Source organism: Hyla sarda, chromosome 4 (genome assembly GCF_029499605.1).
Source record: "Hyla sarda isolate aHylSar1 chromosome 4, aHylSar1.hap1, whole genome shotgun sequence".
Taxonomy (NCBI): Eukaryota; Metazoa; Chordata; class Amphibia; order Anura; family Hylidae; genus Hyla; species Hyla sarda.
The window spans coordinates 292482186-292626364 of NC_079192.1; the positions used below are offsets into that span (position 1 = coordinate 292482186).

Sequence of the window (144179 nt, forward strand, 5' to 3'; positions counted from 1 at the left end):
CTGTTTCAGCTGCCGCCGGATAGCCATTTAAGGTGCCCGTGTGGTCCGGTGACGATCACTTACATGTCCCAGGCGCTCCGGACCTTCCTCTTCGGGATCCCCTGCATCGCTGTCGCTCTCCTTCGTCGTCATCACGTCGCCGCGCCGTCCAATAGGAGCGGCGTACATAGCGACGTAATGATGGCAGCTGAGATGCTCTGGAGCAGCGGGGACACCACGGGGACGCGGCGACAGCAATGGACGGCGATATCCAGGGCAGTGGTGACGGTCCGGAGCGGCGGGGACAGGTGAGTATACCTTCCTATATTTAACATTGCACGGATCCCTCAACATACGATGGTTTCAACAAAAGATGGTTCATTTGGAACAAATTACCATCGTATGTTGAGGGATCACTGTATAATATTTTTTTACATGGGGATTATGGGTGGAATATCATGATTACAGATGCTAAATGCTAACACATTTGACCTGTTTCTGATAAGAATATGGCAATAAATATTTTTTTCCATGAGTGGAATATTATGGTAACACATGCCAAGAAATAACTGTAAACAAAAAAAAAACAATGGCGCTGTGTTGTGCTGTTACAAGTGGCAACTAGAGAAAAGACAGGTGAGCTGGTCCACTTACCTGATTATGTCTAGCTAGGAGCTGAACACCTATTCTGGCATGTAGCAAATAAAATCTTTTGGTAGTTAACTTGACCCACACCCGTCTAGGACTGTCCTTCTATAGAGATTTCAGATGCCCAGGAGAACCGGGAACCTGTTGTGGAGAAAAGCTGGGTTTTCAGGGGCGGTCACAGATGCAATTTTACATACATGATTAGATTTCTACATAATCATGACACTGACATGTCAGGAGTACTGACAGTCCGTGCATACATAATTAATATACCTAAAAAGAAGATGGAAAGAACTCCCTATATATAAATTAAATGACTGACATGATTATACACATAAAAGAGGGCTCTGTTAAAACAATTAGTATGTATGTATTGCTGTAATCCAATAGGAGATGTATTAGGGAGATGTATTAGTTGGTAGAACTGGATACATTTGTCCACGATGTTGCAGAATGCACACCGTAACCGTTTGGATAGTTTTGTTTAGTTTTTTTTATTAAAAGTGCTGAGTTTGAGGTACAAATATTACAATTGATTACCGTATTAATTGGAGAAAAACATGCATTTTTGTTTAAAGTCTATCTACGTGTTATGCGCCGATAAACTTCTTCTGGTCCCACAGAAGCCGCTGCGGTTCAATGATTTAAAGCGGCTGCTCTAGATCATGTAACTGCAGCGGCTTCTGCGACGTTCTGCACTGTTGCTTTGCGCTGCGCACTGACGAGTGACATCCTCAATGCAACAGCCAGGACTCGGGAGGGAATCGGGCAGCGGCGGGACATGATCTAAAGCAGCTGCTTTAAATCATTGAACTGCAGTGGCTTCTGCAGAGCCAGAAAGAGTTTATGGGCATATAACACGCAGATAGATTTTAAGCTAAAAATTTTAGTTAAAAAAAAATGTGTGTTATACACCGATAAATATGGTAATCAATTGTAATATTTGTACCTCAAACTCGGCACTTTTAATAATAAAAAAAAAAAAAGATACTAAAGATTCCATTCTGCAACATCGTGGACAAATGTATCCTGTTCTACCAAATAATACATCTCACTAAGGTTTTTTTTCTGGCAGTTTTTCATATACTGCTACAGTTTTTGAGCCAAAGCCAGAAGTGTATTCAAAAGGAATAGGACATATAAAGGAAGAACTTACACTTCTCCTCCCTTATGGATCCACTTCTGACTTTGGCTCAAAAATTGCAGTGGCAGTATTCCAAAAACTGCCAGAAAAAAAAAAAAAAAAACAAGTGGAAACTTAGCTTAATACATCTCCTATTGGATTTCAGCGATATATGTATTCTAATTGTTTTAGCAGAACCCTCGCTCATGTGTATATTCATGTCAGTCATTTCATTTATATGTAAGGAGTTATTTCCTTCTTTTTAGGTATATTAATTATGTATGCACAGACTGTCAGTACTCAGTCATGATTATGTAGAAATGTAATCATGTATGTAAAATTGCACAATCTGTGAGCTCCCCTGAAAACCCAGCTTTTCTCCAAAGCAGATTCCCGGTTCTCCTGGGCATCTGAAATCTCTATAGAAGGACTGTCCTGGACGGGTGTGTGTCAAGGCAGCTACAAAAAGGTTTTACTTGCTACATGCCATAATAGGTGTTCAGCTCCTAGCTCAACATCATTAGGTAAGTGGACCAGCTCACCTGTCTTTTCTCCATTTGCCACTGGTAACGACGTTTGTTTTTTGTTTTTACACAGTTATTTCTCGGCATGTGTATCCATAATATTCCACCCATAATCCCCATATAAAAAAAATATTTATAATCATATTCTTATCAGAAACAGGTGAAATGTGTTCCTTAGCATGTGTAACCATGATATTCCTCCCATAATCCCCATGTAAAAAATATTATGCTCATATTCTTATCAGAAATTGGTCAAAAGTGTTCCTTGGCATGTATAACCATGATATTCCTCCCATAATGCCCATGTAAAAAAAAATACACTGCTCAAAAAAATAAAGGGAACACTTAAACAACACAATGTAACTCCAAGTCAATCACACTTCTGTGAAATCATATCCCATCCTCATATCCTGACCTCATATCCCATCTCCAGGCTCCGGAGATCAGGATAAAATGCAACTTTTCTTTATTCCCACAATGCAACGTGGAACTTCCGCGAAACGCGTTGCATTGTGGAAATAAAGAAAAGTTGCATTTTATCCTGATCTCCATCGCCTTTATGATCTCTGCCAAATTGGAGGAATTTCGTATTGCATCTGTGGTTATGTGAGGCGGAGTGGCTGCTGAGATTTGATTATACTACACGTTCTTCCATGGTTGTACTTGGATGGAGTACAACCACTTTTGGTAAGCACATATATACTCGGGTATCACACAAGGGAGCGCATTCTTTTGTCTCTTTTTTCTAGTCCTCATATCCCATCCTTATATCTCCACCTCCTATCCCGTCCTATCTCGACCTCATATCCCATCCTCATATCCCGACCTCATATCCCGTCCTCATATCTTGACCTCCTATCCCGACCTCCTATCCTGACCTCCTATCCCGTCCTCATATTCGTCGTCCTATTCCGTCCTCATATCTTGACCTCATATCCCATCCTCATATCCCGTCCTCCTATCCTGTCCTCCTATCTTGACCTCCTATCCCGACCCCATATCCCGATCCTCATATCCCGTCCTCCTATCTCGACCTCATATCCCGTCCTTATGTCCCATCCTCATATCCTGTCCTCAGGTGGGACTGATTTGTGATGAAGATATTGTAAGCTGAAAATAGAAGGGCATGTGGCTTTGTGGGACTGGGCGTGATTTGCCAGCCAGACAGGTGCACAAAAGGGTAGATAATAAAAGAGGTGGGGCTTAAACTGTGGGAATGTCTTTGTGAGATGGGGTGTGGCTTGCAAGCCGGACTGACACATTCACCAGGAGATGCAGAGCAGAGCTTGTGGAGTAAGGTACTGGAAGTCCCATATATTTGCATGGGACTTGAAACAAAAGCTCATCTTTTATATAAGGGTGTAAGTAAGGGTTAATTTAACTATCATATATTTTTATTTGACATATAAGTAATATGTGTACCAGGTATTATTGAAATATCTCCAGCCATACAGAAGTTATGTGGGAACATACATTTCCCATTGATTTGCATAGAACTTTAAGCAAAAACCCCAACCCTCACAAATGGGGGTAGTTAAGGGTTAAATTAACTATCCTATATTTTAAGTGGACATATAAGTAACATGTGACCAAGTATTATCAAAATATTTCCAGCTGTTTGGAAGTTATGCAGTAACATAAATTTCCGATAGACTTGTGTGGGACTTTAAACAAAAACCCCTCCCCTGGCAAACCTACACTCCACTCTTAGTAAATGAGGGCCATTGAGTTTTATATATACTGTAGATTAGCAAGACACCCCCAATAAAGGAGTGGTTCTGCAGGTGGTGACCACAGACCACCTCGCAGTTCCTATGCTTTTGGCTGATGTTTTGAATGCTGGTGGTGCTTTCACTCTAGTGGTAGCATGAGATGGAGTCTACAACCCACACAAGTGGTTCAGGTAGTGCAACTCATACAGGATGGCACATTAATGCGAGCTGTGGCAAGAAGGTTCGCTTTGTCTGTCAGCGTAGTGTCCAGAGCACGAAGGCGCTACCAGGAGATAGGCCAGTAAATCAGGAGACGTGGATGATTCCATAGGAGGGCAACAACCCAGCAGCAGGACTGTTACCTCCACCTTTGTGCAAGGAGGAGCAGGAGGAGCACTGTCAGAGCCCTGCAAAATGACCTCCAGCAGACCAAAAATGTGCATGTGTCCACTTAAACAGTCAAAAACAGACTCCGTGAGGGTGGTATGAGGGCCCAACATCCACAGGTGGGGGTTGTGCTTACAGCCCAACACCGTGCAGGATGTTTGGCATTTGCCAGAGAACACCAAGATTGGCAAATTCGCCACTGGAGCCCTTTGCTCTTCACAGATGAAAGCAGGTTCACACTGAGCACGTGACAGAGTCTGGAGACGCTGTGGAGAACGTTCTGCTGCCTGCAACATCCTCCAGCATGACTGATTTAGCGGTGGGTCAGTAATGGTGTGGGGTGGAATTTCTTTGGGGGGCCGCACAGCCCTCCATGTGCTTGCCAAAGGTAGCCTGACTGCCATTAGGCACAGAGATGAGATCCTCAGACCCCTTGTAAGTTCCTGCGGTTGGCCCTAGATTCCTCCTAATGCAAGACAATGCTAGACCTCATGTAGCTGGGGTGTGTCAGCAGTTCCTGCAAGAGGAAGGCATTGATGCTATGGACTGGTCCGCCCGTTCCCCGGACCTGAATCCGATTGAGCACATCTGGGACATCATGTCTCGCTCCACAAACTGTCCAGCAGTTGGCGAATGCTTTAGTCCAGGTCTGGGAGGACATCCCTCCGGAGACTATCTCATCAGGAGCATGCCCATGCTTTTTAGGGAGGTCATACGGGCATGTGGAGGCCACACACACTACTGAGTCTCATTTTGACTTGTTTTAAGGACATTACATCAAAGTTGGATCAGCCTGTGGTTTTCCACTTTGATTTTGAGTGTGACTCCATATCCAGACCTCCATGGGCTGATAAATTTGATTTCCATTGATAATTTTTTTGTGATTTTGTTGTCAGCACATTCAACTATGTAAAGACGATAGTATTTAATGCGATTAGTTCATTAATTTAGATCTTAGTGTTCTCTTTATTTTTTGAGCAGTGTATTTGTACCTATATTCTTATCAGAAATAGGTCAAATGTGTTACTTGGTATGTGTAACCATGATATGCCTCCCATAATCCCCATGTAAAAAAATATTTATAGTCATATTCTTATTAGAAATAGGTCAAGTGTCTTCCTTAGCATGTATATCCATGATATTCATCCCATAATTTCCATGTAAAAAAAAATATTCCAAGATGATGATAATCAAAACAGGTCAAATCAATAATCTAGCCCTAGATTAATAATCTAGTAAATGGTTAATCATTTGTAGCTTCTTTTTGCAACATAGTATCAAGAACTACAGAAAAGAACATTTTGTAAAAAGTGTCGTGACATCTAGTGATAGTTATGAGAATTGCAGTCAATTATCCCATCAAAAACATCCTCTATCTGCAGGGACACTGTATCTCCGGCTCTCCCATACAGATGCATGAAGGGGGGCTTGTTGGTTGAAGCCTCGTGCCTTGGTTGACACACTTCATTCATGCAGAGAGCCAGGGCACTGGGCGGGAGATCGCGGGGGTCCCAGCAGTTGGAACCCCTGTGATCTGACATTTATCCCCTATCCTGCAGAGTGGGGATACGTTTTTCTTATTTTTATTTTTTATACTGGATAACTCCTTTAACTTCCTGGCATCCTGGGGCTTAAGGACCCAGGGCATACCTGTACACCCTGGACATTTCCGTTCACCGCCGGTAACTGGGCGGTGAACGGAACGGGGTGCCTGCTGAAACTCCCCATGTCGGCGATCGCCACAAATCCCTGGCCAATTCAGACCGGCAGTTTGCGGCATTTCCGGGTCATATGGGTCTCCAGTGACATCAACAATCGCCCTGAAGGCATTGGAGTGAGGTGGCAGGGGTGCCACCCCTCCTATCCCTGCTACTGGTCGGTCAGAAGAGACCGACTAATAGCAGATCGGGGGGGTTAAAGTTCGGTTGTCCCGATCTGCCCACCCACAGTGGTCCGGGCAGAGCGGGGGAACTGTGCTGTGAGAGGCGGCAGACAGCAGCGGTGACTTACCGATAGGCGGCGGGCCGTGATCCTCCTGAAGGTACAGCGGGCAGTGATGCCCCTGGTGACGCGATCCTGCTGGTGAGTAGTTCCCTAGCAACATCTGGAGGGGTACAGTTTGGAGGCCACTATACAGTGTTCTCTAAACTGTAGCCTTACAGATCTTGCAAAACTACAACTCCCAGCATGCCCACATTGCTGTTTGTGCATGCTGGGATTTGTAGTTTTGCAAGATTTGGAAGGCTACAGTTTGGGGATAACTGTGCAGTGGTCTCTAAACTGTGACACTCCAGATCCTGCAAAACTACAACTCCCAGCATGCCCACACAGCAGTTTGCTGTCTGGGCATGCTGGGATTTGTAGTTTTGCAACATCTGGAGGCACACTGGTTGGAAAATACTGAGATCCTAACTCAAGGTTCTCCAACCATTGTGCCTCCAGCTGTTGCAAAAGTAAAACTCCCAGCATGTACGGCAGTTGGTCAATCTAAACTGCGGTGGACTCTAAACTGTGCTCCTCCAAATGTTGCATAACTACAATTCCCAGCATGCACAAACAGCAAACGGCTGTCTGGGCATACTGGGAGTTATAGATGCATGCCTGCAACTGTTGCATAACTACAACTCCCAGCATGCCCTTCGGTGATCAGTACATGCTGGGAGTTTTTTGGAGCTGGAGGCTCACTGGTTGGAAAATACTGAGATCCTAACTCAAGGTTTTCCAACCATTGTGCCTCCAGCTGTAGCAAAAGTACAACTCCCAGCATGTACGGCAGCCGGTCAGTGCATGCTGAGAGTTGTAGTTTTGCAACAGTTGGAGGTTTGCCACCCCCTCCCCCCTCATGTGAATGTACAGGGTACATTCACACAGGCGTGGATTTAAAGTGAGTTTCCTGCTTCAAGTTTGAGCTGCTCCAATTTTTCCGCCACAGCTCTAATTCCTAGCGGGAAACTCACCGTAAACCTCGCCTGTGTGAATGTACCCTAAAAACACTACACTACACTAACACAAAATAAAGGGTAAAACACTATATATACACACCCTTACACTGTCCCCGTCCCCCCGCCCAATAAAAATGTAAAACGTCTCGTAGGGCACTGTTTCCTCCAGCTGTTGAAAAACAACAACTCCCAGCATTGACGGACAGCCACTGACTGTCCAGGCATGCTGGGAGTTTAGCAACAGTTGGAGGCACCCTGTTTGGAAATTACTGCCGTAGGATATTTTTGAGGGCGGAGGCAATTGCGACGCTTGCATCCGGGTCCACCCCGATGCAAATCCCTAATTTAGGCCTCAAATGCACAAGGCGCTCTCTCACTTGGGAGCCCTGTCATATTTCAAGGCAACAGTTTAGGGACACATATGGGGTATTTCCGTATTCGGGAGAAATTGTGTTACAAATTTTGGGGGTCTTTTTCTCCTTTTACCCCTTATGAAAAGGAAAAGTTAAGGTCTACACCAGCATGTTAGTGTAAATATTTTTTTTTTCACACTAATATGCCGGTGTTGCAGGCGCACAACAAGGCTCAGGAGTGAGAGTGCACTATGTACATTTGAGGCCTAAACTGGTGATTTGCACAGGGGTGGCTGATTTTCAGCGGTTCTGACATAAATGCTAAAAAAATAAATACCCGCATGTAACCCCATTTTGGAAACCACACCCCTCATGGAACGTATCAAGGAGTATAGTGAGCCCCACAGGTGTTTGACAAATTTTTGTTAAATTTAGACGTGAAAATGAAAAAAAAAAAATTTTCACTAAATTGCTGGTGTTACCCTAAATTTTTCACTTTCACAAGGGAAAATAGGAAAAATGCCCCCCCCCAAATTTATAAAATGGAAAATGTTTCCTTTGCATAGCCCACTGTTCTAAAGATCTGTCAAATGCCAGTGGGGTGTAAATGCTCACTGCACCCCTTATTATATTCTGTGAGGTGTGTAGCTTCCAAAATGGGGTCACATGTGGCTTACATTGCAACCAAATTTTCTCTCCAAAAGCTCAATGGCGCTCTTCCTCTTCTGAGCATTGTAGTGCGCCCACATAGCAACTTACATCCACATATGGGTTATTTCCATACTCTGAAGTAATTTTACAAATTTTGGGGGCTTTTTCTCATATTACCCCTTGTGAAAATGAAAAATTTGGGGTAACACCATCATTTCAGTGAAAAAAATCAAATTTTTCATTTTCACGTCCAACTTTAGCGAAAATTCGTCAAACACCTGTGGGGTGTAAAGGCTCATTGTACCCCTTGTTATGTTCCTTGAGGGGTGTAGTTTCCCAAATAGTATGCCATGTGGGGGGTTTTGCTGTTCTAGCCCATAGGGGCTCCCTAAATGCGACATGCCCCCTAAAAACTATTTCAGCAAAATTCGCTCTCCAAAATCCCATTGTTGCTCTTTCCCTTCTGAGCCCTCTAGTGCACCCGCAGAACACTTTACATCCATATTTGAGGTATTTCCTTTCTCAAGAGAAATTATGTTACATATTTTGGCGGCTTTTTCTCTTATTACCCCTTGTAAAAATGGAGGAAAAAAAAAACTACAAGGACAGTGTAGAAAATGAAGATTTTGAATTTTCCCTCCACTTTGATGATATTCCTGTGAAACACCTAAAGGGTTAACTAACTTTCTGAATGTCATTTTGAATGCTTTGAGGGGTGCAGTTTTTACAATGGGGTAATTTATGGGGTATTTCTAATATGAAGGCCCTTGAAATGCACTTCAAACTGAACTGGTCCATGAAAAATTAAGATTTTGAAAGTTTCGTGAAAATTGCTACTAAACTTTGAGGCCCTCTTATGGCCAATATAAAGTAGACATATTGTATTTGTGAATCAATATAAAATGTATTTGGAATGTCTATTTTCAAGCGGAGAGCTTCAAAGTTAGAAAAATGCAAAATTGTTAAATTATGGCATGACATTTTGAAATTTTTTACCACGAAATTATGCAAGTATGGACAAAAATTTACCACCATGTTAAAGTACAATATGTCATGAAAAAACAGTCTTGGAATCAAATTCATAAGTAAAAGCATCCCAGAGTGACAGTGGTCAGATGTGCAAAAAAAAGCTCTGGTCCTTAAGGTGATAATAGGATTGGATCTTAAGGGGTTAATGGATGCTAAAAATGGATATTGCTGTATGCCATACACATGAATTCATTTCCCATTGACATTGTAACATATACATTTTTATGTCTTAATAGTGCAGTTGACCACGTATCCAGCATAATTAAACATATACTGTAGTAACTGATACAGTGAAATGGAGACAAAACGCAGTGTAAACCCAGCCTAAAGATATAAAAAAGAACAGTTGAGTTGGGATCTTGTAATCTAGTGTTTTCCAAACAGTGTGTATCCAATTGTTGCCCGGACAGCCTTTGGCCCCACTAATACACTACTACATCATTAAAGGGATTATCCACCGTAAGGTGATTTTAGTACGTAACTGGCAGACAGTAATGGACATGATTAGAAAGGATCTGGGGCTAAATGGCTATGTTGTGAGATTACTATAACACTGTGGCTAGCTTTTTGTGAACTAGTATTTCCTGTTTGATTTTTCTTTTTTTGACTACAAATCCCACAATTCTATTTTCCTCCTTCCCACACATCAGCCACCCCACCCATTGAAACATAAATGAGCTGCAGACTTGTGGTTTTCAATCAGGGTGCCTACAGCTGTTGCATTAGTTGCAGATTGATCCCTCCACCATTGAAGCAGACAGGATCCCTGTCATCAGCTGACTAGTGAGTCAGGTCTCGGCCGCATTGCAAGCTGGGAAAAATCTGAGACAACAGTCATTTTGTATGCTGTTAAAAATAAATACTGGGGTCAAAATCACATAAGAATTGTGAGAAAACTGTTACACACAAGTACATACACTATATTATGAACTACACTAACTTTACAGCCCCTGTAGCATAGTCAGATTTAAAAAAAATTCCCGGAATACCCCTTTAAGCTATGCGGTTGGTTTTCTGGTTTTGCTGCTAAAATATGCTGACAAACTGGATCATCAGGAGCTGCTGAAATGTGTGAGTATGGAGATTTGACACGTACTCCACTAGGGCATGTAGATTTGGCATCTGTGTATAGGACAAAATATTGTGATGGCTGAATAAGTTCTAGAGGGGTCTGAATGCCATTCTGGATGGCATTACAAGTCATGCTTGCTAGATTTCTGGATATAGAATGTTGAACCAAGGATTTCTTCTGATATTTGGAGGAAGGATTTTTTCCCCTAGTATGGTGCAGTTGGCAAAGTATGTATATATCATTTATTATAAGGGTATTTTGCCTTTATCTAGATTAAGTTACAGCACAAATTTAGAAAAAAGACATGGCCGAACACGTTGCACGTTGATCTATTGCTTCTCAGCACAATTTAAAAAACTGACATCTGGTAGTTAGTAAACATTTTGTTCAAACTGTACAAGCCCACTCGCTACATGAGCCAAGTGGATCCAAAGGGAAACTCTGCTGGAAGGGTTTCTTTTCTAATTCTGCCCATTGTGTGATATATATATATATATATATATATATATATATATATATATATATATGAAAAAAATCTACACCTTCAGCATTGCAGTGTCATACTATAGATCAGCGAATCTACAGCTGAGGCAGGACATCACTGCGCCCAGCGATTCTCTGAGCTGTAGTATGATACACTGGCCCCGGGTGGTTCCGAAGACGACAGTCACGCTGTTGGAGATAAATAGATATCTTTTTTTTTTTATTTACTAAAACGTGGTCAACTGCACTATTATGTAAGGCAAAAAAATGTATACATTATAATGTCAATGGCAGGGGCAGATATGTCGCCTGTGCAGCCGGTTCAGGTGCATAGGGGCCCAGCATGTTAGGGGGCCCGCCCAGTGGCATAGCTATAGAGGTCGGGGGGGCCTGCAAGGGGGACTGCCACTACTTCAAACTATATGCTGTATATGCTGCAGCAATAGGTCCCGGGCCTGCCGCTGCCAGCACCAGCGTGGGACAGACGGACAGGCCAGGGGTTGATGGGAAGAGATTTGCCCCGCGCAGGCACGCACGTCTGTTTCAAGTCCCTGACGTGTCACTTTTCATGTGTCATGGCCTCTGACTCCGGCAGGAGCAACAAGAGCAGCAAACCCTCCTGCCTCTCACCGCCGCATCGCTGAGCTGCAGGCAGGTGAGGAGAGTGATGATCGGGTGCGGGTGGGGGGGAGAATGAGGGGGTTGAAATGATAATGAGGTGGACTGGGGGTAGGGGTGGGGTGGGTGGTCATCGTATGTGATGTGGTGCTTGTAATGATAATGTGGTGATGTGGTGGTTAGGATGATTGTAATGATGATGAAGAGGACGGGGGGGGGGGTGTAATAATGATGATGAGGAGGACCCAGAGGAGGGGGGGATGTGGTGGTTGTTGTAATGATCATTAGGAGGACCAGAGGGGGGATCAGAGGTATCATAATGATGAGGAGTATCGGGGGTTGGGGGGGGGGTGGTAATGATGATGAGGTGACCAAGGACAGTTTTTTTCTTTCGGGGGGGTTTGTGAGGTGGCTGTGGGTGGGAGGAGACTGAGGATTGGGTGCTTGGGGTATATGGGGTGATAAGGAGACCAAGGATGGGGTGTGTAGGGTGTATGGAGTGACAAGGAGACCGAGGATGGGGTTGGGGGGGGGGGGGGGGGAGGTGGCATTGGGGTGATGAGAATACCAATCATGGAGTGGGGGAGGAGACCGAGGATGGGATGAGGGCTATGTGGTAATGAGGAAACCGAGGAAGAGGGTGGGGGTGTGATAGATGTATGTCTGATGGATGTGTGTATGTATGATGGATGTGTGTATGATGTATGTATGTATGATAGATGTGTGTATGTATGATTGCTGTTTGTATGTATGATAGATGTGTATGTATAATAAATCACTCGTCTATTATACATACACACATCCATCATACATACACACACATGTAGAAGGTGCAGTGGTTGGCAGTATTATATCCAGGGGGTACATTGGTTGGCAGTATTATATTCAGAGGGTACTATACAGTATTTGGCAGTATTATATTTAGGGGGTACAGTGGTTGGCAGTATTATATGGAGAGGGTACAGTGATTGGCAGTATTATATTTAATGGGTACAGTGGATGGCAGTATTATATTCAGGGGTAAAGTGGTTGGATGTATTATATTCAGGGGGTACAGTATTTGGCAGAAATATAATGCTTATTGTCTTCATACAGAGGATGAGGATCTGCTGACAAATTAAGGAAGAGAGAAGATGTGGCTGGAAGAAATCTTGGTGTCTGGACCAGACGAGGAAGAAAAGTAAAGACAACAGAAGACGTCACTCAGGTCATTGACATCATTGTGTATTCTCCTGACTGTTCCATCTGAGCTGTAGTCACTGATATCATTATGTATACTGTCTCACTGTCCCATCAGAGCTAGTCACTTGTAGATTCTGTAGTTATGATGGGAGATGCTGTACCTAATCTGTGGCTCCCCAGCTGTTGCAAAATGGCAACTTCCATAATAGGCTGAGGCTCTTCAGACATGATGGGAGTTGCAGCATTCCAACATCTGGAGAGCCACTTGAACTGAGGTGATTGGTGGGGGCCCATCAGTCAGACCCCCACCTTAAAAATGGGCTGCTTATTTTAAAATGCCCTGGCCTATTTTTGGTCCCAGTCCGGCTCTGCCTGTAAGTCACTTATATCACTGACTGAGTATTCTCCTGACTGTGTCCCATCAGTGCTGTAGTCACTGATATCTTTGTGCGGCCGAGGCCGAGTAAGGGGATCGTCAGGGATTGGGGAAGCAGGTTAATGGGGGGGGGGGGGTAGAGGGGCCCAGGGCAATTTTTCGCATTGGGGCCCTGAGGTTTCTAGCTATGCCCCTTGGCCCGTCGCTCCCAATCATCCCATCTTTCTCCTAAGGAGCCATGGAACCAGGAGCTCCCCAGGTGCCAGAGCGGGGGTGCCGAGGGTTGTTGTGCTAAGTCCAGGGGTGAGAGTGTAAGGGGGACCACTGCCCTCCATCTCCCAGCTAGATGCGGGTCAAGCTGACCCGGGGGGAGTACACACCGGGCCTGGGCCGCACACTGAGAGGGACAGGGGCCCCCCGGAGCCCACCTCCGGAGCCGTTCCATCCACTTTTGGGCTGCGGCACCCAGGGCTGTACCATACGAGGCAGGTGGCGACACTACACATGCGTGGCAAGTGGGGGCACTCCTGTGGTGTCTGGTTACATGAGGGGGCACAGTGCTGAGGGTCAGGCTGGTCCTAGGGGGGCCCAGGCACATTCTTTGCACATGGGCCCTCTGCTGTCTGTGTACGCCCCTGGTCAATGGGAAATGGATTTATCTGTATTGCATACAGCAATATCCATTTTTAGCATCCATTAAAGGAGTTATCCAGGATAAAAAAAAATTATCCTCAATGTACATGATAGGTGATCAGTATCAGATCGCAGGGGTTTCGACTGTTGGAAACCCCCTGCAATCTCTCACCCAGCACCTCGGCTCTCTGCATGAGTGTGTCAACCAAGGCACGAAGCTGCAGCCAACATGTCCCCTCCATGCATCTCTATAGGAGAGCCATAAATACAGTGTTCCTGCGCATAGAGGTTGATTTTTTTAAACTAGATAACTCCTTTAAAGGGGTTATCCACCATAAGGTGATTTTAGTGCATACCTGGCAGGCAATTCCTGGCCACAATTTCATTTTCCTCCCTCCCACACATCAGCCACCCCACCCATTGAAACATAAATGAGCTGCATCCATTCAAAAGACCTGTGGTTTTCAATCAGGGTGCCTACAGCTGTTGCAGATTGATCTCTCTCCCACCAAGCGATCCCTCCACCCATTGTAGCAGACAGGCTCCCTGTCATCAACTGACTAGTGAGTCAGGTCTCGGCTGCATTGCAACCTGGGAAAAATCTGAGACAACAGACATTTTGTATGCTGTTAAAAATAAATATTGGGGTGGAAATCACATAAGAATTGTGAGAAAGCTGTCACACACAGGTACAGACACTATATTATGAACTACACTAACTTTACAGCCCCTGTAGCATAGTCAAATAAAAAAAAATCCTGGAATACCCCTTTAATGTATATGTCTTTTTCCTTTTCAAGTGTATAAAACATATACACTAAACAGAAACAAAAATGCAGTGTGAACCCAGCCTTATTTTAACTTTCTTGCATGTTAAAAAATGCTATAAAATGAGTTTGACATTTCACCATACCACCCAACTTTTTGGATGGCCATAGCAAGATACTTATGCATGACTGTAAGAAATTTCCATTTGCACCTGTATTTGTACATACCTGGATATTTTTTATTGTAATTACTATTAACAGTTTATTTAAATTGCACCAGATGATGGAATAAGACACACACATACAGTCATGGCCGTAAATGTTGGCACCCCCTGAAATTTTTCAAGAAAATGAAGTATTTCTCACAGAAAAGGACTGCAATAACACATTTTTCTATGGAATTATAGGCCTGTCAGTGTAACCTCCGTTATATGTAAATAGTTTGAGGGTTTTCTAAGAGATTCTATTTTGGAGTATCTTGATAAAAATAAATGTATGACTCCATATTAGCATGGCTTTATGAGGGATCAGTCCTGTCAACTAACCTGACTAACCTGATCAGCTTTTATGAGGAGGTGAGCTCCAGACTGGGCCAGGGGTAATCGCTGGATGTCGTACAGTCATGGCCATAAATGTTGGCACCCCTGAAATTTTTCAAGAAAATGCAGTATTTCTCACAGAAAAGGATTGCAGTAACACATGTTTTGCTATACACATGTTAATTCCCTTTGTATGTATTGGAACTTAACCCCTTAAGGACTCAGGGTTTTTCCGTTTTTGCACTTTCGTTTTTTCCTCCTTACCTTTTAAAAATCATAACCCTTTCAATTTTCCACCTAAAAATCCATATTATGGCTTATTTTTTGCGTCGCCAATTCTACTTTGCAGTGACATTAGTCATTTTACCCAAAAATGCACGGCAAAACGGAAAAAAAAATCAATGTGTGACAAAATCGAAAAAAAAAAACACACCATTTTGTAACTTTTGGGGGCTTCCGTTTCTACTCAGTGCATATTTCGGTAAAAATTACACCTTATCATTATTCTGTAGGTCCATACGGTTAAAATGATACCCTATTTATATACGTTTGATTTTGTCGCACTTCTGGAAAAAATCATAACTACATGCAGGAAAATTTATACGTTTAAAAATGTAATCTTCTGACCCCTATAACTTTTTTATTTTCCACATACAGGGTGGTATGAGGACTCATTTTTTGCGCCGTGATCTGAAGTTTTTATCGGTATGATGTTTGTTTTGATTGGACTTTTTGATCACTTTTTATTCATTTTTTAATGGTATAAAAAGTGACCAAAAATGGCTTTTTTTGACTTTGGAATTTTTTTGCGTGTACGCTATTGACCGTGCGGTTTAATTAATGATATCTTTTTATAGTTCGGACATTTACGCACGTGGCGATACCACATATGTTTATTTTTTATTTTTTTTTACACTGTTTTATTTTTTTTATGTGAAAAGGGGGGTGATTCAAACTTTTATTAGGGAAGGGGTTAAATGACCTTTATTAACACTTTTTTTTTACTTTTTTTTGCAGTGTTATAGGTCCCATAGGGACTTTTACACAGATCATAGGCGTGTGATCAGTGTTATCGGCGCTTGACTGCTCCTGCCTGGATCTCAGGCACGGAGCAGTCATTCGCCGATCAGACACCGAGGAGGCAGGTAAGGGCCCTCCCGGTGTCCTGCAAGCTGTTCCGGACGCCGCGATTTCACCGCTGCGGTCCCGAACAGCCCGACTGAGCAGCTGGGTCACTTTCACTTTAGAAGCGGTGGTCAGCTTTGACGCGATATGATGAGGGATCACGGCGCGATCCCGCTTCATAACGCGGGAGCCGGCGCAGGACGTAAATATGCATCCTGCGTCGGTAAGGGGTTAACCAAAAAAGGGAGGAAAAAAAAAGAAAATTGGACATTATGTTACACCAAACTCCAAAAATGGGCTGGACAAAATTATTGGCACCCTTTCAAAATTGTGGAAAAATAAGATGGTTTCAAGCATAGGATGCTCTTTTAAACTCACCTGGGGCAAGTAACAGGTGTGGGCAATAAAAAAAATCACACCTGAAAGCAGATGAAATGGAGAGAAGTTCACTTTGCATTGTTTGTCTGTATGTGCCACACTAAGCATGGACAACAGAAAGAAGAGAAGAGAACTGTCTGAGCACTTGAGAACCAAAATTGTGGAAATATATCAACAATCTCAAGGTTACAAGTCCATCTTGTAAATATCTTACCGTAACGGCTGAGTAGTTGTAGTGGATCCGCTGTCCTGTGTGGACTATGATTGAACCATACCAGGGAGCGGAGTTTAAGGTGCCGCTGGTTTTCACCAGAGCCTGCCGCAAAGCAGGATGGAATTTCTGCGGCAGGCGGCACCCAGGTCGCTACCCCTGGCACGATCCGTCCACACTGGTTGCCCAGGTGATACTTGGCACAGAAGAAGGCAGAGTCAGGTGAAGCATGGGTCTGGAGGCAGGCAGCAAGGTAGCGTAGTCAGGTCACAGGCAATAAGTCAGGAAGCAGGCGGCAAGGAAGCGTAGTCAGGTCACAGGCACAAGGTCAGGAGGTAGGCAGTAAAGGAGCAAGGTCAGGTCACAAGCGAGAGGTCAGGGACACTATATGGTACGCACAAAGGTAACGCTTTCTCTTAGGCACAAGGCACAAAGATCCAGCACCACACTAGGGAGGTGCCGGACTAATATAGGGTCCGCCCAGCAGGGCACCAATTAAGGGCGTACTCCGCATACTCTCTGCATAGTGAGTCCATGAGCCAACAATACAACCAAAAGGGGTGCGCTCATGGCCTGATAACATGGCGGGAGCATTGCCCCTGGTAACGTCCGGGACACGTGTGCGGGTGCGTCCCGCAACGCGAGTCCTGGAGCCAGGAAAGTTAAAGGGGTACACCGCTGACCTGCTTTGGAAGCTCCGCTCCCCAGCATCTGGAAGTTTATTGCTCCGAATGCTGCGTGGGGGCTTCCGTGTTCAGGGCCACCCCTCGTGACACCCGCCCCCTCAACAAAATTCTATGGGAAGGGGGTGCAACGGCAGGAGGGGGCGGGCGTGACGTCACGACGCCCGGACGCTGGGGAGCGGAGTTTCTGAAGCAGGGCAGCGGAGTACCCCTTTAAGGAGGGGGGAGTGCTCACGGCCAGAATGAATGGCCGGAGCACTGCCCCTAACAGTACCCACCCCCCTTGGGTCTCCCCCTCTTCTTGGGTCAAAGAAAATCTCCGCAGGACCAAAGCCCTTCCAGTCAACGAGAAAATAACGTTTACCTCACAGTTTTCATGGCGAGGATCTCTTTCACCTCAAAAATGTCTAAAGAACCAGAGACAGGAGTGGGAGCAACGACTTTTTGGGAAAATCAATTAATGACCAGGGGTTTGAACAAAGAGACATGAAAAGAATTTGGAATACGAAGGGAGGAGGGTAAACATAATTTGTAAGAGACAGGATTAATTTTTGAAGAACCACAAATGGACTCAGGTAACAAGGCCACAATTTATAACTGGGAACCTTAAAGCTTATATACTTGGAGGAGAGCCAGACTTTGTCGCCAGGAGAAAAGGATGGTGGAGGTCTTCTTTTCTTGTCTGCATGAGACTTCCTTTGGGAAGAGGCGGACAGTAACGAGCGTCGAGTCTTTTGCCAGATGGAGACAAAATTTCTGATTAGGGAATCAACGACCGGCACTCCAGAGGAATCTGGTAGAGGAAGAGGTGGACGAGGATGAAGACATAGAAAACAAAAAAGGGAGAAATCTTGTTGGACTCAGAGTCTCTATGATTGTATGAAAACTCTGCCTAAGGCAGAAGATCAACCCAATTGTCCTGCTGAGCAGAATTTTTTTTTTCACAAGTAGCCTTCCAGGACCTGATTGACCCTCTCCACTTGCCCATTGGATTGAGGGTGGTAGGTGGAAGAAAAGTCCAGATTAATATTTAAACGAGAACAAAGGGCACTCCAGAATTTGGAGACAAATTGCACCCCACGATCTGAGACAATGTGGGAAGGGAGGCCATGTAGACAAACAATTTGTTGGAGGAAATGTTTGGCCAACTGAGGAGCAGAAGGAAGTCCAAGAAAAGGAATAAAATGTGCCATCTTGGAGAACTGATCAACGACCACCCAGATGATGGTATTTTTGCTGGAAGGAGGAAGATTGGTGATGAAATCCATTGCTATATATGAGTCCATGGAGTATCCTGGATAGGCAAGAGCAGTAGGAGTCCAGCTGGTTTTAACCGGGGAGTCTTGTCTCAAGCACAGGTGGTAAAAGAACTGACAAAGTCTGTTGCGTCCTGTTTGAGATGTCTGGAGACATAGTGTCTGGAGATTAACAGAAAATACTTTTTGATCCCAGAGTGACCAGCCAACGAGGAGTGTCCCCGACTGAGGACCCGATGTCTAAGACGAGGAGGCACGAACGTCTTCCCAGGAGGGACTTGAAGAAGAGAACCTGGAGCCGCAGTAATAAGACACTCAGGAGGAATGATATGACGTGGAGTTAAATCTTGACCAACAGCATCAGAGGAACGAGAAAGAGCATCAGCTCTAACATTTTTCTCTGTGGGACGGAAATGAATGAAGAAGTTGAATTGGGAGACGAAAAGCGACCATCTTTCTTGACGGGGATTCAGACACTGTGCAGATTGTAGGTATAATAGGTTTTTGTGATCTGTAAAGATGCCGACAGGATGAGTAGAGCCCTCTAAGGGATGGCGCCATTCTTCTAAGGCCAGTTTAATCTCGAGGAGTTTTCTTTCTGCAGGAGAAAAGGTCTTGTAGAAAAAACACAAGTGATGTTTTTGCCCTTAGAGGATTTTTGAGTGAGAACTGCGCAGAGGATGCGTCAACCTTCAAAAATAATGGTTTTCCAGGATCAGGTCTAAAGAGAAGAGGTGCAGAAGAGAAAGCAGACTTTAACCGAGAGAAAGCTTCTTCTGCTTCTGGAGACCAATTTTTGCTGATATTATTCTTTTTGGTAATTGGGGCTACTATTGGGGCAACTAAGGATGAAAAATGAGGAATAAATTGACGATAGTTGTTGGCAAACTCCAGAAATCGTTGAATAGACCAGAAGGACGAGGCCAGTCCAGGACAGCTAAAAGCTTAGCAGGATCCATCTGTAGTCCTTGATGGGAGACAGTATAACCGAGAAAAGGTAGACTTGTTCTCTCGAAGAGACATTTCTCCAACTTGGCAAATGGACGATTCTCCCGGAGACGCTGCAGGATTTGGCGGACATGAACTCAATGTAGTTTTAAATTGGAAGAGAAAATCAGGATATCGTCCAGGTAGACTACCACCCAGGTATACAAAAGATCATGAAAGATGTAATTTACAAATTCTTGGAAGACTGCAGGAGAATTATAAAGACCGAATGGCATGACTAGATACTCAAAATGGCCATCTCGGGTGTTAAAAGCCGTTCTCCATTTATCACCTTCTCGATTGCGAATTAAATTGTATGCTTCGCGGAGGTCTAATTTAGTGAAGATTCTGGCTCCACAAAGACGATCAAAGATCAGTGGCAAAGGATAGCGATGTGTGTATGTACTGTATGTATGGTGTATGTATGATGTGTGTATGTACTGTATGTATGGTGTATGTATGATGTGCATATATGTACTGTATGTATGGTGTATGTATGATACATGTATATGTACTGTATGTACTGTGTATGTATGATGTGTGTATGTACTGTATGTACGGTGTATGTATGATGTGCGTATGTACTGTATGTATGGTGTATGTATGATGCGTGTATGTACTTTATGTATGGTGTATGTATGATGTTTGTATGTACTGTATGTATGGTGTATGTATGATGTGTGTATGTACTGTATGTATGGTGTATGTATGATGTGTATATGTACTGTATGTATGGTGTATGTATGATGTGTGTATATGTACTGCATTTATGTATGTATATGTACTGTATGTATGGTGTATGTATGATGTGTATATGTACTGTATGTATGGTGTATGTATGATGTGTGTATATGTACTGCATTTATGTATGTATATGTACTGTATGTATGGTGTATGTATGATGTGTGTATATGTACTGTATGTATGGTGTATGTATGATGTGTGTATGTACTGTATGTATGGTGTATGTATGATGTGTGTGTATGTACTGTATGTATGATGTGCGTATATGTACTGTATGTATGATGTGTGTATATGTACTGTATGTATGGTGTATGTATGATGCGTGTATGTACTGTATGTATGGTGTATGTATGAAGAGTGTATGTACGGTGTATGTATGATGTGTGTATGTACTGTATGTATGGTGTATGTATGATGTGTGTATGGTGTATGAATGATGTGTGTAAGCAACATGTATGTATGTATGTATGATGTGTGGAGATGTGTGTAAGCTAGAAGGATGTATTTATAATGTGTGGAGATGTATTATGCGAGGGGATCTGGAGGCGGCGGGTGTGTATATGATGTGTTTATGTATGATGTGTGTGTATGTATGCATTATGCATGTGGGGGGGAGGCGGCGTGTGTATGTATGATGTGTGTATATACTGTATGTATGATGTATGAATGATGTGTGTATATACTGTATGTATGATGTATGAATGATGTGTGTGTATGTACTGTATGTAAAATGTATGAATGATGTGTGTATGAATGGTGTGTGTATGAATGATAGATGTGTGTAAGCAAGATGTATGTATGATGTCTGGAGATGTGTGTAAGGTAGAAGGATGTATGTATGATGTGTGGAGATGTATTATGCGGGGATATCTGGAGGCGGCAGGTGTATGTATGAAATGTGTTTATGTATAATGTATGCGTGTGCATGATGTGTGTGTATATGTATGTATTATGCATGTGTGTGTGTGGGAGGGGCGAGGGGGGGAGGTGTAGGAGGCACCGGGCGTGTGTTTGTATGATGTGTGTATGTTTCATAGATGTGTGTAAGCTAGATGTGTGCGTGTATGTGTGTGTATTTGTGATGTGTGTATGTATGATAGATGTGTGTAAGCTAGATGGATGTATCTATGATGTGTGGATGTATGATGTATGTGAATGTATGATGGATGTGTGGATGATAGATGTATGTATGAATGATAGGTGTGTGTATGTATGATAGATGGGTGTATGCTGTGTATATGTATCATACATCTATCATACACGCAAATATCATAACTATACATCTACCATACATACACGAGTCTCATACACATCTATCATACATAAAACATATACTGTTCATTAATGTGGCGGGACAGGAGGTGATTGGGTATGGGTCAGACTTTGGGGTCTGGAGAGTTTGGCAGGGTAGCCTAGAGAAGAATTCTTGGGTCTGGGGAGGGGGCAGAGATGCCTGGAGAGGATTTAGTGGTCTAGGGAGGGGGGAAGAGGAGCATGTAGGAGGACTTATGGGTCTGGGAGGAAAGGGGGGTTGGAACAGAGCCAGGAGGAGGACAGAGGGGTATGGAAGAGGACAGGTGTGATTCAGCTAAACTGAGAAGAAACAGTGTGTAACAGTATTAGTATTATTATTATGGAGGGATTATTATATTTGGAAGATAGTGTGTGGCAGGGTTATATTCAGAGGGTACAGCGGATAGCATGATTTATATTCAGGGGCACAGTGTGTGGAAGTATTATATTCAGAGGTACAGTGGGTGGCAGTATTACGTTCATGGGCACCGTGTGGCAGTATTATATTCAGAGGGTATGGTGTGTGGTAGTATTATATTCAGAGAACACAGTGTGTGGCAGGATTATATTCAGGGGTAACAGTAGGTGGTAATATTTTACTCGGGGAACAGGAGGTGGCAATATTATATTCAGGGGGTACAGTGGGTGGCAGTATTATATGTAGGAGGTACAGTGTATAGTAGTTTAATATTCAGGGGATACAGTATGTGGCAGTATTATATTCAGGGCGTACAGTGTGTGGCAGTATTATATTCAGGGGATACAGTGTGTGGCAGTATTATATTCAGGGGGTACAGTGTGTGGCAGTATAATATTCAGGGGGTACAGTAGGTGGCAGTATTATATTCAGGGGATACAGTGTGTGGCAGTATTATATTCAGGGGTACAGTGTGTGGCAGTATAATATTCAGGGGGTACAGTAGGTGTCAGTATTATATTCAGGGGGGTACAGTGTGTGGCAGTATTATATTCAGGGGGTACAGTAGTTGACAGTATTATATTCAGGGGGTACAGTGTGGCAGGATTATATTCAGGGGATGCAGTGTGTGTCAGTATTATATTCAGGGGATACAATGTGTGGCAGTATTACATTCAGGGGGTACAGTAGATGGCAGTATTATATTCAGGGGGTACAGTGTGGCAGGATTATATTCAGAGGATGCAGTGTGTGGCAGTATTATATTCAGGGGATACAATGTGTGGCTGTATTATATTCAGGGGGTACAGTAGATGGCAGTATTATATTCAGGGGATACAGTGGTTGGCAGTATTATATTTGGGGGGTACAGTGGGTGGTAGTATATGCAGGAGGTACAGTGGATGGTAGTTTTATATTCAAGGGATACAGTGTGTGGCAGTATTATATTCAAGGGATACAGTGTGTGGCAGTATTATATTCAGGGGTACAGTATGTGGCAGTATTATATTCAGGGGATACAGTGTGTGGCAGTATTATATTCAGGGGGTACAGTATTTAGCAGAATAATAATGATGATTATTTTCTTCATACAGAGGATGAGGATCTACTGACAAAGTGAGGAGTGAATGATGTCCATGTGTCAGACTCTGCAGAGAAAATGGAGCTGGAAGATGTCCTGACGTCTGGACCAGATGAAGAAGAAAAGGAAAGACAACAGAGAAGACGTCACTCAGGTCATTCATATCATTGTGTTTTTTCCTGACTGTCCAATCAGCTGTAGTCACTTGTAAGTTCTGCAGTGATGATAGGTGACGATGTACCCTAATCTGTGGCTCTCCATCTGTAGCAAAACTACAACTCCTATAATGCCTGAGGCTCTCCAGACATGATGGGAGTTATAGCTTTATAACAGCTGGAGAGCAACTGGAACCAAGGTGATAGGCTGCTTATTCTTAAAAGTCAGTCAGTAATATCGTTGTGTATTCCCCTGACTGTGTCTCATCAGTGTTGTAGTCACTGATATCTTTGAGCGGCCGAGTAAGGGGTTGCTTGGGATTGGGGAAGCGGGTTGTCAGGTGATAGGGGGGCCCTGGGCAAATTTTTGCATCGGGGCCCTGTGGTTTCTAGCTACGCCCCTGCGTGTGAACATACCCTAAGTGCTTTTTCACATGCACGGATCCGCAGCGTATTTTACGGTGCGGATCCGCCAACAATGGACCCTACAGTGCGGCCTCCATCTGTGTCTGCTCATAGCGTCAATCCACCGCTACGAGCAGACATGCTTCGAGGTGCATGTTCTCCATGCGCAGTATACTCACACACATTGCAGCCGTTCCTCCTGTTCCCTGAGCTAGGCCGAGAGCAGCCGCGATGAAAGCAAGTATACTGTGCATGGGCTCGGCGAACATGCACATCAAAGCGTGTCTGTTCGTAGCGGATGGAGGCAGACACAGACACAGATGGAGGCAGCACTGTAGGGTCCATTGTTGGCGGATTTGCACCGTAAAATATGCTGTGGATCCGTCTGTGTAAATGAGCCCATAGGACACAAGGCATACATGTATGCACAGTGCCTTCTCCCACTCCCTCGGCTAATGCCAGACATCACCAATCAGGCTGATGTCCAAATAGGGGTGGGGCACAGGCGTGGCCAGGGACCGACTGGGGGCCCTTTTCTTTAATTGGTCCGGGGTCCTGAATGTTGTCAGTCTGCCCCTGTCTATTACATCTTGCACTTATCCACATTGAATTTCAGTTGCCAGAGTTCTGACCATTCTTCTAGTTTTCCTAAATTCTTTTCCATTTGGCATATCCCTCCAGGAACATCAACCCTGTTACATATCTTTGTGTCATCAGTAAAAAGACCAATACCTTACCATCGAGACCTTTTGCGATATCACTAATGAAGATATTTAAAAAAATTGGTCCCAGTACAGATCCCTGAGGTACCCCACTGGTAACAAGACCTTGCTCTGAATATTCTCCATTGACTACAACCCTCTGTTGTCTGTCACTCAGCCACTGCCTAATCCACTCAACAATATGGGAGTCCAAGCTCAATGAATGTAGTTTATTGATAAGTCTTCTATGTGGGACAGTGTCAAAAGCCTTACTAAAATCTAGATATGCAATGTCTACTGCCCTTCCGCCATCTATTATTTTAGTCACCCAGTCAAAAAAATCAATAAGATTTGTTTGACATAAAACTTTCTTCAGCATAAGGGTAGACCCAGAATACAGAAGTTAGACCCTGTCTATACCATTGGTGGAAAACACTGTGTGCCGGACCCTCTTGAAAAGCAGGATTATTTATCAGCATCAGATGTGTCTTCCACACTGAGAAAAGTAAGAGGTTCGATTTGACTCTTCTATCAGCGGAGAAAAGGACAAATGAAGCAGGACAAGTAACCAGAAACTGCCTGATATTTATCATTTACACAGTTTGAGAACATAGACATATCAAAGAAGCAATCCCTCACTATTATCAGGTGGCAGGATAGCATGTAAAGGTGAATGTTTTTGGACAGTTGATTACCCCCACCCCCACTCCCATTGAGTTTTTGTTGATGTTGCATGTGATATGGAATTCTGGGTCTACTTTTATGCTGAAGAAAGTTTTATACAGATAGTTGATGCTCTTTTCATCCTTTGGTTTCAGGTAGACAAAAAGGGATTGCAAGAGGTAGAGTAAAAAAAAGAGAGGAAATTCAATAATTTTCAGTATGTTAGTCCTTCCCAAATAGTAGAGTGTGTAGTATCTCTACGTCTGTAAGGAAATTTCCAACATAAAGATGTAGGAGTGTCTGTTCAAAGACTAGAGTTGTGCAGGGTGTCGTGGAATATCCACCCCCAAATAGGTCAAGCGTCCCCAGTTGGGATGACTGGGGACACTTGAGAAAGAGTGTCTCAGGATTTCCAAATGAATGGAATAGCTTCTCAAGAGCCTTGTTATTGGCAAAGGCAGCTACTCTCTCCTTAACCCCTTAAGAAGCCCATTTTCACCTTAAAGGGGTTATCCACCATAAGGTGATTTTAGTACATACATGGAAGACAGTAATGGAAGGATCTGCACTTGTCTTTGGGCTAAATGGCCATGTTGTGAGATTACCATAACATTGTGGCTAGCTTTTTGTGAACTGGTATTAAATCCCAAAATTCCATTTTCCTCCCTCCCACACATCAGCCACCCCACCCATTGAAACATAAATGAGCTGCATCCATTCAAAAGACCTGTGGTTTTCGATCAGGGTGCCTACAGCTGTTGCATTAGTTGTAGATTGATCTCTCTCCCACCAAGCGATTGCTCCACTCATTGAAGCAGACAGGCTCCCTGTCCTCGGCTGACTAGTGAGTCAGGTTTCGGCCGCATTGCAACCTGGGAAAAATCTGAGACAACAGTCATTTTGTATGCTGTTAAAAATAAATATTGGGGTGAAAATCACAGAAGAATTGTGAGGTACAGACAATATATTATGAACTACACTAACTTTACAGACCCTGTAGCATAGTCAAATAAAATAAATTCCTGGAATACCCCTTTAAGGACTTTTCATTCTGATTCCAAGGTTGTTTTTTCGTGACATATTCTACTTTATGTTAGTGGTAAATTTTTGTCGATACTTGCATAATTTTTTGGTAAAAATTCCAAAATTTGATGAAAAATTTGAAAATTTGGCATTTTTTTTTTACTTTGAAACTCTCTGCTTACAAGGAAAATGGACATCCTAAATGAGTTATATATTGATTCACATATACAATATGTTTACTTTATGTTTCCATGATAAAGTTGACATGTTTTTACTTTTGGAAGACATCAGAGGGCTTCTAAGTTCAGCAGCAGTTTTCACATTTTTCACCAAATTTTCAAAATCAGAATTTTTCAGGGACCAATTCAGTTTTGAAGTGGATTTGAAGGGCCTTCATATTAGAAATACCCCCTAAATTACCCCATTATAAGAACTGCACCCCTCAAAGTATTCAAAATGACATTCAGAAATTGTGTTAACATTTTAGGTGTTTCACAGGAATAGCAGCAATGTAAAGGAGAAAATTCAAAATCTTCATTTTTTACACTCGCATGTTCTTGTAGACCCAGTTTTTGAATTTTTACAAGGGGTAAAAGGAGAGAAATCACCCTAAAATTTGTAATCCAATTTTCTCTCGAGTAAGGAAATACCTAATATGTGGATGTAAAGTGCTCTGTGGGTGCACTAGAGGGCTCAAAAGGGAAGGAGCGACAATGGGATTTTGAAGAGTGAGTTTTTCTGAAATGGTTTTTGCGGGGCATGTCGCATTTATGAAGCCCCTATGGTGCCAGAACAGCAAAAAAAAAAAAAAAACACATGGCAAACTATTTTGGAAACTACACCCCTCAAGGAACGTAACAAGGGGTACAGTGAGCCTTAACACACCACATGTGTTTGACAAATTTCAGTTAAAGTTGGACGTGAAAATGAAAAATTAGATTTTTTTCACTAAAATGCTGGTGTTACCCTAAATTTTTTATTTTAACAAGGGGTAATAGGAGAAAAAGCCTCCCAAAATTTTTAACCCTGTTTCTTCTGAGTATGGAAATACCCCATATGTGGATGTAAAGTGGTCTGCGGACAAACTACAATGCTCAGAAGAGAAGGAGCGCCATTGGGCTTTTGGAGAGAGAATTTGTTTGGAATGGAAATCGGGGCGTTTACAAAGCCCCCCATGGTGCCAGAACAGTGGACCCCCCACATATGACCCCCATTTTGGAAACTACATCCCTCACGAAATGTAATAAGGGGTGCAGTGAGCATTTACACCCCACTGGTGTTTGACAGACCTTTGGAACAGTGGGCTGTGCAAATGAAAAATTAAATTTTTCATTTTCATGGACCACTGTACAAAAAATCTGTCAGACACCTGTGGGGTATAAATGCTCACTGCACCCCATATTACATTACATGAGGGGTGTAGTTTCCAAAATGGGGTCACATGGGGGGGGGGGGGGAGTCCATTGTTCTGGCCCCATGGCGTACTCAAACACCCTGCATCCTTAAGTGGTTAAAGAGTACCTGAGTATGTTTAACCCCTTAAGGATGCAGTCCATTTGGGCCTTAAGGACACAGACAATTTTATTTTTACGTTTTCGTTTTTTCCTCCTCGCCTTCAAAAAATGATAACTATTTTATATTTTCATCCACAGACTAGTATGAGGGCTTGTTTTTTGCGTGACCAGCTGTCCGTTGTAATACCATCACTCACTTTACCATAAAATGTATGGTGCAATCAAAATTTGTGTGGGGAAATTAAAAAGAAAACCGCAATTTTGCTAATTTTGGAAGGTTTCGTTTTCACGCAGTACAATTTACGGTAAAAATGACGTGTTCTTTATTCTTTGGGTCAATATGATTAAAATGATATCCATGATAACATACTTTTTTATTACTGTTGCGCTTAAAAAAAAGATCACAAACTTTTTAACCAAATTAGTACGTTTAAGATCCCCCAATTTTGAAGACCTATAACTTTTTCATTTTTCTGTATAAGCGGCAGTATGAGGGCTCATTTTTTGCGGAATAAAATGTTATAAAAAAAGCAGCTATTTTGGATTTTTTTTACGTTCATGCTGTTCACCATACGGTATCATTAACATTTTATTTTAATAGTTCAGATATTTACGTACACGGCGATACCAAATATGTATATAAAATATTTTTTTTTACACTTTTTGGGGGGGAAATATGGAAAAATGGGACAATTTACGTTTTTATTGGGGGAGGGGGTTTAAAAAAAAATTTTTTTACTTAATTTTTTTATTTTTACACTTTAATAGTCCCCATAGAGGACTATTTATAGCAATCATTTGATTGCTAATGCTGTTCAGTGCAATGTATAGGACATAGCACTGATCAGCGTTATCGGTCATCTTCTGCTCTGGTCTGCGGGAAGGCAGATCAGAGCAGAAGATGCCCGGAAGGCAGCGGAGGCAGGTGAGGAAACCTCCGTCTGACATGCTGAATGATCAGATCGCCGCGGCAGCGCTGCGGGCGATCCGATCATCCATTTAAGTGACCGTGATGCTGCAGATTCCGTGATCTGTATTGATCACGGCATCTGAGGGGTTAATGGCGGATTACGGGATTGCGGATGTCCACCATTACCGGCGGGTCCCTGGCTGGGATCAACAGCCAGGACCTGCCGCGCATGATCCGGGCATCGCTCCGATGCCTGCGGTTATGCTTAGGACATAAATGTACGTCCTGGTGCGGTAAGTACCACCTCACCAGGATGTACATTTACGTCCTCCGTCGTTAAGGGGTTAAAATGTAATAGAAAAAAACAACCAGTCGATGGCTCTGTTCTGTTCTCTGCCACAATTAATACAGTGAGTTTGGTCTCCTTCCGGCCTGGCAGGGGTCCAAACTCGGGAAGTGCTTCTCTGCACAGAACCTAACTGAAATCTGCAAAAAGCTTCATTGAAAGCTGCAAAGAGCCTCACTGAAACATGCATAGAGCTTCACTGAAAGTTTCACAGAGCTTGAGGTCTTCTATTCATCACAGCACTGCAACCATTTGAGGACGGAAGTGGTCCCCCAGAAAGCTAAAAAAAAAACTGGTTTCTCCTTGATATTCCATATTACCATATTGACTATAAGAATACATCTGGCTGCAGCAGTATTGGCTCATGAAAATGCCATGCAGCATTCTCATTGTAAATTGCATGCTTTTGCCTCATGAAATCAACGGCACTCTAATCAATAAATAATAATAATAATTAGAGATGAGCGAACTTACAGTAATTTGATTCATCGCAAACTTCTCGGCTCGGCGTTTGTGGACTTCAGCCTGCATAGAGTTCAGCATTTAGGTGCTCCGGTGGCTGGAAAAGGTGGATACAGTCCTAGAGAGTCTCCAGCCCACCGGAGCACCTGAAAGCTGAACTCATTTATGCAGACTAAAGTCATCAACTGCCGAGCTGAGAAGTTCGTGACGAATCGAATTACTGGAAGTTCGCTCATCTCTAATAATAATAATACATATCTGTCCTATGTGATTGTATCCTCACACCATAGACAATTTTGACCTTTAGGGGAAAACCACATTTTTCTTTGTCACATTCCCGTGTCTGTTTTTTCCCTCAAATTTTTTTTGTCTACATGGCTACGTTAAGCCTTGTTTTTCTCTACAAGTTAAACATTTATAGTTACAATTTAGTCGTACATATACATTTCCTTTCTATGTATGTTATGCTGAAAATGATACAAAATTGATTATTATGGCTCTTTTGAGATTAAATACATGCTTAATAAACTCTATTGTAATAAGTTGTTGCTTTCTTTATTTCCTTTTTTTTTTTTCTTAAGGCTGGGGCTACAAAAATTGCAACCAAAAATTGCTGTGTTGTTCTGCAGTGGTTGCCTTGTTGTGGGGTAGAGTTAACTTAGGCTCCTTTCATACTATCCTGTTGCTCCGTTTTAAAGACCTGTTACAATGTCCCGTTAAGAAAACCCTTAAAAACGCCCGTTAAAAAATCCCATTCAAGTCTATAGGATTTTTTGATTATCCGTTATCACCCATTATAGCCTGTTATGAATAACGGACGTTATTTGTGACGGGAGAAAAATTTGTGCATGTAACGTTTTTTTCTCCCGTCACAAATAATGTCCGTTATTCATAACGGGCTATAATGGGTGATAACGGATAATCAAAAAATACCATACACTTGAATGGGATTTTTTACATTTTTTAAAACGGTGCAACATATAGTGTGAAAGGAGCCTAAATGGGTTCATGTTGCAACCCACAAGTGACCACCACTGCAACTTAACAGTTAAATGAAATCCATCATGGACAGAGGATATCAATACATTTTACACTTCTGGCTTATGATGGCAGGACAATAGACTAGCTACACCTAATATCTAGCGGGTAGGAATATGCCCAAACAGGCATTCTGATCAGGCAACCTTAAGGCTAAGTTTCTACTTGTTTTTTTGTCCAGCGTTTTTTGGTTTGAAAAAACGCAAGACAAAACCCCTGAAAAAACAGCAGTGCAATTTCCTGCGTCTGGCGTTTATTCTGGTGTTTTTCATCTGTGTGGAAATTGCACCTTGGCAGTTTTTTTTGGTACCCAAAATTTGTTGGGTACCAAAAAAATAAAAGAAAAAAGGATGCCGTAGTGATGGAAAAAATTTTATTAAACGAAATTTATATATTTTATAACAAAATTTAAATTAATTTTCAATAAAGTGTGTGTGTTTCACTTTTTGTCTCTATTTTTTTAATTTTTTTAGATAGTACTACTACTCCCAGCATGGAACAGACTGTATCATGATGGGAGTAGTAGTACCTGTACTAATAGACATATCGCCCTGGGTGTTAGTCGTGACACCCGATGCGATCCTCCATATTATAGCAGAGATGCAGAGCGGCTTTATACAGCGCTTGCATCTCTGCACTATACTTGGCCAGTGATGTGAATAGAACATCATTCATATTTTCCGCCCAGAGTGGGGATTGGCCGGATGGTTGAAGCCAATCACCGCTCTCAGAGGGAAATATGAATGAGTGGCCGGCCGGAGTATAGTGCAGAGATGTGAGCGCAGGAGAAAGCCGCTCTGCATCTCTGATATAGACAGGATGATCGCATCGGGTGTCAGTAGTGATACCCGCTGTGATCTGTTCTTATCTGCAGGTACTACTACTCCCAACATGGAGCACACTCTGCTCCATGCTGGGAGCTGTAGTACCTGCATTAATAGACAGATCGCAGCGAGTGTAATTTCTGACACCTGTTGCAATCTGTCTGTTAAGGCAGGTACTACAGCTCCCAGCGAGGAGCAGAGTGTGAAGTTAAGGAAAGATCCCAGTGGATGTCACTTCTGACACCCACTGTGATCCTTCTGTATAATGTATAGATGCGGCCGGCCGCTCTTCTATGGTCCCCTGCCCTGCCGTATATATACACCTATTCATATTTCCCACAGAGAATTGTGATTGGCTTGAACCATCTGGCCAATCACAGCTCTCTGCGGGAAATATGAATATGTGTACAGTGGTCCCTCAACAAACGATGGTAATCCGTTCCAAATGGACCATCGTTTGTTGAAACCATTGCATGTTGAGGGATCCGTGCAATGTAAAGTATAGGACAGTGGTCTACAACCTGCGGACCTCCAGATGTTGCAAAACTACAACACCCAGCATGCCCGGACAGCCAACGGCATGCTGGGTGTTGTAGTTTTGCAACATCTGGAGGTCTGCAGGTTGAAGACCACTGTTAGAGGAAGTTGCACTCACCTGTCCCCGCCGCTCCGGACCGTCACCGCTGCCCTGGATGTCGCCGTCCAACGCTGTAGCCGCGTCCCCGAGGTGTCCCCGACGCTCCGGCAAGGCCTCTGCTTCCCCGGCATCCGCGCGCTCCGTCGCCGCCATCACGTCGCTACGCACGCTGCTCCTATTGGATGACGGGACGGCGTGCGCAGCGACGTGATGACGTCGATGGAGATCGCCGAAGATGCAGGGGATCCCGAAGAGGACGCACCGGAGCCCCGAGGACAGGTAAGAGACATCACCGGAGCTCACAGGGCACCGTAATCGGCTATCCGGTGGCAGCTGAAGCAGTCAGCGCTGCCGGATAGCCGTTTATGCGATGGCCCCGACATCAAAAAGCATTGTATGTTGATGTTGCCTTCAACATGCGATGGCCTCTGAGAGGCCATCGCATGTTGAAATTATCGTATGTCGGGGCCATCGTAGGTCGAGGGGTCACTATATATATACGGCAGGGCATATATATATATATATATATATATATATATATAAACATATATATATAGAGTGGCCGCCCGCATCTATAAATTATACAGGGAGATCGTAATGGGCGATTTGTCAATTAGTACAGGTACTACTACTCCCATCATGGAACAGTGTGTTCCATGCTGGGAGTAGTAGTACTACCTAAAAAAAATGTGAAAAATAAAGAAAAAAAGTGAAAAAAACACACACACACACACACACACACAACACACACCCTGCCCGCCCACATAAATTGATCCCTTGTTTTAAAAATTTATAAAGATTTTGTTATAAAAAAGATACATTTCATTAGATACAATTTTTTCCTTCACTACTGTATCTTTAATTTTTTTTTTTTAATGGTACCCTATGAAATTTTATTTAAAAAGGTATCTCCATCACTTTTTTGGATCGCTAAAGTCCAAAAAAGAAAAAAAAACGCCTGAAAAAACGCCAAAGTTAAAACCCACATATCATTTTTTTTTGCGTTTTTCCCTCTCATAGACTTCTATGGGAGAAAAACGCCACGATTTTGACTAAAAAAATCGCCAGTGGCTTAACATGCTGCAATTTTGGAAAACTGCCAAGGAGCTGAAAAACAGCAAAAAAAGAGTGGAAAAAACGCCAAAAGGATAAAAAAAAACGCCAAAGTGAAAAACGCCAAGTGGAATAAGAATTCTGCGATTTCTCCTTGATTTACAGCCGACATCTGGCCGCAGCGTTTTTTGGCTTAAAAAACGCCATGCAGTAGAATTGGTGTTTTTCTTGGCGTTTTTCCCACCCCAAAAAAAACCAGTGTTGGAAACAGGTGTTGGCAGTGTTGGATACAGGTGACAGTGTGTGAGAGTATTATATTCAAGGGTACAGTGTGCGGCAGTATAATATTTAGAAGCACAGTGTGTGACAGTATTATAGTCAGGGGTAAAGTGTGTGGCAATATTCAGCGGAACAGTGTGTGGCAGTATTGCATTCAGGAGCACAGTGTATGGTAGTATTATAGTTGGGCACAGTGTGTGGCAGTATTGCATTCAGGAGCACAGTGTATGACAGTATTATAGTCGGGCACAGTGTGTGGCAGATCAGCCTAGATCAGCGGTCTTCAAACTGTGGCCCTCCAGATGTTGCAAAACTACAACTCCCAGCATGCCTGGACAGCCGTTGGCTGCTCTGTGCCTGAGATCCAGACAGGAGCAGTCAAGCGGCGATAACACTGATCAATGCCCGGCTATTGTGTGCAGCGTTATAGCCCCTTATGGGAGCTATAACACTGCAAAAAAAAGTGAAAATAAAGTGTTAATAAAGATCATTTAACCCATTCCATAATAAAAGTCAAAATCACCCCGCCTTTTCCCAATAAAAAAAACCCAGTGTAAATAAAAATAAACATATGTGGTATTGCCGCATGCGTAAATGTCCAAACTATAAAGAATATATTGTTAATTAAACCGCACGGTCTATGGCGTACATGTAAAAAAAAATTTGGTCACTTTTCATACCATAAAAAAGGGAATAAAAAGCGATCAAAAAGTCCAATCAAAACAAAAATGATACCGATAAAAACGTCAGATCACAGCGCAAAAAATTAGCCCTCAAACAGCCCTGTACGCGGAAAAATAAAAAAGTTATAGGGGTCAGAAGATGACATTTTTAAACGTATTCATTTTCTTGCATGTAGTTATGAATTTTTCAGAAGTACGACAAAATCAAGAATAACACTAATCCAAAGGATATAGGTCTCCCAAATGTCACAAAAATATCAAAAATAGAAAAATAGGAAACCTTTTAAAATGTTGATATTTTATTTCATTATATTAAAAAATGAAAAAATTTGAAAAATCACACCACGTGAAAAAACAATATCAAAACTATATTATATTGCCACCGCCAGATGCTAGTATCTTTCAGAGCGCTCCCCTCTCCGCACTGTTCACTGCAGATGAGCGCCCCGACATTTAAGCCAAAGTCTTTTTTCACCGTTATATGTCACAGTTCATACCTTGTATTTGCTAATCAAAGCCGTAACAAATAATTGTTAAAGCACCGCAATTTTAACCAATGTGGCTGATGATTGTTCACTACATACGGTGCTATTATATAGCTGTTATTTAAATTAGTGGTACGCTACATCCGATGTTCCCTTTGATGAAACAAGTCTGTGTGAACATGCTTTAGCGTTTTATATATATATATATATATATATATATATATATATATATATGTGTGTGTCCACGTATTTTAAGGTGCTGGATGTGCCTCATCACTTGGTATATTGCACTTAAAGGGTACCTCTCATCAAATAAACTTTTGATATATTTTAGATTAATGAATGTTGAATAACTTTCCAATAGCATGTTAATGAAAAATATGCTTCTTTCTATTGTATTTTTCCCGATCAGTCCTGTCAGCAAGCATTTCTGACTCATGCTGGAGTCCTAAACACCCAGAGCTGCCAGCCTGCTTTGTTCACAGCCAAACAGGCTGTGAACAAAGCAGGCTGGCAGCTCTGAGTGTTCTCCTCTGTGAACAAAGCAGACTGGCAGCTCGTAGTGTTTAGGACTCCAGCATGAGTCTGAAATGCTTGCTGCCAGGACTGGTAGGGAGACCCCTGTTATCCCCTTGGTAGGGAGACCCCCTCCTTGTGTTTGTTCACACTAGTCCTCTGCAGGATATCGGTTGAACCTTATCTATTCTTATCTATCATTAAGGGGTTAAGAATGCATTGGCATGAACCCACCCTGGGCCTATACATATTTATTGCTGTGAATCCAGATCTCTGTATGGCAGAATTATTCAGTGCCAATGACAGGACAAACAATATCTAGCACAGTGCCACCTATACAGCAGAGGGGCACAGGACGGGCTGGATGTGGATGACGGATCGTGATTCTGCCCATGTTCAGCTTCATACCCGCCTCCATAGAGGTTGCATCACTGGTTCCGTAGCACCTCGGTAGACGTAGCAGGCTATCAGATAGGGGCGTGGTCGGGTGGGCGTGGCCTGCCTCCACAATCCTGTCAGACTGTGCGGCGCGGCAATCCGTGCTCCGGTGACAGCTGCATGATGGACAGGACAGTGGGCGGGGTTTGGCCGTGGAGGCGTGTCGTAGCTGGATCTGGTCCTCTGTGGTTGCCAAGGTCTGCAGTCAGCCAGGGACACGGCAGCAGGCGATATTTCTCCACTTGTGCAGCTACCTGGGGGCACTCGGTGCGGACCACCTATTACCATGCTGTGGGCTGCCAATCAGTTCTGCAGGAAGTTCTCCACTGCAACGGTAAGTAACTTGGCACAGCACTGGCATACATATGCGCTGGCACTGAGACACTGGGTTAAATATAATCCAATCAGCCCTGAAGGTTCTTGCCATGTGGCTCAGTGCCTGAAGGATTCTGAGGTAATGTGACTAGAAGCTAGGACTGCATACAAACACCTGTACCCCTTACTATGTGTCCTCTATAGCCTGGCATAGACGTGTATACAGCACCCAGCTGCTGGCATTGGCATGAAGGCTGCTTTGTTGTAGGGCAGCATATGTTGTTTGTATCAGGAAAGGAAAAGGTTTACTGGGGAATAACCATGGATTTGTGAGCAGTGATTCTAGAAATGGATAAGATGCTACAATAAACCAGGCATTGTGTATGGGGCACCTGATTACAACTAGAGGCTTCCATTAATGTATGGAGACAGTCACTTCTGCCATTAGGGCACATAGGAAAACATTTTTGTAGGTTGATATTATACCATAGACAGCTATATTTACCCAGTAATAATGGTTATTTCTAAATTCTATGTTATCCTCTGGTCAGGTTTCTGCTTCAGTCTTATTGCACAGTGTCAACCTGGGGATCCTTGGGTCCACCAAAAAGAATGGCCTCTCTCTATTTATACACATCATGCATTGTAATCTCAATCTATCTGTATATAACATACATTGTAATCTCCCTCCATCTCTATATAACATACATTGTAATCTCTCTCCATCTGTATATAACATACATTGTAACCTCCCTCTATCTGTATATAACATACATTGTAATCTCTCTCCATCTGTATATAACATACATTGTAACCTCCCTCTATCTGTATAGAACATACATTGTAAGCTCCCTCCACCTGTATATAACATACATTGTAATCTCCCTCTATCTGTATATAACATACATTGTAATCTCCCTCCATCTCTATATAACATACATTGTAATCTCTCTCCATCTGTATATAACATACATTGTAACCTCCCTCTATCTGTATATAACATACATTGTAAGCTCCCTCCACCTGTATATAACATACATTGTAATCTCCCTCTATCTGTATATAACATACATTGTAATCTCCCTCCATCTGTATATAACATACATTGTAAGCTCCCTCCATCTCTATATAACATACATTGTAACCTCCCTCTATCTGTATATAACATACATTGTAATCTCCCTCCACCTGTATATAACATACATTGTAATCTCCCTCTATCTGTATATAACATACATTGTAATCTCCCTCCATCTGTATATAACATACATTGTAAGCTCCCTCTATCTGTATATAACATACATTGTAATCTCCCTCCATCTGTATATAACATACATTGTAATCTCCCTCTATCTGTATATAACATACATTGTAACCTCCCTCTATCTGTATATAACATACATTGTAACCTCCCTCTATCTGTATATAACATACATTGTAAGTTCCCTCCACCTGTATATAACATACATTGTAATCTCCCTCTATCTGTATATAACATACATTGTAAGCTCCCTCTATCTGTATATAACATACATTGTAAGCTCCCTCCACCTGTATATAACATACATTGTAATCTCCCTCCATCTGTATATAACATATATTGTAATCTCCTTCCATCTGTATATAACATACATTGTAATCTCCCTCCACCTGTATATAACATACATTGTAATCTCCTTCCATCTGTATATAACATACATTGTAATCTCCCTCCACCTGTATATAACATACATTGTAATCTCCTTCCATCTGTATATAACATACATTGTAACCTCCCTCTATCTCTATATAACATACATTGTAATCTCCTTCCATCTGTATATAACATACATTGTAATCTCCTTCCATCTGTATATAACATACATTGTAATCTCCTTCCATCTGTATATAACATACATTGTAATCTCCCTCCACCTGTATATAACATACATTGTAATCTCCTTCCATCTGTATATAACATACATTGTAAGCTCCCTCTATCTGTATATAACATACATTGTAAGCTCCCTCCACCTGTATATAACATACATTGTAATCTCCCTCCATCTGTATATAACATATATTGTAATCTCCTTCCATCTGTATATAACATACATTGTAATCTCCCTCTATCTGTATATAACATACATTGTAATCTCCCTCCATCTGTATATAACATATATTGTAATCTCCTTCCATCTGTATATAACATACATTGTAATCTCCCTCCACCTGTATATAACATACATTGTAAGCTCCCTCTATCTGTATATAACATACATTGTAACCTCCCTCTATCTGTATATAACATACATTGTAATCTCCCTCCATCTGTATATAACATACATTGTAATCTCCTTCCATCTGTATATAACATACATTGTAATCTCCTTCCATCTGTATATAACATACATTGTAATCTACTTCCATCTGTATATAACATACATTGTAACCTCCCTCTATCTCTATATAACATACATTGTAATCTCCCTCCATCTGTATATAACATACATTGTAATCTCCCTCCATCTGTATATAACATATATTGTAATCTCTTTCCATCTGTATATAACATACATTGTAATCTCCCTCCACCTGTATATAACATACATTGTAATCTCCTTCCATCTGTATATAACATACATTGTAACCTCCCTCTATCTCTATATAACATACATTGTAATCTCCTTCCATCTGTATATAACATACATTGTAATCTCCTTCCACCTGTATATAACATACATTGTAAGCTCCCTCTATCTGTATATAACATACATTGTAATCTCCTTCCATCTGTATATAACATACATTGTAATCTCCTTCCATCTGTATATAACATACATTGTAATCTCCCTCCACCTGTATATAACATACATTGTAATCTCCTTCCATCTGTATATAACATACATTGTAATCTCCTTCCATCTGTATATAACATACATTGTAATCTCCCTCCACCTGTATATAACATACATTGTAATCTCCTTCCATCTGTATATAACATACATTGTAAGCTCCCTCTATCTGTATATAACATACATTGTAAGCTCCCTCCACCTGTATATAACATACATTGTAATCTCCCTCCATCTGTATATAACATATATTGTAATCTCCTTCCATCTGTATATAACATACATTGTAATCTCCCTCCACCTGTATATAACATACATTGTAATCTCCTTCCATCTGTATATAACATACATTGTAACCTCCCTCTATCTCTATATAACATACATTGTAATCTCCTTCCATCTGTATATAACATACATTGTAATCTCCTTCCACCTGTATATAACATACATTGTAATCTCCTTCCATCTGTATATAACATACATTGTAATCTCCCTCCACCTGTATATAACATACATTGTAATCTCCTTCCATCTGTATATAACATACATTGTAAGCTCCCTCTATCTGTATATAACATACATTGTAAGCTCCCTCCACCTGTATATAACATACATTGTAATCTCCCTCCATCTGTATATAACATATATTGTAATCTCCTTCCATCTGTATATAACATACATTGTAATCTCCCTCCACCTGTATATAACATACATTGTAAGCTCCCTCTATCTGTATATAACATACATTGTAACCTCCCTCTATCTGTATATAACATACATTGTAATCTCCCTCCATCTGTATATAACATACATTGTAATCTCCTTCCATCTGTATATAACATACATTGTAATCTCCTTCCATCTCTATATAACATACATTGTAATCTACTTCCATCTGTATATAACATACATTGTAACCTCCCTCTATCTCTATATAACATACATTGTAATCTCCCTCCATCTGTATATAACATACATTGTAATCTTCCTCCATCTGTATATAACATACATTGTAAACTCCCTCCATCTCTATATAACATACATTGTAACCTCCTTCCATCTGTATATAACATACATTGTAATCTTCCTCCATCTGTATATAACATACATTGTAAACTCCCTCCATCTCTATATAACATACATTGTAACCTCCCTCTATCTGTATATAACATACATTGTAATCTCCCTCTATCTGTATATAACATACATTGTAATCTCCCTCTATCTGTATATAACATACATTGTAACCTCCTTCCATCTGTATATAACATACATTGTAATCTCCCTCTATCTGTATATAACATACATTGTAACCTCCCTCTATCTGTATATAACATACATTGTAACCTCCCTCTATCTGTATATAACATACATTGTAAGTTCCCTCCACCTGTATATAACATACATTGTAATCTCCCTCTATCTGTATATAACATACATTGTAATCTCCCTCCATCTGTATATAACATACATTGTAATCTCCCTCCATCTCTATATAACATACATTGTAATCTCCCTCCATCTCTATGTAACATACATTGTAACCTCCCTCTATCTGTATGTAACATACATTGTAATCTCCCTCCACCTGTATATAACATACATTGTAACCTCCTTCCATCTGTATATAACATACATTGTAATCTCCCTCCATCTGTATATAACATACATTGTAACCTCCCTCTATCTGTATGTAACATACATTGTAATCTCCCTCCATCTGTATATAACATACATTGTAATCTCCCTCCACCTGTATATAACATACATTGTAACCTCCTTCCATCTGTATATAACATACATTGTAATCTCCCTCCATCTGTATATAACATACATTGTAATCTCCTTCCATCTGTATATAACATACATTGTAACCTCCTTCCATCTCTATATAACATACATTGTAATCTCCCTCCACCTGTATATAACATATATTGTAATCTCCTTCCATCTGTATATAACATACATTGTAATCTCCTTCCATCTGTATATAACATACATTGTAATCTCATTCCATCTGTATATAACATACATTGTAACCTCCTTCCATCTCTATATAACATACATTGTAATCTCCCTCCACCTGTATATAACATATATTGTAATCTCCTTCCATCTCTATATAACATACATTGTAATCTCCCTCCATCTCTATATAACATACATTGTAATCTCCCTCCATCTCTATATAACATACATTGTAATATCCTTCCATCTCTATATAACATACATTGTAACCTCCCTCGGCCTCCATATAACATATATTGTAACCTCCTTCCATCTGTAAATAACATACAATGTAACCTTTGTGGTCAATATTGCATTCACATCATCACTAAGGTCAAAAAGGTTATTTGATAATAACTTATAATACATAGACTCTAGTAACAAGTGTCCATCTCCATAGTCCATAGAGACTGTTAGTGTGTGTATTAGAGCCTAATCCCATGGAACGATTGTCTAGTACTCTGGGCCAGTCCAACACTTGATATATCTCCTTAGCAAGTGCTGAATTAGTAAAACATACCCCCCCCCCTTGTTTCTATTTCTGACACACAGCACCAATTTCAATCCCCACATGGATAAACTATAGTACGGAATAATCACATGCTGGCTTTCTACAGCCACCAATAGAGCAAGCCTTGGAGCTACCTACCTGTACCCACTGTGCACCCGTACGATGATATGTATTTCCTAGCAAAGTGTGCAGTAAGCTTGTAGAGGCGCTGCAGTCCGACAGCCTCGTCTTTTATGGAGGTTTATGGAGAAGGCTCTCGTGCATCTATCTGGCCACTCCTGGTCTTTGTGAATGTTGACATTCATGGTAGGGATGTTCCGATACAATGTTTTTTAAGACCGATACTTTTATTCTAGTATTCACTGATATCAATTACCGATACCCATTATACTGAAATCCTCCCATTTCATGTCCAATCCTCTCCATTTTATCATAGCCATTCCACTCATAGTGAAGGGGCATATGAGATGAGAATGGGCATATGGGGGGGGGGGGGGGGGGGGATGGCTATATGAGGAGGAATGAGCATATGAAATAAGGGGAATGGTTATATGAAATTCATGTAGCCATTCCTTTCATGTGCACATTCCCCTCATTTCATATGCCAATTCCCCCCATTTGCATTCCCCTCATATGCCCATTCCCCTTATATGTTCCCCCCTTATATAGCCATTCTCCTCATTTGCACCCCCCCTTATATGCCATTCTTTTCCTTTATATGCCCATTTCCCCTTTATATGTCCATTCCCCTCACTTGTATTCCTCCTCATATGCCCATTCATCCCCCCCCCTCCCCCCCTCACTCACTGAACAGGAAATGGAGAGAAACTAACTGAATATCTCCTCCATTCCAAGCACTATATACCTACCTGGCCTGCTGTTATTGCTCCCTCTCATGCGAATGCACCATACAGAAATCCCGCCCCCCACACCGATCAGCTGGGACACCCCACCTTGCGCGTGAGCAGCAGACCCCATGCTGATCAGCTGGGACTAGCCGCCGCTGCACGGGATCCACTGGGTTGGCAGCTCACGTGCAGGGTGGCATGTCCCAGCTGAACTGGTATTGGCAATGGTATCAGTGACATTTGCACAAGTACTCGCGCAAATGTCCGGTATCAGTCCCGATACTGGTATCGGTATCGGGACATCCCTAATTCATGGTGATGTAAAGAGCCTTGTTCACATTCATTCTTATTAACTTTCAGCCATTTACAGTATGTTTTAGTTTTATACAGTATAATAAAGAATATATCTCTGAATGCAGAGACATAACTTAAAGTGACGAGGGGTCCTTATGATGTCACATGTTTCCACGCTATAGTCAGATGATCTTCCAAGATCTAAAAACATTCTTACACTACAATATCTGGACACAGTGGACTTAGTTCTTCGTAATAGTTTTCTTTTCTGTTTGCTATGCTTTCTTGTAGGCATTTCCATGATAATACTTTGAAATGAAAGGTGACATCTGAGAATCCTCTCTTTCCAACTATTTTGATCTTTATTGTACAATAACAAGTGAAAGTCTGATATGTAAATAGGCCTTGGCTCCGGTGTGTCTTGACTTGGTATTGTGCCAAACAGCCACTCCTAGAGTCACTAATGTCAATAAAACAACCATTTTGTCAGGGAGGCATTGTGGTGCGTGGCTTGTGCACAAACACCCACATAGCCCCACATGTGTCCTGGACTCCCCTCTATGTAACTGCCAGCATGAAAAAAATTAAAAAAAACTATGGGCATCAATTTACCATTGATCTGCAACATGTGACTGTGGTGTAGAACTAAAACTCCCAGCATGCCCACAGCCTGTCAGAGCAGGCTGTGTGTTGTAGGTCTGCACTAGCTGCAGAGCCATTTATTGCAGATCTCTTCTCAGTCTATAGTACAGCTAATACAGCCAAACTTATACACCTCCCGTCTGCAGGTTTTCTGCTCTTCTCTTCGGGTCTGCACTGCCCCTTAGCAGGGCTGCGGCAGTCCTCCCAGCTCAGCTCCATTGTCGTTTGGCTCACCTAAAATCTGCCCGGCCTGCAAGCAAATTGCTGACCCCTATGAAAGTGCCGCCTGGGTCCTATAAACCCCCTGGGAACCATGGTAGAGCAGACCCAGCTTATGTTACATTTGGTTTCCTAGACTGTACTAGTCACTAGAATATGCAGATTTTTATGTATTTAGCACAGAGCTCCCTTAATAAAGAGTATAATGGCGCTGAGCTAAGTAGATAAAAACCTGGACTGTAGAGAAACGTATCAGAAAGTTGTTAAAACTAAAGAGTCTCTTTGTGACGTGCTTAGCAGTGATGTTGGCACTATTTGGGAATTTTTATATCTGGTATTTTTGATTAATGGGATATATATGGTAACTTAAAAAGATAAAAATTAGGCAGACATGATAACTTTAAAATGCAGAGACATAACTTAAAGGGGTACTCCCATGGAAAACATTTTTTTTAATCAACTGGTGCCAGAAAGTTAAACAGATTTGTAAATGACTTCTAGTAAAAAATCTTTACCCTTCCAGTACATTTTAGCAGCTGTAAATTACAGAGGAAATTCTTTTCTTCTTGAATTTCTTTTTTGTCTTGTCCACAGTGCTCTCTGCTGACACCTGATGCCCGTATCAGGAACTGTCCAGAACAGGAGAAAATCCCCATTGCAAACCTATGCTGTTCTGCACAGTTCCTGACATGGGCAGAGGTGTCAGCAGGGAGCACTGTGGACAATACAAAAAAGAAATTCAAAAAGAAAAGAATTTCCTCTGTAGCATACAGCTGCTAAAAAGTACTGGAAGGGTAAAGATTTTTTAATAGTAGTCATTTACAAAAAAAATTTCTGGCACCAGTTGATTTAAAAAGAATGTTTCCACCGGAGTACCCCTTTAAAGTGACAAGGGGTCCTTATGATGTCACATGTTTCCACGCTATAGTAAGATGACCTTCCAAGATCTAAAAACATTCTTTCACTGCCATATCTAGACTGATGTAATTTACACAGTGGACTTAGCTCTTTTTAAGTTATTATTTATTGAGTGCTGTTATACTTCGTTCGAGGTTTCTTTTCTGTTTGCTATGCTTTCTTGTAGGTATTTCCATGATAATACTTTGAAATGAAAGGTGTAAACTAGGTGACATCTGAGAATCCTCTCTTTCCAATTATTTTTCTCTTTATAGTACAATGACATTTGATATGTAAATAGGCCTTGGCTCCAGTGTGCCTTGAATTGGTATTATGCCAGTCAAACAGCCACTCCTAGAGTCACTAATGTCAATAAATCAACCATTTTGTCAGGGCTGGCCTGAGGCATTGTGGTGCGTGGCTTGTGCACAAACACCTACATAGCCCCACATGTGTCCCGGACTCCCCTCTATGTAACTGCCAGCAATAAAAAAACAATGGACATCCATATAACATTGATCTGCAACATGTGACTGTGGTGTAGAACAATTTTTTTTTGCTGCGAGTATATATTAATAGGTGGGTTAGGCTACTGTTATCTTAGGCCTCTAACTGATGAGGGGGTTGTAAATATTATATGTGTATAATGTGTCTAATATTTGTATAATGTGTATGAATGATTGTAAGTATAATGTATGTATAATATGTATTGCATTCTTCCCTGGTGTCTTTCAGCAGCACAATAATGGGTTAACTTGGCCTCCTGTGTACTTGCAGGACTGTGGAATTTTTCATTACAATTAGTATTTACACCGCCCTTGGTAGTATATAAACCCTCTATCACCCCCTGGTCACTGAGTTTTTTTTCAGTCCTGTGTGCAGGGCAACATTATACCTTCTATATGAAGCATGTGTTTACTCTGGGGAGATGCCAGCGTTACCTCCGGAGCGGGCATGCTGTTCAGCTGTCCTCTGAATCCCGGACGTGCGTCTGCGATCTCCCTGCATGTTAGTGCCGGCTCCATAGCGCTCGCGCACTGCAATGTCTATGGGAAATCACGTGGAATGCCATGACGCTCAGGAAGGAGGCAGAGCTCATCTCTATGGTATCCTTCCTATTGGTAGGCTAGCTGGAAGTAAACTAGCCTAGACAGGTGTTCCTAATATCTATGTATTACTGAGGATGATTGATCAGGGGGTGTGTGGCTGTCTTAAGTGGCACCAAGCTAGGGTTATTTAAACCTCCTGCAGCCTACAAACAGGTCTCTTTGAGCCTGCTCCAATCATCTGGTTGCTGAATCTAAAGTTAGATTGTGACCTTCCTAACCGCTACCTTCCTAATGTGGGGAACATGCAACCTTCCTAATGTGGGCAAACTGCTACCTTCCTAATGTGGGGAAACAGCTACCTTCCTAATGTAGGGAAACCGCTACCTTCCTAATGTGGGGAAACTGCTACCTTCCTAATGTGGGGAACATGCTACGTTCCTAATGTGGGGAACATGCTACCTTCCTAATTTGGGGAACATGCTACCTTCCTAATTTGGGGAACATGCTACCTTCCTAATGTGGGGAACATGCAACCTTCCTAATGTGGGGAAACTGCTACCTTCCTAATGTGGGGAAACCGCTACCTTCCTAATGTGGGGAAACCGCTACCTTTCTAATGTGGGGAACATGCTACCTTCCTAATGTGGGAACATGCTACCTTCCTAATGTGGGGAACAAGCTACCTTCCTAATGTGGGGAACATGCAACCTTCCTAATGTGGGGAAACTGCTACCTTCCTAATGTGGGGAAACTGCTACCTTCCTAATGTAGGGAAACCGCTACCTTCCTAATGTGGGGAAACTGCTACCTTCCTAATGTGGGGAACGTGCTACGTTCCTAATGTGGGGAGCATGCTACCTTCCTAATTTGGGGAACATGCTACCTTCCTAATTTGGGGAACATGCTACCTTCCTAATGTGGGGAACATGCAACCTTCCTAATGTGGGGAAACTGCTACCTTCCTAATGTGGGGAAACCGCTACCTTCCTAATGTGGGGAAACCGCTACCTTCCTAATGTGGGGAAACTGCTACCTTCCTAATGTGGGGAACATGCTACCTTCCTAATGTGGGGAACATGCTACCTTCCTAATGTGGGGAGCATGCTACCTTCCTAATGTGGGGAACATGCAACCTTCCTAATGTGGAGAAACTGCTACCTTCCTAATGTGGGGAAACCGCTACCTTCCTAATGTGGGGAAACCGCTACCTTCCTAATGTGGGGAAACCGCTACCTTCCTAATGTGGGGAACATGCTACCTTCCTAATGTGGGGAACATGCTACCTTCCTAATGTGGGGAACATGCAACCATCCTAATGTGGGTAAACTGCTACCTTCCTAAAGTGGGGAAAACGCTACCTTCCTAAAGTGGGGAAAACGCTACCTTCCTAATGTGGGGAAACTGCTACCTTCCTAATGTGGGGAAACTGCTACCTTCCTAATGTGGAGAAACTGCTATCTTGCTAATGTGGGAAAACTGCTTCCTTCCTAATGTGGGGAAACCGCTACCTTTCTAATGTGGGGATCATGCTACGTTCCTAATGTGGGGAACATGCTACCTTCCATAGGATTTGCTATTGTTTTATGCCAGTGACTTAGTTATTTACTTACCAGCCGAAATCACATGTATGATGAATATGCCGCTCTGTTTATGAACGGTGTATGAGCTGCTCCAATCAGATCTTGAAGGACGGGGACTCTCCCTGGCACCTATTCCCTGTCAGGAGGCTGCGGCTCATTGGAACGCACACAGGATCCACTGCGCATGCGTGGACCTGTTCTGTGCATTCCACGGGACGCTTCCGGTTTCTCCGGAAACCCGATGACGCATTTCCGGTTTAGCATACCAGCTGACCGATATGCGGTCACATGATCGTTGGCGTTCCGGATATAACCGGAGTGCCGGCGTATAGCGGGCAAAGCACCAGTAGCCCCAGGTGTGGCTTCCTGCCATTGCAGGTGTGCTCCATTCCCAGCTCTCATATCTTACCCGGACTTCAGAAACGTGAGTGTTTGGCCTTGGGCCATGCTTTCTTTTCACAGGCAACTTGGATATTGGACAATAGTCCTAATATGAGCTATATCTGTGCCTTTCTCTCTAGGTACCACAGGAGAAGGCTAGGTAGGAGGTCCTTTCTAGCTGCCTGATTTGGAATACATTTCTACAAAAACGGCATCCTGATTATGTTGGTATTTTCTCTTTCTTTTGCAGGTGCTTGTGAATTCCTGGAAGTCCGTGCGTAGTTATGTAATTAAAGTATCAGGTTATTGGTGCACAAATGCACACAGTAATGCACATATCCTGTATACTGGGGACCCGTTTTTTATATTATCTATATATTATACTTAATCTTGTACTGAGGTACTGTTACTAATTAACCCCTGATGAAACTGCTGTATGCGGTGGAAACGCGTTGGGTTGTCTATACAAAATTGTAGTACACTAAGGATATCTGTACAAGAGGCACTAACTAGTGCCATGATATCACTGGGTTCAATTTAGTGGTGCAATTTTACAGTAAAAGTTATGTTTTAATAATGCACTTCCCTATTTTCCATTTGTGAACATGCTACCTTCCTAATTTGGGGAACATGCTACCTTCCTAATGTGGGAACATGCTACCTTCCTAATGTGGGGAAACTGCTACCTTCCTAATGTGGGGAAACTGCTACCTTCCTAATGTAGGGAAACCGCTACCTTCCTAATGTGGGGAAACTGCTACCTTCCTAATGTGGGGAACATGCTACGTTCCAAAATGGTTGGAACATGCTACCTTCCTAATTTGGGGAACATGCTACCTTCCTAATGTGGGGAACATGCAACCTTCCTGATGTGGGGAAACCGCTACCTTCCTAATGTGGGGAACATGCTACCTTCCTAATGTGGGAACATGCTACCTTCCTAATGTGGGGAACATGCTACCTTCCTAATGTGGGAACATGCTACCTTCCTAATGTGGGGAAACTGCTACCTTCCTAATGTGGGGAAACTGCTACCTTCCTAATGTAGGGAAACCGCTACCTTCCTAATGTGGGGAAACTGCTACCTTCCTAATGTAGGGAAACCGCTACCTTCCTAATGTGGGGAAACTGCTACCTTCCTAATGTGGGGAACATGCTACGTTCCAAAATGGTTGGAACATGCTACCTTCCTAATTTGGGGAACATGCTACCTTCCTAATGTGGGGAACATGCAACCTTCCTGATGTGGGGAAACCGCTACCTTCCTAATGTGGGGAACATGCTACCTTCCTAATGTGGGAACATGCTACCTTCCTAATGTGGGGAACATGCTACCTTCCTAATGTGGGGAACATGCAACCTTCCTAATGTGGGGAAACTGCTACCTTCCTAATGTGGGGAAACTGCTACCTTCCTAATGTAGGGAAACCTCTACCTTCCTAATGTGGGGAAACTGCTACCTTCCTAATGTGGGGAACATGCAACCTTCCTAATGTGGGGAAACTGCAACCTTCCTAATGTGGGGAAACTGCTACCTTCCTACTGTGGGGAAACCGCTACCTTCCTAATGTGGGGAAACCGCTACCTTCCTAATGTGGGGAAACCGCTACCTTCCTAATGTGGGGAACATGCTACCTTCCTAATGTGGGGAACATGCAACCTTCCTAATGTGGGGAAACTGCTACCTTCCTAATGTGGGGAACATGCTACGTTCCTAATGTGGGGAACATGCTACCTTCCTAATTTGGGGAACATGTTACCTTCCTAATTTGGGGAACATGCTACCTTCCTAATGTGGAGAACATGCAACCTTCCTAATGTGGGGAAACTGCTACCTTCCTAATGTGGGGAACATGCTACCTTCCTAAAGTGGGGAAATTGCTACCTTCCTAAAGTGGGGAAAACGCTACCTTCCTAATGTGGGGAAACTGCTACCTTCCTAATGTGGGGAAACTGCTACCTGCCTAATGTGGAGAAACTGCTATCTTGTTAATGTGGGAAAACTGCTTCCTTCCTAATGTGGGGAAACCGCTACCTTTCTAATGTGGGGATCATGCTACCTTCTTAATGTGTGGAACATGCTACCTTCCTAAGGTGGGGAACATGCAACCTTCCTAATGTGGGAAACCGCTACCTTCCTAATGTGGGGAAAATGCTACCTTCCTAATGTGGGGAAACTGCTACCTTCCTAATGTGGGGAAACTGCTACCTTCCTAATGTGGGGAAACTGCTACCTTCCTAATGTGGGGAAACTGCTACCTTCCTAATGTGGGGAACATGCAACCTTCCTAATGTGGGAAACCGCTACCTTCCTAATGTGGTGAAACCGCTACCTTCCTAATGTGGGGAACATGCTACCTTCCTAAAGTGGGGAAATTGCTACCTTCCTAAAGTGGGGAAAACGCTACCTTCCTAATGTGGGGAAACTGCTACCTTCCTAATGTGGGGAAACTGCTACCTGCCTAATGTGGAGAAACTGCTATCTTGTTAATGTGGGAAAACTGCTTCCTTCCTAATGTGGGGAAACCGCTACCTTTCTAATGTGGGGATCATGCTACCTTCTTAATGTGTGGAACATGCTACCTTCCTAAGGTGGGGAACATGCAACCTTCCTAATGTGGGAAACCGCTACCTTCCTAATGTGGGGAAAATGCTACCTTCCTAATGTGGGGAAACTGCTACCTTCCTAATGTGGGGAAACTGCTACCTTCCTAATGTGGGGAAACTGCTACCTTCCTAATGTGGGGAAACTGCTACCTTCCTAATGTGGGGAACATGCAACCTTCCTAATGTGGGAAACCGCTACCTTCCTAATGTGGTGAAACCGCTACCTTCCTAATGTGGGGAACATGCTACCTTCCTAATGTGGGGAAACTGCTACCTTCCTAATGTGGGGAAACTGCTACCTTCCTAATGTGGGGAAACTGCTACCTTCCTAATGTGGGGAAACTACTACCTTCCTAATGTGGGGAAACCGCTACCTTCCTAATGTGGGGAACATGCAACCTTCCTAATGTGGGTAAACTGCTACTCCGGGGAACGGAGTCTAAGTGGTTACTGGTATTCACCAGAGCCCGCCGCAAAGCGGGATGGACTTACTGCGGCAGATAACCCCCACCGGTCTTTCCACCCGATAGCGACTTAACCCCTCTGGCGGCTGAGATGGCGTGGTACAAAAGGACAAGGCAAAGCAAGGTCAGACGTAGCAGAAGGTCAGGGCAGGCGGCAAGGTTCGTAGTCAGGGGCAACAGCAAAGGTTCTGGAAACACAGGCAAAGGACACACTGGAAACACTTTCACAAGGCACTAGGCAACAAGATCCGGCAAGGACAGGAAGGGGAAGTGATGTTTTATAGGAAACACAGTAATTGGGCCAGGCACCAATTAATGGTGCACTGGCCCTTTAAATTTAAGAGAGCCGGCGCGCGCGCGCCCTAGAGAGCGGGGCCGTGCGCGCCGGGAGGACACAGAAGGCAGAGGGAGGTAAGAGGAACGGGATGCGACCTGCGGGCGGACTTTTGCCGCCACGTGGATCGCATCCCAGCTGGCTGCACTGTGGCAGCGCTCCCGGTCTGGATCCTAGGAACTTACGGATGAGCTCTTTATCGAGAATATTGGCCTCAAGCTCCCAGGACCTCTCCTCAGGGCCGCAATTCTCCCAATTGACCAAAAAGAATTTTTTACTGGACACAGGGGTAGGGACCACGATCTTGGGGGAAAAACGGTTAGAAACATGGAAAGAGTTGGGAATACGGAGAGAGGGGGGAAGATGAAGTTGGTAAGAGACAGGGTTGATTTGTTTTTTGACTTTGAAAGGGCTTAAAAATCGGGGGCCCAACTTGTAACTGGGTACGCGGAATCGAATGCACTTAGCAGAAAGCCATACCTTGTCACCAGGGGAAAATACTGGAGGAACCCTTCTCTTTTCGTCAGCATGTCTCTTCATTCGAGATGAGGCCAGTAGAAGCGAGTTTTGAGTCTCGCGCCAGATGGAAGAAAAATCTTGCATCAATTCATCCACGGCAGGAACCCCAGAGGAAGTGGGGATGGGGAGGGGGGGGGAAGCGGGTGACAGCCGTACACCACAAAAAATGGGGATTTGGAAGAAGACTCAGAGTTTTTGAAATTGTACGAAAATTCAGCCCAGGGCAGGAGGTCCACCCAATCATCTTGGCGAGAGGAGACAAAATGTCGCAGATAGTCACCAAGTATCTGATTTACTCTCTCCACTTGACCGTTGGATTGAGGGTGGTAAGCAGAAGAAGAATTTAGTTTGATCTTTAATTGAGTGCAGAGTGCCCTCCAAAATTTTGAAACAAATTGGACGCCTCTGTCTGAGACGATGTGCGTGGGAAACCCGTGGAAGCGAAAAATATGAAGACAAAATTGTTTTGCCAATTGTGGTGCAGAAGGAAGGCCCGGCAGAAGAACAAAATGAGCCATTTTAGAAAACGATCAACGACCACTCAGATGACTGTATTATTGCGGGATGGTGGCAGATCGGTGATGAAGTCCATAGCAATATGGGACCAAGGCTGTTCAGGTACAGGTAAAGGAAGAAAGAGACCTGCCGGCTTCTGGCGTGGAGTCTTGTCACGGGCACAGGTGGTACAAGCCCGAACGAAATCCGTCACATCCCTCTCCAAGGAAGGCCACCAATAGTGTCTAGAAATCAACTGCACCGACTTCTTGACACCAGCATGTCCGGCCAGAAGAGAAGAGTGACCCCATTTAAAAATGTTGAGGCAAAGGCGTGGAGGTACAAAGGTCTTCCCCGGAGGAACTTGCACAAGAGTAGTTGGAGCAGAGGAGATGAGACACTCAGGAGGTATCATGTGCTGTGGAGGGGCTTCAGATTCGGAGACATCGGTGGAACGTGATAGTGCGTCAGCCCTGATGTTCTTGTCAGCTGGACGAAAATGAATTTCAAAATTGAAGCGAGCAAAAAACAATGTCCATCTAGCTTGGCGAGGATTTAAACGCTGGGCAGTCTGGAGATACGATAAATTTTTATGATCCTTGAAAATGATGATGGGATGCAGGGAGCCCTCCAAAAGGTGTCTCCACTCCTCAAGTGCCAATTTGATGGCTAAAAGTTCACGATCTCCAATCGAATAATTTTTTCTGCAGGAGAGAAAGTTTTGGAGAAAAAACGCAAGTGTGATTTTTTCCAGTAGCGTTTTTTTGAGTTTAAACAGCACCAGCGCCAACAGAAGAAGCGCCTACTTTGAGGATAAAAGGCCTCGAGGAATCAGGCCTGGACAGAACAGGTGCAGAAGCGAAGGCAGCCTTGAGAAGGTTAAAGGCTTCATCAGCCATTGGTGGCCAGGACCTCGGGTTCGCGTCTTTCTTGGTCAACGCTACAATAGGTGCAACGATGGTGGAGAAGTGGGGAATAAATTGACAATAGTAGTTAGCGAACCCAAGGAAGCGTTGGATAGCTCGTAGTCCAGAGGGGCGTGGCCAATCCAGGACCGCAGAAAGCTTGTCAGGGTCCATTTGAAGGCCTTTGCTGGACACTATGTAACCCAGGAAGGGTAGACTGCTACGTTCAAAGAGAAACTTTTCAATCTTAGCATAGAGATGATTTTTGCGTAGGCGCTGTAACACCTGACGGACATGGAGGCGATGTTCCTCAGAGTTGGAAGAAAAAATAAGAATATCATCCAGATAGACTACAACACAGGTATAGAGCATGTCACGAAAAATCTCATTGACAAAGTCCTGGAAGACTGCAGGGGCATTGCAAAGGCCAAAAGGCATGACAAGATATTCAAAGTGTCCGTCAGGGGTGTTGAATGCAGTCTTCCACTCGTCTCCTTCTCATATACGGATGAGATTATAAGCCCCTCTTAGATCAAGTTTGGTAAAATTTTTTGCTCCCTGCAGACGGTCAAACAATTCAGAGATAAGGGGTGGAGTGGATAACGGTTCTTAACTGTAATTTTATTTAAACCTCGATAATCAATGCATGGACATAGGGAGCCATCTTTCTTAGCAACGAAGAAGAAGCCGGCTCCAGCAGGAGAAGAAGATTTTCTGATAAATCCTTTCTTTAGATTTTCTTGGATATACTCGGACATGGCTTGGGTCTCTGGGGCAGAGAGAGGATAAATCCTGCCACGAGGCGGAGAAGTGCCAGGGAGCAAGTCAATAGGGCAGTTAAAGGGTCTGTGTGGTGGTAAGACGGCTTGCTTTTTACAAAAAACATCGGAAAAATCTTGGCATGCCTTAGGCAGGCCTGGCAGATGGTTACTTGACTGACAGGTAAGGTTTCAAGACATCGCATGTGACAAGTAGGACCCCAACTTCTAACGTCCCCAGAAGACCAGTCGAGCATAGGTGAGTGGCGCTGGAGCCAAGGCAAGCCAAGAAGAACTTCTGAAGTACAGTAGGGAAGGACAAAGAATTCTATATCCTCATGATGGAGGGTGCTTACGTTCATGCGCAAGGGCTCTGTGCGATAACGCACGGTACAGTCCAGATTCTGTCCACTCACGGAGGAAATGAAGAGAGGCTTGTCGAGACGGGTCACAGGGATGTAGAATCTGTTGACTAATGAGGCCTCAATTAAATTTCCTGTTGAACCAGAGTCCAGAAAGGCCACGGCAGAAAAGGCAGTTTTAGCGGGCAAAGAAATCCATACAGGAATAGTTAGGCGTGGAGAGGTAGAATCCGCACCCAGTAACGCCTCTCCCACATTTACTAGGTGCGTGCGTCTTCCCAAAAGAGGCGGACGAAGAGTACAGTCCTTTAGGAAATGCTCGGAGCTCGCACAGTAAAGGCGAGTCCTCTCAAGTTGGGTCAGGCCAGACCGATCCACCTGCATAGCCTCCTCGGCAGAAGGCACAGTAACAGGTTGCAGCGGATGCTTAATGAGGGGATTTAGGCGGAGACACCGCCTGGTGTGAACAAGATCCTTTTCTTGGCATAGCTCCTGTCGCCTTTCTGAGAAACGCATGTCAATGCGGGTGGCCAAAAGGATTAGTTCAGACAGGGTTGAGGGTATCTCTCGTGCGGCCAGAACATCTTTGACGTGGCTGGATAAACCTTTCTTGAAGGTCGCGCAGAGAGCCTCATTATTCCAGGCTAATTCTGAGGCAAGAGTCCGAAACTGAATGGCCTAATCACCCACTGTAGAGTTTCCTTGGACGAGGTTCAACAAAGCCGTCTCGGCTGAAGAAACCCGGGCTGGTTCCTCAAAGACAGAGCGTACTTCTGAAAAGAAGGTCTGGACTGAAGCGGTGGCAGGATCGTTGCGGTCCCAAAGCGGAGTGGCCCAGGACAATGCCTTTCCAGAGAGTAAGCTGACCACGAAAGCCACCTTTGACCGTTCCGTAGGAAATTGGTCAGCCAACAGCTCCAAGTGCAGAGAACACTGGGTTAGAAAGCCACGGCACAACTTGGAGTCCCCGTCAAACTTGTCCGGAAGAGAAAGACGGACTCTGGTACTGGAAGCGGCAGCTTGCGGTTGAGGAGCTAGCGGAGAAGATGACTGTAGAGGCAGAAGTTGCTGAACCATTGCAGTCAGTTGTGACAACTGATGTCCTTGTTGGACTACTTGTTGAGACTGTTGGGCCAAAATGGAGGTGAGGTCTCCAAGGCTTGGTAGCGGCACCTCAGCAGAATCCATGGCCGGATCTACTGTCAGGATCCAGGCTGGCGGATGGTGAGGACACAGGAGGTGGATCCTCTGTGCCAGAGAGGGGATGGCGTGGGCCGTACCAGGGGGACGGAGTCTAAGGGGTTACTGATATTCACCAGAGCCCGCTGCAAAGTGGGATGGACTTGCTGCGGCAGGTAACCCCCAGATCGTTCCACCCGATAGCGACTCAACCCCTCTGGCGGCTGAGATGGCGTGGTACAAGAGGACAAGGCAAAGCAAGGTCAGATGTAGCAGAAGGTCAGGGCAGGCGGCAAGGTTCGTAGTCAGGGGCAACAGCAAAGGTTCTGGAAACACAGCAAAGGACACACTGGAAACGCTTTCACAAGGCACTAGACAACAAGATCCGGCAAGGACAGGAAGGGGAAGTGATGTTTTATTGGAAACACAGTAATTGGGCCAGGCACTAATTAATGGTGCACTGGCCCTTTAAATTTAAGAGAGCCGGCGCGCGCGCCCTAGAGAGCGGGGCCGCGCGTGCCGGGAGGACACAAGGCAGAGGGAGGTAAGAGGAACGGGATGCGACCCGCGGGCGTACTTGTGCCGCCACGCGGATCGCATCCCTGCCGGCGGCACTGTGGCAGCGCTCCTGGTTAGAGGGACAGACCGGGGCGCTGCAGGAGGAGATACGCCGTGAGCGCTCCGGGATGGATGCGGGACCCGGAGCGCTCGGCGTTACAACCGCTACTTTCCTAATGTGGTCAACATGCAACCTTTCTAATGTGGGGAAACTGCTACCTTCCTAATGTGGGGAAACTGCTACCTTCCTAATGTGGGGAAACTGCTACCTTTCTAATGTGGGGAAACTGCTGCCTACCTAATGCTCCCCCCCTAGAAGTAGCACCCCTCATCATCTGTCAGCTCATGCTATTACCACAGGGGGGTAGGGGGAATGGGGAGGGGGGTTGCTGGTGGATGATGGGATTGCTACTGCTGGTGGGTTGTGTTGCTGGTGGATGATGAGGGGCGCTTGATGGGGGCATTATATGTGAGGGGCGCATGATGGGGGTATTATATGTGAGGGGTGCATGATGCGGGCGTTATATGTGAGGGGTGTATGATGGGGGCATTATATGTGAGGGATGTATGATGGGGGCATTATATGTGAGGTGCGCATGATGGGGGCATTATATGGGAGGGGCATATGATGGGGGCATTATATGTGAGGGGCGCATTATTGGAGCATTATATGTGAGGGGCGCATAATGGGGGCATTATATGTGAGGGGCGTATGATGGGGCATTATATGCGAGGGACGTATGATGGGGCATTATATGTGAGGGGCGTATGATGGGGGCATTATATGTGAGGGGCGCATGATGGTAGCATTAAATGTGAGGGGCGCATGATGGGGGCATTATATGTGAGGGGCGCATGATGGAGGCATTATATGTAAGGGGCGTATGATAGGGGCATTTTATGTGTGGAGCGTATGATGGGGGCATTATATGTGAGGGGCGCCATGATGGGGGCATTATATGTAAGGGGCACATGCGGCCCAGCCTCACCCAGCCGCTACCTCCATTGGCCCCCAGATAATTGTTTGAGACCCCTTCTCTAAAAGGTTTTGCTAGGGGTCGTGGAGGACTGAGGAATCCCAAATCAAATAAGAAGCTTGAATTTTGACGGTCAAGATATTTCAGTAGACGGTCGCCTTTCTTTGTTTTTTCAGATGTGGGAGCAAACTTATAAAAGCTCTCTCTTTTCTGTTTCCTCCCCCAGACAGGTTTACAATGTCTTCAAACCTTCAGGCTACAAATAAAGTTCTACTGGAAAAATCTATACTAGACCTTCTAGCGCTCGCTGTCATAGAACCAGTGCCACCTTCTCAAGTAAGGACAGGAGTGTATTCTCCAATATTTCTAGTGCTAAAACCCTCTGGAAAATCTTGTCTAATTATAGACCTGAGATATTCAAACCGATATATAGTAAAAAAAGACGTTTCACATGGAAACAGTAAAATCGGTCAAGCCTCTCCTATCTCGAGTAGACTACATGGCTTCCTTAGATCTGAAGGATACGTATTTCCATATTCCCATCCTTCCCATGCACAGAAAATACTTAAGAATTGCAGTTCATATTCAGGGGGTTCTTCAGCATTTTCAATTCAAAGTGCTCCGCTTTGGAATAACCACAGCCCCGTTTGTCTTTACCAAAGTGATATCTGTGGTGGTGTAAGTCCTCAGACTACAAGGAATAAAAGTCATCCTTTACTTAGACGACTGGCTGATTATAGCCAGTACACAAGTGATGCTTCAGGAGCATCTTCAGGCTGTTCTTTCCCTACAAGGGTTCTAGGCTGGATTGTCAATCAAGAAAAATTAGACCTAGTTCCAGCCATGACCAAATAGTTCCATGGTTTTCTGATAGATTCCCAGTCTATGATCATTTACCTATCTGCTCAGAGGAAAGCTTGCATCCAGTTGGGAGGTTGTTATCTAAAATCTCCTCACAAGGTGACTTTGAGAACTCTAATGAGATATCTTGGTCTTCTCTCCCCCTCGGCGGATGCCGGGCCTTGGGCGCTTTTGCCTCTACAAACAGAAGTTATCAGGAAGTGGAACAGAACCTCCTCGGATCTGGATACAGTTCACAGACTTTCTCTTGTCACCAGGAAATCCCTTCAGTGGAGGATAAACCTCAAGAACAGTGTGTATCTTTGGAAGAACCTATCTGGACGACACTCATTACAGACGCCTCAGGATGAGGTTGGGACACTCATCTTGGGCTCCAGACCGCCTCAGGATTTTGGAAGATAGAGGAAAAGCATCTATCTTCAAATGTGAAGGAACTAAGAGCCATTTATTATGCTCTAATATACTTTGAACCTTTCCTGGTAGGGAAAGCAGTCAGGATCAAGACAGACAACATGACCTCCGTGTTTTATTTAAACAAACAAGGGGGCACAAGGTCCTTAATCCTACTAGCAGAATATTGTCTTGGGCCGAGCAGAAGACAACCAGGTTGTCAGCTATTCACATCAGAGGATCCTTGAACATCCTCACAGACCGCCTCAGTCGGAATATGTCTATTCCGGGGGAGTGGTCTCTATCCCAAGAAGTGTTCCAGCAGAGCACAGATCTGTGGGGACTTCCAGATATAGATCTAATGGCAACCAGACTAAATACAAAACAAGACAGGTTTTGCTCCCTTCATGTGCCAAACCACCCGTTTATGATAGACGCAATGTCCATACCTTGCTCCCTTCATGTGCCAAACCACCCGTTTATGATAGACGCAATGTCCATACCTTGGACCTTGGAGTTTTAGCCAAGATCAAGCAAGATCAGACTATGGGGATAGCGATCATTCAGTTTTGACCGAAGAGGTGGTGGTTTTCTCTTCTGATGATGATGTCTCAGGGAATCTATTGGAAGCTGCCCCTGCGGCCAGACCTTGTCTCTCAGGGAACCCAATTTTGCCACAGCCTGAAGACCTTCCACCTAACAGCCTGGAAGTTGGTAGGCCCGTATTAAGATCCAAGGGTTTTTCTGATCGGGTGTTAACCCCTTAAAGGAGTAGTCGGTGCGCACTTTTCTCATTTTATCCCGTCCGGGCTGCAAAATAAAAGAAAACAAACTTTGTCTTACCTGCCAACGAGCCCCCGGAGCTTCGGTACACTCCGGTACAGGTGTTCGGTTGCCGGGCTGTTTGCTTCTTACTTCCTGTTAGCCCTGCACGTGCGCGCCGGACTACTCCTTTAAGGTCCAGGGGTTTTTCTGTTTTTGCACTTTCAGTTTTTCCTCCTTACCTTTAAAAAAATCATAACTCTTTCAATTTTGCACCTAAAAATCCATATGATGGCTTATTTTTTGCGCCACCAATTCTACTTTGTAATGACATCAGTAATTTTACCCAAGAATCTACTACAAAACGGAAAAAAATCATTGTGCGACAAAATTTAAGAAAAAACACAATTTTGTAACTTTTAGGTGCTTCTGTTTCTACGCAGTACATTTTTCGGTAAAAATGACACCTTCTTTTTAATCTGTAGGTCCATACAATTAAAATAATATCCTACTTATATAGGTTTGATTTTGTCGTACTTCTGGAAAAAAATCATAACTATATGCTGGAAAATGTATACATTTAAAATTGTCATCTTCTGACCCCTATAACTTTTTTATTTTTCCAAGTACAGGGCAATATGAGGGCCAGTTTTTTGTGCCGTGATCTGAAGTTTTTAGCGGTACCATTTTTCTATTGATCAGACTTTTTGATCGCTTTTTATTCATTTTATCATGATATATAAAATGACCAAAAATACACAATTTTGGACTTTGGAATTTTTTTCCGCATACGCCATTGACCATGCGGTTTAATTAATTATATATTTTTATAAGTTGGACATTTCCGCACGCGGTGATACTACATATGTTTATTTTTATTTACTGTTACTGTTTTTTTTTTATGGGAAAAGGGGGGTGATTCAAACTTTTATTAGAGAACGGGTTAAATGATCTTTGTGAACTTTTTTTTCTCCCTTTTTTTTGCAATATTATAGCTCCCATAGGCAGGTAGGAGGACCCTCCTTCACCATTTCACCACGGCGATCCTGAACGGCCCACTGAGCTAGCCGGGGGTAGTTTAGTTTCACTTTAGATGCGGCAATCAACTTTGAATGCCACGTCTAAAGGGTTAATAGCACACGGCATCGCGATCAGTGCCACGTACTATTAGCCATGGGGCCCGCAACCACTGGGACCCCCCACGATCTCCTGAATGGGGCCCCGGCAGTCTGCTGGAAGGGAGCTTGCCAACCACCGACACGCCATCTCCATGTATCCCATAGAGATATATGGAAGGGGCGAGAACGGCCGGGGCCCCATTCAGGAGATAGCGGGGGCCCCAGCGTTCGGACCCCTCGCCATCTATAATTTATCCCCCATCCTTTGGATAGGGGATAAGTTATTTTTCACTGCACTACTACTTTAACCCCTTAAAGGGGTACTCCGGTGGAAAACAGATTTGTAAATTACTTCTATTAAAAAATCTGAATGCTTTCAGTACTTATTAGCTGCTGAATACAGAGGAAATTATTTTCTTTTTTGAACACATAGCTCTCTGCCGACATCATGACCACATTGCTCTCTGCTGACACCTCTGTCCATTTTAAGAACTTTCCAGACTAGGAGAAAATCCCCATAGAAAACATATGCTGGTCTGGACAGTTCCTAAAATGGACAGAGATGTCAGTACTTAAGTACTACAACATATCTCTTATATACTTTAATTAAAAAAAGTGATTTTAAACCAGTTTAAAATCACTTTTAAATTCGGCCACTAGGGGTCGCCTCCTATTAAAAAATCTTAATGCTTCCAGTACTTATTAGCAGCTGTATACTACAGAGGAAATTATTTTCTTTTTGGATTTGTTTTCAGTCACGACCACTGTGCTCTCTGCTGATACCTCTGTCCATGTCAGGAACTGTTCAAAGCAGGAGAAAATCCCCATGGCAAACATATGCTGCTCTGGACAGTTCTTAAAATGGACAGAGGTGTCAGCAGAGAGCACTGTGGTTGTGACAGAAAAGAAATCCCAAAAGAAAAGAATTTCCTCTGTAGTATACAGCCGCTAAGAAGTACTGGAATGATTAAGAATTTTTAATAGAAGTAATTTACAAATTTGTTTAACTTCCTGGCACCAGTTGATTTGAAAAAATAAAAAGTTTTCCACCGGAGTACCCCTTGTAATGACGTCAGTCATTTTACCCAAAAATCTACGGCGAAATGGAAAAAAAATCATTGTGAGACAAAATTGAAAACAAAACACCATTTTTTTTTATTTTGGGGGCTTCCGTTTCTACACAGTAAATTTTTCGGTAAAAATTACACACTCTCTTTATTCTGTAGGTTCATATGATTTAAATGATACCCTACTTATATAGGTTTGATTTTGTCGTTTTTCTGGAAAAAATCATAACTTCATGCAGGAAAATTTATACGTTTAAAATTGTCATTTTCTGACATTTTCCTATAACATTTTTATTCTTCCACGTATGGGGTGGTATGAGGGCTTATTTTTTGCGCCGTGATTTGAAGTTTTTAGCGGTACCATGTTTGCATTGATAGGACTTATTTTTCGCTTTTTAATCATTTTTTCATGATATAAAAAGTTACCAAAAATGCACTATTTTGGACTTTGGAATTTGTTTGCGTGTACACCATTGACCGAGCGGTTTCATTAACAATATATTGTTATAATTCGGACATTTCCGTACGCGGCGAGACCACATATGTTTATTTTTATTTACACAGTTTTTTTTTTTTTATGGGAAAAGGGGGGTGATTAGGGAAGGTGTTAAATGATCTTTATTCACTTTTCTTTCCATTTTTTTTTGCAGTGTTATAGCTCCCATAGGGACCTATAACACTGCACACACTGATCATTTACATTGATCAATGGTTTCTCATAAGAAACCACTGATCGATGATTCTGCCGCTTGACTGCTCGTGCCTGGATCTCAGGCACTGAGCAGTCATTCGGCTGTCATGTAAGCTGTTCGGGATGCCGCGATTTCGCCGAGGCGATCCCGAAAAGCTCCCTGAGCTAACCAGCATTGTTTTACTTTCACTTTAGACGCGGCGTTCAACTTTGAACGCCGCGTCTAAAGGGTTAATAGCGCGCGGTACCGTGATCAGTGCTGCGCGCTATTAGCCACGGGTCCACGCCGTGGCCCCGCGTGAGAGAACGGGAGCGGAATCATGACGTACCGGTACGTCATGGGTCCTTAAGAGGTTAATATATGAGGGTTTCCTAGACTGTACTAGTCACTAGAATATGCAGATTTTTATGTATTTAGCTCAGAGCTCCCTTGATAAAGAGTATAATGGCGCTGAGCTAAATAGATAAAAACCTGGACTGGAGACAAACGTATCAGAAAGTAGTTAAAATGAAAGGGTCTATTTGTGACGTGATTAGCAATGATGTTGGTATTTGGGAATTTTTATATCTGGTATTTTTGATTTATTGGATATCTGGTAACATAAAAAGATTAAAATTAGGTAGACGCCATAACTTTAAAACATATTTAACAATGTATATTCTCCTCAAGTGTGTGTGCTTTAACCCCTTAAGGACGCAGGGCGTACGGATACGCCCCCATTCCCGAGTCCTTAAGGACTCAGGGCATACCTGTACGCAGGGTTTAAACCGTTCTCATAAGCGGAGAATGGGTTAAACCCCGTGGGTCCCGGTTGCTAGGGGCAGCCAGGACCCAACGACTAATGCCAGGCACCGCGGATCGGGCCGATGCCCGGCATTGACCCTAAACTGAAAATAAAACTATCCCAGCAGCTGAGCTGATCGGGACTACAGTGACAGAATCGCAATGTCTCGATCAGTTTAATGGACGACGGGAGGGTCCTCACCTGCTTCCTCATCGTCCGATCAGTGATCTACTGCTCCATGCCTGCGCAGCAGGCTAGAGCAGCAGAGCGCCGGTAACACTGATCAATGCTATGCTATGGCATAGCATTGAACATTGTATGCAGTCAAAAGATTGTATGGTATAGCTCCCTAAGGGGGCTGGGCTAAAAAAAAAAGTAAAAGGTGGTAAAAAAAAAAATAAGAGACTAAATGTGAATAAGCCCTCCCTAATAAAAATTGTAATCACCCCCCTTTTCCTATTTTTTAAATAAAATAATGTAATAAAAAAAAAATCATAAGTGGCACCACCGTGTGCGTAATAGTCTGAACTATTAAAATATAAGGTTAGCTAAACTGCACTGTTGATGGTGTACACGTAATAAAATACCAAATTGTGAATTTTTGGTCACTTCATATACCATAAAAAGCGATCAAAAAGTCCCATCAAAACAAAAATAGTACCGCTAAAAGCTACAGACCACGGCACAAAAAATAAGCCCTCATACCGGCATGTACACAAAAAATAAATAAAAAAGTTATAGGGGTCAGAAGATTACAGTTTTAAACATACTAATTTTGGTGCATGTAGTTATAAGATTTTTTTAAAGTAGTAAAATAAATAAAACCTACATAAATTGGGTATCCCTGTAGCCATATGGACCTACAGAATAAAGATAATGTGTCATTTTTACTGAAAAGTGCACTGCATAGAAACGGAAGCCCAAAAAATGAGCAAAATTGCGTTTTTTTTAAATTTTATTTCAGGCCACAAATATTTATTTTTTGTTTCGCCGCAGTTTATGTTATAAAATAAGTAATGTCATTACAAAGTACAATTGGTGACACAAAAAACAAGCCCTTATATGGGTCTGTAGGAGCAAAATTGATCACGTTATGATTTTTATGAGGAGGAAAAAACAAAAGTGCAAAAACTAAGATTGTTTTGAGTCCTTAAAGGGGTACTCCGCCCCTAGACATCTTATCCCCTATCCAAAGGAAAGGGGATAAGATGTCAGATCGCCGCGGTCCCGCTGCTGGGGACCCCTGGGATCCCCGCTGCGGCACCGCGCTTTCATTACAGCACAGAGCGAGTTCGCTCTGTGCATAATGACGGGCGATACGGGGGACGGAGCAGCGTTTTCTACCCAAATATCCTTGGTAAAATGAGGGTGCGTGTGTGTGCGTGTGTATACCCCGATACACTGTTTCTTACCCCGCAGAAGCCCCCAGGAAAGGCAGGGGGAGAGAGGCCGTCGCTGCCCGCTTCTCTCCCCCAGCCTTTCCTGGAGTCTAGAGTCCTGCTGCCGCCGCTTCTCTCCCCCTGGCTATCGGCGCCGCTGCCCCTTCTCTCCCCCTGTCTATCGGTGTCGCTGCCCCATTACCGGCGCCGATAGCCAGGGGGAGAGAGAAGGGGCAGCGGCACCCATTGCCGTCGCCGCTGCCCCGTTGCCTCCCCCATCCCCGGTTGTATAATTACCTTTTGCCGGGGTCGGGTCCGCGCTGCTTCAGGCCTCCGGTGTGGAATCCTACGTCGTTGCTATGCGCTGCGAGACGTCACTCGTCATTGCGCCGCACCGTGCAGCGCATAGCAACAACGCAGGGAACGCACACCGGAGGCCTGAAGCAGCGCGGACCCGACCCCGGCAACAGCTAATTATACAACCGGGGATGGGAGAGGCAACGGGGCAGCGGCGCCGGCAATGGGTGCCTCTGCCCCTTCTCTCCCCCTGTCTGCCGGTGCCGCTTCTCTGCAGCACCGATAGTCAGGGGGAGAGAAGTGGCAGCGGCACCGATAGACAGGGGGAGAGAAGGGGCAGCGGCACCGATAGACAGGGGGAGAGAAGGGGCAGCGGCACCGATAGACAGGGGGAGAGAAGGGGCAGCGGTGCCGATAGCAGGGGGAGAGAAGCGGCGGCAGCAGGGACCCCAGGACAGGCAGGGGCAGAGACGCTGGCAGCACTTGCAGTCTCTGCACCTGAAAAACCGCTGAAGTTCATTGAAATAAAGCACCCGCTTTAAATCATTGAACTGCAGCGGCTTATCGGCGTATAACACGCAGGTAGACTTTAGGCTAAAAATTTTAGCCCAAAAAAATGCATGTTATATGCCGATAAATACAGATTTTTTTTTAACTTTTATTTTTACACTTTAATAGTCCCCATAGGGGACTATTTATAGCAATCATTCGATTGCTAATACTGTTCAGTGCTATGTATAGGACATAGCACTGATCAGTGATATCGGTCATGTTCTTCTCTGGTCTGCGGGCAGATCAGAGCAGAAGACGCCGGGAAGGCAGCGGAGGCAGGTGAGGGGACCACCGGTTGCCGTGCTGGATGATCGGATCGCCACGGCAGCGCTGCGGGAGATCCGATCATCCATTTTAATGACCGTGATGCTGCAGATGCCGTGATCTGTATTGATCACGACATCTGAGGGGTTAATGGCGGACATCCGCGGGATTGCGGATGTCGGCCATTACGGGCGATCAGCAGCCATGACCTGCCGCGCATGATCCGGGCATCGCTCTGATGCTCGTGGTTATGCTTAGGACGTAAATGTACGTCCTGGTGCGTTAAGTACCAGCTCGCCAGGACGTACATTTACGTCCTGCGTCCTTAAGGGGTTAATGGGTTAAGTCCCTTTGTTGACAACCAGGTACATCATGGCATTTATTTTTTTCTGGGAATTCACCAAATTTTATCTATTCTGTTCTTATCATGTGCTTGCAAGGTACAATACGTTACCTTGTTGTTTTTAATAATATGACACTATAAAATGTATGTATATTGTATTGTAGTTAGTTATTGCATATTGTCATTTATATAGAATATATTTTTATATATTCTTTGTCATTTTTTTTTAATTGCTCATTTCACTTGCTGCTTCTAAGAGCAAAAATTTTCTGTATTATTATAATTTTAAGACTGTAAAGACTGCTTCATTTATTTGTGTGTTTTACAGGTTTACTATCAGAATAAGCTACGGCTTGCTCTAATTGGTCAGAGCGTCTTTGGTCAGGAAGTGTATAGTAATCTTCGCAAGGAAGGACATAAAGTAGTCGGAGTCTTCACAGTCCCAGACAAGGATGGGAAGGCAGACCCTCTCGGTAAGTCTTGTATTCGGTGGTGTTTGGACACTTGTTTCTTTCATATAATGCTATAGTGGTGTCGCTCTGTGTAATTCAACTTCTGACTTGCCCATATTTGACCATAGGCTTTTATTTATTTAAGAACATTTCATTTAATGTTAAAAATACACATTTGTTCAGTTTGCCACTGTATAAAAAGAACTGTTTAAAAGGTCGAGAATAAATTATAAGATATTATATTTATGAGTTTTGATTGACATTTATTACTTCTGATAAGCAGAAAGGTCCATATTGTTGGTAGCAGGTAAGATAACTCTTGTTGGCTGACAGGGACGTGTGGGAAAGGCTGGATTATAAAGGGCAAGAGAGTAATGTGTGCTGGGTCCCTCACCAGCCATCCTCCCTACCAAAGCTCTTAGAGTGGATATTAAAAGTCTACACACCCTCTTAAAATGCAAGCTTTTTGTAACGTTAAACAATGAGACAAAAACAAATCACGTCAGAACTATTTCCACCTCTAATTTGACCTATAATGTCCACAATTCAGGTGCAAAACAAACTGAAATCTTGTAAGGGGGGGGGGGAAGAAAAAAAAAACACACCATAACTTGGTTGCAGTAGTGTGCACACGCTAAAACAAATACTTTGTTGAAGCAACTTTTGATTTCATTAAAGCACTTTTTTTTGGTAGGAGTCTATTAACATGGCACATCTTGACGTGGCAATATTTGCCCACTCTTCCTTGCCAAAGCGCCTTAACTCTGTCAGATTGCGAGGACTTCTCCTGTACTCAGCCCTCTTCCGATCACCCCACAGATGTTGAATTGGATTAAGGTCTGTTTTATGCATGCTCTGTGACCTGTGCAGAGACTACAGGAGGGGAAGAGGTCGAGTTCTGTCCTGCAATATCACTGGGGTAAAGATGGAGATAATTGAACTATTTATCGACGACTTGTAAAACGTAAAAATTGTTAATGAAAGGTTCCCAAGTAGGGTGACACCTAGTGGCAGCTTTTTTTAAACACAAATAAAACATAGAAAATGTCTTTTTTTTTTTTAAACAAAGTACATTTGAAATATTATTTATTTACCATAAGGAGTGTAATAGCAAAAATTAGTTTTAATGACAGTGCCCATTTAAAACCAAGGGTGCCACTAGAGATGAGCGAAGTTACTGCAATTCGATTTGTCACGAACCTCGCAGCTCGGCAGTTGCTGACTTTAGCCTGCATGAAATAGTTCAGCTTTCAGGTGCTCCAGTGGGCTGGAGAAGGTAGATACAGTCCTAGGAGAGAGTCTCCTAGGACTGTATCCACCTTTTCCAGCCCATGAATGGAACTACTGTAACTTCGTTCATGTCTAGGTGCCACAGCCGATATTGCTAATACTTCTCCTATCAAGGTTGTAACCCACAGAGAAAGTTCCTGTAAACAGTTGACACAATTCTGACATGTTAGAATTGTTAGTAGTCCAATGCTCGGGTTCATCAGGGGATTACACATACAGGATTATCCACAAATGTAAAAGTCAAGATAACATAGCTGCATATACTGAGGTCTAAAATTTAAGATCATTCTGAAAAATCCCCAGTTCCTGTAGCAGCAACCCACTACTATTTGTGTTAAAATCCATAAAAAAAATATCTAAGGGGAGATGTCAACCTGCTACCTTCATCTCTATGTGTAGTCTTTTAACTTGTTTTTTTCCTATTTGTACTAAACCTGACAGCTGACACTGACATTTGACTTTTTTGTCATCCATGTTCCAGCGGTGGCAGCAGAAAAAGATGGCACACCAGTGTTTAAGTTCCCCCGATGGAGACTAAAAGGAAAATCTATTCCAGAAGTTGTAGACGCCTATAAGTCTGTTGGAGCTGAGCTCAATGTTCTGCCTTTTTGCTCCCAGTTTATACCTATGGATGTCATTGATAATCCTAAGCATGGATCTATCATCTATCACCCTTCCATCTTGCCCCTTCACAGAGGAGCCTCTGCTATCAATTGGTGAGCTCACTGTTGTTAATGTGTTACAATGGGCAAAAACTTAGATGCCATTTATTCCCGTAATTGTACTTCACACATTTTGTTAAGTTAGGTGTTTTTCATTTGTATCCATTAACCCCTTAAGGACCGGGGGTTTTCCGTTTTTGCATTTTCGTTTTTTGCTCCTTGCCTTTAAAAAATCATAACTCTTTCAATTTTGCACCTAAAAATCCATATGATTGCTTATTTTTTGCGCCACCAATTCTACTTTGTAATGACGTCAGTCATTTTGCCCAAACATCTACGGTGAAACGGAAAAAAAAATCATTGTGCGACAAAATTGAAAAAAAATATGCCGTTTTGTAACTTTTGGGGGCTTCCGTTTCTATGTAGTAAATTTTTCAGTAAAAATGACACCTTATCTTTATCTGTAGGTCCATATGATTAAAATGATACCCTACTTATATAGGTTTGATTTTGTCGTAGGACAATGAATATGTTTCAAATTGTCATCTTCTGACCCCTATAACTTTTTTATTTTTCCGTGTATGGGGCGGTATGAGGGCTCATTTTTTGCGCCGTGATCTGAAGTTTTTAACGGTACCATTTTTGCATTGATAGGACTTACCATATATGTTTATTTTTATTTTTATTTACACTGTGTTTTTTTTTATGGGAAAAGGGGGGTGATTCAAACTTTTAATAGGGGAGGGGTTAAAAGATATTCATTCACTTTTTTTTTCCACTTTTTTTTTTGCAGTCTTATAGCTCCCATAGGGACCTATAACACTGCACACACTGATCTTTATCATTGATCACTGGTTTCTCATAGGAAACCAGTGATCGATGATTCTGCCGCTTGACTGCTCATGCCTGGATCTCAGGCACTGAGCAGTCATTCGGCGATCGGACAGCGAGGAGGCAGGTAGGGGCCCTCCCGCTGTCCTGTAAGCTGTTCGGGATGCCGCGATTTCGCCTCGGCTATCCCGAACAGCCCAATGAGTTAACCGGCACTTTTTACTTTCACTTTTAGCGCACGGCTAAAGGGTTAATAGCGCGCGGCGCCGCGATCGGCGCTGCACGCTATTAGCAGCGGGTCCCGGCTTCACTATGACGCCGGGCCCGCCGTGATATGATGCGGGGTTACCGTGTAACCCCGCGTTATATCACGGGAGCAGGACCAAGGACGTACCTGTACGTCCTTGGTCCTTAAGGGGTTAAATACGTTTTTATGTTCCTGTATACATTACTTAATTTTTAATGTGTATTCATATTTCTTCTTATCATTATTATAATTATTATCAGGACCTTGATTCATGGAGATAAAAAGGCGGGCTTTTCAGTTTTTTGGGCCGATGATGGACTGGACACAGGACCGATTCTGCTGCAGAAAGTTTGTGATGTAGAACCCAGTGATACTGTAGACTCCCTTTACAACCGTTTTCTCTTTCCTGAAGGAGTGAAAGCTATGGTAAGAGTCTTTCCCAGTTCTATAAGTTCAGTGCCATTAAATCAATAGTATATTATTTCCGCTGCATATTTTACTAATATCATAGTAACATAGTTCATAAGTTTGAAAAAAGACCAAAAGAGTCCATCAAGTTCAACCTATAACCCTAATGAGTCCCTACTGAGTTAATCCGGAGGAAGGCAAAAAAAAACCTCATACTAAATGTAAAAATTCCTTTCTGACTCCAAATATGACAGTCAGAATAAATCCCTGGATCAACCTTCTGTCCCTATAGATCTATGATCCATAACCTGTAATATTATTATTCTCCAAAAATGCATCCAAACCCCTTTTAAATTCTTTTACAGAGTTAACCGTGACCACCTCCTCAGGCAGAGAATTCCACAGTCTCACTGCTCTTACATTAAAGAACCCCCGTCTGTGCTGGTGTAGAAACCTTCTTTCCTCTAGACGTAGAGGATGCCCCCTTGTTATAGATACAGTCCTGGGTATAAATAGGTCATGGGAGAGATCTCTGTCCTGCCCCCTGATGTATTTATACGTAGTTATTAGGTCTCCCCTAAGCCTTTTTTTTTCTAAACAAAATAAACCTAATTCTATAATCTTTCTGGGTACTGTAGTCTACCCATTCCCCGTATTACTCTGGTTACCCTCTCCAGCTCCACTATATCTTTCTCGTACACTGGTGCCCAGCACTGTACACAGTATTCCATGTGTGGTCTGACTAGTGATTTGTACAGCGGTAGAATTATTTTCTTGTCGTGGGCATCTATGCTCCTATTGATGCACCCCATGATTTTATTTGCCTTGGCAGCAGCTGCCTGACACTGGTCACTACAGCTAAGTTTACTGTTAACTAAGACTCCCAAGTCCTTTTCCACATCAGTCATCCCAAATGTTCTCCTATTTAATACATAATCCCAGCCTGGATTTTTCCTCCCCATGTGCATTACCTTACACTTATCAGTGTTGAACCTCATGTGCCACTTCCCAGCCCAAACCTCCAACCTATCAAGATCCATTTGTAACAGTGCACTGTCCTCTATAGTGTTTACCGCTTTACAGAGTTTAGTATCATCTGCAAAGATTGCTACTTTACTATTCAACCCCTCTACAAGGTCATTAATAAATATATTAAATAGAACAGGACCCAAGACTGACCCCTGTGGTACCCCACTAGTAACAGTCACCCAATCAGAATAAGTACCATTAATAACCACCCTCCGTTTCCTATCACTGAGCCAGTTACTTACCCACTTGCACACATTTTCCCCCAGTCCAAGCATTCTCATTTTATGCACCAATCTTTTATGTGGCACCGTATCAAATGCTTTGGAAAAATCCATATATACGACATCCAGCGATTGCCAGAGGTTAAACTAACAGGCCTATAATTCCTGGGGTCACCTTTTGACCCCTTTTTAAATACTGGCACCACATTTGCCATGCACCAGTCCTGGGGAACAGTCCCTGTTACTATAGAGTCCCTAAATATTAAGAATAGGGTTCTGTCTATTGCATTACTTAATTCCTTTTGAACACGGGGGTGAATGCCATCTGGGCCTGGTGATTTATCCATTTTGATTTTTTGTAGGCGGCACTGTACTTCTTCCTGGGTTAGACAGGTGACCTGTACTGGGGAGTTTACCTTATCTTGCTGTATTTCACCTGGTATTTCATTTTCCTCAGTGAATACAGTGGAGAATAATTTTTTAATATATTTGCTTTTTCCTGATCCCCATTTATAATTTCTTTCTCATCATTTTTTAAAGTGCCTACACTTTAATTTTTTACCTTTTTGCTATTTATTAAAGAACATTTTGGGGTTAGTTTTACTCTCTTTGGCAATGAGTCTTTCTGTCTCTATTTTTGCGGCTTTTATCTGTTTTTTTTATATATTTTACATTTTTCTCTATAGCTTTTTAATGCTTCCTCACTGCTGTCCTATTTTAGTAGTTTAAATGCTTTATTTTTGTCATTTATTTCCCCCTTAACATTTTTATTCATCCATATTGTTGTCTTTTTTTTCTCTCCCATTTAGTGTCAGTATTCTTGTTTTTGAGGACATTAACTTATTTTATATTAAGGGCTTCTTTGAGTTGATCAAACTTTGCCTTCCTAAAGTTCATTGTTTTTGTGGCCCCTCGAGAGATTCCCTTATTGAAGAACAAGTTATAATGTATTATATTATGATCACTATTTCCTAGGTGCCCTTCGACTTGCACATTAGTTACTCTGTCAGGTCTGTTGGTTAATATTAAGTCCAATAGGGTGCCCCCTCTGGTCGGTCCCTGCACCATTTGGGACATATAATTGTCTTTAGTTATAGTCAGAACCCTGTTTCCTTTATGAGATTCACAAGTTTCAGTCTCCCAGTTTACATTAGGATAGTTAAAGTCCCCCATTATTATCACCTCATTCTGATTTGCTGCTTTGTTTATTTGCCCCAGCAATTGATCTTCTGCATCTTCCATTATGTTTGGTGGCTTATAAAAAAACCCCTATCAGAATTTTTTTATTTTCATCTCCATTTATTTCTACACATAATGACTTCACATTATTTCGCTCATTTCCCTCCCATATATCCTCCCGCAGTGCGGCATTCAGACACGATTTCACATAAAGACAAACTTCTCCCCCTTTCCGTTTGGTCTGATCCTTCCTGAATAGACTATAACCCCGTATATTGACCGCCCAGTCACATCGTGCAACCAAGTCTCTTTTATACCCACTATGTCATAATTTTCCTCAGACATCAACCACTCCAGTTCCTCTGTTTTATTGGACAGACTTCTGGCATTAGTCAACATGCAATTCAAAGGTTATGTTTTTTCTTCCTATGAAGCCTATCCTATTAACTATTCTAACCCCTCCCTCCGCTCCACCCCAAGTACATTAATAAGTCCCCCCTCTCTATCTACACTATCTATCCCCCCAACATTGTAGGTTCCCTCCCCCCAGTCCCTAGTTTAAACACTCCTCCACCCTTCTAGCCATCTTCTTCCCAAGCACAGCTGCACCCTACCCATTGAGGTGCAGCCCATCCTTATGGTAGAGCCGGTATATGACAGAGAAGTCGGACCAGTTCTTCATCAACCCAAACCCCTCCTTCCTACACCAGCTTCTGAGCCACTTGTTTACCTCCCTGATCTCCCGCTGCCTCTCTGGTGTGGCTCATGGTACAGATAATAATTCAGAAACTATTACCTTGGTGGTCCTTGATTTAAGTTTGCAGCCTAAGTCCCTGAAATAATTTTTTAGGACACTCCACCTACCTCTTGCTTTGTTATTGGGGCCAATATGTACCATGACTGCTGTGTCCTCTCCAGCCCCACCCAGCAACCTGTCAACCTGATCTGCGAGGTGCCGAACTCGAGCGCCAGGAAGACAACACACTGTTCGGCGATCCCGGTCTTTGTGACAGATCGCCCTGTCTGTCCCCCTAATAATTGAGTCCCCCACTACCAGTACCTGTCTGGCCTGCCCTGCACTTGTCCTCCCTCCTTACTGGAGCAGACACCCCCCTGGCGGTCAGAGGCAGAGTCCTGCTGCAGTACTGCTAGCTCTGAAATGGCATCCCCCTCATCTATCAACCGGGCAAACTTGTTGGGGTGTGCCAGTTCAGGACTAGCCTCCCTGACACTTTCCCCTCTACCCCATTTTCTAACTGTAACCCAGCTAGCTGCCTTACTGTCCTGCACCTCTGTCCTACTATCCTCCCCCACCTCTACCCCAGAGAGTGCTTGCTCAGCGTGCAGGAGACTCCTCTCCAAGTTGTCAATGTATCTCAGTGTTGCCAGTTGCTCCTCTAGACCCAGGATCTGGGCTTCCAAATGAACTCGCACACATCTCGCACAACAATATGCACCCTCAAATTGCTGTTCAAGGATTGCAAACATTGTGCAAGGTACACACTGGACTGCCTTTTCCAACATGGAGGCCATACTAGATTTGGGGATTGCAAAAATTTACAATAAAAAAACTAATATTTCAATTAAACTCCCTGAATTTTAAGTCCCTCTCACTTCTATACTTACACTCACTTGTATGATTCACACTCTTTTATACAGACACACAATCACTAGCTCAGACAATTGCTTAGTATACTCTCTTTTATAGTTACCAGACACCACCTCTCTCTTCCACTGCCTGGAAATGAGTGCAAAGCAGTGTATTGTTTGCTTTCATGTGGGTTTTATTGTGGATTTTGGCAGTGGGCTGTGCTTTTATTTTTGTAAAGTCCATTAACACAGCCAACAGAAGTTAAAATACCTGGGTTCACATTGGCAGAAACTTGAAAATGCGGATTTGAAGCACAAAAACTTGTACATATGGGAAAGATATGCCATCAATGTCTAAGTGGAGAGGCCTACCTTGCTGTTACGAATGGGTAAATAGAGAGAGAGAGAGAGGTATGCAGATTCATGGACACCTCTCTATTCGTTCTCCACCTAAATGCGGCAGCCAGGTCATCAGGCGGGATAGGGGTCTTCTCTCCAGTTCTCGACACAGAAAAGGCATTAGAAATTTATGGCATATCCACTAGATAAAACTTTGTTGCTTTGTTCTTTTATTAGCAAGCTACAGTACACCTGTGCCAGTTACATTAATACAATAACCTGCTTTTCTTCACTGACAAACACTTGCACTGACTAGTATATTCTTACCCCTACATAAATCCATGAGATCAGTGTAGGAAAGTGAGAATGGAGTTGTCAGAGAAAGGTGCATCCTATGCCACTTTCTTTCCTGGCTTTCCTTGTCAGTGTTTCCCAACTAGCGTGCCTCCAGCTGTTGCAAAACTACAATTCTCAGCATGCCCAGACAGCAAAAGGCTGTCCGGGCATGCTGGGAGTTGTAGTTTTGCAACAGCTGGAGGCACACTGGTTGTAAAACACTGCCTTACCTTGGCATCTGTCCCCATTGAGCCTCACAATCTAAACCTATCAATATGTTTTGCAGTGTGGGGGGAAACCCACACAAACACGGAGAGAGCATTGCCTTTGTTGTAGGCAACAGTGCTAACCACCTTTAAATTACATTACCAGGATTCCCAACATAGTTAGCACTGTTTCATACTGGGATCCAGATCAACCTGCACAAATGGTCTGGAATATATGTTTCATAGTGTTATGTATTGTCTGTTATATATGTCTTGTGCCATTAGATGGCTCAGTAGCTGAGAGGTTCTAAAGTAGTGTAACAATGTAGTATAATGTCATTTATTATGTCTTGTTTGTCATATAAGTAAAAATCTCTTTGGATTCTTGTTCAGTCTCTATTTTGTTTGATCAGTAAAAGACATAAACCAATGCTGTTGCATCGTATTAATTTTATCAACAATAATTAAAGGTGTATTCTGTTGCAAAGCAAATTTTTTGCAAATCAACCGGTGCCAGAAAGTCAAACAGATTTGTCAATTACTTCTATTAAAACATCTGAATCCTTCCAGTACTTATCAGCTGCTGTATGCTCTTTTTTTTTTATATCATTTTTGTCTGACCACAGTTCTCTCTGCTGACACCTCTGTCCGTATCAGGAACTGTCCAGAGCAGGAGATGTTTGCCATGGGGATTTGCTTGTACTCTCGACAGTTCTTGACATGGACAGAGGTGTCAGCAGAGAGCACTGCAGTCAGACAGAAAATAAATTAAAAAAGAAAGGAACTTCCTGTGGAGCATATAGCAGCTGATAATGACTGGAAGGGTTAAAATTTTTATATAGAAGTCATTTACAAATCAGTTTAACTTTCTGGCACTGGTTGATTTGAAAAAAATGTGTTTTCCACCGAAGTACCCCTTTAAGTACAAGACATAACACATACAATATAAGTTTTTATTGTATAAGATATTATTTTTCCTTGTTAGGTGGAAGCTGTACAATTAATTGCTGATGGGAAAGCTCCTCGAATAGACCAACCAGAAGATGGAGCTACTTATGAAGGAATTCAGAAGAAGGAGAATGCTGAGGTAAACAGTAGTATAGTGCATGCTATAGTGTAGGTAACATGACCCAGGTCTATCTTTATCTGCCAATTTTGGATCATCTGTGTGTATTGTATATGATCATTGAGCAGGCTTAGTATATTTTTATGGACTTAGGCATTACTCTAACTAGAGGCATAACTTGGATCCTAGGCACCAATGCTACATTTTTAACAGTCCCTCACAAAATATGGGCCATTTATATTAGTGGTGAATTTTTATGTGGTAGAGGTAAATTTGGGTCCCTTGTAGAAACAGTGCCAAAGTGCCATTATTAAAGCATTATATATTTATATTATTATATATTTATACATTTAATTTATATTACTTTGCAATATACTTTGGCTAGATATGTTGGGACAACTCTGCTGAGGCACTCCATAATTGGATCCGAGGACATGATAAAGTTCCTGGCGCGTGGACAGTCATAAATGACCAGGTATGTACTGTAAAAAAGACTCTGAAATATCTTTGTTATATCCTTATTTAGCATACCTGTATTTTAATTCTTCTTGAAAAATGTTTCACCAGATAGTCACATTGTATGGATCTTCTTTGCTGGAGGGTGCAGTGCCCACAGGTGAACCACTGCACGTTAAAGGAGCTTCAAGGCCAGGGCTTGTCACAAAAAATGGACTAGTTCTTTTTGGAAAAGATGGAAAAATGGTGAGTTACTATTCTGCTGTAGTCAAATACATACAGTATGGTCATGACATTATGTAATAATGGATGCTAGAGCGGTGGTGTCTGATTTGTTGCTCTGTGGTAAAAATGTGATCTCTTTGCATGCTGTCAAACTGCTGTCATGAGAGCAAGAGTCCTGGCAATACATATGTACAATTGGGTCCTGAAGTATTCGGACAGTGACATTATTTTCACACGTTATCCTATGTATACTACCCCAATGGATCTGAAACAAAGCCATATGTGACTGAAGGATAGACTTCCAGCTTTAATTAAAGAAGTTTAACATCAATATTGCATTACCTATTTAGGAGTTACGGACATTTTTTACTTAGTCCCTTTATTTTCACTCAAAAGTAATTGAACAGACTTACATTATTAAACATAAGGATTCTATTTAATTCCTGGATGCATCTACTTTACAGTGAATGACTGCCTGAAGTCTGCAAACCATGGACATCACAACATTTAAAATTTCCTCCCTTCAGATATCTTGCCATATTTTTATCACCTTAACCCATCTAGGACACAGGGTGTACAGGTACGCCCTGGCGTTCTTGGACTTAATGACTCAGGGCATACCCAGACGCCCGCGGGAATTCCGGAAATTATTCAGCAGGCATCCCGTGACAACGTCTGGGGGGGTCCCGAGACCAGCAATTCAGACCGGCAAATTCAGACTGGCAATTTGTGCCAATTCCGGGTCAATCGGGTCACCAGTGACCCGGTGACCCGGAAAAAGGGGTGATTGGTGCAGTCCAAGACTGCACCAATCACCCTTGCCCGACCAATCACCCGTCCTGCTGGATGGCATCAGCGGGTGATCGGCGGTGGGGGATATGGGGAGGCTTACCCGGGGTCCTGTGTGGCAGCGGTCGGCCATGTGCCTACAGCTGTTGCAAAACTACAACTCTCAGCTTGCACGGACAGCCAAAGGGCATGCTGGGAGTTGTAGTAGTGTGCCTCCAGCTGTTGCAAAACTACAATGCTCAGCATGCCCTTCAGCTGTCAATGCAAGCTGAGAGTTGTAGTTTTGCAACAGCTGTAGGCACACTGGTTGTGAACACAGAGTTTGTTACTTAACTCAGTTTTTCGCAACCAGTGTGCCTCCACCTGTTGCAAAACTACAACTCCCAGCATGCACTGACAGACCGTACATGCTGGGAGTTGTAGTTTTGCAACAGCTGGAGGCACACTGTTTGCAAAACACTGAGTTAAGTAACAAACTTGTTTGCCTTCAGCTGTTACAAAGCTACAACTCCCAGCTTCCACGGTCTGTCAATGCATGCTGGGAGTTGTAGTTTTGCAACAGGTGGAGGTACCCAGCAGGACACTCGCTGTAAACCCACGCCCATGTGACTGTACCCTAAAAACACTACACTACACATACACACAATAAAAAGCAAAACACTACATATACACGCACCCTTACACTGTCCCCCCCCCCCCCCCCCCCCAATAAAAAATTTAAACGTCTTGTACGGGGGGTCCACTGTTCTGGCAGCATGGGGGCTTTGTAAACGCACATGGCCTTCAATTTCAGCCAAATTCTCTCTCCAAAAGCCCAATGGGACTCCTTCACTTCTGAGCCCTGTAGTGCGCCCGCAGAGCACTTTATAACCACATATGGGGTATTTCCATACTCAGAAGAAATGGGGTTACACATTTTGGGGGGCTTTTTTCCTACTACCCCTTGTAAAAAATAAAAAACATGTGATCCCATTTTGGAGACTGGGGGGATTATATGTCTGGCCTCAGTGCTACGGATTTAGTGCCCCCCGCAGCACTATACCTCTTGTCCCCAGACTTGCATTAAGGGGGCGGAGCTTGATATCTTGAGGGGGCGGGGCTATGACATCACGAGCTCCCGGCGCCGGCTCCAGCATTCGGAACAATTTGTTCCAAACGCTGAGCAGCGGAGTACCCCTTTAAGATAAAACCTTTATATTTGTATTCATGATGAAACTTTTTGTTTGTGTACTTTGACAGTGATATACCAACCTTATTGAGAGTGTTCTTGACTTGAGATCACCAGTGCTTTCTTTCTTTAAAGTAATGTACCATGTTGTTGATTTGGGCACTCCTAAAGTTTCTGCTATCTCTCTGATAAATTTGTTTTTCAATCTAATGACGGCCCCCTTTGCTTGCGCTAACACCTCTTTGGAGCAAATATTGAGAGTTCTCATGAACAGCTACCAAATGTTAATACAACACTTGGAATCAATTCCAGACCTTTAATCTTTTATCAAATTTTTCCATGAAATACTGAGGTTACAGGTTGCACTGGAACATGAAGTTGCTTATCAGTCAGTTGAATAAATATTTTTGAGCCTGTAAAAATTGAGGGACAGTGTGAACAACTAGCTGTAATTCTTAAATAGTTATTGCAATATTTTTCCTGAACCCTGAAAGTCTAAAAGTCTTAAAGCTGAAAGTCTACTCTTCAGTCACATAGGAGGATAAATGATAAAAATTGTTTCACTGTCACATAGTTTAAGGCATAGCTGTGGAGTATGCTTATTGCAGGTAGGTAACTGTCAATCAGTTGGGGACAGGAAAATTAATCTTCATTATAATTATTTCCTATGCAGTCATTAATAGAGGTTTCTGGTTTTATAATTAGTTTCATAATCATTGCCAGCAAGTAGGATTATTGAAAATAACAATGAATTGATAAAGATAGAGTGCAGAACTATTCATATTACATTGTTGAACTTAATAACATAAAACTGGAGAGCAGCTTTAAAGGGGTACACCACTGGAAAAAAATGTTTTTTAAATGAACTGGTACCAGAAAGTTAAACAGATTTGTAAATAACTTCTATTTAAAAATCTTAATCCTTCCAGAACTTATCAGCTGTTATATGCTCCACAGGAAGTTCTTTTCTTTTTGCATTTCCTTTCTTTCTGACCACAGTGCTCTCTGCTGACCCCTCTGTCCATGTCAGGAACTGTCCAGAGCAGGAGCAAATCCCCATAGCAAACCTCTCCTGCTCTGGACAGTTCCTGACATGGACAGAGGTGTCAGCAGAGAGCACTGTGGACAGAGAAAACGAAATGCAAAAAGAAAAGAACTTCCTGTGGAGCATATAACAGCTAATAAGTACTGGAAGGATTAAGATTTTTAAATAGAAGTAATTTACAAATCTGTTTAACTTTCTTGCGCAAGTTGATTTTAAAAAAAAAAATGTTTTCCAGTGGAGTACCCCTTTAAGTAGCTTAGAACCTGGGGCACTTGGACATTTTAGCCCACCTAAGGAACTAGTCACCATGACCTATCCACAACCTGCGCCCAGGGTTGGTGCACCCTGGCCGGACATTGGTTAGGGGCACCTCCCACTGCCGAGACCCAGGGGCACTTGGACAGCCCACCTTTGGATGTAGTCACTGGTTGTTAAACAATATATGCAAACATGGCTGCCCAGTTGACTGAGGGGACCATGATAGATCTCTTTGATCTTGTGGTGACCAGCATGGTTAGCTGTGCATTTTATAGGCTAAGATAGCAAGGATTCTCTTAGGGCAAAGTGCTGTTTTAATACGTTTTATGTGTTACAGTTAATAGTGAAAAATCTTCAGTTTGAAGATGGAAAAATGATACCTGCATCCAATTACTTTTCAATGGGAGATGTTACGGTTTTGGAATTGACAGAGGAGGAAAAGGTCATAGAGTCCCATATCAAGGTAAGCTGAGAATGCAAAGTGACTTATCAATGTTTGACAGCAGTCTAAGTTTGTTGATCTGCTTCATCCTGTTGGGTGTTGTATAAGTCATTCACACATGGTGTCTCTTTACTTACATAGGACATTTGGAAGGGGATTCTAAGCAATGTTGCTGTGATCGAAGATACCACAGACTTTTTTAAATCTGGCGCTGCATCTATGGATGTTGTAAGGTCAGTATTATAGTAAACAAGAGCAGGTTTGTGGAAGTAACTTTTGATATTTAATACATTACTATGGACATACATGTAATACAGTCATTGTTGTTAGATCACCATCAGCACCCACCATCTTGTAATGTGTATGTGAATAGCCTGACTCTTCTTCAGTGTATGCTATAAAGATAATCAAGGATCAGTGAGATTTCGCAGACCCCTTTCTCCCTTGGAAGGTTAGATAGATTATTCATTGTGCTAGAAATGTGGGTAGTGTCAATATTACTGAAGTAAATAAAAATATATTTCTCTATCATTCCAAAATATATATGTAAGTCTGGGTAAGAAATATGCCGCTAAATCTAGATACAGCTACTGATATTCTTATTCAATGCCAGGCTATTACTTAGGTACCATTTCTGTTATTGGTCATAACTCTCTGACCCTTGATTAACGGGGTTTAATGAAGAGGATCCTAGCAGACTCCATGTAACAATGGAGTCTGCTAGAATCCACTTCATCGCATACTTACTGATCATTCCATTGGGAGTTCGGCACGGGACGGGGTAGGCTGCAAGCGCTGGTTCTTGTACATGCCATAAATGTACATGCAAACTCAGGTTTTGTGCCCTCCGCTCAACACTATAGGTGTGCACCTTTCTTCTTTTTTATTTATACTATTAACAATAAGGTCCACTGCACTAGGAAGCGCTGCAAGCACTTCATAAAAGGGGTTGCCTGGTAATTTATTTTGGTCTAGCTGGGCTATTTCCAGACAATAGCTGAGGTGGGTCACCATTGTGGCCAGTGATCGGCTAAGTTGGCACTTCCTTTTGTCGACAGGAGTGCAGGAAGTAGTGAGCAGTGGAGACTTTCAGAATAGCAGGGGATCATGGAAGTTTTCTGGAAATTTTTTCTTTCAGACCACTTTTAAAAATAAGAGTATATCGCCAGACAACCCCTTTAATCTGTAAAATGATACTGCTGCTACAGCAATAAAACAATAATGAAATAATGGTTGCAAGAATGCTGGGGAGAGACAGATTGTTATGGCTTTATGATGATCATTGTATTTTTTTTATAGAAATGCATTTTCTTTTCTGTACAGGTTAATAGAAGGGATCAAACAGAAATGTGGAGAATTAGATTTACAGAATGAAGATGTCTACATGGCCACCACTTTTAAAGACTTTATACAGATGGTTGTGAAGAAATTCAGGGGAGAAGACAAAGAAGAAATGGTTATAGATTATGTAAGCCTCAATGCAATTGTAGGATGTAAATGTAAAAAAGAGCTATGTGAGTGCACACAAAAAGATATGTCCAGACATCCCTAACACCTATAACATATATATATATATATATATATATATATATACAGGGTGGGGGGCATTTATATGGATACACCTTAATAAAATGGGAATGGTTGGTGATATGAACTTCCTGTTTGTGGCACATTAGTATATGTGAGGGGGGGAAAACTTTTCAAGATGGGTGGTGACCATGGCGGCCATTTTGAAGTCAGCCAATTTGAATCCAACTTTAGTTTTTTCAATAGGAAGAGGGTCATGTGACACATCAAAATTATTGGGAATTTCACAAGAAAAACAATGATGTGCTTGGTTTTAATGTAACTTTATTCTTTCATGAGTTATTTACAAGTTTCTGACCACTTATAAAATGTGTTCAATGTGCTGCCCATTGTGTTGGATTGTCAATGCAACCCTCTTCTCCCACTCTTCACACACTGATAGCAACACCGCAGAAGAAATGCTAGCACAAGCTTCCAGTATCCATAGTTTCAGGTGCTGCACATCTCGTATCTTCACAGCATAGACAATTGCCTTCAGATGACCCCAAAGATAAAAGTCTAAGGGGGTCAGATCGGGAGACCTTGGGCGCCATTCAACTGGCCCACGACGACCAATCCACTTTCCAGGAAACTGTTCATCTAGGAATGCTTGGACCTGACACTCATAATGTGGTGGTGCACCATCTTGCTGGAAAAACTCAGGGAACGTGCCAGCTTCAGTGCATAAAGAGGGAAACACATCATCATGTAGATATTTCGCATATCCAATGGCCTACATGATGATTTGTTTCCCTCTTTATGCACTGAAGCTGGCACATTCCCTGAGTTTTTTCAGCAAATTGGTGCACCACCACATTATGGGTGTCAGGTCCGAGCATTCCTAGATGAACAGTTTCCTGGAAAGTGTATTGGTCATCTTAGGCCAGATGAATGGTCCCCAAGGTCTCCCGATCTGACCCCCTTAGACTTTTATCTTTGGGGTCATCTGAAGACAATTGTCTATGCTGTGAAGATACGAGATGTGCAGCACCTGAAACTACGGATACTGGAAGCCTGTGCTAGCATTTCTCCTGCGGTGTTGCTATCAGTGTGTGAAGAGTGGGAAAAGAGGGTTGCATTGAAAATCCAACACAATGGGCAGCACATTGAACACATTTTATAAGTGGTCAGAAACTTGTAAATAACTCATGAAAGAATAAAGTTACCTTAAAACCAAGCACATCATTGTTTTTCTTGTGAAATTTCCAATAAGTTTGATGTGTCACATGACCCTCTTCCTATTGAAAAAACAAAAGTTGGATTCAAAATGGCCGACTTCAAAATGGCCGCCATGGTCACCACCCATCTTGAAATGTTTCCCCCCCCCTCACATATACTAATGTGCCACAAACAGGAAGTTAATATCACCAACCATTCCTATTTTATTAAAGTGTATCCATATCAATGGCCCACCCTATATATATATATATATATATATATATATATATATATATATATATATATATATATTAGATTTAAACAATTGTCTGTTTCATATTTTCATGATTTGCTGGTCTGTGGAAAAGTGGATGGGAAACTATTTCACATCTAGCGAAACAATAAAATTTAAGGAGCTGTTTCGTAAGGATATTGTATTTTACCCATGTACTTCACCCAAGGCAATAGTATTATTAAAGCACCATGTGAATAATAGTATATCTGCACTTGTGTATTTAGATTGTATGCTCACTCCACTCTTAGTAAAAACTAGTATTTTCTGTAATTTGAGGGTAAACCTTTATATTCTAGTATTCCTTATATGAAAACTATATGTAATCAGAGACTGTAGATGACCTTAAAGGGTTACTCCGGTGGGAAAACAAGTTTTTTAAATCAACCGGGGCCAGAAATGTAAACAGATTTGTAAATGATTTCAATTTAAATCTTAATCCTTCCAGTGCTTATCAGCTGCTGTATACTACAGAGGAAGTTCTTTTCTTTTTGAATTACTTTTTTGTCTGACCACAGTGCTCTCTGCTGACACCTCTGGCCATGTCAGGAACTGTCCAGAGCAGAAGCAAATCCCCCTAGCAAACCCATCTCGTTCTGGACAGTTCCTGACATGGACAGAGGTGTCAGCAGAGAGCACTGTGGTCAGACTGAAAATAAATTCAAAAAGAAAAGAACTTCCTCTGGAGCATACAGCAGCTGATATATTTTTTTTTTAAATAGAAGTATTTCATAAATCTGTTTAACTTTCTGGCACCAGTTGATTTAAAAAAATTGTTTCCACCAGAGTACCCCTTTAAACCCAAAGTCATGGAACATTTTCCTAGAGTAAAAATGTGCAGCCTGTGTAATATTACTTCTGGCACACACAGCCACCGCACCTTGGCCTCCTGCCGCCACACTGAAACCTGTTTTGCTTATTTGAAACATAAGAAGGGAAGATTTAAGCCAAATACAGTTGCCTCGCTAAACCAAATAGTAAAAAAATATATGTGCATATGTATACATTACCTGGAAGTTTATCTATCTATACATTCTTTTTATTTCTAGACTACATTAAATGTGAACAATATGACTGTGAAGATGCCGTACCAGTGTTTTATTAACGGGCAGTTTGTGGACTCTGACAGCGGGAAAACATATGACACTATTAATCCAACAGATGGATCAGTAAGTGTGGTTGTTTTGTTTTTAGTATACCATATTCACCTGATATAGGACATACCCACAGGTATAGAAAATAGGCAAATAAATGCCATGCTAATTCAAATGCTGGTATGATGTCACAGGTGAGTAGCTTTTAGCTATTCTCAACACTGTTTGGGTGATTCTAGCCCCAAAGGTCTCTAACTCTGTCTCATGTCTATCAATTTAAGTGTAATACAATGCAAATGTGTTTTTCTATGTCTCTAAATATTGTCTGAATTCATTGAGCTTAAATTAGTGTAAGGGGTTAAAAGGGTTATCCAGGAAAAAAAAATTTTTATGTATCAACTGGCTCCAGAAAGTTAAACAGATTTGTAAATTACTTCTATTAATTTTTTAAAATCCTTTCAGTACTTATGAGCTTCTGAAGTTGAGTTGTTCTTTTCTGTCTAAGTGCTCTCTGATGACACGTGTCTCGAGAAACGCCCAGTTTAGAAGCAAATCCCCCATAGCAAACCTCTTCTACTCTGTGCAGTTCCCGAGACAACCAGAGATGTCAGCAGAGAGCACTGTTGCCAGACAGAAAACAACAACTCAACTTCAGCAGCTGAGGCCCGGAAGGCCTCTAAAGCATGCACACATATATTGGACATCAGCTAGAACAGAAGTACAGTATATTGCTTTAGCCTAAATTTCTACAGACAAGTTGCATCCTTAGTGCAATGAGAAACAAGCCAGGCCAGAAAGCCTTTGAGTCAGCATGTGTTACAAGGAAGTTACAAGTCTTGTTACAGTTATACAGGCACAAGTCATGATGTCAAGTCCTAATTCTTCAGTGTCAAGTCTCACTCTAAAATGCAGTGATGCACGTATATCAGAAGGACTACAAGTGCCATAGCACCAAGTCTCAAACACATTAATTACTCCAGGACTGTGACATTGACAATTACCAGATACGAAAGAACTACCAAATGTATCTCAAGTACTGTATTGTCAATTCTGTATAATTCACTTTATTGAAGTAGGGGTTTGTGGGACCACATATGTAAACATATGGTTGGACTACCCCTGCCATGTGACACTACAACCTAAGTCATCTATCATTCACTATAAATCCAACAAACCCAACTTCTGGCATTACAAACTTGACAATTTGCCAGTTAGGTATCCACATGATCACCCCAGCCTACCTACAGCTGGTATAAGTTATACATCTTCTTCTTGTATATAGTGCAGTTATTATCAAGAAAAAGCGGACACTTAATTCCATATAAAAAAATATATATTTTATTACTATGTGTTAAAAAAATGCAATTCATGTACAATATAAAAGAGAAAAGAGGGAGACTCTCCACTGGAAGGAGAAAAATGGGCCCCACTCCAGACAAAACCACATAACAGTTATATCATGAAAAAGGACAGAGGTCGAGTGTTCTCGATCAACTTCAAAATACTGTAGATGGCGGTAAGCTGGAGTGACGCCACTCTAGCTTACTACAATCTATTTTTGAGTTTGTTTGGTATGTATGTGCTCTCCACTTTCTGTGCCAAGTACTTAGTGCAGTGTTGATCCACTCATGGATACGTAGAATATGAGAACACTCGACCTCTGTCCTTATATAAAACTGTTATGTGGTTTTGTCTGGAGTGGTGCCCATTTTTCTCTTTCCAGTGGACATTCTCCCTCTTTTCTCTTTTATATTGTACATGAATTGCATTTTTTTGCATTTTTTTAAAGCATACTAATAAAATATATATTTGTTTATATGGAATTGTGTCTCCACTTTTTTTTGTTTTGATAAACATTTTGTAGACGTTGCATATAAGGTTATATAACCTAATGTATTTTTTGATTGCATGTATGCGATATTTGCCTATTTCTTCTACTTACTTGTATATAGTGCAGTAGACCATTCTGGTCTATGACTATGTTCACATCTAAAAATGATCGTCGTGTATTTGTGGTATACACCAGCATCCTGGAAATAGGGAATGCTGACTCATGCTGCGGTGTACCTGCACTCATTAAGCCCATTAAATTCAAAGGAATGAATATAGTATATTTGTGATTATATGTGGTCCATTTGCGGGCAAAACACTTTATTTTGTCAGACTAAAAAGTGAAGCAATTTTTGTTTTGAAGATCTGCAAAATAACAGTAATTCTTTAGAAATGGACTGAACGTTGTCACTAGTAGACTATATTTGATTCATAGAACTGGTGAAGGTAGTACATTAGACCTGGTAAAGGTACATTAGACCTGGTGAAGGTACATTAGACCTGGTGAAGGTACATTAGACCTGGTGAAGGTACATTAGACCTGGTGAAGGTACATTAGACCTGGTGAAGGTAGTACATTAGACCTGGTGAAGGTACATTAGACCTGGTGAATGTAGTACATTAGACCTGGTGAAGGTACATTGGACCTGGTGAATGTAGTACATTAGACCTGGTGAAGGTAGTACATTAGACCTGGTGAAGGTAGTACATTAGACCTGGTGAAGGTACATTAGACCTGGTGAATGTAGTACATTAGACCTGGTGAAGGTAGTACATTAGACCTGGTGAAGGTACATTAGACCTGGTGAAGGTACATTAGACCTGGTGAATGTAGTACATTAGACCTGGTGAATGTAGTACATTAGACCTGGTGAAGGTAGTACATTAGACCTGGTGAAGGTAGTACATTAGACCTGGTGAAGGTACATTAGACCTGGTGAATGTAGTACATTAGACCTGGTGAAGGTAGTACATTAGACCTGGTGAAGGTAGTACATTAGACCTGGTGAAGGTAGTACATTAGACCTGGTGAATGTAGTACATTAGACCTGGTGAATGTAGTACATTAGACCTGGTGAAGGTAGTACATTAGACCTGGTGAAGGTAGTACATTAGACCTGGTGAAGGTACATTAGACCTGGTGAAGGTACATTAGACCTGGTGAAGGTACATTAGACCTGGTGAAGGTAGTACATTAGACCTGGTGAAGGTAGTACATTAGACCTGGTAAAGGTACATTAGACCTGGTGAAGGTAGTACATTAGACCTGGTGAAGGTACATTAGACCTGGTGAAGGTAGTACATTAGACCTGGTGAAGGTACATTAGACCTGGTGAAGGTAGTACATTAGACCTGGTGAAGGTAGTACATTAGACCTAGTGAAGGTACATTAGACATGGTGAAGGTACATGAGACCTGGTGAAGGTACATTAGACCTGGTGAAGGTAGTACATTAGACCTGGTGAAGGTACATTAGACCTGGTGAAGGTAGTACATTAGACCTGGTGAAGGTAGTACATTAGACCTGGTGAAGGTACATTAGACCTGGTGAAGGTACATTAGACCTGGTGAATGTAGTACATTAGACCTGGTGAAGGTAGTACATTAGACCTGGTGAAGGTACATTAGACCTGGTGAAGGTACATTAGACCTGGTGAAGGTACATTAGACCTGGTGAAGGTAGTACATTAGACCTGGTGAAGGTAGTACATTAGACCTGGTAAAGGTACATTAGACCTGGTGAAGGTAGTACATTAGACCTGGTGAAGGTACATTAGACCTGGTGAAGGTAGTACATTAGACCTGGTGAAGGTACATTCGACCTGGTGAAGGTAGTACATTAGACCTGGTGAAGGTACATTAGACCTGGTGAAGGTACATTAGACCTGGTGAAGGTACATTAGACCTGGTGAAGGTAGTACATTAGACCTGGTGAAGGTACATTAGACCTGGTGAAGGTACATTAGACCTGATGAAGGTACATTAGACCTGGTGAAGGTACATTAGACCTGGTGAAGGTACATTGGCAAACTGTTCTACCGCTTTACCTGTATATACCACAAACTAAGAGTAATTTTATATGTCATATATGTCAGCATAGCCTGGGTGTCATTTGGTATACAATTCTATACTTGTACAGATAGTAGGGCATTTGTCATGATGCAGTTTCAGTAGAGAAACTTGTTCTGTTGCTTATCCTATTACACCAAACAATCATTTACATCAAGTTTAAAGTGATTACTTTGGCCTAGAGCTGCCACTGATATTTCGGCTGCTAATACCATTTACACAGCTTTGTCTCTGTGCAAAGTTCCCTGACATCACACTACTTGTTCTTTTCCAAGAAATGAATGGAGGGGAGGCTTAACCCTTCGACAGCTGCACTATGACTACTTACCTGCCTAAGCTCCAGCGACATGCTCTGTCAGGAAGCTGAACGCAATTTTCACATTGCTTTCAGCTTCCCTTTGCAGTGTGGTCCTGGTTGTGGTCTGCTTTACATATACTTAGGTCTGTGCTGCACAGACACAGTATTCAAGAGCTGTGCAAGTCCTGACTAATCTCATGTTTTTAAAGGAAAGTATATTTACATGTAGGGTCAAACATGCCGTATTTTGCTGTGTATTTGCTGCATCATATTTTCCTGCCCATTAAAGTCAATAGGTAGCAAAATACACAGCTGATTTTGCTACCCATTGACTTCAATGGGTAGGAAAATATGCAACAAAATAAGGCACGTGTGACCCTACCCTTGATTAATAAACAATATGTAACAGGTAAATATATGTTTTCTTATAGGTTTTATCCAAAATCTCATATTGCTCTGTAGCAGATGTAGACAGAGCAGTGGCAGCAGCAAAAGAAGCCTTTGAGAAAGGGGAATGGGGAAAAATGAATGCTCGTGATAGGGGTAGAATACTGTACAGGTGAGTGCCACATAACCTTGAATTCTTTACATTAGTTTGTTAAACTGATAATGCTGGCGTGGACAAATCTTAGCCAGGAGCCAGCAAAAAAAGTAGAAGAAGCTTGAAATAGTGGTGAAAAGTGGAGACTAACACTTTTTAGGGTGTGATCCTAAATGTTGAAGTATAATTTCAAAATAAGAATCTGTTGTGTTGCCACAGGGAACAATAATAAGAGATTAACCTGTGAAAATCAATAAACGTAGTAAATCAACAGTTACCCACACAAATGGCTATTTCTGCACCTTTTTCCTGACTGTGTAGGACAATAGCTTGTGCTATACATTATGCTTATGTATAGCCCCCATTTACCTTAGTCATGCTGATATTCAAATCAGTCCGTTTACAATGCATTTGTTATTTTCTGACTATAAGTTGGTCAGTATTAAAGGGATATTTATAATTACTCATACTACTCTAACACAAGACTTGCAGATTTAATGGAAGAGCATCAAGAAGAATTAGCCACGATTGAAGCTCTAGATTCCGGAGCAGTTTACACATTGGCTCTAAAGACCCATGTGGGGATGTCAGTTCAGACCTTTAGGTACTTCGCTGGATGGTGCGACAAAATTCAGGCAAGGGTTTTCTAACTAAATTACTTAATTAGGTTTATTTGTTCATGTATTGTATGATTTGTTAGCATGTACATCAAGTAAAGAAAATTTGGTTAAAAAAAACTGAAATCATGTGACAATGACACTCCACTACAAATACTTTGGGACTCCTACAAGTAAAAGTTGCTATACCTAAAGAAAAAACAGTATACATTTTACTTACAAATACCACTTTATTGATAACACAAAATTAATTAAAAATACTACATGTGAGGGCATGCTGCAGAAGAAATCCAAAAGTATTTGGGGCATTGCAATTAGTCACATGAAGGGTTATAAAGTTATCTACTGAACTTTAAGAAAGGATTTTCACAAAGGGAATGGGATCGCAGCACTCCTGTCATCAGTCCAAAATATAAAAGCTTAAATATATTAATCTATTTTAAAAATATAAATCAGAAAAAGTACATGAAAACAGCAGAAATCGACACGTAAAAACCGACAGCAGAAACCGACCCTTTATCAGTGCATAACAAGAACTATATCAAAACCAGAATAAATACTTAAAGAGGTACTCCAAAGTTAACATCTTGTCCCTTTTCCAAAGGATAGGGGATAAGATGTCAGAACGGGGGTCCTGTGCTGGGGTCCCCCGCGATGTCCCCTAGCACCCGGCGTTCTAAACAAATGCCGGGTTCCAGCGGCAGTGGTCATGATATCGCAGCCACACCCCTTATGATGTCATGCTACGCCCCCTCCACTCATGTCTATAGGAGTGTGCGTGACAGTGTAGTGAGGAAAACTTTTACCTGTAGAGAAATGTGCCCTAGCAGCTGATGATAAATGCTGAGTCAGCAAAGCCACTGATTGGATGAGAAGCGCACACCCGCTCCATACTATTGGTTGTTGGGGGGGGGGGGGTGCAGCATCGCTTAGCTCAGTATTTGGCACCAGCTTCCTGGACACATTTCACTACACCCCGATCTCCGCACTCTCACAGCGAGCGGAATATAGCAAACTGTATCCTCTCTATGAGAGTGGAGAGATCGGGGCAGAGAAGCGGAGAAAAGGGATGTTGAAAACTGTGTCCCCACTGCTGCAGCTCGCTCTTGCAGCTGCTGTAAAAATATGAACCTGATCCCCATGGCTTTCATCAGCTTGGGGGATGTAGAAAGGTGTGTCCCCGCTGCTGGCTCTCTCCACCCCCGATCCCTGCGGCGAGGATGTAGGAATGTGTGTCCCCTAGTGCACCTGTACCTCACTGTTTCCCCACAGATTTTTTACATCCTCGAGGCAGGGGAGAGCGGTGATCGCCCTCTCTCGTGCCTCTGCGTAGAGGGACACCGTCACGGGGAAGCAGTGAGGCACGGGTACACTGATTTGAAGAAGTGGTAATCAGAGGCAGGGGAGAGCGGTGATGGATAGCGGTCTCCCCTGCCTCTGCACTAGGGGACACACATTTCTACATCCCTGCTGCTGGGATCGGGATGGAGAGAGCCAGCAGCGGGGGGACACATTTCTACATCCCCCAGGCTAATGAGAGCCGTGGGGATCGGGTTCAGTTTTACAGCAGCGGCGAGAGCGAGCTGCAGCAGTGGGGACACAGTTTTCAACATCCCTGTTCTCCGCTTCTGTCCTGATCTCTCATAGCGATGATACAGTTTGCTATATTCTGCTATGAGAGTGCGGAGATCGGGGTGTAGTGAAATGTGTCCAGGGTGCCAAATACTGAGCAAGGCTGCACACCCCCCCCAACAACCAATTGTATGGAGCGGGTGTGCACGTCTCAGCCAATCTTTGTGGCTTTACTGACTCAGCATTTATCATCAGCTGCTTGGACATATTTCTCTACAGGGAACAGTTTTCTTCACTACACCTGCACACCCCCTCCCATGGACATGAATAGAGATACCGTATTGTGTTGTCTCGGGGGCGTGGCTGGGACAAAATGTTCAGAACGCTGGGACACAGGAATACCCCTTTAAAATAAAAAATAAAAACACACCTCATTCCCATGTAGGAAGCACTGCCCAGTTACCCAGTTCTAAAAAGTTACCTATTACCAGTAAGTTAACCCTTTACACTATCCAATACTACAAATAGTAATAATAGGTTGACCGTCAGGTAAGTATTGCACTACAGTAAACCAAAAAAACAAGAAAAATAATAATTAAATAAAAATGTGTTAAATTTTCAAAAAATAAATAAATAAAATACATTTTGAAAAAATCTTTTAATAAAAAACATTTATATTTATTTTGTGAAATGTAACTGTCATCAAATGCACATTACCATATAATAATTCAAAAAAATATGTAGATGATAAATAGATGGTATGTCATCTACTGAACTTAAACTCTGTGGTGGCATTTATATTGGCATACAATTTGTTTTGCCCAAATATAGTATCTAATCCCTATCTATCCCTTAATAGTCGAATCCACTAAGTAGTCTCAGTAAACATCACTCAATATCAATACTAGTAACACAACTCAAAAAGAGTGTAGTTTACTCATATTATGCAATTGTCACTACCATCCTGACATACGATTTGTCACTTTCTCAGGAGATACTATGTTGCGAGCTGTGTGCCTCACTTTTATACATCTCCCAGGTTGGGCAATTTCCACACTTACAAATGCATGTTTTTGGATGCTGGCACATACCCAGACAGCTGTTTTGAAATCTCATGGTTTTTGCCCACCGTGTCATGGCCGCAGAGGAGAGCCAAGGTCACCAGGCATGCACACTACTGGAACTATGTGCTTAACTATTTACAGTACAATACTGTAGTAATGAAATACCCCTAAAGTACTAAGTGCTATATAATTCTGTGGTATTGATGCATTTATTCCCCTCTAAAAGTGTTATCATAATGTCCACAAAAATTCTTCTACTCATAGAATTGTATGGTCCATTTCTCAGGAATTCAAAGAGAATGTTCACACTACAGAATTGCAAGTAAAAGCCATTAGACAATAGGACATTAAATTCCGCAGAAAATTCCACATAAAATAAGCGCCAATTCAGCCTAAATGGAGCTGAGAGGGCAAAGAAATCTCCCTCGATAAATTCTGTAGTGTGAGCATAGACTTATTGGGAAATGTATCAAAACATCTGCAGAGGAAAAGCGTCTTCTTTCATTTTTTTAAAAAGGCTTCTGAAAAATAAAAAAAAGAAGCAGTCTGATTTGTTGCTATGAGCTCTGCACAGGTTTTGATCAATCTCCCCATGTGTGTATAGATTACAGTGCATTTCAAAGGGTTATAGACCATTGTTTACTTTTTTCAACTTTCCCCATCATTCTGCACTCAGTGCCTCATAATAAAGTGAATACAGAGTGTTAGAAATCTTTGCAAATGTATTTAAATAAAAGGAAAAACTAAAGTATAGTATTGACAAGTATTCTGACTCCAATCAAAGTGTCTCCTCTGAGATGTTTCAAGTGTTGAAATATATATCAACTGGCACTGGAAAGTTAAACAGATTTGTAAATTACTTCTATTAAAAAATCTTAATCCTTCCAATAGTTATTAGCTTCTGAAGTTGAGTTGTTGTTTTTTGTCTAACTGCTCTCTGATGACTTACGTCCCGGGAGCTGTGCAGTTCCTATGGGGATATTCTCCCATCATGCACAGCTCATGTGACATCATCATTGAGCAGTTAGACAGAAAACTTCAGAAGCTAATAACTATTGGAAGGATTAAAATTTTTTAATAGAAGTAATTTACAAATCTGTTTAACTTTCCGGAGCCAGTTGATATATATAAAAAAAGGTTTTGCCTGGAATACCCCTTTAAGTTGCAGAATGATGAGATATAAAAATTAGCACACGGCCGCAACATAACAATATGTTAAAAAGTAAAAGCATTAGAAAACTTGCAATGTATTTGCAGATGCCTTCTATACAGTATACATTTGCATGTGTTAAACACCCCAATAATGTTATTTTTATAGGGCTCTACTATTCCAATCAATCAAGCTCGTCCAAATCGAAATTTAACATTTACTAAGAAGGAGCCTCTTGGGTAAGTGCATCCTATGCTACTGACTTTAACAGTTAAAGGGTTTTTTTCTTCATAGGCTATGTTCACATTTGCATTAGGAGCTTACTTAGGGAGCTTTGTTCACTGATTCTGTTAACATGATGAGACTTTAGCAGAGAGAAAATTTCTGTAGGTTTTTTTTTCTTTTCTCTCGGCTAAAATCTGCAAAATTACAGACATCAAACGGAACCCCAACAGACCCTATTCACAGTCAGTGAGACCTGTTGGAATCCGTTGGTGTTTGCTGTGGCACACTATGGGGGAGATTTATCAAAACTGGTCCAGAGGTAAAGTTTCTGAGTTTCTGACCAATCAGATCGCTTCTTTCATTTTTAACAAGGCCTCTGCAAAATGAAAGAAGCGATCGGATTGGTTGCTATGGACAACTTAGCAAGTTTTCCTCTGGACAGGTTTTCATAAATCTCCCCATATGTCCAGTTTGTTTATCAATTGCTGTAACAGAGCTCCATAAAACTGCTGTGAATGAGGCCACAGAAAGTTATGTCAATATGGCCACCTGAGGGAGAAGAGAGGCAGCTAGTGGTGGCCCCATTTAGACAGGGACTTATGTTGTTACTGGTGAAAATTAAAGACATTTTGTTATATGGTTGATTAAATTTTTTTTAAATATTTATTAAAGAAAACGGCTCCTGACAATCCCACCACTAGGGTTCCCCATACCTACTTGAACACTAACCAGTCCTACAGCAGCATCAGCTTGTCCATGAGTCATGGACAAGAGATGACTCATAAACAAGGCTGCTTGAGCAGACACACCAATCACCACCACAAATTTGTACGTGGTAGGGTACTGAGTAACATTTTTTTTACATTTTTTTTATGGTATCTGACAGTTACCCTTTAATAGACTGTTGACTATGCATGTGAACCCCTGTTTTCTTGGGGATTCTTCGGATAAACCATAAATGTCTAAGGTTCCCACCTTAGTCTTATGTGGTTCATTTTAATAAATAACCCAACAATATAAAAAGGGTAAAGTTAACCTTTTTGGTTGATTTTATTGTCAAGGTAAACTAGAATGATTTTCTCATAACAACCAATCACAACTCAGCTTTTTTTTATCGTAATGAGCTATGGTAAAATGAAAGCTGAGTTGGGATTGGTTGTTATAACAAAATCATTTCAGTTTTTCTCTCACACAGTATGGTAAATTTCCTCCATAGAATTTTGCTGCACCACATTGTCATTGTTTGTCAGTCATGAAGGAAATTATTACATTGTTTTCTATTCTTTAAAAAAAAAAAAATTGCATTTTGTCAGAATTACCATTGTGCAAGACGAAATACACTGCTCAAAAAATAAAGAGAACACTAAGATAACACATCCTAGATCTGAATGAAGGAACTAATCGTATGAAATACTTTCGTCTTTACATAGTTGAATGTGCTGACAACAAAATCACACAAAAAATTATCAATGGAAATCTAATTTATCAACCCATGGAGGTCTGGATATGGAATCACACTCAAAATCAAAGTGGAAAACCACACTACAGGCTGATCCAACTTTGATGTAATGTCCTTAAAACAAGTCAAAATGAGGCTCAGTATTGTGTGTGGCCTTCACATGCCTATATGACCTCCCTACAACTCCTGGGCATTTTCCTGATGAGGTGGTGGATGGTCTCCTGAGGGATGTCTTCCAAGACCTGGACTAATGCATCCGCCAACTCCTGGACAGTCTGTGGTGCAACGTGGCGTTGGTGGATGGAGCAAGACATGATGTCCCAGATGTGCTCAATCGGATTCAGCTCTGGGGAATGGGCGGGCCAGTCCATAGCATCAATGCCTTCCTCTTGCAGGAACTGCTGACACACTCCAGCTACATGAGGTATAGCATTGTCTTGCATAGGAGTAACCCAAGGCCAACTGCACCAGCATCTGGTCTCACAAGGGGTCTGAGGATCTCATCTTGGGACCTAATGGCAGTCAGGCTACCTCTGGCGAGCACATGGAGGGCTGTGTGGCACACCCAAAGAAATGCCACCCCACACCATTACTGACCCACCACCAAACCGGTCATGCTGGAGGATGTTGCAGGCAGCAGAATGTTCTCTGCGGCATCTCCAGACTCTGTCACGTCTGTCACATGTGCTCAGTGTTAACCTGCTTTCATCTGTGAAGAGCACAGAGCGCCAGTGGCGAATTTGCTAATCTTGGTGTTCTCTGGCAAATGCAAAACGTCCTGCACAATGTTGGACTGTAAACACAACCCTCACCTGTGGACGTCAGGCCCTCATACCACCCTCATGGAGTCTGTTTCTGAACGTCTGAGTGGACACATGCACATTTGTGGCCTGCTGGAGGTAATTTTGCAGGGCTCTGGCAGTGCTCCTCCTGCTCCTCCTTGCACAAAGGTGGAGGCAGCGGTCCTGCTGCTGGGTTGTTGCCCTCCTACGCCTTCTCCACGTCTCCTGATGTACTGGCCTGTCTCCTGGTAGCGCCTCCATGCTCTGGACACTACACTGACAATGTTGCTTCCTGAGTGGACAGTGTGATTTCACAGAAGTGTGATTGACTTGGAGTTACATTTTGTTGTGTTTTTGTGAGCAGTGTGTTACCTGCCTTTATGTGATCTGAGTATCTGCTGATATGTTCTGTTCACAGAGTATGTGCCATAGTTATCCCCTGGAACTATCCATTGATGATGCTTGCCTGGAAGAGTGCAGCATGTCTGGCTGCAGGCAATACTCTTGTTTTGAAGCCTGCACAGGTACTTAATCTTATCTTTATTTATAAATATTTAAATATCTATATCTATCTTCTCAATATGGCCAACATATGTAGACATCAATACTTATTATTAAATTCTAGTTTTTCATGAAGATAGGTGCATAAAATCAAGCACACAACCATGCTATCTTAATAGAAAAACATTAGTAGTAGTAGTATAGGTCCTACTGACAAGCTTAGTAAAAGCTTAGTAAAATTATATGTGGCAGTGTCATATAAAGAAGGTTTTGGAATTTCTGACATAAAAGTCAGGCTCTGAAATTTATGACCTGCTAGTTTTAAGTTAACATATTTATGGCTATCTATTTATCTATCTAATATCTATCTTGTCCCTCTCTCTCTCTATATACTAGCTGAGTACCCGGCGTTGCCCGGTTTTTCCTTCCTAATCCTTTTTGGGGAGGAAAATAAACAAAGGAGGAAGCTTTTGACTTCATATGCAGTCCTCATATATTGTTGTCATATCCCGACCCCACATCCCGACCTCCTATTCCGACCTCCTGTCCCGACCTCCTATACCGTCCTCCTATCCCGACCGCCTATCCCGACCTCCTATTCCGTCCTCCTATCCCGTCCTTCTATCCCGTCGTGCTTTCCCATCCTCGACCTCCTATCCCTTCCTCCTATCTCGACCTCCTATCCTGACCTCCTATCCTGACCTCCTATCCTGACCTCCTATCCCATCCTCCTATCTCGTCCTCCTATCTCGACCTCCTATCTTGACCTCCTATCCCATCCTCCTACCTCGACCTCCTATCCTGACCTCCTATCTTGACCTCCTATCCCATCCTCCTATCTCAACCTCCTATCCTGACCTCCTATCCAGACCTCCTATCCCGTCCTCCTATCCCGACCTCCTTTCCCGTCCTCATATCTCGACCTCCTATCTTGACCTCCTATCCCATCCTCCTATCTTGACCTCCTATCCAGACCTCCTATCCCGTCTTCCTATCCCGACCTCCTATCTTGACCTCCTATCCCGTCCTCCTATCTCGACCTCCTATCCCAACTTCCTAGCCAGACCTCCTATCCCGTCCTCATATCCCGTCCTCCTATCTTGTCCTCCTATCCTGACATCCTATCCCGACCTCCTATTTCGACCTCCTATCCCGTCCTCCTATCCCGACCTCCTAACCCGACCTCCTTTCCTGTCCTCATATCTCGACCTCCTATCTTGACCTCCTATCTTGACCTCCTATCCCATCCTCCTATCTCGACCTCCTATCCTGACCTCCTATCCAGACCTCCTATCCCGACCTCATATCTCGACCTCCTATCTTGACCTCCTATCCCATCCTCCTATCTCGACCTCCTATCCCAACCTCCTATCCAGACCTCCTATCCCGTCCTCCTATCCCGACATCCTATCCCGACATCCTATCCCGACCTCCTACCCGACCTCCTATCTCGTCCTCATATCCCGTCCTCCTATCCCGACCTCCCATCCCGTCCTCATATCCCGACTCGTAATATGTGTACCAGGTAATGAAATAGCTCCAGCCAAACGGAAATTAGATGGGAACATACATTTCCCATTGATTTGCATGGGACTTAAAAAAAAAAAAAAAGCCCTGACCCTCACAAATGGGGGTAGTTAAGGGTTAAATTAACTATCCTATATTTTAAGTGGACATATAAGTAACATGTGACCAAGTATTATCGAAATATCTCCAGCTGTTTGGAAGTTATGCAGTAACATAGATTTCCCATTGACTTGCATGGGACTTTAAACATAAGTCCCGCCCCTGGCAAATGGGGGTGAGTAAGGGTTAAATTACCTATCCTATGTTTGTTGTTTACATATAAGTAACATGTGTGCCAAGTTTCATGTTAATATCTTTAGCCGTTTGAAAGTTTTTGTGGAACATACATACATACATACATACACACACACACACACACACACACGTTGAGTTTTATATATATAGATATATATAGTCTATTTTTTTAAATGAATCTTAATCATAAATAATACCTAGTCCAGTCTGTGTGTATTTACAGTTGGTGCTCTGGTCATAAAAATGCCTACTTATTTCAGGTGACACCATTAACAGCTTTAAAATTCGCAGAACTTGCAGCCAAAGCAGGTGTACCTAAGGGTGTTATCAATATCCTGCCTGGATCAGGTAATTTATGCCCTATTTTATTACTATTAAACTAAAATACCAAAAAACTTGTACTTGTTTAATCAGAGATGTGCACACACTATGTAGAAAGGGGGCTTGAGCTTCTGCCCTTTTGATGCCCCCTGCTACAGATGTCTTGTTGCCGCGGATGAGGCATCATCACATAGCCGCCGGTCATGGCTGCTTTAACAAAAGTCCAAAAGGTGCTCTGTACCTTTAAAAAAAAAAATAAATAATAATAATATTTCTGCACGTTGGGCTTGTCTGCTGGAACCCTGGGTCCTGCTGCACATGATGCTTGCCAAAAGAGATGCTGAAGGAGATTGCGGGGGGGGGGGGGGTTGGGGGGTAAACAACATCATCAAGCTGCTTCTCTATGTGTGTGGGAAGGAAATAAATACCGTATATGTGTATTGGGCCTGAATAGGGGGTGGAAGAGTTTATATATGTATGTTAGCGCTGCATGGGTGGGGAGTTTAAGTATATTGACTCTGCATGGGGGCCGAAGAAGTGGCCTTTTTTTTTTTTGCACTTGAGCCCATGCCACCAAAATGTCTGTGCACATCCTTGTATTCATATTACTAAAAAAAAAAAAAGTTTTCCTGCTCCTAAAGGGGTTCAATATCTGTTGCCAATGGTTATAAAAGGTCAAATCTGATGACAGGTTCCCTAATAAAAGAAAAAACTAAATTAAAACTAGATGACTTTTTTGATTATCTTTTTTAGCAGGCATTTTATCAAAGTATTTGGTGCTGTCATAGCCAAGTATAACCATATATTTAAATTCTACTGAGTTTAACCCTAAATAAAAAGGTTCCATTTATGCTCCTTTAAGAAGTACTTTAGTGGTAACAATTTTTTAAAATCAACTGGTGCCACAAACAGATTTGTAAAAGACTTCTATTTAAAAATCTTAATCCTTCCAGTACTCTTTCTCTCTGACCACAGTGCTCTCTGCTGACACCTCTGTCTATGTCAGGAACTGTCCAGAGCAGGAACTATACAACATCCTCTAGAGCATACAGCAGATGATAAGTACTGGAAGGATTAAGATTTTTAAATACAAATAATTTACAAATCTGTTTAACTTTCTGGCACCTGTTGATTAGAAAAAAGTTGTTTTTGTACCCCTTAAAATTTTAAAAATTCCACCCCTGTTCTAATGCTTAAAAACAGACAATTTTTATGTCTTTTACATATACATGTATGTGGTACACATCTTAATTTTTATCAGCTTTTTTTGGACAACTTATTTAAAGGCCAAGAAGTTATGTATGAAGTTATTTACAGCTTTACAAAAATGTTAGGAATTACGGTACATAGGCTATTACATGGAGAAAAGTTATTTAAAATGACAGTAACCCTTTAAAATTAGTGTTAGTGGGTAATGGTGGACTAGTTCTATCTGTCATAAATTCCTGTAATCTTGTACACTTGGATGTCAAAAACATAACCTAAGGCATTATATTAGAGTGTATATCAGGTTTGCACTGCATTACTGGCATATCTTTAACTAAGCTTTGAAGCACTACCATGCATTCCACATTATTTTTATTTTGCTTCTATAGGAGGTCTAGTTGGACAGAGGTTATCTGAACATCCAGATATACGCAAGCTTGGTTTTACCGGATCTACCCCAGTAGGAAAGCAGATCATGAAAAGGTATGCCCAGTGTCCGGCAGCTGCTGCCAAGGCAAATAAAATCATGGGGTGCATCAAAAGGGACATAGATGCCCAAAACAAGGAAATAATTCTACCAATGTACAAATCACTAGTCAGACCACACATAGAATACTGTGCACAGTACTGGGCACCAGTGTACAAGAAAGATATAGTGGAGCTGGAGAGAGTTCAAAGACGGGCAACCAGGGTAATACGGGGAATGGGAGGACTACAGTACCCAGAAAGATTATCAGAATTAGGGTTATTTAGTTTAGAATAAAGATTGTTATGGGTGACCTAATAACTGCAATATGTATAAATATATCGGGGAAGTACAGAGATATCTCATATGACCTATTTATACCTTAGACTTATTCTATAACAAGTGGACATACTCTACGACTAGAGGAAAGAAGGTTTCTACACCAGCACAGACGGGGTTCTTTACTGTAAGAGCAGTGAGACTATTGCACTCTTTTCCACAGTCATGGTAAACTCGAGAAAAGAGTTCAAAAGGGTCCAGGACGTGTTTCTGGAGAGTAGTATACTAGATATATACAGAAAGTTGATCCAGGGATTTATTCTCATATATTCCATATAAGTAATTTGCCCCCTTGTGTGGGTTAGTTGGCATCAACCTTATGAGGGTTTTTTGCCTTCCTCTGAGTAGAGACACATTAGGGATATAGGTCAAACTTAATTGACTCTCACCTCGTCTATAAAGGTTTAAAGAGCTCTAGGGAGACTCTTTTTCATAGACTTTAACTGCATATCTGTCTTATGCCATTCCTGTATTGTTCTACATTTGTTCTTCTTTGTTTTTATAGTTGTGCTGTGAGTAATCTAAAAAAGGTTTCACTGGAACTTGGTGGAAAATCTCCCCTTATCATCTTTAATGACTGTGATCTCGACAAAGCTGTGAGAATGGTGAGTGTATCCCAAAAAGTGATTGATAGATGAGATCATAAGTTTGGTGGATAAAATATTTTAAAGTACAGTACAATAGATCTCCTATCACAACACACTGAGACAATATAATGCAAAAAGTGTACAATCTTTATTAGAGTGAACAAAAAATCATAAAAACTATTAAAATGGAACTGTAGCAGACAGACTACAAAGGCATCTCATCATGGGTAGTTAGGTGGGTATCTGGTGCAAAAAAAGATGCAATAGAGAAATGTGGATACTCTGTAATTTATACACATATAAACCAGTAATAGCTGTATAAAAATACTAGCAATCATAAAAAAATATATCTGGGTATGCACACACAGGACAATACTAACAATTGCACAATTACTCCAATAAAGAAGAGGACCGCAGGCAGGGAAAGGGTTAACAAACAGGCATGGTATGATATGCTGGACTGCCAAACAAAGTACGGGGCTGAGTAGAAATAGTTATCACAACACAGGGGATACCCAAATGGTGATCCTGAACGATCCTACAAAAATAGCCCATAAACACATGTTGGCAATCCCAGCACAACAAACGTTCCCCCAGCGGACATCTTACCCAATTCCTTGAGGAAGCTTTGCGAAACGGCATTGGGGTGGCTCTCTACATTGGGTAAGATATCTGCTGGGGGCATGTTTGTTGTGCTGGGATTGCCAACATATGTTTATCGGCGCATTTTTGCCCCGTATCCAGTTTTCTGACCGGACCTAAAACCGTGGTATGCTGCGGTTTTAGGTCCGGTCACAAAACTGGAAATGAGGCAAAAATGAGCCGACTGGAGTCACCGTTTGACTCTGGTCAGCTCATTGAAATGAACTAGATACAGGCTGGGATACAGGCTGGGATACAGGAGCACCCGGTTTTTGCCCCCCCCCCAGCCATATCCAGTTCCCTTATAGTTAAATGGTAGTGCGAACCCAGCCTAACACTCATTTTAAAGGGTTACTGTCATTTCAAATAACTCCCCTTCATGTGATAGCCTATGTAATTCATTACACTTTTGTAAACCTGTAAATTACTTTACATACCAAAAAACAACTCCTTACCACAGCAAAAGCCAATATATAGGTTGTCCCACAAAGCAAAGTTTGTAAAATCAAATGTGTACCACATCTTTCCCCTGAGAGATGATGTTGGGGGAAACTGGGATCAGGTATGTTGGAGTCTGACAGTGGCTTAAAGGGGTACTTCGGTGTTAGACATCTAAACAAACGCCGTTTTCCTGTGGCAGTGGTCGTGACATCCCTCCATTCATGTCTATGGGAGGGGGTTTGGTGGCTGACACGCCCCCTCCCATAGACATGAATTGAGGGGCTGTCACAATCACGGCCTCCACCTCCGAGCATTCTGAACAAAATGTTCAGAACGCTGGAGCACCGGAGTACCCCTTTAAACCTCCTTTTTCCTTTCAGAACTCATGGAGATAAAAGAATGTTTCAGCCGACATCTCATGTGTATGCATACCTTAACAGCAGGGATAGCAATTAAATAGGGGGGAGTAGAAAAAAATTGAAAAGCACACAAATTTGTGCTGTGGTGGCTTTACACGGACAATAACAGCAAAAGTTTTTTTTTCTTAAAGAGACCACAGGTGCTTTTTTAAAAGGTTTTCAGTTTTATTTAAATTAAATAATAAGTTGTGGGTTCCCGGACCAGAAGACTGTTGCTGCTGAAATTCTCAGCAATTACTTTGTGACAACACAGTCTTGTTTTAGGCTAGATTCACACATGCAGTTTTTGGTTCAGTTTTTTTTTTTTTTTTGTAAAAGCCAGAAGTGCAACAGTAAGGAAACAGTCCTTTAATACTTCCCTTTCTTTTTTGTATCCAGTCCTTTTTTTTTTAGCTCCAAAAATTGCATGTATGATTCCAGCCTTAGGGTCAGTTTACACGTCCTTATTTTTTCTGCAGATTTGCAGCAACAGATTTTGCCACCTATTAAAGATAATGGTCACCAAATCCTGCTGCAGCAAAAATAAGGATGTGTGAACTGGCCCTTAGAGTGTATTCACAGGTATAGTATCCTGCGCATACTTGATGCACAGTATTTAAAGCTGCAGAGTTTAAATGGGCACCGTCAGATCCGAATACTTTGTATATGTTGTTACTGATGAAAATTGAAGATTTTACTTTTTGTAATATGGTTGTTCTTTTTTAAATCAGATCTTTTTTTATTGAATTTTGAACAGTTTCATACAGAAAAAAACTGAAACCATGCACCCCCACCCCTTCTCCCCCAAAGCAACATCCACCCCCCTCCCCAACAACACAAACCTAAGTCCACCATAGGTCCACAGTCACTGGTGCCGTCCTGCGAGATGAGCACAAACATAGCAGTGAGATGTCCCAGGTGTCACCCAACCTAACTTTGTTGAGAGCAGTGCTAGGAAACCATGTGGTGCGCCACAAGGTGTGAAGGTGAGGTGTATGGGGCAGATGTTATAGCCCAGGGGCAGATGTTATTAACCCCTAAATGTTCGTGATGCCAGGGCGTGGTTTTCCCGGTAACCACCCGTATGGTAGCACTACTATCCCTAGGTTAGGCAGGGTAATAATAGTCCAAGACCAGGTTAGGATTGATGGTAGCTTTACTTAGGTAGACAGATGGTAATAGTATTTACAGCTAGGCCAGGAACCCAGAGAGGTGGCCAGTAACACAGAAGGACCTAGCAGCTTGCTGGGACCTGTAGTGACTTTGATAGACTTTAGGACAGCCACGCTGACTATAATAGACTTGACTATGGACTTGACTTGACTGTAGGTAGTGACAGCAGACATAGATGACTTAACTTACTGGAATGTGGCTGTAGGTTAGGCTTAAGGCCTCCAGATGTGCTGGACGCTCTGAGATGTCTGGTCTTTACTGTGCCTCAGGATCTAAGAGCGTGATCAGAGCAAAGAGGCAGATTGTAATGGCTCCCCCACTTATAAAGGGGGCTGAGCCAGAAGCCCATAGGTCAAGCTGCAGGTCACCTGGTTAGCTGGTGCTCTCTGGGTAACAAACACATCAGGTAAGCACATTATTATGTGACTAACTCAAAGGTCCTTAAAGGTCCTTTATACATAACACACATAACACTATACATAATATATATTACTATGGAGGAGACACTGCAGGAGGGCCCCTAGGACACAGAGGGACTCAACCTGACAGGGCCCAAGTACTGTATGGGACTATATCCTGTACTGGGACATCACAACCATATACATAGTAATACTGAATCATTGTGCAAGGAGACAAGGCAAACGTATACACACATTTAGCGGTAACAAACACCATCCACACAAAACCTAGAAGACATACAAGAACATGTGTAATGTGATTGTTTAAAATTTTTTTGAATATTTAATAAAGAAAATGGCCCCTAAAAATCCCACCATAAGGGGTCCCCATACCTACTGGGACACAACCAGTCCTGCAACAGCATCAGCTTGTCCATGAGTCATGGACAAGAGATGACTCATGTACAAGGCTGCATGAGCAGACACACCAATCACCTCTCACCACCACAAGGGAGGGGCATTCTCCCTTCCCCTGAGAGGATTTCTAACACTGTGAGCTAATGAAAAGAGGTATTATAATAAATATAGGGTATAGAGGCATAAAAATTACATGGACAGAATTATGTACATGTTACATACCATATAGGTACTTACTAATTCTTTTTTTTCTTTTTTGTGGATCTGAGAGGTGGGTTTTAAGCTTCAGAATTCAATGTAAATGAAATGACTGAATACAGCTTCAAATCCTGAGCATCAAATATGCGCAGGATACTGTACGTGTAAGTAGACTCTAAGGGTAGGTTCACACTACTGAATTTCTGTCTGGAATTTCGCTTTCAGCCAAATCCTATTTCTGCAGCCAAAATATAATTCTTTAGGTTGAATCCACGCAAAAGACATTGCCGTCTATGGGGACAGCAATGTTCGCGCGATCCTAACATTGACTAATTCAGTTAGCACTGGGCGTACTCGGACTCTGGAGCTTCCTCAGTGTGAACCTAGCCTAAGTGTATATTTTAACTTTAGTACAACTACATAGAAAGCAGAACAGAACACACGGTTCATTGTAATATCCATATTCCACAATGCCCACTGACTATGCATTTATATTTATTTATTTATTACAGGGTATGGGAGCTGTATACTTTAACAAAGGTGAAAACTGCATTGCAGCTGGTAGACTTTTTGTTGAAAATTCTATACATGATGAATATGTAAGAAGAGTGGTAAGTGTACATTATTAAGTCATCTATGTACTTACAGTGAATGGCCCTCATTTAGTAACATGATTCCGACTCTTTTTGTTGGGTTTTGCGCCTAAATACGGAACGTGCGACAGAATGTGCGACAGAAAAAACCTGACAAAATCGGAATCACTCAGAGTGAAAAAAAAAAAACTACATTTCAGCCAAAATCACTCATCTTTTCCCAAAACCACTCTGAAATTCATGTGAATTATCTGGGAAGAAAACCCGACACTTTAAAGCATGTATAAAGTTTCAGAAAGCGGAGTAAATTCTCTGGTTGTTTGCTCCTTTGCCTGCCTCGTCTTTTTCAAGCAATTCTTACTTGTAATTTTACTTTTTTTTTTTTTTGCACAATTTAATTTTTAAGCAAGGTTTTAGTTTTATTAACACATTTTTTATGAGTCTTTTCTACACTTTTTTTTCCCCTATCGTTTCAGTAATGATGATGATTCCAAAAAAAATGATTATATATATATATATATATATATATATACATATACTCATTTAATACATCTATCTTTATGTGTCTCCCTCCTTCCTCAGGTCCGAGTTACAGTGTGTGAATACAGTACTTTATATACACAGATTTCCATGAATACATTAACCCATTAAACATTTGAAGTTTGCCGGGTCTCAATGCCATTGGAGGCTGAGTATGACGTCAGCCTCAAGGGTCTATTGGTGGTGTATATGAATGAATTGTCTAGATCTATAACATTGGGATTTTTTGGCCCATTGAACTCAATGGGTCCATTGAGGTCTATGGAGTTCTTGCAGCAAACGGGTTAGAAAGCGAAACTGCAGGGTCCTGGTAGTAATGTGGATGGGAGACTCTGATGTGGGTTCAATTCCCGGGTTGATATACAGTGTTGGGATTATACTTTAATTAGGATAGACATGTATGGGTCAGTTGATAGTTAAGAAAGTATTTGAACCATGGGAACTAGGTGAATTGGATACCATAAATGGGCAACTAGGTTAATTGAAACAGGAGTTAGTGTGTGGTATCCAATTGACCTAGTTCCCACAGTTCAAAAAATCATGTCTATCCTAATTAAAGTATAATCCCAACACTGTATATCAACCCAAGAATTGAACCACACACCAGGGTCTCCCTTCCACATTACTACCAGGACCCTGCTGTTTAGCTTTCTACCCCATTTGCTGCAAGATCTCCATAGACCATTATGGGCCCATTGATTTCAATGGGCAAAAAAATCACAATGTTATAGATCTAGCCCATTCATTCCTATAGACCCTGGAGGCTGATGTCACACTCAGCCTCCAATGGCATTCAAATGTTTAATGGGTTAATGTATTCATGGAAATATGTATAAATAAAGTACTGTATCCACACACTGTAACTCGGACCTGAGGAAGGAGGGAGACACATATAGATAGATATAAAGAGTGAGTGGGAAGAAGCGGGCAACTGAACACTGCTTCTCCTGACTTGCTGTGCACTCCAAGATGGCCCCATAGAATTGCATTATGAGGCTGCCCTGATCACGTGTCACATAGCCAGAACATACTGCTCTAAGCTCGGTATTCTCTCTGCTTGTTCTTGCAATGGGTAAAAACTCAGTGACCCTTTAAGAAAATACACAAAGGAAGCCAAGAAAACCTAAAAAGACTTGCCTTTCTTCTATTGTATAAAATTGCACAGCTTTTATTTAATATATAACATTGTTCCCTTATGCCATACCAGCTGACAAAAATTGCCCATATAATGCCCAGAAAATTGAAGATTTTTCTAGCCTTCAGTGAAGGAAAATATAGATTTTATGAAAGACAGGAGACAAATATTATGCTTTAACTCTTTCTTTTTACTCCCAGCAGCAAGCAATAAAAACGTTTTACAGAAAGAAAAAAATTACATAAATTATGCAAATGAACATGTAATCAACAGCTAATAGTATGACATCCTATGTAAAAAAAGGGTCTCTTTAATCATGTGACTTCCTTCTTTCTTGGGAATTTAAGACTGATTCAAAACCGAACAGAAGAACAGTGGAATAAAGTAATTGAAGTTTGATCCTCCAAACATGAAGACAAACTGTTAACTCCAACATATAAATGGAAACATTCTAGGCTGAAAACAAGAAGAATAAGATAATTAAGATGGGTGGGGTAATTAGGGAAGGATAATGTTCGTATCCTGTCTTTCATAAAATCTATATTTTCCTTCACTGAAGGCTAGAAAATTCTTACATTTTATTTCAAGACAGGAGACTCCATTATGCATGTTTAAAGCTTATACTTTATAATATTATTTGACAGTAAAGATTAAATAAAGCATATAAGCAACAGTTAATTAAATAAAACCATACATGAGGGTCAGGAGGAAAGTAAAAGGTTTTGAAAACTGATTCAGAAGACCAATTAGCTGCTTTTAAGATATCAGCCAAAGAGCCTCCAGATTGTCTGACTTTTGTGGACATGGCTCCTCTAGTAGAGTGCGCACTAAAAAATGGAAGTATCGATTCCGGCTAAAGACATTGTTTGTGAAATCCAACGAGATAATGTAGCTTAAGATACATATGGAGCATATGGTTTGCAAAAAGAGATAAGAAGTTGAGAAGAAAATTTCGAACAGGAAGAGTTTTTTTTTTGTAAATTTTTGTTGTTGAGGGAAAATCTTACCCCTTGAGGTAAGTATTGTCTGTGGGAAATGTCTATGGCACAAACATCTGAAACTCACTTAAAATAGATAGAAGCATAGCGAGTTTAAAAGATAAAAACTTTAGGGATTGAGTATCATTATCATCCCGAGAATTGAATAAATCTAGAACAAGGTTGACATCGCATGTGGATTGATATCTGGAAAGGGGAGGTCTACGAAAACAAATCCCTTTCACTAATTTACAGACCAGAGGGTGTTTGCCTGAAGGCAAAGATTGGATGGGAGAATGGTAGAAGGAAATAGCAGAACGATAAACATTTATCGTCCAGTAAGCTTCACCTGCCTCAAAAGAAAATGTATTACTTCAATTAGAGGTGCAAGTACGGGATCCAAATCCCGTTGTAAGCACCAATCAGACAAAATTCTCCAGGCTGATCTGTAAGATCGGGTAACCGGAGCATGTGTGTCAGAGAGGATGCTCTGAGCAGATTGTGAAAGTCCGATATTAGGGATTGTTGACCCAGGGAAGCTGGTTTGAGTTGGCCATAATGGAGTGATACAATACAGAAATTTAGGTGCACTACTGTGGTAGATGTATACAATGACATTGGCTAATCCCTCAACACTGATGTTAAAATTGAGACATTCGCCAGTGTATCCTTATATAAAGGACACACCAGAGCCCGCACACCAACGCCAAGGTTTCTCAGATGGCACGGGACCTAACGCTAACCTACCTGTGCGTATAAAGCAAAAACCAGGGGCCAGTGGGCAATTACAGCAGCACTAGGTCGACATGCAGCCTACTCCCAGTTCCCTCCAGCGTGACTAGGCACACATACAATGGGAGGAGGGAGAGAGGCTACAAACCCCACCCAAGTTGGCTGATATAGGTGCATGGCCTCACAGGTGCAACCCTAATGCTGCCTGGAAAATGTTCAAGGCGCATTAACATATGGAGTTTACACACCTCCATGTATAAATTTACAAACAACAACAAAAAACGTGGTCTCAAATGGCTGGAGGTGCTCAACCCCAAATGCAGTTGTGCATATATACTGGGGGAGCAGATCCTGCCCTTGTAGTCCGTTGCTAGGGGCGATCCCCAGCATAAAAATGCATACAATGGAGGATGCCTGCAGCGGACTACAAGTGCCACAATAGAATCCTACACCAGATAAACGTTGTGGATGTGTAACAATTAGAATAATACAATACAGAAATTTAGGTGCACTACTGTGGTAGATGTATACAATGACATTGGCTAATCCCTCAACACTGATGTTAAAATTGAGACATTCGCCAGTGTATCCTTATATAAAGGACACACCAGAGCCCGCACACCAACGCCAAGGTTTCTCAGATGGCACGGGACCTAACGCTAACCTACCTGAACGTATAAAGCAAAAACCAGGGGCCAGTGGGCAATTACAGCAGCACTAGGTCGACATGCAGCCTACTCCCAGTACTAAGGTCGTTTTCTGGACTTTTGTCAGAAGAAGAACTCGAGGGATAAGAACAAACTGGGGAAAAGCATAAAGAGTTCCCGAAGGCCAGATTTGGGGGAGGGCATCGGTGACCATGGATTCCGGATCTGGGCGCCAGCTGAAGAACTTGGGAAGTTGTCGGTTCAGACGGGATGCAAAAAGATCTATCTGAAAAGGACCACAAAGATTTTGAAGTTGCATGAAGAGAGTTGGGTCTAATCTCCAATCACTGTTGTCTGACAGAAATCGGGAATTCCAATCTGCAATAGTGGAGAGCACTGGAAGGTGTTCTGCTTTGAGAATGATGTCTTTTGTCCAAACAGAAATGACAGAAATCTTTGGCAATATTGGCCAGACGTTCCGATCTTGTACCTCCAAGGCGATTGACATATTGCACCGCTGAGATGTTGTCCATCCTCGTGAACTGCGACTTGTCTCTCGCCAAGCTTTTGAGGGCAAAGGAACCGGCAAAAAGTTCGAGGCAATTGATGTGAAGGGAAGACTCTTCTGCAGACCACTTCCCTCCTGTGGAAAAAGGTCCACAGCGAGTTCCCCAGCCGAGGAGACTGGCATCTGACTCTATAATCATGTCTGGGATAGAATTGAATATGGCTTTCCCATTCCAATTTTTGATATGTTGCAGCCACCAAAGAAGCTCCTCCATGGTATCTGGGGTTAATGCTATCTCGTCTGAATAAAGTAACCCGTCTTGTAAGTGACGAGTTTTCAGGCGCTGAAGAGCCCAGTAGTGGCCTGTATTGATGCTGACAAGAGACCAACTGCGAGTTCCCATGGCAACTATGCGTGTCTCTTTTTCACAAGAAAAATTTTGCTCAGTAAACCCTGGGATTGCCATGGGACTTGAATTATGGCTCTTTTGGAACTTAGTTCCTTGATCTCTCTGAGTGTACCAGCTCTTGGTCTGTTTTTGAGAAAAATATAGGATGGTTTTTTTTAAACTGAGTCGGATGACACACAAAGTCTATTTGATACCCCTGGACCATGTTTAAAATCCAAGCATCTGTAGTAATTAGGGCCCAAACTTGGATAAAATGGGCAATGCCAAGTGGATCTATTGTGGATCCAGGGGCATAAGAATAGACCTCTTCCTTTCAGATTTTTGTCAAAGGACCTAATATATCCAACAGTCTATCTTGGATCGTTCTGAAAGAAAGGTCCACTCCCTTTTTGGGATTTTTGCCTGATTTAAAATGGAACTTCACCAGGGTTGGATCTAAGTCAGGGGTTTCTGAGATTTTTTGAGGAAGAGTGGGTCTAGGGCACTCTGAACGGAGTATGTTTCTAGTTTTTTCTCTCTAGTGGCTTTTTTAGCCATAAAGATAAAAACCTAGTCACTTGTGGGTCAGGGACCCACTCACCGGGTCTAGGGTGTTTGATCAACACAGGATAAAAAAAATTGTGTACTTGACCCATCTAAGGGTGCGTTCACACTGAGTAGTTCAAGAGGAATTTACTCGAGTAATTTCTCTTGAATTATCCTCTTCTCTAAATTAATGCACATCTCCTCTGCTCATTGACTTTAATGTTTTTTCTTCTGTCCTGTTCACACTGCGGAAATTCTGCTAGCAGAATTCCAATGCTGAATTCCTTTCCGCTTGAAGAAAGTACATGTTCATTCTTGACGCGGAATCCGCAAGCTGAATCAAATAGAAGTCAATGGTAAAAAAAAATTCTGCCCGACATCGTGTTCAAGCGGAATTCAAGCAGAATTCAGAAAAGTAGATTAAATAGCCTCCTTCTTCATTCCTCTTGATTTCTGCATGGAAATTCTGCTTGAATTCTGCTTGATGGATAAAATGACAGAAGGCAACAATTTCCTGACCGAAATTATTCCTCGTGAATTCCTCATGAATTCCTCAGTGTGAACGCACCCTAAGAGAACAGGATTATCCAATCCTCCATCAAAATTATTTTCCTCATCATCGGAAATATCCTCATATTAGGAGTCTGCTTCAAGGTCCTATCCATCTGAGTTAGCTTCAGAGGAACTAGAGAATGAGTTATAAGAATTAGGCTTGACTCTTTAAGCCTTATTTGCCCGCTTTGCGTGTACCTCCTCAAGGGCAGAGGGTGAAGGTTGCGCTGCTTTAGCATTTGCTTTTTGAAAAAGCGGTAACATTAACCTGATCCCCTTTTTTGTGTTTTTTATGGAGCTTCACCAGCGGGGTATTGGTATTTATATGTCGCCTCTTCTGAGAGGACTTGCGATGTTTCACACCTTCCATCATATGGGAAGTGGAATCCTTTGCAGACCAGAAAAGGTCCAATAGGGTAGAGGGACCTTTTTGAAGAGACTAAAAAGGCTGTGACTGGGTTATATCCAGCTATTTGGCAGTGGCGTCCTGCATAGAGCCCATGGCTGTGTGGACTGCAGAGTGGACGGATTTAGCCACAGAAGAATCCACTAGAGATTGAAGTACACCTTCATCCACCTCAAAGACAGGTGCATCAGAAACTTGCATGTTATCCTCAGTAGACATGCTATAATAGATATATGTAAATAGTATATAGGAAAAGAAAATCTTTCTATATAATGTATATAGATAAATAAATAAATAAAATATATATATATATCAAAATTAATAATAATATTAATAAATGAATTAATAATGAATGAATTTATATATTATATCATGAATTAATGTAAGTAATGTTTTTAGAATAGGTATTAATGAAATAATAATAAGGTTATAATAGGGTATTAATCAATTAATTAATAGATAGCTCATAGGGAAATACATTAAAAGATAGAAGCATAACACATACAATGAAGATTAGGGTAAAGCATATACAGACAGGCTAAAGCCAATATGAAGTGAAAGGATACTGTAGACAGGAATAGATATGAACCGCTTCACAAGGGGGCGCTATGTGAGTCAGTCAGGCAGGAGACGCGATGCTACAGAGACGTGGGAGACCGGCTGACTGACCAGCGGCGTGTGAGGGAAGAAAGAGCGCGAAGCTGTAATACCAGCTTTAGTGCTACAACGGCTGCTAACAAGTGTGACAGGACTCAGAGGTAAGGAAAAGAGCAGTGTGAGGAGAAGATGAATCTAGAATAATCTGCCCAGCAACAGGGAGGGAGGGGAACAGCGAATGGGATAAACTAGGGAAAATAAATAATGAAGTGTGCATGAATGAGGAAACACAGGACTATAAAAAAAAATAAATAAAAAGGAGCCAGGGAAAGCTGCATACCAAGAAAAAAATCCCTAAAATTAAGGAAGGACAGGCTGGGCAAAGTTTTTAATCCCTTAATGACCAAGCCCATTTTCACCTCAAGGACCAGGCCAATTTTATTTTTGCGTTTTCGTTTTTTCCTCCTCGCCTTCTAAAATCCATAACTCCTTTATATTTCCATGTACAGACCCACATAAGGGCTTGTTTTTGTGTGACTAATTGTACTTTGTAATGAAACCTCTCATTTTACCATAAAATGTACAGCGAACCCAAAAAAAAAAAAATTTAGGGAGGAAATTTAAATGAAAACCAAAATTTTGCACATTTTGGAGGGTTTTGTTTTCACACTGTACACTTTACGGTAAAAATGATAGGTGTTCTTTATTCTGTGGGTCAATACGATTAAAATGATACCCATGGCTAGATACTTTTATATTTTTGTACTGCTTAAAAAAAATCTAAAACTTTTTGTACAAAATCAGTAATCTAAAATTGCCCTATTTTGACCACCTATATCTTTTTCATTTTTCCGTATATAGGGCGGTATGAGGGCTCATTTTTTGCGCCGTCATCTGTACTTTTTTAGATACCACATTTGCATATATAAAACTTTTAGATAATTTTTTATGAATCTTTTTATAAAATGTGACAAAAAAGCAGGATTTGTGGACTTTTTTAATTTTTTACATTTACGCCATTCACCGTACGGGATCATTAACATTATATTTTGATAGTTCGGACATTTACGCACGCAGTGATACCAAATATGTTTATTTTTTTTTTAATTACGCTTTTTGGGGGTAAAGGAAGTCACATGATTACAGAGACCCTTTATTACATAGGATGTAATTCTATTGGCTGTTGATTACATGTTTTCTTTCTGTAAAACTTTTTCATTGCTTGCTGCTGGGAGTAAAAAGAGAGTTAAAGCATAATGGAGTCTCCTGTCTTGAAATAAAATCGCTGATTATTAGTGGCAAATGTATGTATCTCAGTCTTTCATAACATTAAAATCGCTTAGAGGTGAACTAGATTTTGATCTTCTTGTTACAGTAGTTCCTTTCCAGTTGTTGGATATATTAGGTAGCAAGTGAACAGTCAGTTCTTCAAGTTGATTTGTTGGAACCACGAAAAATGAGTATATGTATATGAATACTTTGACTAAGGCCAAATGGTGGCTAGACAAATGGGTAACAACATCTCCAAAACAGAGCAATGTGTGCAATGTTCTTAGGATGCAGTGATTTGTTCCTGTCAAGAAAGTACAACCAGTGAACTGGTAACAGGATTCATGTATATATCCAAGGCTCTTCCATGTGTTTGGAAAGTAAAGGCTATCTGCCTGATTCAAACCCACAAAAGAGATCCTATAGCCCAGATTCCGGAAAAAGTTAATGCTGGCTCTGACCTAGTCGCAGACTGGTCAGAATGTTCACGCTGACCAATGGCCACTGATGAACGTGCGTATAGGGGCACATGAGCATCAGAACTTGACCATAAAGCAATCAAAATAATGGCCTTGTCTGACAAATGGGATACATTTTTTCTCCCCCGATGTGGATGACTAGGTGCACTTGTGTCACTTACCTGGGGATATGGCGCCAGGATGCATTATGGGAAGAAGGCAAGCCTGCTGAGGCAGATTTATCAAAGAATGTCTGCGGTATAGTTATTTTCCCACGTTTATTTGGGTGGTGGGTTTGACTAGCGTGCATCTTATTTATCAAGAAGGTGCAGCAGGATGATGAATTTTGCGCAGCTCTCCTGTGGTGGGAAAAGGTCTACCACATACACTTTTTCTAGATGCTTTCCCGGGTCCTGAATTTGGCAGGTTAGGTGCTTTTACTTACTTTCACAGAGCTGACGTGACATTTTTACTTGCATTTTAGACGCTACAATCAAATTTGATTGTGGTGTCTAAGGGGTTAAAGCCGGGCATCACAGTGATCGGTAATGTCTGCCATTAGAGATGGGTCCTGGTGGCAGATAGCCGCCAGGACCACGCAGCTATGACCTGCGCTCAGCTCCTGAGCATGTGTCATAGAAGGGGAGTGGGATGCTGTCATCCACAAGAGGTTAAAGGTTGAATTGTGGAAGGTAGAAGTGATTCTCATGCCTACAGGTAGGTGGTGTAGCTTTGCGCATAAAAAAGTACATTTGCACACAAAGTAGCGACTTTTGACAAAAGTCGCAAATGATAAATACGTGACCACTGCATGGTCAAAAAGAAAAAGTTCTACGGGTAGGCAGAAAGAGTGAAAGTGTCTATATCAAAAGACGCATAAAAGTCGCTAAATAGGCTGCTTGTGCCTGAACTGCGCCAAAACATACACAAAAAAAAATGCTCTAAAAGCAATGATAAATCTCCTCCAATGTTCTTCTGAGAAACTTTGGGTCCTGGCACTCATGAGGATGTTTCTTTGACAAATATCATGTACTCAAACATACAGACCATGTACATCCTTCATGGTGACTGTATTTCCAAATAGCAGTTGTATCTTTCAGCAGAATAATGCGCCCTGCCGCATAAAAATTGTTGAGAAATGGTTTAAAAAACATGACCTAGGACACACTTAGGTCTTGTAGAGCAATATCATTGCTTTTAGAGCATTTTTTTGTCTATGTTTTGGAGCAGTTCAGGCACAAGCAGCATATTTTGAGACTTTTATGCGCCTTTTGATATAGACAGTTTTACTCTTTTTGCCTACCCGTAGAACTTTATCTTTTTGACCATGCAGTGGTACTTTTTTAGGTGCAAAGCTATACCACCTACCAGTAGGCATGAGAATCACTTCTACCTTCCGCAATTCAACCTTTAACCTCTTGTGGACAACAGCATCCCACTCCCCTTCTATGACATGCACTCAGGAGCTGAGCGCAGGTCATAGCTGGGTGGCCCTGGCCACTATCTGCCAACAGACATCACCGATCATGGTGATGCCCGGCTTTAACCCCTTATACACCACAATCAAATCTGATTGAAGCTTCTAAATGCAAGTAAAAATGTCCTGGCAACTCTGGGAAAGTAAGTAAAAACACCTAACCTGGTAAATTCAGGACCCGGGAAAGTGTTTACTTCCCTCCCTCACAAACGTCTAGAAAAAGTGTATGTGGTAGAAGTTTTCCCACCACAGAAAAGGTTGAATTGCGGAAAGTAGAAGTGATTCTCATGCCTACTGGTAGGTAGTGTAGCTTTGCACCTAAAAAAGTAACTTTGTGCACAAAATAGTGACTTTTGACAAAAGTCACAAATGATAAATACGTGGCCACTGCATGGTCAAAAAGATAAAGTTCTATGGGTAGGCAAAAAGAGTAAAACTGTCTATATCAAAAGGCGCATAAAAGTCTCAAAATATGCTGCTTGTGCTTGAACTGCTCCAAAACATAGACAAAAAAATGCTCTAAAAGCAATGATAAATCTCCCCCTATGACTCTACAAGACCTAAGTGTGTCCTAGGTCATGTTTTTTAAACCATTTCTCAACAATTTTTATGCGGCAGGGTGCATTATTCTGCTGAAAGATACAACTGCTATTTGGAAATACAGTCACCATGAAGGATGTACATGGTCTGTATGTTTGAGTACATGATATTTGTCAAAGAAACATCCTCATGAGTGCCAGGACCCAAAGTTTCTCAGAGGAACATTGGAGGAGATTTATCATTGCTTTTAGAGCATTTTTTTTTGGTCTATGTTTTGGCGCAGTTCAGGCGCAAGCAGCATATTTAGCGACTTTTTTGCGTCTTTTGATATAGACAGTTTCACTCTTTCTGCCTACCTGTAGAACTTTATCTTTTTGACCATGCAGTGGTCACGTATTTATCATTTGCGACTTTTGTCAAAAGTCGCTATTTTGTGTGCAAATGTACTTTTTTATGCGCAAAGCTACACCACCTACCAGTAGGCGTGAGAATCACTTCTACCTTCCACAATTCAACCTTTAACCTCTTATGGATGACAGCGTCCCACTCCCCTTCTATGACACCCCCTCAGGAGCTGAGCGCAGGTCATAGCTGGGTGGTCCTGGCGGTTATCTGTCACCAGAACCCATCTCTAATGGCAGACATTACCGATCACGGTGATGCCCGGCTTTAACCCCTTAGACACCACAATCAAATTTGATTATAGCGTCTAAAATGCAAGTAAAAATGTCACGTCAGCTCTGTGAAAGTAAGTAAAAGCACCTAACCTGCCAAATTCAGGATCTTTTCCCACCACAGGAGAGCTGCGCAAAATTCATCATCCTGCTGCACCTTCTTTATAAATAAGATGCACGCTAGTCAAACCCCCCACCCAAATAAACGTGGGAAAATAGCTCTACCGTAGACATTCTTTGATAAATCTGGGCCATAGAGTCCATGCCTTGAGTGGTGAAAGTTGTTTTGGAGGAACCTACAAAATATTATTGAGAGGGTATGACATGTTATGGCTGAATGGTTACTGTACAGCAAAACCTTTCCAGTAGACCACCTTATTATCCAGACCAGATTTTCAGTCAACCATGAATTATGCATAGCGCTCATTTTATTTGAGAAGACCTCCCCTATAGAAGACCACTTGTTAAAAAGTTTAATTGTATACTATAATTTATATTTTTTCCATATATCTAGCCTTTAGCAAAGCTATTATTTAAACTTTATAAAAGCAAAGACATGCCACATTGTAAGTAAGCGACAACATTTCAACAGGCAGTAGGTGAACTACAAAAATATTATTGGTACATATTAACATAGGGGGGAGATTTATCAAAACTTTTGTAGAGAAAAAGCTGACCAGTTGCCCATAGCAACCAATTAGATTGCTTCTTTTATTTTTAAAAAGGCCTTTGAAAAATGAAAGAAGCAATCTCTTGCTATGGGCAACTGCATCACTCTTCCTCTACACAGGTATTCTAAATCTTCCCCATAGTCTATATCTATCTAGTCATGACAATGTCATGTTTGTTTTCCAAAACTAAATAAAACTTCTGACAAGGCATTATGGCTGTTCAATAGGTACAGGAGATTAAGAAGATGAAGATAGGAGATCCTCTAGATAGGTCTACCGACCATGGTCCTCAGAACCACAAGGCACACTTAGACAAACTGTTGGAATACTGTGAAATCGGAGTCAAAGAAGGAGCAACTTTGGTTTATGGAGCCAGACAAGTTCCTCGGCCAGGTATAAAACATAGTTACTAATGGCTATTAGGTGACAAGCTGTTAGAATACATTATTAGAATTACTTTGTTTGTCATTTTAGGTTTCTTCATGGAACCCACTGTATTCACAGATGTGGAAGACCATATGTACCTTGCACAGGAAGAATCCTTTGGACCAGTAATGGTCATCTCCAAGTTCAAAGATGGGTACGTTATATATATATATATATATATATATATATATATATATATTCCTTTTTCAAGCATAGGTGTGATATATAATGGTTACGTGATTATGAAAGTTGCTTTTGCTTCATACACAGCATTGAAAGAATAAAGAGACCTTTATAGTTATAGATCTTGTATCATCATGAGGGGAACATTCTCTCCAACGCTTTCTGTGATGGCTGCTGATCAGTTGCTGTGTATGCACGTATACACTGGCCTATCAATCACTGGACTGATTGGTTGGGAGAGCACACCTTAAAAGGGGTTTTCAGGATTTTGACAGGATAGGCCACTAAAATCTAAATAGTAAACGGACACCTCTGTACATTGTGTAGTGGCCGAGGATAGACCATCAGTCCAAAAAAAACCTGTAAAACCCTTTTAATCCAGCTTTTATTGCCGAATGGGCACTAGATAGACAGCTTTGATTTGATCTGGCTTTTTCCCCCCCTCATATAGCGATATTGACGGAGTACTGGAACGAGCCAATAGCACAGAATATGGATTAGCATCTGGAGTTTTTACAAGAGACATTAGTAAGGCCATGTATGTGAGTGAGAAGCTGGAAGCGGGAACAGTTTTTATCAACACTTACAACAAAACCGATGTTGCGGCACCATTCGGAGGATTCAAACAATCTGGATTTGGCAAGGACTTGGGTAAATACTTCATTAACTAAATGATGATTTTACATTGCAGTGGCAGGATAAGAATATACGCAGTGATCTGTTCTCTGTAAGTGAGCTGATTAGATGTGGCGCCATTTCTTGTCTTGTATCATTTAGACTCAACAGATCTGCATTTCTTTGAGCGAGCGATCAATCATTTTTATCTCCATACAGAGAAATGTTTATAGACCTAGGATGATGAACATTACAGCTTCATATTTATATAGCCATACTTTTTCGTTTGGACATTATTTTAATTGAATTGTCTGTACCTTGAGGTGTTTAAAAAAAAAAAAAAAAACACATCTTAATTTTCTAATATACTTATCATTCAAATTCTTCTTTGTCCTCAGCCCCCTGTACCCAAAAGTCCTATCTCATGACTAGGCCTCAGTAATCATTTTAGTATAATGACATAACATCATGTGACCTGAAAGTTCAGTGGCTCTCACTGGATGTAAAATCACCGAAGGCTTTACCATATGGAACAGCATTTGGTAGTTATACCAATATTCAGACCATAACTGCAGTTTATGCATTACCTTATTACATTCTCATGGGTTTGCCAAATCACTGGTGGACAGTAAGGCTAGGTTCAGACTACGGAATTTCCAACAGAAATTCAGTCATAAAATTTCCATCAGAAATTTCCCTTGCTAAAATGTCTAGTGTAGTGAATGGTTTTCCGTTCACAAATTCACACTTCGGAATTTGTGAAGCGGAAAATCCGCTTAGTAAATCCGCTTAGAAATTTCCGCCTGAAGAAAGGCGGTGCTCTTTCTTCAGGCGGAATTCCTCGCGGAACACATTGCAGTCTATGGGAGACTGCAGTGTCCGCACGGTCCTAGCGCCGACTTATTCAATCGACGCAGGCGGAACTCGTAATCTGTGGGCGGAAATTTTCTGCCCGGAGATTCCGTAGTCTGAACCTAGCCTAATATAAAGAGATATATGAATGAAGTAACACCACTGTATTATTTATCTTACATCTTATAGCAGAAAACTATATTCACGATTGCGCAGGCGCCAGAGCTAAAATCGCCCGCGATTCCTTGCTGTCTCAATTGCTGCATAAAGCTTGCTCTCTATTACACTATTCGGTAAATCACTTTTTCTGTCCAGTCAGTGACTATGTAGTCTAATGCTATGTATTTATTATTATTTCGGCAGGAGAAGAGGCTCTTCATGAATACCTCAGAACAAAAGCCGTCACAGTGGAGTACTAACAGTTTTTATACAGCCATGTATCAGTACACATCATCATGGACTTCTTTTCTTATTGCAATTCCTTTTCACAATATGAAGATGGAAAACTATGTGCCTAGACCATCACTTTTATGCAGCTTAAAGCCTTTTCATGTAACCGTTCCTTCAAGGAAACATGATATATGCAATCTTTCAATCATAGCAGGGATTGTTTTCTTCATATTTTAGTGGGAAATGGGAGTATTTGCTGCAAACTTGATCACAGGGCTATTGAGACGCTGATTGTACTATATTAGACAAACATAATATGTTCTGTAAAATTTTCCTGAATTTACAACAGGTATATAATAGGACTTAGGAATCACCAAGAGTAAGGACACATGTGCCATATTTTTCTGCATATTTTTCTACTCATTAAAGTCAATGGGTAGCAAAATTTGGAGCTAATTTTGCTACCCATTGACTTCAATGGGTAGGAAAGTACGCAGAAAAATATGGCACATGTGACCCAACCCTAAAGGGATTCTCCCATATTGCAAAATGCCACTGTCTGAATGCGGGGATGTTACTGCTGCCATACTGCTGCCATCTTGAGAACAGGAACAGAACTATTAGAATGAAGAAAAACTGTCAGAGATAGGCAAGTACAGTATTTAGCTATCTCCACAACAGAAAGTTGTCCCCTGTGGAAATGGGATATTCCCTGTAAGACTATGTTCACACAATTTGATTCTGTGGACTTCAGCTATGTATTAATATTGATTAAATCTACATTATAAAATCTGTGATGTGCAGTTATAAGTTTACATACATACATTTTGACCACATTCATTAAATCTTGTCAATTAATCCTAGTACATATTCGGGGACATTTATCATCATTGCTTTGGTAAGCAAGTTCTATAGGCATTTTTATTTTTTTTGCTTTGGTTTTGCTTATGTGTGACATATTTATCATATTATCACAGGGGGGTGATTAATTTGGCTCACATAAGCAAAAATCAATAAATCATTTTTTTAGCACACATAAGCAAAAAACAATATTTCCGAACACCACTTTTGCAGCTTTGAAAAAAATGTGCTATATACTGTATGTGTATACAGTAACCCCCCGACCTACGATGGCCCCGACATATGATAAAATCGACATACGATGGCCTCTCAGAGGCCATCGCATGTCGATGTCAGCATCGACATACGATGCTTTTATATGTCGGGGCCATCGCATTAACTGCTATCCGACAGCGCCAAATGCTTAAGCTGCTGTCGGATAGCAGTTTAAGCATCCCTGGCAGGTTCGCTTACCTATTCCCGCTGCTCCGGGTCCACTTCGCGATCCTCCGGTGTCTTGCGCATCTTCTCCAGGGTCCGGGCCTTGCTTTCCGGCGTCGTTATTACTTCACTACGCACGCCGCGTCGGCGCAGCAGCGTAATAACGTCACCAGAAAGCGAGGCCCGGACCCTGCAGAAGATGCGCAAGACACCGGAGGATCGCGAAGAAGACACCGGAGCAGCGGGACAGCATCGGGAGCCCCTGGGACAGCATCGGGAGCGGTGAGGACCTGGTGCGGAGCGACGGGGACAGGTGAGTACAGCTTCCTATACTTTACATTGCACGGATCCCTCAACATACGATGTATTCGACAAACGATGGGTCGTTTGGAACGAATTACCATCGTATGTTGAGGGACCACTGTATATATATATATATATATATATATATATATATATATATATATGTGTGTGTGTGTGTGTGTGTGTGTGTGTTTATTAAAAAAATTTATCACTTTTTTACCCCTAAATGTACTTACTCTTTTTTTTTTTTTTTTACTTTTCATTTATGATCCGTGTATCCTGTGGACTACTTTAGATGTGTACAAGGCCTGCTTGGATTGGTCAGCTCTCTCTGTCTGCCCAGCCCTCCCTGTCTCCAAGACTATCAGAGCGGTACATGCCTCTTTCACCTGTCTGGCCCGCCCTTGTATACTATTACGTACCTCCTTCTCTGCCTCTCAGATCTCGCACATGCGCCACCCTTGTGTCCCATTAACGTACCTCCTTCTCCGCCTCTCTGATTTCGCAAAGGCACACCAGCGCCGCCTGTCAGATTTTGCACATGTATACCTGCGCCACCTCTCAGATCTTGCACATTCACACCTGGGCCGCCTCTGATCTTGCACATGCGCACCGCTTCACTGCAGTCCTCAGGAGCGAGATCTGAGAGGCAGAGAAAGAGGTACGGTAATAGGATACATACAAGGGCAGGCCGGACATTTGAAAGATGCGTGTTTTTCTGTGCACAGCGCCGCTCTCTCTCTCTATCCATACCCGGCGTCCCGGCTGACTGCAGCACCCGCTCTATAAGACGACACCCGGCATATAAGACGACCCCCGACTTTTGAGAACATTTTCCTGGATTAAAAAATAGTCTTATTTTCCAGAAAATAAAGTACTTGACAGGCTCAATAGTGGAAGCCATCTTATAGACGGAGTCCATTACTAAGCCGGGGCTTAGCATTAGCCACAAAAACAGCTAACACTAACCCCCAATTATTACCCCGGTACCCACCTCCACAGGGGTGCCGGGAAGAGACGGTACCAACTGTCCCGGAGCATCAAAAATGGCACTCCTGGGCCTAGGCGGTAACAGGCTGGCGTAATTTAGGCTGGGGAGGGCCAGTAGCAATGGTCCTCGCCCACCCTGGTAACGTCAGGCTGTTGCTTGGTTGGTATTTGGCAACCCTATGCTTTTTTTTTTTTTTGTATAAATAGTTAAATATTTAAAAAAAACGCATAGGGTCCCCCCTATTTTTATTCTTGGCCAAATACTAACCAAGCAGCAACAGCCTACCTTTACCAGGGTGGGCGTGGACCATTGTTACTGGCCCTCCCCAGCCTAAATAATGCCAGTCTGTTACCTTTTTGGCCCAGGAGCACCATGTTATACGCTTTGGGCATGTTGGATGTGGCGTTGGGTACCAGGGTAATAATTGGGGGTTAGCGCTAGCTGTTTTTGTGGCTAAAAATAAGCCCAGCTTAGTAATGGACTCCATCTATTAGACAGCTTCCACTACTAGGCCTGTCACGTAAATAAAAAATGAAAAAAAACAACACTTTAAAAAAAAAAAAAAAATTCCAAAAAAACACTCCCTTACAAGCCCTCGTTAACCATTTCATTAACGCTGGTCATCGACGTAGTCCACCGAATCCGAAGAAGTCCACAGGATACACGGATCTGAAATGAGAAGAAAAAAAACCCACTAAAAATAGGTTAATACATTTATTGTCACCCGCTCGCACATCTCCAACACTGCACGACTACAACTCCCACCATGCCCTTACTGGGCATGCTGGGAGTTGTCGTGCAGCACGGCGGGTGACAGGCAAGCCAGGAAAGCAGGCGGTAATGCGCTCTGCTCCCTGGCCGGAGGTGGTAAGAAAATCACTGTAATTTCATATTTCCCACTGGGTCCCGTGACACAGAACAGAGCAGGAAATTTGAAATGACAGTAAACTCCACGACGCCGTAGCAAAGGGAGCCCAGTCTGACATAACACTGCAGCTGCACGGGACTCCCGCAGCCGGGCCGGGAGATGAACAGGAGTGTGTACTGCAGCGCCGAGGGATGGCAGGGATGGCTCCTGAACATCTCCCGGCCTGGCTACGGGAGTCCCGGGCAGCTGCAGAGGAATGCCAGCCCGGGCTCCTTACTACGGCGCCGCAGAGTTAACCCCCTTTTCCCCCGGCTTTTTTTATTTATTTAATTTTACCACACCTAGCCGCGCTCCGGCAGGCTCAGGTTCAGGCTGCGAGTCTTCCGGTGCCTGTAAAGCATTGAAAGCATGCCGAGTGATGATCCCTGCCGGCTCCTCTGCTGCACGACGTAAGGGACGTCACCCACTGCGGCTGCAGGGAATGACGTCCCTTACGCCGCGCAGAAGAGGAGCCGGCAGGGATCTTTACTCGGCATGCTTTCAATGCTTTACAGGCACCGCAGTCCAAGAATACCCGCAGCCTGAACCTGAGCCTGCCGGAGCGCAGCCGGGTGAGGTAAAATAAAATAAATAAAAAAGCGGGGGAGAAAAGCAAGGAGAAAGGGGGTGAAAAGCCGGGGAGATAGATGTCATCCCACAACGCCACATAGTTTTTTAATCCCCTACTGTAATTTCAAAGTTCCCGCCGGGTCCCGTGATTTTCTGCTCGGTCCCGGCCAATCACGGGACCCAGCAGGAAATGTGAAATTACAGTAGGGGATAGAAGAACTCAACAGCGCTGTGGTATGTTAAAAGGAACCAGGGCTGGCATCACTCTGCAGTCGCCCAGGCTCCATCAAATTTTCTCCCCGCTACCCTTGCTTCTAATGATGGGGACACTGCTTTACACCCCCCACCGCTTGTCTCCCACCCGCCCATGCCGCACATCTCCCGCCTGCTACAAGACTACAACTCCCAGCATGCCCTCACTGTATGGGCATGCTGGGAGTTGTTGTCTTGCAACAGGTAGCAGACAGATTGGAGGATGGGAGACAAGGGGGGATGTAAAGCAGTTTCCCTGTCTTTGTAAGGGAAGCGGGGAGAAAATATGAAGGCTGCAGAGTGATGCCAGCCTGGGCTCCGTTATAGGGTTGTAATACATTTCCCGCTGGAGCTGTGATCACGGCTACCAGCGGGAAATATAAAATCTGCTCTCCAAAGCCGTTTTTAAGCCAGATCCGGGCTGGCTTACATTTACGCTGTTTTGGAGGGGTTGCTACTTTTTGTGCAACTTTCACACTTGATAAATCCCTGACCACTGCAAAGTGAAAAATGAAATTCACTTTCATAAGCTCTTTTGTAGCTTTTTGCTTACAGCCAAAAGTTGCACAAAAATTTGCTTAGCTGCTTTTTGTGCGACTTGTAAGCAAAAAAAGAGCTCTAAATCCTTTGATAAATGTCCCCGATTCTGTTTCTAAGATCACTTAGGATCACTACTATGTGAATGTGAAATGTCAGAATAATACCAGAGACTATGCTGGAGAATTATCAAAACCTGTGCAGAGGAAAATTTGACCAGTTGCCCATAGCAACCAATCAGATTCAAATTTTCCTCTGCACAGGTTTTGATAAATTTGAGACGGAGGCTGCATTCACACCTCGTTTTTACGTTAAGGGTGCTGGATCCGACTGAGGGAGGGGCAAACCGGGCTCTCCCTTACCCCGGCCGGACCAGCGCTGAAATCCATTTACTTTAATGAGCCGACCGGAGTCAAACGGTGACTCCGGTCGGCTCATTTTTTTACCCTTATCCGGTTTCCTGACAGGACCTAAAACCGTAGTATACTACGGTTTTAGGTCCGGCCACAAAACCGGATACGGGTCAAAAATGAGGCAACCGTAGTCACAGTTTGACTCCGGTCAGCTCATTAAAGTAAATGGATTTCAGTAAATGAATTTGGGGTACGGGAGAGCCGGATCAGGGCACCCGTAACGTAAAAACGAGGTGTGAATGCAGCCTGAGACTTCTTTCAGCTTTTGTCTCTTTCATCACATTCCAGGAGGCTCAGAAGTTTACATATATGTGGTTAATATTTGGTAGCATTGCCTTTAAATCATCGAACTTGGGTCAGATGTTTTGGGTTGCCTTCGACATGCTTCTCACAAGTAACAGAAATTTTGCCCCATTCCTCGAGATAGAACTAATGCAAGTAGGGTTTATAGTCCTCCTTACTTGCACACAATTTTGTAGGAATGCCCATTCATTTTCTATAGAATAGTGGTCTGGGCTTTGTGATGGCCATTATCCTTAGGCTGGAATTCCACAAATTTTTTTTTTTAGGGGGGGGGCGCCAAGAAAAACGCCAATTCTGCTGCATGGCTTTTTTTCGGCCAAAAATCAATGAGAAATTGCTAAATTCTTTTTCCACTTTACGTTTTTCAATTTGGTGTTTTTTTTATTCTTTTGGCGTTTTTTTGTAACTTTTTTTCAGCTCCTTGGCAGTTTGGCAAAATCGCAGCATGTTGAGCCTATGGTATTTTTTCCCCGTGAAATTGTGGTGTCTTTCTCCCATAGAAGTCTATGGGAGTAAAAAAAAGCCAAGAAAAACACCATGTGGGTTTTAACTTTGGTGTTTTTGCAGCCGGTTTTTATTCTTTTTTGGACTTTAGCGATCCAAAAAAGTGATGGTGATACCTTTTTTAATAACAATTTGTAGGGTGCCATTAAAAAAATTATAAAAAAAAAACAGTAGTGATTGAAAAAATTGTATTCAAAGAAATTTATCTTTTTTATAACAAAATGTATATTCATTTTTAAGCAGGGATCAATTTATGTGTGCAGGCAGGGGCCTAACAATGAAGCCGACAATAATAAAAATGTAGTGTGTGTGTTTTTCACTTTTTTTCTTTTTGACATTTTTTAGGTAGCACTACTACTCCCAGCATGGAACACACTGTTCCATGATGGGAGTAGTAGTACCTGTACTAATTGACAGATTGCTCTGGATCTGTTGCGATCCTCCTGTATAATTTATAGATTCGTTCTGCCATTCTTCTATGGTCCCCTGCACTGCCATATATATACACCTATTCATATTTCCCGCAGAGAGCTGTGATTGGCCAGATGGTTCCACCCAATCACAACTCTCTGTGGGAAATATGAATAGGTGTATATACACGGCAGTGCAGGGGACCATAGAAGAGTGGCCGCCCGAATCTATACATTATACAGGAGGATCACAGCGAGTGTCTGGAGTGACATCTGCTGTGATTTTTCCTTAACTGCAGGTACTACTACTCCCAACATGGAGCATACTCTGCTCCATGCTGGGAGCTGTAGTACCTGCATTAATATACAGATTGCAACAGATGTCAGAAGTTACAATCTCTGTGATCTGTCTATTAATACAGGTAGTACAGCTCCCAGCATGGAGCAGAGTGTGCTCCATGTTGGGAGTAGTACTACCTGCAGTTAAGGACAGATCACAGCGGGTGTCACTCCTGACACCCGATGCGATCGACCTATCTATTGCAGAGATGCGGAGAAGCTCTCTACAGCGCTCACATCTCTGAAAAAAACGCAGGAAAAAGAACCAAGTGGAATCCCAGCCTTAGGCTAATTTGCCAAAACTTGGCAAGTAGGCTTGGTGTCATTGTCCATTCAGAAGACCCTTTGGCACCCAAGCTTCCATTGTTTTGCTGGCGGCAGGATATGGGTACAACTAAAAGCGATATCCCTTGCTTTTTTATGGCAGTTTTGCAGGCTGTCTATATTAGACACATTTTAATGTAGACGGTTACTTTTCTACCTGTCTTCTTCACAAGGTGATTTTTTTTAATAATTGAATTGTGTTTTCCATTGTCAACCAAGAAGTGTCAGATCTGGTTCCAGCAACAACCAAACAAGTTTTAGGGTTTCTAATAGACTCTCCGTCCATGAACATTTTTCTATCTGCCCATAGGAAAGCTTGCATCCAGTTGGGAGGTCGTTACCTGCAGTCTCCCCGCTCTGTTGCATTAAGAACTCTAATGAGATACCTCGGTCTTCTCTTCAGCGAACACCATTCCATGGGCGCTCTGGCACCTGAGGCCTCTACAAGCAGAAGTTCTGAGAGTCTGGAATAGAATGTCCTATGGTCTGGACACGCTACACAAACTCTCCTATGACACCAGAAAGCCCCTTCAGCGGTGGATAGACCTCAGGGACGTTTTTTCCTTAGGACCAATGCCTCAATGTTAGGTTGGGGCTCACCTCTAGGTCACCAGACTATTTTGGGGATATGAAAGACAGAAGAAAAGCATCTATCTTCAAATGTAAAAGAGCTGAGAGCCATTTATTATGCCCTAAAATACTTCGAACCATTCTTAGAAGGGAAAGCGGTCAGAGTCAAGATATAATATGGCCTCTGTGTTTTATATAAACAAACAGGGGCACGAGATCACCAATCCTACTTTCAGAAGTAGGAAACATCATGTCTTGGGCTGAATTAAAGATAACAGGTTATCACCTATCTATGTCAGAGGTTCTCTGAACATTCTGCCGAACTGCTGAGGAGTCAAAATATGGCCATCCAAGGAGATTGGTCTTTATCTCAAACAGTATTCCAGCAGAGCACAGATCTGTGGGGGATGTCAGAGATAGATCTGATGGCAACCAGACTAAATACAAAACTAGATACCTTTTGCTCTCTATATGAAACATATTACCTGCTTGCAATAGACGCCGTGTCCATTCCATGGATCTTCAGACAGGCAAATGTGTTCCCTCCAACCTCGATGATTCTAAGAAATCAAGCAAGATCAGGCCAGGGTGATAGCGATCATGGTTCTCTCTACTGGTGACAATGTCTTAAGGAACCTATTGGGAATTACCCCTGCAACAAGACTTAGTGTCACAGGGAACCCATTTCTACCACAATCTGAAGACATTCCATCTAACAGCCTGGAGGTTGATAGGTTCGTATTAAAGGGGTACTCCAGTGAAAAAATGTATTTTTTCAAATCAGCTGGTGCCAGAAAGTTAAACAGATTTGTGAATTACTTCTGTTAAAAAAAATCGTAATCCTTACAGTACTTATGAGCTGCTGTATACTACAGAGAAAGTTCCTTTCTTTTTTAATTTCTTTTCTGTCTGACCACAGTGCTCTCTGCTGACATCTCTGTTCATGTCAGGAACTGTCCAGAGCAAGAGAGGTTTGATATGGAGATTTGCTCCTACTCTGGACAGTTCCTGACATGAACAGAGCTGTCAGCAGAGAGCATTGTGACAGACAGAAAAGAACAACTTCTTCTGGACCATAAGGGTGCGTTCACACTACGGAATCTCCGCTCGCTGAATTCAGCGAGCGGAGATTCCGTCTGGTGGCCGCCGACGAAAATACATTGGCACTAGGGCCGCGGGGCACTGAGCCGACACCATTGACGGCTATGCAGTGCTCTCGGAATCCACGCAAAGAATGAACATGTTCTTTCTTTGCGCGGAACAATTTCAGAGGTGGAATTGTCCGCCGCAGATATTTCACAGTGTGAACGGGTCTCGCGGAGACCCATTCATACTAATGTTAAGTTCACATCGCAGAATTCCGCGGGAATTCCGTAGTATCAACGTACCCTTAAGCAGCTGATAAGAACTGGAAGGATTAAATTGTTTTCCATCAGAGTAACCCTTTAAGATCCAGAGGGTTCCCTGATCGGGTTCTAAACATGTTAGCATACTCTAGGAGTGTTTCTACAAATAAAATATATGCCAGAGTTAAGAATATCTTTGATTCCTGGTGTAGATCTAAAGATGTAGGTTCTACTTTTCCGTCTATCCCACAAATACTTGAATTTTAACAAGACGGCTTTGACAAAGGTTTTTCTCCTAATACTATACATGTCCAAGTAGCTGTATTATCAGCCTGCTTCCAAACTAAACTACTTTAAGTTTTACAGGTGAGAGACTTTCTCAAAGCTCTAGATAGACTAAGACCAAGGATAGTCCAAACAGTAACCTCCTGGGACTCATCCTTGGTTCTCAACCAGTTATGTGAACATCCATTTGAACCTTTGTAAGAAATATGTGTCTATGAAGGTAGCTATGAAGGAAAAAACATATACATTGCTCAAAAAATTAAGGGAACACTAAGATAACATATCCTAGATCTGAATGAATGAACTAATTGTATGAAATACTTTCGTCTTTACATAGCTGAATGTGCTGACAACAAAATCACAAAAATTATCAATGGAAATCCAATTTATCAACCCATTGAGGTCTGGATATGGAGTCACTCTCAATATCAAAGTGGAAAACCACACTACAGGCTGATCCAACTTTGATGTAATGTCCTTAATACAAGTCAACATGAGGCTCAGTAGTGTGCGTGGCCTCCACGTGCCCGTATGACCTCCCTACAATGCCTGGGCATGCTCTTGATGAGGTGGCAGATGGTCTCCTGAGTGATGTCCTCCCAGACCTGGACTAAAACATCTGCCAACTCCTGGACAGTCTGTGGTGTTGGTAGATGGAGCAAGACATGATGTCCCAGTTGTGCTCAATTGGATTCAGGTCTGGAGAACGGGCAGGCCAGTCCATATCATCAATGCCTTCCTCTTGCAGGAACTGGTGACACATTCCAGCCACATGAGGTATAGCATTGTCTTGCATTAGGAGGAACCCAGGGCCAACCTCACCAGCATATGGCCTCACAAGGGGTCTGAGGATCTCATCTCGGTACCTAATGGCAGTCAGGCTACCTCTAGCAAGCACATGGAGGGCTGTGCGGCCCCCAAAGAAATGCCACCCCACACCATTACTGACCAACCGCCAAACCGGTCATGCTGGAGGATGTTGCAAGCAGCAGAATGTTCTCCACGGCATCTCCAGACTTTGTCACATGTGCTCAGTGTGAACCTACTTTCATCTGTGAAGAGCACAGGGCCCCAGTGGCGAATTTGACAATCTTGGTGTTCTCTGGCAAATGCCAAACGTCCTGCATGGTGTTGGGCTGTAAGCACAACCCCCACCTGTGGATATCGGGCCCTCATACCACCCTCATGGAGTCTGTTTCTGACTGTTTGAGTGGACACATGCACATTTGTGGCCTGCTGGAGGTCATTTTGCAGGGCTTTGGCAGTGCTTCTCCATGCACAAAGGCGGAGGTAGCGGTCCTGCTGCTGGGTTGTTGCCCTCCTACAGCCTCCTCCACATCTCCTGATGTACTGGCCTGTCTCCTGGTAGCACCTCCATGCTCTGGACGCTATGCTGACAGACACAGCAAACCTTCTTGCCACAGCTCGCATTGATGTGCCATCCTGGATGAGTTACACTACCTGAGCCACTTGTGTGGGTTGTGGACTCCGTCTCATGCTACCACTAGAGTGAAAGCACTGCCAGCATTCAAGAGTGACCAAAACATCATCCAGGAAGCATAGAAACTGAGAAGTGGTCAGTGGTCACCAACTGCAGAACCTTTATTGGGGGTGTCTTGCTAAATGCCTGTAATTTCCACCTGTTGTCTGTTCCATTTGCACAACAGCATGTGAAATTGATTGTCAATCAGTGTTGCTTCCTGAGTGGACAGTGTGATTTCACAGAAGTGTGATTGACTTGGAGTCACATTGTGTTGTTTAAGTGTACTCTTTATTTTTTTTGAGCAGTGTATATCCTTCCAAACTGATAAGGTAAGATTTTTACCATCTTTCCTTCCTAAGTGTCCCTCTTTTTTCCAAACACTAATCAAGTGATATGCCTTCCCAAATATACCCCACACCAGAGGATGGGGAGGTAGACTACAGTAGGTACGATCAGGGCCGCCATCAGGGGGGGTACAACCCATACACCTGTATGGGGCCCGGACGTCCCAGGACCTTTTTTTTTTTATGGCTTGTCACCCCCCCTGATGGCGGCCCTGCTTGTCAGTGAGTGAGTGACTGCGACTGTCACTCACTGATGCCCGCAAGGACTATGACCGGGCCTCATAGTCCTTGCGGGCCCGCACATTTATTTCTAGTGCGCGGGCTCCTTAAGAATGATGGCAAAGCCTGAAAGGCCAAGGTCTGATTGGAGTAGAGAGGTCACGTGCTCCACACAGGCACGCACGTCTACTCCAATCACCTGACCTGTCCACGTCCCTGCACGATCTCCTTCATCCTCCCCCGTCCAGCACCAGGAGCAGCAGAAGCCTCATGTGGATTCTCCGATCCCGGCAGGGTAAGTGAACTTGTGTGTGTGTGGGGGTGATGAGTGGTGCGGGGGGGGGGCTGATGAGTGGTGCGGGGAGGGGGGGGGGGGTGATGAGTGGTGGGGGGGGGTGATGAGTGGTGCGGGGGGGGGGTGATGAGTGGTGCGGGGGGGGGGGGGTGATGAGTGGTGCGGGGGGGGGTGATGAGTGGTGCGGGGGGGGTGATGAGTGGTGCGGGGGGGGGTGATGAGTGGTGCGGGGGGGGGATGAGTGGTGCGGGGGGGGGGTGATGAGTGGTGCGGGGGGGGGTGATGAGTGGTGCGGGGGGGGGGGTGATGAATGGTGCGGGGGGGGGGGGTGATGAGTGGTGCGGGGGGGGGTGATGAGTGGTGCGGGGGGGGGGTGATGAGTGGTGCGGGGGGGGGGTGATGAGTGGTGCAGGGGAGGTGATGAGTGGTGCGGGGGGGGTGATGAGTGGTGCGTTGGGGAGTGATGAGTGGTGTGGGGTGATGAGTGGTGCAGGGGGGGGGAGTGATGAGTGGTGCGGGGGGGGGGGGGGGGTGATGAGTGATGCAGGGGGGTGTTGAGTGGTGCGGGGGGGTGTTGAGTGGTGGGGGGGTGATAAGAGGAGCAGGGGGGTCATGGGGGTGATGAGAGTTGCAGAGGGGGTTATGGGGGTTACGAGAGGTGCAGGGGGTTATGGGGTTGATGAGAGGTGGTGGTGGGGGGTTATGGAGGTGATGAGTGGTGCAGGGGGGGTGATGAGCGGGGCAGGGGGTTGGTGATGAGTGGGGCAGGGGGGCAGGGGGTTGGTAAGGAGTGGTGCAGGGAGGGGGTGATGAGGTGTGCAGGGGGGTGATGAGAGGTGGTGATGGGGGTTATGAAGGTGATGAGTGGTGCAGGGGGGGTGATGAGCGGTGAAGGGGGGTTATGGGGGTGATAAGAGGTGCAGGGGGTTATGGGGGTGATGAGAGGTGCAGGAGGGGTTATGGGGGTAAGAAGAGGTGCAGGGGGGGTTATGGGGGGATGAGAGGTGCAGAGGGGGTTATGGGGAGGATGAGAGGTGCAGAGGGGGTTATGGGGGTGATGATGAGGACACAGAGGATAAGAGGGGGTGTATATGTATATGTGATGTGTATGCATGTGTGGCAGTATTATATTCAGGGTACAGTGTGTGGCAGTATTATATTTAGTGGGTACAGTGTATGGCAGTATTGTATTCAGGGGTACAGTGTGCGGCAGGATTATATTTAGTGGGTACAGTGTATAGCAGTATTATATTCAGGGTACAGTGTATAGCAGGATTATATTCAGGTTACAGTGTGTGGCAGGATTATATTTAGTGGGTACAGTGTGTGGCAGTATTATATTCAGGGTGCAGTGTGTGGCAGGATTATATTTAGTGGGTACAGTGTGTGGCAGTATTATATTCAGGGTGCAGTGTGTGGAAGTATTATATTCAGGGGGTGCAGTGTGTGGCAGGATTATATTTAGTGAGTACAGTGTGTGGCAGTATTATATTCAGGCTACAGTGTGTGGTAGTATTATATTCAGTGGATACAGTGTGTGGCAGTATTATATTTAGTGGGTACAGTGTATAGCAGTATTATATTCAGGTTACAGTGTGTGGCAGTATTATATTTAGTGGGTACAGTGTATAGCAGTATTATATTCAGGGTACAGTGTGGGGCAGTATTTTATTTAGGGTACAGTGTGGGGCAGGATTATATTTAGTGGGTACAGTGTATATCAGTATTACATTCAGGGTACAGTGTGGGGCAGGATTATATTCAGGGTACACTTTCTGGCAAGGTTATAATGATTACTGTCTTCATGCAGAGGATAAGGATCTGCTGACAAAGTGAGGAGCCAATGATGTCTGGATGTCAGACTCTGCAGAGAAGATGGAGCTGGAGGAAGACCTGGTCTTTGGACCAGATGAAGAAGAAAAGATAACAGAGAAGATATCACTCAGGTCACTGATATCATTGTGTATTCTCCTGACTGTCCCATCAGAGCTGTAGTCACTTGTAAGTTCTGCAGTGATGATGGGTAAAACTGTGTCCAATCTGTGTCTCTCCAGCTGTTACAAAACGACAGCTCCCATAATGCCTAAGGCTCTCCAGACATGATGGGAGTTTTAGCTTTCCAACCGCTGGAGAACCCCATCAACTGAGGTGATCTCCTGCACAGGCCCTGGTAGTTTGGTGGAAGCGGACGTCTGTACCCCGCAGGAAGCTGCGGCCGGCACACCTCCTCCATGTATCTCTACATGGAATGGGGGGGGGGCCAGGCCTTGAGCTGTGTGAGGGGCCCCGAAATTTCTGATGGCAGCCCTGGCCTCACTAACTTGTATCAGGTTAGATTTTATGCTATCTTTCACATATAGGGCCACTCCTCCTCCTTTCTTGCCTTCTCTGTCTCTTCTGTATGGATATGTCCCAGTCATTCCTTTCATTAAACCATGTCTTAGTAACAGCCACTAAATCTACTACTGAACAGCACATTGCAATCAATTAATTGCATATAAAAGTCCCCAATGGACTTAAGTGTAAAATAAATATTAAATGGGCACTGTCAAATCCAAAAACGTTTTATATGTTGTTACTGGTGAAAATGAAAGACATTTTGTAATATGGTTGTTTAAATTTTTAGAATATTTAATAAGGAAAACAGCTCCTAAAAATCCCACCTCTAGGAGTCCCCATATCTACTGGGACACTAACCAGCTCTGCAGCAAAAATGGTACCGGTAAAAACCCACGGTGCAAAAAATAAGCCCTCATCTAGCCCTGTATCAGTAAAAATTGTTCTAGGGGTCAGAATTACACCATTTTTAACATGTTAATTTTGTCAAAAAAGTTTTACTGTTTCAGATTATATGTCAGTTGTACGTAAGGGTGCACTACATAAAAACTAAACCCCCTAACAATTGCTATTTTTTTTCTTTCAATCCCACATCTCCATACTTGGTACATTTTATGGCAAAATGAAGAGTGTCATTACAAAGTACAGGTGGTCCAGCAAAAACCAAACCCTCACATGGCTCGGATAGAAAGTAAAAGCGTTGGGGCGTGGCTTGGCTGCAGAGGGAAATGGACGCTTGATCTTTGAGCTCCGGCACACAGCGACTTACTCAGCTCTTTACCCCGAGTTATAGCTGCCTACTCCCCTCACAACCCCTTCCGACAGTTGTCTGAACGGCACAGCTCACGATGTCGACACGCAGGAAGAACAGAAACCTCCGGAGGCCGCGTCCTCAAGGTATGCAGTCCTCTTCCCTGCCTCCTTCCCCGGCTTCTGCTAGTCCTCTGAAGCAAAGGCCCCGCATGTCCCCGGCTGCTGGTGGGGACCTGACAGAGGGATCTCTCCCATCCAACCCTGCAAATACGCAGTTCTTCACTGATTTCCCCGCTGCAGATGTCCCTGTCACTGAGGTCACTTTAAAAAACATGCTTCTGGTGCTCACCTCCACTTTATCTGCTACTGTGCAACAATCACTGGCCCCGATACGACTGGCCATAGGTGAAGCAGAAAATCGCATTGAACATTCAGAGCAGAAAATGGCGGAATTCGCTCAGTCCCATAATGATCTCATAGACGTTCACTATGATCTGGAGTTGGAGGTTCAAGACATGAGGAGCAAAATCGCTGACCTAGAGGATAGGAGCAAAATCGCTGACCTAGAGGATAGGTCAATAATATTATATTAAATTAATATAAAATTAAATTAATATAATATTAAATTCAGGGGCATACCAGAGGATGTGGCGACTAAAGATCTGACCTCTTACCTCTACGGACTTATGTCTGCTCTGCTGCCAGATACCTCACAAAAGGATCTCCTCCTGGATAGGGCCCACAGGGTGCCTCGACCACAACAACTAGTTAGGGTGCATTTTTACCACATAAAAGAGTTGTTGATGGCCAAGTCGAGGCAGAGAGATGCAATCCCAGAAGAATATTGCATGGTCTCCCTGTATACCGACCTGTCGGCTGTCACCCTGCAAACTCGCAGAAACCTGGCCCCCATCATGGCTGCCCTCCGGGACCATCAGATTATGTACAAGTGGGGCTTCCCAAGGCGTCTCCTCATCCATAAAAACGACCGTCTACATGTCATCAGGTCCCCTCAGGATGGAGCCCGTCTACTTTCGACATGGGGGGTGGACGTGCACCTACCCCCCAGTGAACGTTCCTCCTCACCTTCTCGTTTGCAGTCAGACTGGAAGGTGGTTTCCCATCGCAGAAAGGGACATACTTAAACTAGTGTGCATCTTGATGTGCTCGCTCCTCTGCATTCTATAAGTGACTCTTCTCCCCCGTTTTCCTGTGATGAATATTACTCACCACATTCTGGACCTTCTTGGTTCCCTGGACCTTTGGGAATCCTTTGTTCCTGGTTTTTCTTTGTTTTCCCTTGTTTTGTCTTTCCTCCCCTTTCCCACCCTAACTGTCTTTTCTAGGTGCTGTGCGACGAGAGGCAAAAATTTGACACCCAACCTGGAGCTCCCGTTGACTACTGCTTCATCAGAGACTCTCTTCTATAGCATATCAAACTGTAAATATGGTACTTAAGTTTGCTTCCCTGAATGTGAATGGTCTAAACTCCCCCCGCAAGAGATCTTATCTATGGGCAGAGGTTAATCCCTAGCTTGCGATGTTTTTGCTGTACAGGAGACGCACCTCTTAGCGCACACAGAGTAAAACACCCTATGTTTTCCCACATTTTTCACTCTCACTTTGGGTCAAAATCTAGGGGGGTTCTGCTTGCTATCCGCAACTCGGTGGCGTTTCAGCTTACTCAGGTTGTTTCAGACAGAATGGGACGGTACGTTTTGATAGTGTGTAATATAAACAATGTGACTTACACTATTATGTCCATTTATGCCCCTACTAGGAAACAAATGGCGTTTACTAGGAACATTTTCCGTATCTTACACAAATACCAACAGGGAAGTGTTTTACTATTGGGAGATTTCAATGCAGTAGCTGACCAAACAGTAGATCTCTCTAACCCAGATAGACTTCGACCCGTCTCACTGCATTCCCTTTTCCTCCAGGAAAACATGTTTGACATATGGCGCATATATCACGCTAATGAACGGGATTATTAATTTCACTCCCAGGTTACCAACAACTATTCTAGAATAGATATGATCCTAGTGGACAAATCCCTCCTAGACTCCCACAAGACCTCCACAATTGGCCATCTTAAATGGTCGGACCATAGACCGATCACTCTTGACATACATGAACGGGTAGCACCTTCCAATACTTATCTGTGGAGATCCAACAAATTTTTACTCAAACATCCCACATATAGAGTCGAATTACTGGCAGATCTGTCTTCTTATTTCTCTATTAACTCGTCCCCGGACATATCCCCCTCGACATTGTGGAACGCCCATAAGGCTGTTATCAGGGGCTCGTTTATCAAATGGGGGCACATAGTTAAGAAACAACGCATGGGCCAACTGACATCTCTGCTTGCTGAACAAGATACCTTAATGTCTGATAACATGAAGCACCCTTCCCCCCGATTACACGAACAGATACAGGTGGAACGCAACAAAATCCAACAGCTTTTTTATGATGATTACGCTAGAAAATCCCAGAAATTATGAGCACATTATTATGCATTTAATAATAAAACGGGGAAGTTACTGGCCTCTCGCCTGAAGGATAAACATGTAAAGCCTAAGATTCCATTTGTGTGGAGTGGTAACCCCCCCCCCATAAAATCTTTCACCCGAAACACATTGGTGATAGCTTCATGTCCTTTTACTCAGAATTATACAATCTGGCCACCGACCCACTGACCCACCAACCCACTCAGTCGGACATAGACGCCTTCTTGTCACATATTTCGCTGCCAGCCCTCTCTCCCTCCCAATTAGAGAACCTGAATGCTCCCCTCTCCATGGCCGAACTTAATACAGTCATAAAATCCCTCCCCGTAGGGAAATCCCCGGGTCCAGACGGACTTACGGCTGGTTATTATAAAGAGTTCTCTGAGATTCTTTCTCCCCACCTCCTGACCTTTCTTATAGATGTAATGGCCACTGGTGCCACCCCTAGAGAGAACCAGAAAGCAATTATAGTGGCCCTACCTAAAGCGGGGAAGTCGCCGGATAGACCCTGTAACTTTAGGCCCATTTCCCTATTGATTATAGATTTAAAAATATATGCTAAATTACTATCCAATAGACTAGCCCCCTTGCTCCCGCATTTGATATCAGCCGACCAAGTGGGATTTGTACACGGTAGGCAATCATACGAGAACACTAGGAGAGTCTTGAATCTTCTTCACCATGTGGAGTCTGAGGGTATTCCCTCTGTTTTTCTGGCCCTGGACGCCGAGAAGGCGTTCGACCGCATTCATTGGGGATATGCCTTTTCGGTGCTCCAAGGCATGGGTTTTACTGGCCCCATCTTACTTGCGATTAAAGCCTTATATTCTGCCCCCCAAGCAAGGGTGTTTGTGAACGGTGCTTTGTCTACTGATTTCGGTATCACGAATGGAACTCGCCAGGGCTGCCCACTGTCCCCCCTAATATTCATTCTCTGTATGGAGCCGTTGGCTCTCATGCTGAAGAATTCGTATTCATGGAATTGAGATCAGTTCCCGCTCACACCTACAATCATTATACGCGGATGATATTATATTAACTCTCGCGAACCCAGTTGGGTCCTTGGCGGGTTCCATCTCTGTTATTGACGATTTCAGTACCGTTTCATATTATAAACTCAATGTGTCCAAATCGCAGGTATTACCTATGAATCTGTCTATAGAAACAACTTCCCAGTTACAATCTGCCTACCCTTTAGATTGGAGGACTGATTATATCTCTTACTTGGGACTGAAACTTACACCTAGTTTTGCTGACCTCTACGCTTGTAATTATGTCCCGTTTCTCCAATCGTGCAAGTTGGATATGGACAGAATGGGTAGAGTGGAGATATCATGGTTAGGAAGAATAGCCTCGTTTAAGATGTTGCTGTTACGCAGGCTGCTTTATCTCTTTAGAAACCTTCCTATTTCTATTCCCAAGCATTTCTTTGCCAAGATGCAGTCACTTCTCTCCTCATATGCATGGAATCATAAACGGCCTAGAATTGCACTACATATCATGATGTAACACAGGGACCATGGGGGCCTGGGCCTCCCTAATAGTCACAATTATTATATTGCGACCCTAGCCAGCCAGATACGCTCATATTGGGCACCTGACACATCCTCCCCCTGGTTACATATGGAGACTCATTGGAGCAGACCTGTGGACACTCGCACTTTGTTGTTCTTGCACACTTGGGGCCTTACCTATCCCCAGACATTATCCCCTGTGATGCTAGCAGGTCTGCACTGCTGGGACTCCCTACACTCCTCAGCTCTACACCCACAAGATACGTGGCCACCATCTACCCCTCTTGCCGTACTTCATTTAGCGATTACAGGCTTAGATGTATCACGTTGGATGTCACTAGGGCTTAATACCATCTCGCGACTGTACAGCAATGGATCCTTACGCTCCTTTGAGACCTTAAAAATGTCCTATAGTTTAGATAACCGAGATTTCTTTAAATTTCTCCAAATTAGACATTTTCTACAGGGGAAGGCCTCTTTCGTCTGGGTCTATGATCCGACGGTATATCGTCTGTTGGGTACACGGCAAAGAGGTCTAAGGGTAATTTATGATGCTCTCAGCCCTAACACCCCCCTGTCCGCCTGCGCCCCACTCAAGAAATGGAGCAAGAGGAAGACTGGAATAAATCTTTCCGGTGTGTTAGGAGGGCCCTTCCGTGTGTTTCTCATCTAGAGGCAGCTATAAAAACGAGACTCCGCTGGTACCTGACAGACTACATCTCATCTACACGGACGCCTCACCCTTGTGCTGGAGGTCCTGCGGTCACCGGGGTACCCTTCTACACATCCTGTGGGAGTGCCCCCTGATACACACATTTTGGGGGGGAAATAGAAGTAATGCTTCGCACTGTATCAGGCTTACAGGTCTCCCTGACCCCTGCCTTGGCCCTACTATTGATAGGTATCCATGACTTCCCTCCATCCTTTAGACCCCTTTTCTGCAAAATTCTGGTCTCTGCTAAACTTGTCATAACACGACATTGGAAATCGACCACTACACCTTCCATGGGAGAACTGCTTGCCTTACTCCACCAATCCTTCCTTAGTGAACGCGCAATGGCGTATAACAATTGCAGCCTGGGTGCCAGCATCAAACTATGGCACTCCTGGCCCTTCCCGGGCTATCTACCAGGGACTCTGTAGTTAGGTTATTTATGATGTACCTAGATATTGCTAGCCATCTTAGCTCATAATAAAGTGCCTATATCCTCCTTCCATCCCTTTCTCTCCCCTTTTCCCTCCCTATCCATGTTTTTCTTTTCATGTTCGCCATGTGTTTTGGTTCTGGTATGCCTACATAGTTGCACGAATCTGGAAGAGAATCTATGATATGCCTTGTATAAACTATAGTGTTCATCGGTATTCCATTATGATTACTCTTCACTGATTGATTCTGCATGCTTTTTTTTCATATACTTATCTGCATACTTCATGTTGTGTATATTTTGTTACCTTGTAAATTCAATAAACATATTGAAACAGAAAGTAAAAGCGTTATGAGTCTTAAAAGGCAAGGAGAAAAAGCAAAATCGCAAACATGAAACCCAGCTGTGTGTTCAAGGTCAAAATGGGCTTTATCCTTACTAGGTTAAAGTGTCTTCATACAACACAGCTTTAAATTGGTGCTCCACTGGAAAACATTTATTTTTTAAATCAACTGGTGCCAGAAAGTTAAAAAGGTTTGTAAATTACTTTAAAAAAAATCTTAATCCTTCCAGTACTTATCAGTTGCTGTATGATCCACAGTGCTCTCTGCTGACACCTCTGTGCATGTTAGGAATTGTCTAGAGCAGGAGCAAATCCCCATAGAAAACCTATCCTTTTCTGGACAGAGGTGTCAGCAGAGAGCACTGTGGTCAGACAGAAAGGAAATTCAAAAAGAAAAGAACTTCCTGTGGATCATAACAGCAGATAAGTACTGGAAGTATTAAGATTTTTTTAATAGAAGTCATTTACAAATCTGCTCAACTTTCTGGCATCAGTACCCCTTTATTCCACATGCAGCAACAAGAGGGTATGACTTTTGTTAAGAAACTGTTTGGTGAGAGTACTTTGGTTATATGCACAAACTTACTTATGTTTTCAAATGGAAAATAATATTCCTAAATACATCTTTTTACAGAAACTACATGTCTGCAGTGTTGTTTGTACTTGCAATGTCAGTGGGCACTCTGTTACTTCCTGTACTTACTCTTCTAATGATAACATACATGTATGGAGAGCACAGCACAGTCCTCTGCTTGTAGATGCCTGAACAGAAGCAGAGCAGAAGGTGGTCCCCCAAAGTATAGATCTGACCTAAACACTTAGTGGCATCCATCATACATAGGGTCCCATGGTTAAAAAACAAAACAAAGAAAACAATCATGCAGTAAAAATTATTTTTTATGTATATAAATAGCACAGAGGTCCACACTATTCCATCCAGTAAACCCCACTGCATACACCCTAAAGGTGACCAAAATGACACACTTTCAGCCTCCACTAGGTATATAAGGATCTAATTATTGCGTGTGCCAGGACCTATCCGTGCGCTTATGTTAAATAGATTTGGCTGTATGCTGCTTAAAAAAGGGCTTGTGAAATATTACAGCCATTAAATAGCTTATCGTGCCCTGATCACACATTTAATTTCAGTTTCATGATACACCCTCACATTTTCAAGATATGTGGGTTTATAGTTTGTCTGACATCTAGCTAGATGGGCATGAACTTTTAATAATGGGAGTGACTATCAGGAGATAGGCGGGAATATACAGTTAGGAGGTGTGAATGGTGTACATTGAGGGGCGGGTATTAGATATTCACACCTCCTGACTGTATATTCCTGCCTATCTCCTTATAGTCACTCAAATTAAAAGTGAATTTACGCCCATCTGACGATGCCCAAGTTATCACAGTTGGGAGAGCATATGAATGAACTGTAAAAAGGCAGGGGATCACACCGGTTCATGGATTATTTGTCCATATGTTTAAACTGGGCAATGACTGGGAACAAATGATCATTTGCGCTATCACCCTGTGTCAAAAAGGCCCTTGAATAGAATGTGTCATTGGAAAAATGAACCATTGCCCAAATCATATGAAAAGAATATGATTTGGGCAATGCTCCGTGCCATTATCTCGCCCCCCCCCCCCAATGCTCCCGTGCCATTATATCTCCCCCCCCCTCCGATGCTCCCATGCCATTATCTCCTCCCCCCCCCTCCGATGCTCCCGTCCCATTATCTACCCCCCCAATGCTCCCGTGCCATTATCTCCCCCCCAATGCTCCCGTGCCATCCTCTCCTCCGATGCTCCCACGCCATTATCCCCCCCTCCGATGCTCCCGTGCCATTATCATCATCCTCCTCCTCCTCCTCCTCCGATGCTCCCTGTGCCATTATATCTCCCCCCTCCTCTGATGCCATTATATTTCAGACCCCTCCCCCCCATATTATTCACTCATTCACCAAACCCCCCTTCCTTTCCCTCCTCTCTCTGATCCCCTGCTATTACCAGTCCTCCACGTGTGCTCCGGCAGGCTCAGCTGTTGTTGCTGGACTGCATCCTCATTCCTGACAGAGGTGCTCGCGATGAGTAATGTCATCACACGTTCCTACGCCAGGACGCTGACTTCCTGCGCGGCTCAAATACAGCTGCAGTCTATTAGGAGTTTAGTGACAGGGCAAGATGATTGCCCTGTTATATGTGAATTCCTCAGCCCTGCTTGCCTGAAGCAGGGCTAAATGCCTGAAGAATTCACCTGCCCGGCACTGCATGTCACGCGCATGGGGCAATATCATTTCCACATCCCTGTTACTATAAACAAAACAAAGAAAAAACTTGACTAGGTAAAACCTAGTAGGCTTCTATACAACTGAATAACCAATCAGCACAGAGTCCATTCTCTTCATTAATTATTACTGCTTATTGGTTAACAACATTCATTATTATGTAATTATTCTTTTTAGTCATTAATTTATTTATTTTCATTATCAGAGGCTCTTGACAGGGAAATAGTTTTGCCTCTGAATAAGTCATTAGTCAGCCAACATATGGAGTATTGGGTCCAGTTTTGGGCGACTGTATATAAGGACATTGCTGATCTGGAGAGGGTGCAGAGGAGGGTGACAAGGATAATTGATGGTATGGGAGGATTACAGGACCAAGACAGGTTATCAAGCTTGGGGTTATTTAGTTTAGAGAAAATAAATCTTAGGGGGGGGGGTCTGATTACAATGTTCAAATATATGAATGGACCGTACAGAGATCTTTATACCTAGGCCGATAACCATAAGGGGCATCCTCTATGCCAAGAGGAAAGAAGGTTTCACCATCATCACAGACAGATTCTTTACTGTTAGAGCAGTGAGACTATAGAACTCTCTGCCACATGATGTTGTGATGTCTGACTTAATAAACAAGTTCAAGGGAGCCTGGATGCTTTTCTAGAGTAATAATAGAGGTTATGGATACTACATTTATGTGGATAGAATGTTGATCCAGGGATTTATTCTGACCACCATATTGTGAGTCTGGAAGGAATACTTCTTCTGTCATGGGGCAATTGTCATCAGCCTCATGGGGGTTTTCGCCTTCCTCTGGATCAACACAGTAGGATTCAACAGACTTACAGACTTTGTAAATCTTCCTTTGTTGAATATAGGTCCTCTTATCTCCCTTAATAAGGAGAATGCTGATTTATATTAAAAAATCCCAATGTCTTGGATAGGTCGAATATCAGTAGTAAAAATGTTTTTTCTACCTAAAATTATATATATATTTCAGAATTTACCTATCCTATTCCCAGCGGGCTCCATGAGGCAATTGCAATCCATTATATCGAACTACATATGGAAAGGACAGAAAGCAAGAATAGCTGCCAATATATTACATACACCAGTCCCGCTGGGGGGGGGGGGGGGGGGGGGGGGAGGGGGGGGGGGGGAATGGGTAATCCTGATCTCAATGTATACCACAGGGCGGTAATACTTAACCAATTAAAAGCATGGTGGCATAACTATTATGATAAAACCTGGGTCTCAATAGAGACAACCATGATGAAACTGCCAGATGCAGATTTAGCGCTGTGGTCTACAGGGATTTCCCAATATAAAATCATTATAAAAACATCTATGGTAAAGGCAGGTATTATCTAAAAATATTCTGAACCCTATAAAAATACTTGGAAATTCCCTTTAGAGTTCTTCAACTCCTGTTACCACAAACAGACCTTACACAATGGAGTAAATTCGGTATTAAGAAACTATCAGCAGGGAAATTGATGCTCTTCTCGGTTCTCTGTAGTAAATTTGGGATCCCCAAAATCGACTTTTTTAAGTATCTACAATTAAGACACCTCCTGACTACTCTAAAAAGGTACTTATTAGCAAATAGCTCTGTATATGAGATTTTTTCTTAAAGGGGACAATATGGGAAAGGGAGTATCCCGGGCATATACACATATGGTTTCTACCCAAAAAAAATTGATACTTTCCCATTTCAAAAAGCTTGGGAAAGGGATTTAGGTCGTAGTTTTTCCTCAGAAGAATGGCACTTTCTTTAGTTTACCTTCTGTAATCTCCAGATGCTCCAACCATCTTGATATCTCCAGAAAGATAATGTATAGATGGCATTGGGTGCCATATCAACTTAATCAAATTTCACTAGACTTTTCAAAATTTTGCTGGAGATGTAGGGAAGAGGTTTTTTTTTGGTGGGAGTGTCGGGAGATTCAAACAAATATTTACTTTACTCTGCACCATCTTAGGACGCCACATAGACGGAAGCCCTGAGGTGACATTAGCATCTTTAACAACCAATACTTTACCTGATACTGAGCTTACAATAACAACACATATTCTGTTTGTGGCCAGGTTACAGATAGCAAAGAGATGGAAATCGGATGCAATACCCACTATCCCTGAGTTAATAACCATAGTACATAGGAACTATAACATGGAAGGCCTAGTTGCGCAAAAACTGTTGGCCATTAGCCCATATGAATAAAGATGGAGGCTTTGGAAGGAGTTTATGAGGAATGAATAGGCTCTGTCCCAAGTAGTCTTTATATTCCTGTGGACTGTAGGTTTCATTGAAATGGATAATGAGTAGAGATGAGCGAATTTACAGTAAATTCGATTCGTCACAAACTTCTCGGCTCGGCAGTTGATTAATTATCCTGCATAAATTAGTTCAGCTTTCAGGTGCTCCGGTGGGCTGGAAAAGGTGGATAGTGTCTTAGGAAAGAGTCTCCTAGGAATGTATCCACCTTTTCCAGCCCACGGGAGCACCTGAAAGCTTAAAGAAGATATCCCATGCAGCAAAGAAAAAAAAAAAATACCTAGCCATTCCATAGTATATTCACCTATCACCTCTCTGACATGTTTGTGATTTTTTTTCCGCCCCCCATTCACCAGCTATTTAGCTCATAAATTCCAGTTACTTCCTGGTTATGGTGGCTATGCCTGTGATCTCAAAGACTACATTTCCCTGCATGCACTGCTCACATTTCCTGCTCTCAGCTGCCTGAGCAGAGAACTTGTTACCTCCCCTAACTTATGTTAGCCACTCCCACATAACACTGAGCTCCAATCATAGCCCTATACAGCAGGGTGGCCACGAGGAAACAAAATGTAATCTCAGTGCTCAGAGAGAGGGACCCTGGAGTTGAAGCTGCAGTTTTACACTGTAAAATCACTGCCTCCCCCTCCTCCTCTCAATGAAACAGCTTTACAGTGGCACAATCACCTCCCCCCTCCTCTGCCCTGCACTCCTCTCTCCCCAGTGCTCA

The 144179-nt window shown here is 42.6% G+C and overlaps 1 protein-coding gene across 1 annotated transcript; it reads left to right on the plus strand.

Annotated features, from left to right (window-relative positions):
- The first annotated feature begins 35112 nt into the window (after positions 1-35112).
- Positions 35113-119403, plus strand: ALDH1L2 (aldehyde dehydrogenase 1 family member L2). The gene is made up of 23 exons (XM_056574500.1): positions 35113-35660; positions 64899-65043; positions 66794-67028; positions 68313-68478; positions 74346-74447; positions 74812-74901; positions 74994-75128; positions 78705-78830; positions 78951-79042; positions 80133-80277; positions 82875-82994; positions 87549-87676; positions 88143-88293; positions 92230-92300; positions 94946-95051; positions 97110-97197; positions 98766-98859; positions 99687-99786; positions 103948-104046; positions 116373-116538; positions 116620-116725; positions 117206-117405; positions 118585-119403. The coding sequence occupies exons 1-23, from the start codon at positions 35613-35615 to the stop codon at positions 118638-118640; spliced, it is 2769 nt and encodes a 922-aa protein (XP_056430475.1). The 5' UTR covers positions 35113-35612; the 3' UTR covers positions 118641-119403.
- Positions 119404-144179: the final 24776 nt, after the last annotated feature.

Bases quoted from the DNA above. Each gene is read 5' to 3' on its own strand.
- ALDH1L2 (XM_056574500.1), top strand. From the start codon at position 35,613: ATGCTGTGGGCTGCCAATCAGTTCTGCAGGAAGTTCTCCACTGCAACG. The intron at 67,029-68,312 runs GTGAGCTCACTG...AATTATTATCAG, and splicing joins GGAGCCTCTGCTATCAATTG to GACCTTGATTCATGGAGATA. The intron at 68,479-74,345 runs GTAAGAGTCTTT...TTTCCTTGTTAG, and splicing joins CTGAAGGAGTGAAAGCTATG to GTGGAAGCTGTACAATTAAT.